Source organism: Phacochoerus africanus, chromosome 3, assembly GCF_016906955.1.
Source record: "Phacochoerus africanus isolate WHEZ1 chromosome 3, ROS_Pafr_v1, whole genome shotgun sequence".
In the NCBI taxonomy this organism is placed as follows: Eukaryota; Metazoa; Chordata; class Mammalia; order Artiodactyla; family Suidae; genus Phacochoerus; species Phacochoerus africanus.
The window spans coordinates 182,615,122-182,759,300 of NC_062546.1; the positions used below are offsets into that span (position 1 = coordinate 182,615,122).

At 38.0% G+C, this 144,179-nt stretch overlaps 1 protein-coding gene across 1 annotated transcript; it reads right to left on the bottom strand.

Annotated features, from left to right (window-relative positions):
- Positions 1-22,251: 22,251 nt before the first annotated feature.
- Positions 22,252-105,675, bottom strand: BARD1 (BRCA1 associated RING domain 1). Its single transcript, XM_047773426.1, has 11 exons — positions 105,396-105,675; positions 94,264-94,320; positions 88,236-88,384; positions 72,727-73,691; positions 65,185-65,265; positions 63,084-63,256; positions 48,894-49,002; positions 43,594-43,726; positions 41,882-41,974; positions 24,196-24,293; positions 22,252-23,175 (listed from the first exon to the last, which is right to left on the bottom strand). The coding sequence occupies exons 1-11, from the start codon at positions 105,536-105,538 to the stop codon at positions 22,843-22,845; spliced, it is 2,334 nt and encodes a 777-aa protein (XP_047629382.1). The 5' UTR covers positions 105,539-105,675; the 3' UTR covers positions 22,252-22,842.
- Positions 105,676-144,179: the final 38,504 nt, after the last annotated feature.

Sequence of the window (144,179 nt, forward strand, 5' to 3'; positions counted from 1 at the left end):
TGGTACGGCCAAAAAATAATAATAATATAATGATTCTTAAACTTGTTAAATCAGAAGGAAAAGACAATTTCTCCTCATGAATCAAAAACTATGCCTTCTCATCTTTAAATCCATATTGTCTTGGCCAATAGTACATTGGTCATCATGTAAATATTTATATAAGAAATGATGCATTTCAAGAGATACATATTTCTAATGTCAAAAGTAAATGGGGTATAAAGAAGGAAGACATTTTGAGAAGCAGCATAAAATATCAATAAAAGACATTCTTTTGGAAATTATTTTGAGCATTTTAAGGAGAATGACATCTATAGATGGAATGGTTTCCTTCCAAAAAAACAACCAATAAAAAGGAAAAAAGAAAATAACTTTTAATAATCTGTTAGTCATATTGAAATGACCTTTGCTTTCTGACTACTTTTGAGAACATGTTTTCTGTAAGGTTATGTAGAATTTTGCAAGTTTTAAAGTTCAGAGCCAAATTTCAAATCCACATGTTTTCACTACTCTGTAAATAATAAAAATACATGCATTTTCTTTAGATACTTCTCTTGTGATTACTTTATGAATTCAATAGTCTATATTATTAAAGTTCCCCCTTTTCAATTCTTGAAGGTGATATTGAATCTATGCATGACTGAGAATCCAATGTAAAGATTAGTCTTGATTGCAATTTATGATTCTCTGATACCAGTAAGCATATATGATTATGAGGAACAGCTCAGGAACATATTCTTTATATTCTGTTGAGGTTAAGAAAAATATGAGGATTAGGAATAAAATGTTTTCATCTAAGAATATCTCCTTACTTAAGAACATAAATAGCCTCTTCAAGAAATAACTCACTACCTTAAAATTATATGAAGGAAGGATAACAAATAATCTGAATTACTATCAGAACTGCATAATTGTTGTATCTTGGTATACAATAAAAGTACCCATGATTTAGATAGTCTAAAGCACTTTTTTAAAAATATCATTGATTTTATTTACCTTTAATTACATGACTTCTATAAAATATTTCAAATTGAGATAGGTGGCTGATATTCTGACAATAATATTACAATTATTGCAATTCATTATCTTAAAACTAGAGAGCTTCTGCAGAAGTTATCCATCTCTAAAACATACCTATTCGATGTCAAAAACCCTTCCTGACAGCCAATAACTTCGTCTGCCTTAATCAGTGATTTTCTTCCCTTGATAAAAAAAACTGAAATTAGAAAGGCTAGTATGGTGTTAAAAGCCTCCTAAATTTTAATTCCTTTATAAAGGACCTAACAATTTGCACATGCATTATTATTTGATGTACAAACAACCCCATGAAATAGCCAAAGATGATTATTTTTGTGATACAGGTCAAGAAAAGGTGACTGTGAAAAGCCTTGTCCAAGTCGACAGTTAGTAAATGGTCCGGTGGGAACTCTTTCCGAAACATCCAAGCTCCTGGTCTAATGCACTTGCTGCTACATCACGCTGTTTCAGACCACGCAATATACTTTAACTTGAGGGATTGATGGCAGAACATACAACCACTGACTTAAAAAGGGAAGTGTGAATTTATTTTATGTGGTATTAGAAATTACAGAATATTGTAAAGGACAGGAACATAAAGTGTAGTTATTGTCAAAAAGAGCCTTTGCAAACACAGCGCCTCAGAAGAACATATATTTCCTTCCCATGTGTCTTTTGATTCACGTCTGCTTAGCTTACTCAGAAAAAAATAAATTTTTTACTACCACCTCCTCTGCAGAACCAGAATTGCTACAGAAGAGCAAAATGCATGCTATTCTTCCTCATAAATCAAAAATATAGCTGGCTAAATCCTGATTTCAGAGTCACCATTTTTGGCAATGATATATAACCCCAAAGAAATTTTCTTTTGTTACAAAAAAAGTGGATTCAGTGCTATGTTCTTAATATATAAAAATAAAAATAAATATTTGGAAAAATGTTACATTTGAACCCTGTTTGAGATACTTGAATTTGTTCTAATAGAGACAGAAATAATTGAAATCTTAAGTCATGGGTGTGAGAGCATGTTCTGATCTAAGAGTGGCAGTCATAGATCTTATTATCAGGAGATGGTGATTTAATTTCATAAATCTTTGACTTTTATGTGGCAGAAATATGTAGCAAAGCTCCAAGAAATTGAGAAACATTGCACTGGCCCAATCATGCCTAGCAATGATTTGAAATTAGATAAAGTAGAATCCTTCAAGCCACAGAGAATACCCTCTACATAAATATCAGGAGCTTCTATATGATTGCATCAGCTCTTACCTTTATAATGGCAAAAACCTAGCAACTAAAGCCAGCAAATTCCATCAATGCCACAATGAAACTGGCTTGATTCATAACTACAGGATACAAATACGCCTATCTTCCTCCAAGGACAATGGAAACTCTTAAACCAGCAACAGTAAAGGCTGTTCCAGATTTTTTGGTGAAATCCAAAGACAGCCCAGCACTTAAACATTTCTCCAATTTTTTAAATGTTCTTTTTTCACTAAATGGGACAAAGTTTCCTCTTTTTCTCATTCTTTGTTACTAGAACATTTTGCCTAATGACCAAGAATCTTATCTGAAATGGCCTATCTTCTGAAGGGGTAAAAGGGAAATTTATCAGATCAGAGGCAAAAGAAATATGTATAGGTCACTGTCCTTTCTCAAATGCAAGCATATTAAAATCATATTACCTTCAGAATTTAAAGCAGGTAGGGGAAAAACCATAGTTACCTTTTTCAGCCAGGCTGTTTCCTACCATTATAAGAAATTCACCATTAGTATAAACTTGGACATTATTCTTCATGGTTTATATGTCTGTCTGTTCTATCCATCTTGCAGTGGCACTCTTGAAGTTTCCTTTATTTAATCCATTAATTATATGGCTAAAAAATATATGGACCCATTGTTTATCATCTTAGCTATAGTGCCATTTGACCTTTTTGAACAAAAATCAGTATCATCAAAATTACCCTGTTTTGGAGTTACCATTTCCTTGTTTTAAATCAACCTCAGAAATGTGCTTGGCATAAATTTATCTGCATTTATCCTCAGATGAACTCAAGCTCTGTCAAATGAAAAGACACCAAAATGCCATCTGAATATAAGCTGAACATGCATCCAAGGTTAAATTAACCTTTGATTACATAATTGAGCAATGAAGCCTGGGCATTGAAAGTCTTTATTTTTCACTACATATCGATAAGGCTAATGAAATTGACTTTGCAGGGCAAATGTCAAGTAATCCACTGGATCATCTTGGCAAGGAGACTTCCAATTTGAAAAGTTCACTCCAAAAAAGAAGCAAGTGTGCAGTGGCCTGATGACAAGGGGACCCCTTCTGATGGCCACAAAGCCCCAAAGCACAGAAGCTTTCCATCCTCTTGTCCTTGAGAGCAAAGATGATGCTATCAGTTCATTATCTACTAAGTGGATGTTTTGTGGCTTATGTTTGCTTTCCCCATGAAAGTGAAGATAGACTGAAAAAACATTCGCATTCATTATTGTCTGGACTCCACTCATTTATGAGAAGGTTGGCCAAGGATAGATGATAAGCAGGCAGATAATTCATTTCTCTGGCGTTCAGGCCCAATATGGAGTCTTTGTTATTATTAATTCTGCTTAACCAACTAAAATAACTTAAGACCTGAATGTGACCTGTTTATATGTATGTATGTATGTGTATATATATATATACATATATATACAGACATATATATAATGTCATTTGCATACCATTCCTTTTTTTTTTTTTTTTGTGGCAGTGCCCACAGCACATGGAAGTTCCTGGGCTAGGAATCAAACCTGCACCACAGCAGTGACAAGACGGAGTCTTTAACTGTTAGGCTGCCAAGGAACACCTGCACACCATTCTTTTGCAAGGGTAAAGCTTATTTTTTTCCTTTTTTTTTTTAGAGTCATACCTGCGGCATATGGAAGTTCCCTGGCTAGGAGTCTAATAGGAGCTACAGTTGCCAGCCTATACCACAGCCACAGCAACATGGAATCTGAGCTCTGTCTGTGACCTGACCTACACCACAGCTCACAGCTATGCCAGACCGTTAAACCACTGAGCACGGCCAGGAATCAAACCGCATCCTCATGGATACTAGTTGGATTTGTTTCCACTGTGCCACAAGGGGATCTCCCAAGCTCATTTTTTCTATCTTAATATTTTAATGTAGCAGGAATATCAGTTTGTTCCCCTTTTTATATATATAATGATTTTTTTCCCCATTATAGCTGGTTTACAGTATTCTGTCAATTTTCTACTGTACAGCATGGTGACCTAGTTACACATACATGTATACATTCTTTTTCTCACATTATCATGCTCCACTATAAGTGACCAGACATAGTTCCCTGTGCTACACAGCAGGATCTCATTGCTAATCCATTCCAAAGGCAATAGTCTACATCTATTAATCATAAGCTCCCCATCCATCCCACTCCCTCCCCTTCCCCCTTGGCTCTTTTCAACTTATTTCCCTTGACTTCTACTAAGTGTTGCTGCTACTTAGGTTTTGCTGCTGGCTTTAGCTACTATTGCTCCAGTTCTTCCCTAGTTTTGTGGTAGTTTGTTCTTTCTGCTATGGCTTCTGCGACATGAGAAAACAGGCTTGAAACATTCAAGTTCTTTCACCAAAGCCATACAGATAGTTTCAGTCCTGTCGGGTTGAATCCAGATAATCTGACCAAAGGGTATGAATTTTATGTACTAACTCGGGCCTCCACAACATCCCTGAACCCAGAAAAGTGTTTGGTGCAAAGAATCAGTCCCTGAGCTCACTGAAGCAACAACTCTAAGGAGAATAAACTTTGAAAAACAGTGTGGGAATTCTGCAGGTTCAATCCCTGGCCTTGCTCAGTAAGTTAAGGATCCAGTGTTGCCATGAGCTGTGGTGTAGGTTATAGATGAGGCTCGATCCTGCATTGCTGTGGCATAAAATGGGACAAAAATAATACTGAGGAAATGAAAGCTGTTGCAAGACTTGCTTAACACATATAAACCAATGAAAATGGTGTCTAATCATGGTAAGCATGCCACAAGAAAGCATTCACTGCTCTGATTACTATATAGTCCTGACTTTAAGGAGCTCATACAAGTGAGAACATGGTATCTTTAATAAGAGCCAGAGGACCACTGTCCTTCACTAGTAAGTGGAAGTAAAGTGTTTGGTAATTTTCTGACAGCTACACTGAGTAAATGTTGAAGTAAAGCCCAAATTCTGGAGAGAAGCAGAGTGAAATTTTAAAAAGCTAATAATCCATAAGGTGAAAAAATAGCATTGCAATATATTAAAGTAGGTGAAACTGCTCACTTCATAAAAGTAGACAATTCCGAGAATCCTGTGAAACATATTTTGTTTGTTTGTTTGTTTCCCCCTCTTGGATGAAAAAGCTAGAAAATAACTGGGGAACATCAAAGCTCGGAATTTTTGAGACTGAATCCCATTGAACAGTCAATGAGGGGTAAAATACAGAGAAAGCAGGAGAATGGTGATATGGGTGGAATGGATGCAAAAAAAAAAAGTTAGACAATGCAATTAGTCTTCTGTTCAGGGTGTAGGCCAGGGATAGAGGCAGAGACCTTTCTATTAAGGAAGACTATCAAAAATATCTAATGACAACATGCCGGAGGATAATGTGAGAAAAAGAATGTATATATATGTGTGACTGGGTCACTGCTGTACAGTAGAAAATGACAGAACACTGTAAACTATAATGAAAAAAATAAAAATCATTATAAAAAAATTTTTAATAAAAAATAAATAAATAAAAATATCTAGTGACAGAATTGGTAAGAAGAAAACATTCAAATATAAAATGGAGAAAAATGACCAAAAAGAAAACCCTGAGGTCCAGTTCTGTAGCCTTTTAATTTCCATGTGACATAACATTTTAAACAAGAAGACAACTGAAGCAATATGCTATTTTTAGCAATCCTTAGCATTACCTACACATGGAAATGATTTATAACAGAACAAAAATTTGGAAAAGGTTCAAAACAGGAGAAGGAAATGGCTCAGGATCAAGATGCTAATTCACAATTTCCTGACACTCGACACAAGCTGACAGTGTTACTAGGAACGATCCCATCAAGGATGTGCAGAACTCTGGATTTTTTTGATGTTGTTCTACTGATTTTTTCCTTCAAAAATTGTTATATATAACAAAAAAAACAAAAACAAAAAAAAAGGAGTTTCCGTTGTGGCGCAGTGGTTAACGAATCAGACTAGGAACCATGAGGTTGCGGGTTCGATCCCTGCCCTTGCTCAGTGGGTCAATGTTCCGGCGTTGCCGTGAGCTGTGGTGTAGGTCGCAGACGCGGCTCGGATCCTGCGTTGCTGTGGCTCCGGCTAGGCTGGCGGCTACAGCTCCGATTAGACCCCTAGCCCGGGAACCTCCATATGCCGAAGGAGCGGTTCAAGAAATGGCAAAAAAGACAAAAAACAAACAAACAAAAAAAAACAAAAAAAAATTTGTTATATAATATTAAGATATTCCCCAGAGATAAATGCCTGATTATGAAATATCTATGGATTATTTACCATCCAAAGCGGGATAAAATGTTAATTGCCCTTAACTCCAACAATGTACAGATACATTGAGAACTGAATGATTCTATTTTCCTACAGCTGAAAAGCCATAAAACCACAAGCTTACCTTTGAATGAAGATGTATAGCTTACCTGCCAATTCTTAAGAAATTATGGTATAATATAAAAATGACATAAAGCAATTAGCATTAGGCTTCATTTTGCTAATTTTTTTCTTCTTCTTTCCTCAACCATGGTCCTAGGAGATTGACAGACTCCCTATTTCGTATTCTACCCTCCAAAATGTCCAGTTGGTCATCATCAATTGGCCTTATCTTTTTGCATCACTAACTGACAGTTTTCTCTTCTTATGCCCTTTTTTAAATCTCCATCACTTCCCCTATACCTGGATGGCTTTCATTTCATCTTAGGAGATCTCCCATGAATACTCCCTTTACTTTTTTTAGGCTCTAAGATTTACTAATGAAAGAAAAATGTGCCTGGGTGCAAAACATTCAGAAGGCTTACTGCTAAAAAGATTACCCATGAATATCACAGCAGTTTGTATATAAAATACTACAGTGAGCTTTTCTAGTCAAAGAATGATTCAGCCATTTAAAATCATCATTCAAGGGCCCAAATCTCATTTGGGCAAGAAACTGTTTAACTAAACTCAGTTAGCAAGTTGCTCCAGGTTCCAAATGACTAACCTGCCTTATTTTGTCAAACATTTCTTTCAAAGGACCAGACTAACCTTTGGCTTGGCCAGTAATTCTTAGGTGGCAATTGTTTTCCCTCAGAGTGGGGTTAAGGGGTGAATCCGTGTCTTCCTTCTTGTCTGTGCTCCCTCTGCAGGCACTGGGGTTTTACCCTCCTCCTGTCTACAAAGTCATTTCTGTTTTGAGGGTTACAGTGGATTTTTTCAGTGTGATTTTCAGGCAGAGAAAGGGGCAGGCAATGGAGCAATGTCATTAACATATGTACTCATTCTTCTGAAACCCAGAAATTTTTCAAACATTACTCTAAAAGGGTCAGCTCTTACCAGGTTCATCATGGAGAAAAATTATATTGTGAGTAGTTTTTCAAAGATGCCATAAAGTAGTGGGAGATGTAGGTGTAGGTTCAAACATTTGGGATATAAATTTTAAAAACTAATAAAAATTCAAGAAAAATAAAAAGGGTTACGAAAAAGTAAATGCACCCACTGCAAATAAATTTGTGAGGGCAAGGAATATTTCCACAGCCATCATGGTGAAAACACTGAAAAGAGATTTAAGTTACCTATTAGGAAGATTTGAAGAAGAAAGGACATGGACTCTCAAACCATCTACCATAAGAGGAAATCAATAGATGTCGAGAATGGATGAATCAAGAGAATGTAGTGCATACACACTTACTAATGGAGAAGACAAATACCGAAGTAACTGCTGAAAGAGTGCAAAGCAATTGTTGCTGAGGAGAGACTGAGATAGAGGTTCAGGAGACCGATGCTTTTTTGTCTAAATCTTTTACAACTATTTGACTTTTTAAACTATGTGCACAAATTACTTGGCTACAAAATGGAAACATATTTTAAATGTCAACAATCCATTTATAAAGTCTTTCTTACGTTAAAAAAATAAAACCTTCTAACCACTACATCTGAATTCATAGAAAGCCAGCATGGATATTAAAAATATGCCTTTTTTTGAAAAAAAAAGATAGATGAAATAAATCTGGATAGCTTTAACTACTGTTTAAATCATCTTGAGATTAAATTTGCTAACTTAGCAAATTAAATGCTGATAGCAAAAAGACAAAACAAAACAACAAAAAACAAACAAAAAAACCTTATTTCCTATTCATGACTTCAGCAAGCTGCATTTCCTATTTCTGACTTTCTAATTAAAGGGGAAAAAAAACCTTCTAATAAAACATTGATAAAATGTCATTCTCTTAGAAGTATCACTCAGGGGGAATCAAAAATGTTTAGTGACTATCATGGGGAATATAATAAATTCATCTGATCCTAAGAGTGAATCCTAGAAAATTTTTAAAACACAATCTGTGTGTCCACAGCAAACGCTGGTTGCTTCTTCTGCCAAGTCAGTTTCTTGTGGCTGCGTGCAAGGTAGACTTCTGGATGTCCTGATACAGAAATGCCCACTAGGGTACAGATCTCTACCAAGGTTCTTCCTGAACAGGTAACGGGGCCCTGCCTTGCCAGATACAATACCTGTGCCATCATCTGTTTACTTGTTTGGCTCTCCCATTGGCGTATGAGCCCCTCGAGGGCTGTGGCCATGTCTTATTCACCTTAGCTTCTTCAAGTGAGCTACAAAGGCTGATATCCATAGTTTCCCCATAAACGGTTGATGAATTCATGCACAAATTAGCTAGTGAATCAGTATCAAACTCTCGTTCAACTTCCCTTGAAAATGTAAACCAGACCTATATTTTTAAAAATGAAAAGGATAAAATGCATATGTATAATTGCTAGTGAGTCTTTGCATAGCACTTTCAACAAGAGGATACGTAGTGAAAAAGTCAATTGCCTGCCCTTTGTGCTTCTGTCACATATCTGCAAAAGAAAGGTTAATAGAAAATAGTTTCAGACTTCGTTTACTTTTCAGAATATATTAATTTCTTTTTAACATAAATTAAACTTCATACTTGTTAATTATTACTTCCACAGCCCAGAAAAATAATGTGAATATACCACCAGGTGTCAGAACATCAGCACTCAGAGAAAAAGGAAATAATTATTGTAGTGAGAAAAGTGATAATTTTAAGGCACATGCATCAACCATATTCTATAGCAAATTCTACATCCATACTTTAAAAATGCATGTCTTGAGGAATCATATATATTATATAATTTTATATATATATAAAGTTACATTTAGTTAAATATATACATGCACATTTTGCATTGCAATAGGTGCCTGAATCAGATTATAATTTCTAAATGGTGTGACTATATCAAAAATAAATTTCCAACAATAAATGGTGCCAAAGCTATAGCTTAAAACTGTGGGAAGTGCAGGCATAAAAATCACCTCGAGAACTTTTCAAATGATATTCCTTCTTCCCACTTTCTCCTTGTCTGTGAGCTTTTTTTGGACCCTTCAAGCCCCAGCTAGGAAGGCATGGCCTTCCAGTTGAGAAAAACTTCTACACTGAGCCCCAATTGTTGACCTGAATATGTCCTATACTTCCATATTCTGTGGGGAAAGCAACATACATATAAAGATTACTTACATTTTTCAGGCATGGTTCAGTTTAGTGATGGGAAGTACATCCAGTTGATAAACCAACTTGACCAGTTGGTTGTGGCTGCTTGAAATAAGAACTGAGAAAAATTTTAAGGCTGTTTTTGGTCTTAAAAGCAGATGTAGGGATTAGTAATGTCTTCTGAAGTAGAGGTGGGGCTGCAGCAGGAATGTGGCAGATGCCACCTCCCCTTTGAGATGTTCTAGACCAACTTAATAAATTAATTCAAGTGCAAGTCAGATTACAGGCTCCATAATAGCATGCTTTGGTCTTCTTAAAGAAGCAGCATACCCTGGAAGACAATGTGGGAGAAGTATTAGAATACATGTTTTATCAAATTTATTAATTAATTTAGTCTTTTTAGGACCACACCTATAGCATATGGAACCTCCCAGACTAGAGGTCAAATTGGAGCTGCAGCTGCAGGCCTACACCACAGCCACAGCAATGCAGGATCCGAGCCATGCCTATGACCTAACCACAGCTCACAGCAACGCCAGATCCTTAACTCACTGAGCAAGGCCAGGGCTCAAACCCGCATCCTCATGGATGTTAGTCAGGTTTGTTACTACTGCGCCACCATGGGAACTCCAAGGAAACATGCTTTTAATCTGGGTCCTGTGGATAACTATAGCTACGTGATCCAAAGTTCTCCAGCCCATTCCCTCATCTTAATCCAAGAGTTCCTCACTGGAAAGATGACCCATAAGGCCTTTACTAAGAGACCTAAAACTCCTTTTCATCTTTTTTTTCCCTAATTAGTTTCTAACCATAAGAGTTGGAATGTTTTGAACCTTATATGTAAAGCCTCATCTCATGAAAATCATAGCAATCAAATGAGACTCATTTTCAATTTTTTTTTAATTTTAGGCATAACTATAGGTCTTAATTTAAATATGTAGGGTGTGCACTGCATTTTATAAAGATGGTAATGATAGATGGTGACTTAGCTTGACATTTTAAAGAAAATCTCTCCCTTCTCCCAGGAACAAAATGTATTAAAAAGGTGTTTATACAGCTGGAATGAAAATAACCCAAATATTCAATAGCAAGAACGTGATAAATTATAATACATGTGTTGATAGGCTACTATAGAATGACAGGAAATTACATACAAGAATATTTGATTACATGGAAAAATATGGAAAGAGAAGTATAATCAGGGTTTAAATCCTTAGTTATAAAAGCAATGTGTGTGTGTGTGTGCGTGCGCTTGAATAGGAGAAAAGAATGTTAATAGTTGTTCTGATTGTGGATTAATTCAGTATTCCAAAGCCCAAGTAAATGAATAAAATTGAAGAGGGGAAAGTAAGAAGTGCTGGGCACTATGGGAAACTGAAGCACACACGTCTTTTCAATAGCATTTGATTGATTTTTTTTACACTCTGACAACCAAAATCAATTTGTCATTTTATTGTCACTGCATCTTGGGACTATTTGTACTTTGCAAATTTTCTACAGTAATTACATAATACTTCTGTACAAAGAGTTATTTAAAAATTCAGAGATAATCATACTGGTAAAATTTGGAAAAATATTCACATAAAAGTCTAGACCTGCATGTTTCATTGATGGAAGAATATTTTGGCAATATTATTTTAGCCAGCAGGCAATGGGGGGGCAATTTTGAGAAACATGTAGTATTAATAATGAAAATATAAGAATTTCGAAAATTATGAACTAAAGGTCGAAAAGTAATGTGTAAAGTAAGGTTATCCCAAAGTCATACAGCAGAAGAGCCGAAGTGCCCAGAGGGAACTGTGACGCCTGCTGACTGAAGCTTGGCCAGTTCTTTCTAAGGCTGATTTATTAAGAGTGGAGGCCCAAGCAGTCATGGTACCCAAAGTAAATGCATTTAGGGAGGAAAGCTAAAGAAAATCTTAACTGATGAATAGGAGAGGCTACATAATTGGAGAAACGTCACTCATAGCTGGGGAGAGAATTTGGAGGTGAGAAATTACTCAGATAGCCAGGTCCTAGATGTTAAGCTAACACCAGTAGAGTGAAGACAGGACAGCAGCCAGGACAATTCAGGACCAAGATGATCTGTGCTACTAAAAGGCACCTTTCAACGAGCTGCTTTTAGAGAGGCCTCTGATCCATCCTACTCTTACAGGTATTGGAAACTTCCTGTGAGTGCCTGTAAGGTGCTTCGGGGCTTTTATCCATCTTTACATGTGAGATGGATAGTATTTTACCAACTTTATAATGGTAGACACGGTTAACTAAACTAGTAAAGAGACGATAAAAAAATTCCTGGTCCAAGTGACTTCAAAGCATGTGCAACAGGTATGCCTTTCCTGGGTCTTTATTCCAATCTCCAAGCCTGAGATTAGTATTATTGACTTTCTCAGAGTGGCCTGCACAGGCAAGCTGGAATATGGGGGTCAAAGGATTTCTTATCAGAGCTCGGGTATTAGTCACTAACCCTTTAAGCCAGGTCAGAGTGAGAACACTCTAGCACTTTTCTCACTTCTCCCACATTACCATTCTAATAAAAACTTGCAGGTATCAAAAGGTGCACGCTATGCCTTAGAAAGCTACACAAATAATCAATAATTGAATATGCAGCTAAGTATCCAAACATAATACATAGCAGTTGATGAGGAAAAATTTCAGAACTGCTTAGTTTTCAGGTATTAGTTGCTTTGATGTGTGTATCTTTGAAAAGGGTTGACTTATAATAAAGATATACATTAAGTTCACAATTTGTAATTCAGTCCCTCCTCACACAAAATAGTAGCTTATGATTATTAAATAAAAACAGCCTTATTTCCTGCCATATATAGAGACTAGAATAGACATTTGTGACTATAATGAGGCCCACAAACTTTTAGACCCATCACTGACTCTGTTTTTCTACCCCAAATCATGGAGGCAGTACAAGCTAATGTGTAAGGTGGTCCCCGCTCTCTGCACCTTATTTCCACAGGAAACATCAAACCTTCCAAAACACAGTTATCATCTATGCAAAGGTCATTTGATTGCTGAATTCACAAAGGAGGCTCAAAAGAAATCAAGACAAATGAAGTAAATAATAAGTATTATCTATGAAAATTTAAGTACCTAACTCTTAGGTGAATCACTAACACTCTCACCCAATGTTTATCCCTATGTCATCCATAATTCTAATATAATTCCTTTCTGGTTTCCTTTCCTCAACAAGTCAAAAAATTTTAAAAAATAGATAAGGTAAAGTATTAATGGAAATAGATACATAAGTAGCAGCTGTCAAGGGAAAAAGGAGAAAATAGCAAAACAAGTAGAACTAGAACTAGCAAACAGCCATGCATAACACTGTAGAAATGCTACCAACCATCTGACTTCAACAGAACCATGAGAAGTCCCTGAGTGAGATGGTTCAAGATGGTGCTATAGGAAGAGGCTGAACTCACTTCCTCCCACAATACACAACACTTGGATCAATTCTGAGTAGAACCTGAGAAAAACTGAACATGTGCTCCACAACAAAAGATTAAAAGTACATCGAGATGAGTAGGAGTTTAGAAAAACTCTCTTGCCAAAAACCTCACCCCACATATGGAGGCACATGACCAGGACCAATCTCACCAGGTAGGCATTTGTCTTGGAGGAGCACAGGGTTGGAACCCCACATCAGGCACCCCAGCCTCTAGGAGCTAAACCAGAGAGATGAGCCCCCATAACATCCTGTTTGGGGAAAAAAAAAAAGTGTGACTACATCCAAGGGTCACAAAGTGCTAGAGGAGACCAAGACACCCCTTTAAGTAAAGGGTGAGATCGAGCTGAATAACAGCAGTTTGAAAAGTGCTGAGAGTATAGGTGAGAGATATCTGCAAATCTGAAAGCATCAGCTGGAGGGGCCAGGACAATGGAAACACTACCCAGAGATGGAGGTTTTGGCAGATGCCACTGTTGCACTACCCACCTAATGGAACTAGAGATAGTAGACTGAAATACAACCTGTCTTCCTTGTGAAAGATTTTTTTACCTAGCTTGGGGCTTGAGGGCAGGATTCTCACACATGTAGAGATTAAAGAGGCGCTCACAGGGAATGTGCACAGGGAGATACCACCCTTGATCTCCTTACAGCTCAATAACACTCCCCATAAAAGAGCTTATACACTCATCAGGAGCCCTAATTTTTGCAACTGTTACCCAAGGAACTCCTCTAAATCCCTTTGGAACATTGACAGATATTGGCACACCCTCAACAACAGAGGGATATTAAAAATAAATCAGGCAGTGTAGAAACCATAAAGACTCCAGAGACAACGAAGAGCTAGAGCAGAGTTGAATGAGAAGAATTAGCTCTATATGAAGCCACTCCAAGACCAAGATAAGTAGTTTTGCCTAATACATAAAACAAACACAGGCATGAAAAGTGAGGAAACAGGGAAATATGTTCCAACAGGACAAACAAGACAAGACCTCAGAAAAAGATCTTAATGATACAAAAATAATCTACCTGAAAAAAAAAAAACATAAAAGTAATGGTCATAAAGAGGTTCACTGAACTGAGGAAAATGAATGAACACACAGATAACTTCAGCAAAGAATTGGAAAATATGAGAGCCTATCACACTTGAAGAATACCATAAGTGAAATTAAAAATGCACCAAAAGGATGGACAGATTAGATGATAGAGAAGAACAGATCAGCAAAAGGCATCAGACAAAACAGCAAAAAGAAAAGAATTTTTTAAAATGAGAATAGCTTAACGGAACCCTAGAACAACATAAAATGCACCAAAATTCACATTATAGGGATTGCAGAAGTAGAAGAATGGGGCAGAAAATTTATTTGAAGAAATGATGGCTGAAAATTTCCCTAACATGAAGAAGAAGTCAAACACCTAGGCCCAGGAAAGACAGAGTCAAAAAACATGATAAACCCAAAGAGGTCCACACCTAAACACATTACAATTAAAATGTAAAAAAAAAAAAAAAATTAGAGAATTTTAAAAGCAGCAAGAAGAAAACCTAATTACATGTAAGAGAACTGCCATAAGACTGTCAGCAGACTTTTCAGCAGAAACTTCAGGCCAGAAGGGTGTGGAACACTGAAAGGTTAAAAACTCATAACCAAGAATATTCTGACAAGGTTATCAGCCTTTAGAACGAATTAGCAATGAGATCCTGCTGTGTAGAACTGGGAACTATGTCTGGTCACTTACGATGGAGCATGATAATGTGAGAAAAAAGAATGTATACATGTATGTGTAATTAGGTCACCATGCCGTACAGTGGAAAATTGACAGAACACTGTAAATGAGCTATAATGGAAAAAAATAAAAATTATATAAAAAAAGAACTTAAGAAGTGATAATGAGTTTTACAAATAAGCAAAAGCTAAAGGAAGTCATACCACTAAAATGGCCTTAGAACAAATGTTAAGCAGAATACTTTAAGTGAAAAAGACTGGGGTTCCCATTGTGGCAAAGTGAAAACAAATCCTACTAGGAACGATGAGATTGTAAGGTTCGATCCCTGGCCTCGCTCAGTGGGTTAAGGATCCGGCATTGCTATGAGCTGTGGTGTAGGTTGCAGATGTTGCTAGGATTCTACAAAATAAACCAGAAGACCACTAACAAAATGGCAATAACTATATACCTATTAACAATTACTTAAAATGTAAATTAATTGAACATTCCAATCAAGAGATATGGGGTGGCTGAATGGATAAAAAACACAAGACCCATCTATATGCTGCCTACAAGATACCTACTTCATATCTAAAGACACACACAAGGTGAAAGAGAAAGGATTTAAAAAAGAAAATGCAAAGAAAGCTTAGGTAGCAATACTTTTATCAGATAAGGTAGCCTTAGTCAAAACTGTAACAAAAGACATAAAAGGACATTACCTAATAACAAAGGAGTCAACCCAACAAGAGAATATGACATTGGAAAATATTTATGAACTATACGGAAGAGCACCTAAATACATAAAGCAAATATTAGCAAAGCAAAACAACACAACAAAAGAGGAAGAACTGACAGTAGTACAATAAAGAGACATTAATACCATACTTACATCAATGGATGGATTGCTCAGACAGAAAATCAGTAAGGAAACACTTGACCTTAAATGACACATTAGACAAAGTACATTTAAGAGATATACATACACAAAACACCCCATCCAAAAATTGTAGAACACACATTTTTTTCAAGTGCTCATGAAACATTTTCCAGGATAGATCATATGTTAGGCCATAAAACAAGTCTCAATAAATTTAAGAAGATTGAAATCATTATCAAGCTTCTCCAAATACAATAGTATAAAACTAGAAATCAATTACAAGAAGAAAACTGGAAAAAAAGAAAATGTGGAAACTAAACAACATGCTACTAAAAGTCAATTATCTAATGAAGAAATAAAAGAGGAAATTAAAATATATCTTGAATGAATAAATGGAAACACAACTTTCCAAAATCTGTGGGATGCAGCAAAAGTAGTTCTTCTAAGAGGGAAGTTCAGATATACAGGCCTACTTCAAGAAACAAAATTTTCAATAAACCATATAATTTTAAACCCAAGAAACTAGAAAAAGGGAGTTCTCTCCATGGCTCAGTGGTTAATGAACCCAACTAGCATCCGTGAGGATGAGCGTTCAATCCCTGGCCTCACTCAGTGGGTTGGGGATCCAGCATTGCTGTGAGCTGTGGTGTAGGTTGCAGATGTTGCTAGGATCCTGCATTGCTGTGGCTGTGGCATAGGCCAGCAGCAGCAGCTCTGCTTCAACTCAGCCTGGGAACTTCATACACCATGGGTGTGGCCCTAAAAATATTTAAAAAAATAAATAAATAAGGAAAGAAACTAGAAAAAGAAGAACAAACAAAAGCTCAACATTAGTAGAAAGAAGGAACTAATAAATATCAGAACAAAAAAAAAACTGAAATTGAAACAAAAAAATAGAAAAGATCAATAAAACTACGTGAAAAGATAAACAAAATAGATAAATCTTTAGCCGATTCATAAGGGAGGGGGCAGAAAAAAAGAGAGAGAGAAGTCAAATAAATAAAATCAGAAATGAAAGAGAATTTACAACTGATACCATTGAAATGCTAAAGATTTTTTCTAGAAACACACAATCTTCCAAGACTAAATCATGAAGAAAGAGAAAATCTGAATATACTGATTACTAACAATGAAATTGAAACAGGAATTTTAAAACTCTCAACAAACAAAAGTCCAGGACAAGCCAACTTGACAGGGGAATTTTACCACAAATTTAAATAAGAGTTAATACCGTTCTCAAAATATTCCCAAAAGTTGAAAAGGAAGGAACACCACCAAAATTATTTTATGAAGTCAGCACTACCTTGATACCAAAACCAGACACCAGCCCTCCTGAGCCCCCACACACAAAGCAAACAAAAGTTAACAATACATTGAAAGGATCATATACCACGATGAAGCATAATGAAATGGGATCTATTGCAGGAATACAAGAATCTGCAAATCCATCAATGTGATATATCACATTAATAAAAACAAAGGATAAAAAATCATATGATCAACTCAAATGCAGAAAAAAAAACTTGACAACATTCAACATCCATTCTTGAGAAAAACTTTCAATCAAGTGGGAATAGAGGGAACACATCCCAACATAATAAAAACTATATATGACAAACCTACAACTAACATCGTACTCACTGAGGAAAAGTTAAAAGCTTTTCCCCTAAGATAAGGAAGGAGACAAGGATGCCCACTATCGCCACTTTTGTTCAATGTAGTATTGAAAGTCCTAGTCACAGCAATCAGACAAGAAAAATAAATAAAAAGAATCCAAATTAGAAAAGGAGTAAAAATGTTACTGTTGGCAGATGACATGACACTATACACAGAAAATTCGAGACCACCAAAAAACCATTAGAATAAATAAATTTCATAAAATTGCAGGATGGGAGTTCCCGTTGTGGCACAGTGGTTAATGAATCCGACTAGGAACCACGAGGTTGCAGGTTTGATCCCCGCCCTTGCTCAGTGGGTTAAGGATCTGGCGTTGCTGTGAGCTGTGATGTAGGGTGCAGATGCGGCTCAGATGCCGCGTTGCTGTGGCTCTGGCGTAGGCTGGCAGCTACAGCTCTAATTAGACCTCTAGCCTGGGAACCTCCATATGCCATGGGAGCAGCCCAAGAAATGGCAGAAAGACAAAAAAATAAATAAAAATAAAAATAAAATAAAATTGCAGGATATAAAATATATAGAAATCAGTTGTATTTCCATACACTACAAACAAGCTATAAGAGAAATTTAGAAAACAATCCAGTTTACAGTTTCACTTAAAAAAAAAAAGAAAAAATACCTAGGAATAAATCTAACCAAGGATATGAGAGAATGTACTCTGGAAGAATTTGAAGACAATACAAATAAATGGAAAAATATGCCATGCTCATGGATTGGAAGAATTAACATTGTTAAAATGTCCATACTACCCCAGGAAATCTATAGGTTTTATGCACTCCCCCATGGCATTTTTCACAGAACCAGAACTAAGAATCCTAAAATGTGTATGGAACCACAAAAGACCCAAATAGCCAAAACAATCTTGAGAAAGAAGAACAAAGCTGGAGGCACCATAATCCTTGATTTTCAAAATATACTACAGCTATAGTACTCAAAACAGTATGATACTGGCACAAAAATAAACACAGCTAAATAGAACAGAGTCCAGAAATAACCAGGTATATATGGTCAATTAATCTATGACAAAAGAGGCAAGACTACACATTGGAGAAAATTCAATTTATTCAGTAAAGGTTATTGGGAAAACTAGACAGCTACATGCAAAAGAATGACACTGGACCACTCTCTTAAGCTATAAAGAAAAATAAATTCAAAATGTTTTAAAGACTTGAATGTAAGATCAGAAACCATAAAACTCCTAAAAGAAAAGATAGGCAGTAAGCTCTTTGACAATGTTCTTAACCATATTTTTTTGAACCTGTCTCTCAGGGCAAGGAAGGGACACAGAAGCAAATATAAACAAATGGGACTTCATCAACCAAAATTTATTTTGCACAGCAAAGAAATCATCAACAAAATGAAAAGGCAACCTGCTGAATGGGAGAAGGTAAATCATATATTTGATAAGGAGTTAATATGCAAACTATAAAAAAACTTTTACAACCTAATATCAAGAAAATAAAACAACCATACTTAAAAGTGGATAGAGGACCTAAAAAAATATGGCCAACAGGCACAGGAAAAGAAGCTCACCATCACTAATCATAAAGGAAATGCAAATCAAAACCAAAATTAGATTTCACTTCACTCACCTGTCAGAATGGCAATTATCAAAAAGGCAAAAAAGAACAAGTGTTGGCGAGGATGTGGATAAAAAGGAATCCTCATACAATGTTGGTGGGAAAGTAAACTGGTGCAACCACTATGAAGAACGGTATGGAAATACCTCAAAAATTTAAAAACAGTACCCATATAATCAGCAATCCTACTCCTGGTTATTTATCTAAAGAAAACAAAAACACTAATTTGAAAAGATATATAGACTCCATTGTTCATTGCAGCATTATTTAAAATAGCCAAGATGCAGAAACCACCTAAGTGCCCATCAATAGATAATGGATTAAAAAAAAACATGGCCTATGGAGTTCCATTGTGGCTCAGTGGGTTAAGGACCTGATATTGCCTCCTAGAGGATGTGGGTTCAATCCCTGCCTGGCCTCACTCAGTGGGTTAAGGATCCGGCATGACCATATGCTGAGGCACAGGTCGCAGATGTGGCTCAGATTTGTGGCTGTGGCAGAGGCCTCAGCTGCAGCTTGGATTCAACCCCTAGCCCAGGAACTTCCAAATGTGCGGCTATTAAACAAACGAAAACAAAGATGTGGTATATATATACTATGTATATATACAATGTTAACAAAATCAGCTTTAAAAAAAGCATGAGGGGAGTTCCCGTTGTGGTGCAGTGGTTAACGAATCCAACTAGGAACCATGAGGTTGTGGGTTCGGTTCCCGCTCTTGCTCAGTGGGTTAACGATCTGGCGTTGCCGTGAGCTGTGGTGTAGGTCACAGACGCAGCTCGGATCCTGCGTTGCTGTGGCTCTGGCGTAGGCCGGCGGCTACAGCTCTGATTAGACCCCTAGCCTGGGAACCTCCATATGCCGCAGGAGCGGCCCAAGAAATAGCAAAAAGACAAAAAAAAAAAAAAAGGCATGAAATCTTGTCATTTGTGACAACATGGAGGGACCTAGAGGCTATTTATTTTGCTAAGTGAAATAAGTCAGACAGAGAAATTATATATGATTTCACTTATATGTAGAACCTAAAATACAAAAGAGAAACAGATTCAGATACAGAAAACAAACTGATGGCTGCCAGAGGGGAAAGGGGTTAGGGGTGGGGGGCACGCAAAATTAGTGAAGGGGATTAAGAGGTACAGACCTGTGGTTATAAAATAAATCATGGGGATGTAATGTGCAACATAAAGAGAGTCAATAATATTGTAATAACTGCAGGGTGAAGAACAGTAACAAGAAGGTGACCGTTTTGAAATGCATATAAACACTGAATCATTACGATGTACATGTGAAACTAATATGATACTATATGTTGATTAAAAAACAAGAAAAATCACTGTGTAATAGATGACACTCTTAATGATGATTCTAATACATCAAGGTTATACTCAAAAAATTTATTTAAGCACATAATATACTTTAGAAATACAGTGCTCAAAAAGATAAGCTTTTGAAAGATTTCCTAACAAGTCTTGCAGAGTCTCATTCTTCAAGAGTATAGAATAAGCCACCTCTAGAAGAAACAGATACGGAAGCTCAGATAACTTTAATGATTTATGGTAAATAAAAATCAAACTTGAATCTATGACTGAAAAATGAAAATAATTACAATATATCTATACAGAAAATGTAAGTTCAAGAGCTTAACATCAATTAACTGCTGTCGAAATAAATACCTAAAATAACCAAAAATAAAACTGCTTAATAGTGGGAGACAAAATATGACGAGGAGGAGGAGGAAAAACCAAGAAAATGAATGAAGAAAGTGCGTAGCAACTCCCAAAAGTGTTTTGACAAACAGGAATTCAGATCAGAGGAACAAAGACAAACCTGTCTATGAATATGACCAATGAAGCAATAGAAAGTGACTAAAAGTCAGTCATAAATAAAAAATGACAACCAAAAGCACAGAGTCTTAAATTATTTAATCCAAACATTATCTAACCCCTCAGATTTGTTTGGTGCTATGTAGTTCATCATTCTCCAGTAGAAAGAAATGTGGGACAAACACATTACTGGTTGGAGAGAGTGTTCTGGAACTAACTCACCCTTGAAGGTCAGGGTCGGCAGTACCACTGTGTCCCCGTAACATATTTCTTTAGTATGGAAAATAAAATGTCAAAGAAGGAATTACAGTAAATTTTATTTTAAAATAATCAGCTGAATGGATCTTAAAATGTTCATCCACTTCAGACTCTCCATATACTAATCTAGTGCACAGCTAGCTTTTCCCTTTGGCCCAAAAGGGACCAAACTGGCAAGTATCTACAGTAACTCTCTTTCCATGTCTTTAATATTACAGGTACACTGACTCTTGAGGAAGATTATTACAGAACTCTACTTCTTAGAAAATGTTTTAAAATGATCTAACCTACCATCACAATTCACAAATAAAAACACTCAGATCAGAGTAACCTCCCCAGGTCTCCCTGTTCTCAGGTGATGTCGTGTCCACTACTCTGCAGCCTTAAAGGTCCTGGTATTATGAGTAAAGCCTTCTCACTCCTACCATTAGACATACTGTCACGGCCTTTTGTATCACCTGGACAAAATCTGTTCTAAATCAAGTAATCACCAACTTCTGTCTCCTATCAATCTAAAAATGAAAAAGAATGTACTGAAAAAGAAATTAAGACTTTCGAAAAATCATTTTAGCAATACTTAGTAAGATCTAGCAGAAAGACTGCTTCTTAATTTATTTACAATTGACTTGACAATTTGTTAGTCTGATAAGTCCACCTAAGAAATACTGAAATTAAAATTTCTCTAAGTATGCATATAAATACATATATATAAAATACACTATTAACACACCTATAGATTGATTATTAATAATAAGAAAATACAGGAGTTCCCGTCATGGCTCAGTGGTTAACGAATCCGACTAGGAACCATGAGGTTTCGGGTTCGATCCCTGCCCTTGCTCAGTGGGTTAAGGATCTGGCGTTGCCATGAGCTGTGGTGTAGGTTGCAGATGCAGCTCAGATCCCACGTTGCTGTGGCTCTGGCATAGGCCGGTGGCTACAGCTCTGATTAGACCCCTAGCCTGGGAACCTCCATATGCCACGGGAGCAACCCAAAAAATGGCAAAAAGACAAAAAAAAAAGAAGAAAAAGAAAATACAATAAAACATGTACCATGAGCCCAATGTCGATTTTCACCACCAAAGAATAATGTTAAGATTCAAATCATGATTTCCTGATTAACAGACAAGATTTTTTTTTTTAATAGGATAAAAATGTAGGAACAGACATCCAAGTAATTATAAGTAGCTAAATAAACACAACTCTAGACGGGAGAAAAATTAAACACCTATGGAGGCACATTTAGACTAAGTAATGTTTTTTCATTATAATAAAGCCTGAATAAATTACTTGACAATAGTTTTTGCTAACTAAAGGAAGGTAGTATTTTTGCTGGTCATGGGTGTGGATTTTTTTCATCAAAGAACATTAAAAGGTTGAGACATAATGATACCACTTTTATATTTAACCAACAGTTCTGATACCCTCTCATTTATCTTTGATAGCTGATTACATGAATAGAAAGACATGATAAATACATGCCAGTTTTAAAATGAAAAATCCTTTAAAGCAATCTCAGCATCTAAATGGTAAAGAGAGTATGAATTCCTAATCTGGCATACAGTTTTTGTTTTTGTTTTTTTAATTCAAGGGAAAAGAGTACATGAATGAGTCTACCTATTTGTAAAAATGTGAGTGATCAAAACAATGCAATCACTGGGTTCTCACACTCTGTGGGTTCAGTTTAAAATGTTCATCTGGTGTAGCATTCAGCTGTCAAGAGGGAGCAGCTCAAAGGACATCACACAATCTATAAACCAGCTGGAAGGAGCCATCCAGACTTTGCCCTGCCGAACTCTCTCTGGGCGATGATTAGACAAATCCTCATAGATGATATACTGCGTGCAGAAGCGCTGATCAGAATCAGGTTTGGCATGGTATGCGACTGTATTGATGGTTTGAGTCACATCACTGTCTGGCTTGGGCTTTCTACTGAGGATCTGGCCCCCAGCTGCAGTGACAAGCTTAATAAGGTTGTCCTTTGGATGGTGTTTGAAGGTTCCCCCAAAATAGAAGTAGCATCCATCAAACAGCTTTGGCAACTGAAATAACAAGAAAAATCTCGTTAAAAAGCAGACCAAAATATTTTAAAACACAGCATATGAATGAGGGCAATAAAAGTAATAGTTGCAAGCAGTTAACAAACTAATTAATGAGGTGCTGGGACAAGCTGTATTTCAAGTAAACTATTTGGGTCAAGAAAAATACTTAATGCAAATAAAGCCTTCCTATTTATAATTTGTTCCCTAAGACTCAGGTCCTTTTCATTGTTCTCACATTTTAGGTATGCTGGGCTGTGTGTGTGTCAGGGGTGGCACCCAAAACCTATTCATCAACTTTCTTTTCTCAGAATGTTTATTCATACTTTGTGGGACTTTAAAACCCCAAGAATTCCTTCCTAGAGTATCTGAAATATGCTTCAGAAATACCAAGCTAAACTTAAATGTCAGAGTAACATCTTTTCCATGGAACTTTCCAATTCTGCCTATTCAAATTCAGGTCCCTGTGTATTACCAAGCTAAGGTCTCTAAGGCAGCGATGTGGGAATGTGGCCTCCAGCATTCTAGAGATGTATGTATTCCTTGGAACAGTATAAAGCCAAGTCTAGGGATCCAATTATCTATGAGACATACTCTGTGTGCTTCATAGAAAAAAGCTTCACAGTTCCCTTCAACAAAAATTTTTCTAATATACTTATATGTCAACAGGATAATGGAATATTACCCATTAAAACTGCAATATGTGGCAATAAAGACATGGTTAACTAAATCCAAGCAGCAGCTGTAAGTCTTCTTTCAAGCTATTTCCTGTATCTGGGACTTACTTCAGATTCTGAAAGGTTTATGAGAATGTTCAAGATGCCAAAAATCCATTAACAGTATGAAATTATTACTTTCTGGATTTTACTGCTCATTGTGATCTCTCGGAATCAAGTGCTTGAAATAAGCACAATTAAAATTTTAATCAGTCACCTGTACTTGTGGAACAGGCATGGGTTTTTCCTGATGGTAATAATAATAAGTTAGAATAAGAATAATGAAAGTGTATCAAAAGGAAAATACCAGCTGTTCTCTGTTGAGCCTGCTTCTCCTTGGCCCTTCAGGAATTTCATACTTTTCTTCCTGCTCACATTTTTTTCTCTGTAGACAAGCTTTCACCCCTGGCAAAAAAACAAAGATATAAGCAAAATAAGTATCAAGTGATCATTATTTCTTTCACATTGAAATTAAGTGATTAAGTGATTTTCTTCTTCATGGCTGTTTTATGTATTTTTCTTAAATAGAAATATAAACCTTACTTTTGCCAAAACAAAATATAATAAAACTAGTTTTCCATATAAAGAAAATGTAAGAAATCTTTCCTTTAGAGGAATGAGCAGTAAAGTAGTACTGAACACTAATTTTAGTTTCCTTTCTAAAAGACCTAAATAGATAACACAATTTCATGTACAGGAATAAAAATCCAAATTTTATTTACAGCAATTATCAGGATTAAGGTAAATAAAAGTCCCTCATTTAGTTCAGCCATAGTGATCTGACCTTGAAGTCTGCCCTGCTCATGCCGGCAGTCCTACGTCTAATCTCCTGTTGGACAAAAAGTGATCTGACAGAAGGGAAAGTATTTGAGTGCAGAGCACCTAGTGAAGCTAGCCATATAACAGGGCACTTGTTAAACAGTAAGCAGAGTCTGGGCCATGTTTGGGATCTGACAGGTACACACTGAATTGCCAGTCGATGACTTGGTGACGATTTCAAATGCTTTAGAACTGCTTCAGCTGAGATGTTCCAAGATGTTGCTTAATATACAAAAGTCAGAATGTTGTAATATCTGAATACTCTACCTCTCCAAAAGCAGAGCTCTGTCAAGACAGTCATTTTTTCTTAACTTGGGACTATTAATGAATATCCTAATTCAACCCTCAACCTTGGCATAGCTATAATTCCCTGTCATTTGATTCTTAATTTTTTGTTAGTTTTTCTTTTGTTTTAGTATCCCGTTCCCTAATGTTTTCAAAACAAAGATCATATTTAGCTAAGTCTGCTATGCTGAATCCTGTTCTCCTTTCTAACATCATAAATACGATGGTTTTATAAAAATTGTTGGGGTTTTGCTTCTAAAAAAATTAATTTCAAAAATATAATTTCCAGGAATTCCCTTGCAGTGCAATGGGTTAAGGATCAGCATTGTCACAGCAGTGGCTTGGGTCGCTGCTGTAGCAAGGGTTCAATCCCTGGCCCAGGAACTTCAGCATGCCAGGGGTGCAGTCAAAAACATGTAATTTCTCATAACCACACACTGGGTAAAAAAGTACTAAAGTATTAAGTTTACTGTATACTAAAAATGAGTCTCAAAATAAAAACTTTGAGAAGCTCCCGTTGTGGCGCAGCGGCAACAAATGCGACTAAGAACCATGAGGTTGTGGGTTTGATCCCTGGCCTCCCTCAGTGAGTTAAGGATCTGGTGTTGCAGTGAGCTATGGTGTAGGTCACAGACGCAGCTTGGATTCTGTGTTGCTGTGGCTGTGGCATAGGCCAGCAGCCTGAACCTCCAACTGGACCCCTAGCCTGGGAACCTCCATATGCTGGTGCGACCCTAAAAAGCAAAAAAGCAAAAAAAATTAACTAGGTAAAAACCATACCAGAAACACCAACAGTGTGCTTGCATTACATCATACACTGGTTCTATGTTAAACATCAATGCAAAAAACATTAGCAATTTAGCCAAATCACTGACTTATTTCAAATTCAATTATTTTACATATAAATTATTACTTTTACTTTTTTTTCCACTTAAGACGTAGCCCACTTCCCCAACCTCCTTTTCCAATTATATCTGCATAATATTTATACTGGTATCTTTAGATGAATGTGCATGCCAGTATATAAAGCCAAGGACTGGGAGTTCTGGTTGTGGCATTGCAGAAATGAATCCGACTAGTAACCATAAGGTTGCAGGTTCAATCCCTGGCCTCGCTCAGTGGGTTAAGGATCTGGTGTTGCCATGACTATGGTGCAGGTCACAGACCCACCTCAGATTGCACATAACTGTGGCTATGGTAGGCCAGCAGCTACAGCTCCAGTTAGACCCCTAGCCTGGGAATCTCCATATGCAGCCCTAAAAATCAAAAAACTAAATAAATAAATGAAGCCAAGGACTAAATACAAGCACTCCCTATGATATCTACTCTAACAAGTAGACAGTTAATATCTAATTATAGAAATAAATAAACGGGCTGTGCCTATGCTGGCTGCTTATCCATTTTATGGGTTTATTTGGTTGATTATTTAAACTATCAAAAAAAGCATACTAAAATGGTATTTATTGATCTTGGCAACGTGCCAGCATTTGTCAATCAACAGAATGTAGCCTTAACAGACACAAGAATGAGATAAGCATGGCCTTAACAGAAATGAGATGAGAGACACCAAGGGGGCAGCATGGCATTTCTAAGGGAAGATGCCAGTGCTTTTATAGTCTAAATATACCTCAAGTCATAAAACTTGTAGCTTTATAGCAGTTGTTTAGTAAATTTTTGAAAAGGGAGGCAGAAAAATCTAATGCTCTAATTACAATTACTGAGCTGAGTGATATTCTTCACTCTTCTGCTTTTCTCTTATTTCAAGTAACATTTTGCCAACTCTCTCTGCCACCTAATATCAACTAGGGGAGGAAAATATATCTTTAAATATATCTTCCTCTTCCCCCTGAAAACTAAGGAACAATTTCCAGGTCTATAACAACATGTTAGAATTCCTGTCATCGCATATAAAACATGGAGAATGTTTTGAAACTTGGGTGTGACAGCGAGTCCAAAAACTGTGATTCCAACTGTGATTCCAATGGTCTACAAGGACCATTCAGATTACATAACAATTTGGGGACCCTTGTGTTAAGTGGTAGGAGTTATGGAGACTGTAACAAACAGGAAAATGTACATCATACTTAAAGACAGAGAAATTAAATGGTTTTGCTGAACTAAACCACATAAATTGTTAGATATCTGGCCTTTAGATTGCCAATTTGAAACTGATGCTTCGTGTATCAACCTCTTCACCTCACAGATAAGGAAACTTAAATCCTAAGAGATTTAAATCGTTTTTCCCAAGTGACACAAGAGAGAAGACAACTCAGATATCCTCCAACTCCCAGATCAGTTTTTTCCATCTTTATTTAAAAAAAATAATAATAAAGCATCTTAGGAAATGCTAGGTATTTCCTACTCAGATTTAATATATTACATCTCTCCTATAAAAAAGCACATAACCACTTAACAAATAAAGAAATATGAGACTCCTTATTTTCAAGTGATTAGCCAAAAAGTATACCAAAACGGCAAAAACTGCTGACTACCTTATGGGTTGGGAGGGGAGAACAGGCATCTGGCTTTGTCTTCAGTGAATCAAAGAATCTGTTTAATTTGACTGATGCCAAAGTTGCTACTCTCTAATTTGTACCCTATGAATTTCAGAATGTTCACACTTCTCAGGAGACATTTACATTAATTACAAATCCATATCAATTTCCTAGGAAACTTCTTTTGAGATAAACCAATAGACCTAATTTACTAAAACAAGAAAAGAATGAAGCACTTGAAACTTTCAGTAACTTAAATGGTGATACATTAACATCATCAATGAAATGAAAGAATCTGCCAACCAAAATATTACCTAATTAACGAAGGTAAATAATAGACACTATTTTAAGGTTAAAATTACTCAATATACATTACTTAAGCAAACTGCAGCAAGAACGGTTAAATCTATTTTCCAAATTAAAAAGACTATCACACACCAAGACACATCATAATAAAAATGGCAAAAGTTAGTGATAAAGAGAGGATCCTAAAGGCAGCAAGAGAAAAGCAGAATGTTACCTACAAGGGAACCCCCATAAGATTATCAGCTGATTTCTCTACAGAAACACTACAGGCCAGGAGGGAATGGCAAGAGATATTTAAACTGCTAAAAGGAAAAAATATGCAACTTAGAATACTCTATCCAGCAAGAATATCATTTAAAATAGATGGGGAAATAAAAAGTTTTTCCAACAAACAAAAACTAAAAGAATACAGCAACACAAAACCCAGGTTAAAAGAAATACTGAAAGGGCTTCTCTAAACCAAAAAGAAAGGAAGGAAAGGGAAGAAAAAAGAAAAGAAAAAAAAAAGAAGAAGAAGAAGAGGAAGAACTAGGACTGAGGAAACCGCAATCAGAGAGCAGTCACTCAAATAAGCCAGCATACAGATTTAATCACGAACAGGCCTCAAACAAAATAAAATTAAAAAGAAAAAAATAAAAAAGAGTCATTAAAACCATAAAATGTGGGCAAGAGATATTAGGAAATAAATAACCCTTTTTGTTTGTTTGCATGTTCTCTTCTTAATTTTAATATAGTAATGAAGTGTTTGAACTTACAGGACCATCAGGCTAAAACACACAATTATGGGAAGGGGTTAGCATACTTAAAAAACAGGGCAACCACAAGCCAAAACCAAATATTGCATTTGCAAAAAATGAAAAAAAAAAAAAAACACTCAAAGCAGATAATAACAGGAGACCATCCAACCAAAAAAAAAAAAAAAAAAAAGAATGGAGAACCATAGAATCAACTGGAACACAACGTTCAAAATGGCAATAAATAATCATCCATCAATTATCACCTTAAATGTCAATGGACTGAATGCCCCAATCAAAAGACACAGAGTGGCTGAGTGGATAAAAAGGCAAAAACCTTCAATATGCTGCCTACAAGAAACTCACCTTAGGACAAAGGATACATATAGATTGAAAGTGAAAGGGTGGGGAAAACTATTTCACACCAATAGACATGACAGAAAAGCAGGAGTCGCAACGCTCATATCAGACAAAATAGACTTTAAAACAAAAGACATAAAGAAAGACAAAGAAGGACACTACTTAATGATTAAGGGATCCATCCAAGGAGAGGATGTTACTATCGTCAACATATATGCCCCAAATATAGGAGCACCCAGATACATACAACAAATATGAACAGACATAAAGGGAGATATTGATGAGAATACAATCATAGTAGGAGACCTTAATACCCCCCTCACATCAATGGACAGATCCTCTAGACAGAAAACCAATAAAGCAACAGAGATCCTAAAGGAAACAATAGAAAAGTCAGACTTAATTGATATCTTCAGGACACTATATCCAAAAAAATCAGAATACACATTCTTCTCAAATGCTCATGGAACATTCTCAAGAATCGACCACATACTGGGACACAAAGCTAACCTCAATAAATTTAGGAGCATAGAAATTATCTCAAGTATCTTCTCTGACCACAATGCCATGAAACTAGAAATCAACCATGGGAAAAGGAAAGAGAAAAAACCTACTACATGGAGACTAAACAACATGCTACTAAAAAACCAATGGGTCAATGAGGAAATCAAGAAGGAAATTAAAAAATACCTTGAAACAAATGATAATGAAGACACAACCGCTCAAAATCTATGGGATGCTACAAAAGCAGTGCTCAGAGGGAAATTTATAGCAATACAGGCCTTTCTCAAAAAAGAAGAAAGATCCCAAATTGACAACTTAACCCTCCACCTAAACGAACTAGAAAAAGAAGAACAAAAAAGGCCTAACGTCAACAGAAGGAAGGAAATTATCAAGATCAAAGAAGAAATCAATAATAGAGACTCAAAAAACAATAGAGAAAATTAATAAAACCAAGAGCTGGTTCTTTGAAAAGGTAAACAAAATTGATAAACCCCTGGCCAGACTCACTAAAAAGAGGAGAGAAAGAACCCAAATAACCAAAATTATAAATGAAAAAGGAGAAATCACAACGGATACAGCAGAAATACAAAAAACCATAAGAGAATACTATGAACAACTATACGGCAACAAGTTTGACAATCTGGAAGAAATGGACAATTTTCTAGAATCTTACAGCCTGCCAAAACTGAATCAAAAAGAAACAGACCAACTGAACAGACCGATCACTAGAAATGAAATTGAAGAGGTCATAAAATCACTCCCTACAAATAAAAGTCCTTCACAGGTGAATTTTATCAAACATATAAAGAGGAATTGGTGCCCATCCTCAAACTCTTTCAAAAGGTTGAAGAAGAAGGAATACTCCCAAAGACATTCTATGATACCACCATCACCCTCATTCCAAAACCAGACAGAGATACCACCAAAAAAGAAAACTATCGCCCAATATCATTGATGAATATAGATGCAAAAATTCTCAACAAAATCTTAGCCAACCGAATCCAACAACATACCAAAAAAATTATACACCATGACCAGGTTGGGTTCATCCCAGGTTCACAAGGATGGTTCAACATACGCAAATCAATCAGCATCATACACCACATTAACAAAAAAAAAAGTCAAAAATCATATGATCACCTCAATAGACGCAGAAAAAGCATTTGACAAAGTCCAACATCCATTCATGATCAAGACCCTCGCCAAAGTGGGTATAGAGGGAACATTCCTGAACATAATCAAAGCCATTTATGACAAACCCACAGCAAATATAATACTCAATGGGGAAAAACTGAAAGCCTTCTCACTCCAATCTGGAACAAGACAGGGATGCCCACCCTCACCACTGCTCTTCAACATAGTTTTGGAAGTCCTAGCCCCAGCAATTAGACAAACAAATGAAATAAAAGGCATCCATATAGGAAGAGAAGAGATCAAACTGTCACTGTATGCAGAGGACATGATACTATACATAGAAAACCCTAAGGACTCAACCCCAAAACTCCTTGAACTGATTCATAAATTCAGCAAAGTAGCAGGATATAAGATGAACATTCAGAAGTCAGTTGCATTTCTGTATACCAGCAATGAAATATTAGAAAAGGAATACAAAAATACGATACCTTTTAAAATTGCACCTCACAAAATCAAATACCTCGGAATACACCTGACCAAGGAGGTAAAGGACCGAGAACTATAAAACTTTAATCAAAGAAATCAAAGAAGATGTAAAGAAATGGAAAGATATTCCGTGTTCCTGGATTGGGAAAATCAATATTGTAAAAATGGCCATACTACCCAAAGCAATCTACAGATTCAATGCAATCCCCATCAAATTACCCATGACATTTTTCACAGAACTAGAACAAACAATCCAAACATTTATATGGAACCACAAAAGACCCAGAATCGCCAAAGCAATCCTGAGAAACAAAAACCAAGCAGGAGGCATAACTCTCCCAGACTTCAAGAAATACTACAAAGCCACAGTCATCAAAACAGTGTGGTACTGGTATCAAAACAGACAGACAGACCAATGGAACAGAATAGAGAACCCGGAAATAAACCCTGACACCTATGGTCAACTAATCTTTGACAAGGGAGGCAAGAACATAAAATGGGAAAAAGAAAGTCTATTCAGAAAGCATTGCTGGGAAACCTGGACAGCTGCATGCAAAGCCATGAAACTAGAACACACCCTCACACCATGCACACAAATAAACTCCAAATGGCTGAAAGACTTAAATATACGACAGGACACCATCAAACTCCTAGAAGAAAACATAGGCAAAACACTCTCTGACATCAACATCACGAATAGTTTCTCAGGTCAGTCTCCCAAAGCAATAGAAATGAGAGCAAAAATAAACCCATGGGACCTCATCAAACTGAAAAGCTTTTGCAGAGCAAAGGAAACCAAAAAGAAAGCAAAAAGACAACTTACAGAATGGGAGAAAATAGTTTCAAATGATGCAACTGACAAGGGCTTAATCTCTAGAATATATAAACAACTTATACAACCCAACAGCAAAAAAGCCAATCAACCAATGGAAAAATGGGCAAAAGACCTGAATAGACTGTTCTCCAAGGAAGATATACAGATGGCCAACAAACACATGAAAAAATGCTCAACATCACTGATTATAAGAGAAATGCAAATCAAAACTACCACCTCACACCAGTCAGAATGGCCATCATTAATAAATCCACAAATAACAAGTGCTGGAGGGGCTGTGGAGAAAAGGGAACCCTCCTGCACTGCTGGTGGGAATGTAAACTGCTACAGCCACTATGGAGAACAGTTTGGAGATACCTTAGAAACCTATCCATAGAACTTCCATATGATCCCGCAATCCTGCTCTTGGGCATCTATCCGGACAAAACTCTACTTAAAAGAGGCACATGCACCCGCATGTTCATTGCAGCACTATTCACAATAGCCAGGACATGGAAACAACCCAAATGTCCATCAACAGATGATTGGATTCAGAAGATGTGGTGTATATACACAATGGAATACTACTCAGCCATAAAAAAGAATGACATAATGCCATTTGCAGCAACATGGATGGAGCTAGAGAATCTCATACTGAGCGAAATGAGCCAGAAAGACAAAGACAAATACCATATGATATCACTTATAACTGGAATCTAATATCCAGCACAAATGAACATCTCCTTAGAAAAGAAAATCATGGACTTGGAGAAAAGACTTGTGGCTGCCTGATGGGAGGGGGAGGGAGTGGGAGGGATCGGGAGCTTGGGCTTATCAGACACAACTTAGAATAGATTTACAAGGAGATTCTGCTGAATAGCATTGAGAACTTTGTCTAGATACTCATGTTGCAACAGAACAAAGGGTGGGGCAAAAAAATGTAATTGTAATATATACATGTAAGGATAACCTGATCCCCTTGCTGTACAGTGGGAAAAAAAAAAAAAAAGACTATCAGAACTTTGACAACATTCCCAGTCATAAACTCCTCTGAAGTATAATAATTACTAAAATCCTTAGTCTTAATAAAGATTTTAACCTAGGCCATTTTCCACCTATTTAAAGATACTTCCTAAAACTTAACCAAATTATATTTTGTATTTATACTTAACAAAGTCCATATTATGCCATCATCTTCCAATAAAATAGTACAGCAGAAATGAATTCTTGTGAAGAAACAGGAAGCACATGTAAGACTACTAGTTAACCTCACTCATCAGCTAAAAATCTCCAAAGTGAAATGACGTCATATGAATGAGTTATATTATTTATATAAACATAGGAGATATCTGCACATGTCAGAAATAATATATACTTTAAAACTGTCAAGCCACTACCCTTGTAAAATGTATGCCTTCTATCATCTTTCTTTTACACGTTCTGATTTTGACCAAAGCCTTCATTTTGCAGAAACATAGGAGAGACTACCTATCTTATTAAAACTAAGATTCTTTTTAGCTTAGATATATTCCTGATCATGTCTACTATTTCAGGTAAGCTTTCATTTCGCCCTTATTTCATTACTTTTTTATAGAGAAGTAAGCAGCCCAATTCCCAAAGTACTGCTTAACTCAAAGTCATTAATTCAACGTCATTAAGGCATCTCTGGCTACCTAAGCAAAGTCTGGAATCTGCATACTAATGCAGCTTATGAATTCTGAGATACAGCTTTTTTAATAGAGGCTGTATTATACAGAAATGTATTTCTTTACTTTAAATCTCTAGTAACCACTCTTGCCTCCTACCTCATAAAAGTGCTTATTATCTATGGATATATATTTTCATTTTAGCCGCATGAACCACTGATGAGGTTAATTAATCTGTATTAAGCTTAGTCACTTTTCCTAGTTTTAGAAGTAAAAAAAGGATTATAAAAATGGGATGGAAGAGGAAAAAAGGTTCCTGAACCCAGGGCTACACACAAAGGATTACAGAATACAATGAAGACAGGATAAAGCTTTAAAATGGAAATCTGTTAAATGCCCCAAAGTCCAAATGGGAAATTATCCCCCCAAGGAAAACCACAGAATGTGCTCATTCTCCTCCAAAATTACAGGAATAAATTAATTATTAAAGAATTATTATTCTTCTGGAACTACTAGCTATTTGTAACTGAATTAGCACTAAAAATCAGAAGTATCACTCTCAGTCAACACTAAAATATCCTTAAAAAAATTAAAATACAGAATCAAACATTCTATTTCAAAATCAAAAATCCCAGTATATATGTTATTAGATCCAAACTAGGCACTTATGTAACTGAAGAAAATCACACATTAGTAAAACAAATATTGAATATTCTGATTCTATTAAAAATGAACACCCAAGTTGTAAAAACAAAAGTAATCTTAAAATGCTTTTCTATTAGGCTTTTCCATCTAACAGGCTGTAACATTACCAAACTTTAGAAAAAGGAAGTCGTTTTTCAGAGGAAACATTCTACAAGGATGAGAAAAACAGAAAAACAACATTCACTCTCACAAAAAAGCCTGGAGTTCCCATCGTGGCTCAGGGTTAATTAATGAGCACAACTAGTATTCATAAGGACTTGGGTTCGATCCCTGGCCTTGTTCAGTGGTTAAGGATCTGGCATTGCCATGAACTGTGGTGTAGGTCACAGATGCGGCTTGGATCTGGCATTGCTGTGGCTGTGGTGTAGGCCAACAGCTACAGCTCCAATTCCACCCTAGCCTGGGAACTTCCAAAGCTTTGGTTTGGCCCTAAGGAAAAAGGAAAAAAAAAAAACTTTAGCCCAGTATCATAAAATTCACTGTGGAGTAAAGAGGGAAAGGAAAATAAAATGAAGGCTGTAAATGTAAAAAAAAAAAAAAAAAAGGAAAAAAAAAAAAGCTAAATGTTCCCCTCATGCCATCATATACATGTAGATTTAGGATGTGAACTATCACAGATCATTAGATTTTGTGTTTTGATATAAACACCATGTTTACTTTTGGCTACTTTTTAAGCCAATATTCTAATTACAAGCATTTTTTTTTTACAATCATATTTATACATAAAAACATATTTCCTTATAGGATAGTAATACTAAATTTATCTTAATGCATATTGAGAGCAGGTCAAATTCTATCATAAAAATATAAAATTTGGGCATAAATTCTAAAATCTTGTATTTTGAATAATAATATCAAAATAATCCTTCTCTTTATAGATGTGGTTTTAAAAAACCCAAATGAGTGTTAACATCTGAAAATTTTTTGAATTTTCTTTGATTTTTTTTTTCTTTTTTTGCTTTTTAGGGCCACACCCACAGCATATGGAGATTCCCAGGTTAGGGGTCTAATCGGAGTTGTAGTTGCCAGTTTGCTTCACAGCCACAACACCACAAGATCTGAGCTGCATCTGTGACCAACACCACAAGCTCACAGCAACACTGGATAGTTAGCCCACTGAGCGAGGCTAGGGATCCAATCCGTATCCTCATGGATACTAGTAGGAATCGTTTCCGCCACACCACAATGGGAACTCCATCCCAAAATTTTCTTAATAAAATAATTTAAAAACTCATACTTGGTGTTTTTTTTCATATATTTAAAATTCAACTATTTATATAAGATTTTCACTTTTATTGGACAATAAGCATATTAAAATGTATCTGTTAGGTCTGAAAGTTATAAACAATCTGGTGTATCAGATTGAGGCAATACACACACACAGGTTATAATTTCCCTGATTAAGACTGACAACCTTACCTACCCAATTAATTTTTGGAAAAGACCAAAAAGAGGATATAATTGTTAGTAGAACTTGAAAATTTGAATTTCTTACTTAAGAACTTGAATTTCATTTAAAGACATACATTGGTTGCTTTTTTTTTTTTTTTTTTGGCTTTTTAGGGCTACACCCATGGTAAATGAAAGTTCCCAAGCTAGGGGTCAAATCGGAGCCACATCTGCTGACCTACACCACAACCACAGCTGCACAGGATCTGAGCCACCTCTGCGACCTACACCACAGCTCAGGGAAACGCCAGATCCTTAACTGACTGAATGAGGCCAGAGATCTAATCCACATCCTCATGAATACTAGTAGGATTCACTTCTGCTGAGCCCCACAAAGAGAACTCCCTAAAAAACATGCATTGTTTTTAAAACTATTACAAACACAAATACCCAGAATAGCCAAAGACATCCTGAAAAAGAAAAATGGAGCTGGAGGAATCAGGCTCCTTGACTTCAGACTATACTACAAAGCAACAGTCGTCAAAACTGCATGGTACTGACACAAAGATAGAAATACAGATCAGTGGAACAGGATAGAAAGCCCAGAATTAAACCCACACACCTATAGCCAACTAATCTATGACAAAGGAGGCAAGAATATACAATGGAGAAAGAACAGCTTGTTCAATAAGTGGTGCTGGGAAAACTGGACAGCCACATGGAAAAGAATGAAATTAGAACACTCCCTAACACCATACACAAAAATAAACTCCAAATGGATCAAAGACCTAGATATAAGACCAGACACTATCAAACTCTTAGAGGAAAACATAGGCCAAACACTCTCCGTCATAAACAACAGCAACATCTTCTCAGATCCACCTCTTAGAGTACTGACAGTAAAAACAAAAATAAACAAATGGGACCTAATCAAACTTCAAAGTTTCTGCACAGCAAAGGAAACACTAAACAAAACAAAAAAGACAACCCACAGAATGGGAGAAAATCTTTGCGAGTCAACTGACAAGGGATTAATCTCCAAAATTTATAAACACCTTCTGCAGCTCCATACCAAAAAAAAAAACAAACAACCCCATCCAAAAATGGGAAGAAGATCTAAAGAGACAGTTCTCCAAAGAAGACATACAGATGGCCCAAAAACACATGAAAAGATGTTCAACAGCACTCATTATTAGAGAAATGCAAATCAAAACCACTATGAGGTGCCACCTTCCACCAGCCAGAATGGCCATCATCCAAAAAGCTACAAACAATAAGTGCTGGAGAGGGTGTGGAGAAAAAGGAACCCTGTTACACTGTTGGTGGGATTGTCAATTGGTGCAACCACCATGGAAAACAGGATGGAGAGTCTTCAGAGAACTAAAAATAGAACTACCATTTGATCCAGCAATCCCACTCCTGGGCATCTATCCAGAGAAAACCATGACTCGCAAAGACACATGTACTCCGATGTTCATTGCAGCGCTATTTGCAATAGCCAAGACATGGAAACAACCTAAATGTCCATCGACAGAGGAATGGATCAAGAAGAGGTGGTACATATACACAGTGGAATATCACTCAGCCATTAAAAGGAATGAAATACCAGCATTTTTAGCAACATGGATAGACCTAGAAATTATGCTAAGTGAAGTAAGCCATACAATGAGACACCAACATCAAATGCTTTCACTGACATGTGGAATCTGAGAAAAGGACAGAATGAACTTCTTTGCAGAACAGATGCTGACTCACAGACATTGAAAAACTTATGGTCTCTAGAGGAGACAGTTTGGTGGTGGGGGGATGTGCTTGGGATGTGGGATGGAAATCCTGTGAAATTGGATTATTATGATCATTATACAACTACAGATGTGATAAATTCATTTGAGTAACAAAAAGAGAAAAAAAATAAAGTCAACATCCTTTAAAAAAATAAAATATAATAAACTATTACAAACAAACCTCTAGGAACCAACCCACTGTTTTGATTGCTTCTTTGCCTGTACACACTCGTACGTTTAGATAGTGCTGAAAGTGAAGATACAATTGTTTTATGCTTTTTTAAAATTTTAACATATTTGTTTCTTCATAATATTTCAGTCCTAATAATTTTCATGTAAATATAAATTTTTCAGAAAATACCTCTAAGGATTTCAGAATTTTCTTAATTCTCTCATATTTCTTACAATTAGAAATAACAACGCAAATAGTTTTTATTTTCTTTGTTCTGTATGACTTACTTGCCTGGGGTATATTCTCAGAAGTAGAACTATTATTTCAAAAGATGTTCACTTTTTTTATTCTTAGACAATTTTTGGTAAAAGATTTCTATAAGCATGAAGTTGCTTAATCATTTCAGTTGACAGAAGTTTTCTGGAATATTTATTTTTTGATAATTAGCAAAATATGAGTAGAATAAAATTTACCTTTATTTTTAAAACTCCACAGCAATCTCAAAATCCATTTGAAAAGCAAAGTTCATTAATCTGATTATGAAGTTTTTTTATTAAGTGATGGTGTAATGATTTCCTTTTAAAGGTTCCATCCTCCTCATTGAAAACAAGAAAAATAACACCCTATCTAGCCCTTCCTCTCTTCACAGACACATGTCCAGTATAAAACGTGTGGCACATCTGTACAGCAATTCCCTTAGGTCTTAAGGATTTCAAAACTTCTACAGCAGCAATTTTACTTAAACTTAGCTGAGTGGGGAAGAGGAAGAGATTATCAAAGAAAAAAAGACAACCATCTGCTCTCCCCTTCACAAAGAGATGAGAAATGAAGAGGCAGAATTAAAATTTTTTTAAAAAGACTAGGCTAGAATCAATTTTGAAAGCAGTGCACTGAAAGAACAGGTCAGTGGTAAAGTATATTCTGCCTTTTTGAAGGCTAGTTTACATCTTTAGGATGCAGTTCAACCTTTTCATCCTCTAAGAGGTGAATCAAATGGCTTATTTATGTATATTCTGTCCTTTAGTCTAGTCACTTCTTTAATTACCAAAATTCACCCTATATGGGGATGGTTATTAGTTGCCTGTGAGAAATCTGCACCAAAACTAGGATTAAAGAAGAATCTCAGGCACAAATTTAATATCAAGGGAGGAAGTATCCCATTTATATCTCCTGTTTCTATAAAATAAATATCATTCTATGAATATGATGAGACAAAATAGCTAGTACAATAGTACAATTATGGCCTATTCTTAGAATGTTCACACCAAGTTCATTAACTATGACACTATAAGATGCTCTCAATATATAATGCAGAAAAATAAGATATTAGCCAATTAAGCCAATTAGCCAATTAAGACACAACATGTTTAAACAGAAAACGTCTGTTTAAATAGTTAAATTTGGATCCAATGCACCCAAATTGTTTTACATAATTCTTTGCTAATTTGTTTAAATTTGTTTAATCTGTTAAATAAGTCAATTCTCTACAGAGAGAGTTTAGATGAAATTTCATCTTTATGTGGTTTGTGGGGGAAAAAAAAAAAAACTATTAAAAGCTAATATTAAACTGTCTATGTAGTCCAGCCAGGAAAGGTTAATGGGTACTCTCAAACACAAGATCTATTTTTATTTATTTATTTTTTGGCCCATGCCCATGGCATGCGGAAGTTCCTGGGCCAGGGATCTAATTCACACCAAAGCAGTTACTATGACAACAGCAGATCCTTAATCCACCAAGCCACCAGGGAATTTCAAGATCTAGTTTTAGTAAGTCATAAATCGGAGTTCTCTCATGGCACAGTGGTTTAAGGATCCAGCATTGTCACTGAAGCAGCTGGGGTTGCTGCTGGAAGTGGGGTTCGATCCCTGACTCAGGAACTTCTCAATGCTGATGGCCCAAAAAAGAAAGTCATAAATCTTTATAATTAATTTTGAAAGCTTTGGTCCACCACAACATTCCTTAATATAAATGGTTTTCAACAAGTTTTGAATAGCTATGAACATTTTTAAAAATCACACTAAGTTTCGCCTGGCAAAAGGCACAGAAACCATAGAAAATATATATTGGGAAAGAAAATATTTAAGGGTTCTTGCTTTCTTATTATAAATCCAGTGGCTATTTCAAGTAATTATCTCAAACCCTGAACCTATTTCTCTTCAGACTTTGTATTAGAAAATATGAGGATATGAACTTCAATAAAAGGTTCCATCCATCTTTTGTCCTAAAAGAACCATTGATATTAGAGTATGTTATTCACTACTGTGAGAATCACCAAATAGCACACTATTAAGTCAGCTTGAGTCCATCAGTGATTCTATAAAAATGACATGGCCAAGCCATTTAAGTGACAAAACTTCCATTTCTTAAAGAAGGCAGATTTTATGGAAATGAATCATGTAGTCTGTATATGTAACTAGATGCAAGTTCAGCAAATTCACAAGAACTAGACTTAAAAGCTAAGTGGTAAAATGCCTTAACATTCAAAATTTCACATGGTTCTTTATTACTGAGACCTTATTATTATGAAAATCTATTCCTGCCTATAACCACTGGCAAGGTTTCTGGCACATGTTCAGTACAAAAACATCTATAATCATGGAACCATTTTAAGTCAACTTTTTAAACACTGAGGCCCAATAAAACTTGCCACAGATTTGAAAGGGAAATGAAGGCTCAAAAATAAGGGTGAGACATAAAAAGAAGCTTTTTTCTATGTAAATGGCCCATTAGTTCAGCTGCTTATCATATTCCTAAAACTGGTCGTAATAGGCAGAGTCTAATGACAGATATTGATGAGACAGAGTGGCCTTGCTAGTCACAGCTGGATCAGACCAAATCAGGGCAGACTATCATCACAAGGAAAGTGGTAGCTGCATTTTATACAGACATGCATATCAACTGCTAAAAGGAAACTGTTTATAAACCAAGTTAATTTCAAACAACAGTTTAAATCAATAACACAATCAAGATTTTGATGAAATCAAGCATTTATACCATAAAACAAAGTTTTTTAAAAACTAATTCTAATCCATCATTTGTTTCTTAAAAATAAAGTTTCATTAAAAATACCATTCTTTTTTTTTTTAAGAATGTATACATGTATGTTTAATTGGATCTCCTTGCTGTACTGGTAGAAAACTGACAGAACAGTGTAAACCAGCTTTAATGGAAAAAATAAAAATCATTATTAAAAAAATACTATTTTTAAAATTTTTAATTTCAAATAATTATAGATTCACAGAAGGTTGCAGAGAAATGCACAAGGAGTCCCCACGCACTCTTCCTCTAGTGTCCAGTGTTAACATCTTCCACAGCAGTACCACAGTATCGAAAAACCAAGAATTTGACACTGTCATTAGACTCTGCCTATTACGACCAGTTTTAGGAATATGATAAGCAGCTGAACTAATGGGCCATTTACATAGAAAAAAGCTTCTTTTTATGTCTCACCCAAGAATCCAAAGAAGTTATTCAGATTTCACCAATTACACACGCACTCATGTATGTGTGTGTGTAGATCTATGACATTTAATCACATATGTAGACTTGTGTAACATAACGTCACTAAGATCAAGATACTCAACTGTATCCTTACGAGATTCCCTGTGAACCCCTTTACAGCAATTAGCAGAAAAGGAAAAGGTCATTCCCCTGTCTTATTTTAGCCATCATATCAAAAGTAGATAATTTAATGATTTAGAAGTGAAAACTAACCCCGTATGAGCTTTCTTTTTATTTTAAGCCATGGGTGAAACCAAGGTTAAAAAAAAAAAAAACAAACAAACAAACAAAAAAAACAAGTAAAAGCTGGGAAGGTGAGAGGCAACCCCAAAAGTGGTGGTATTTGCCTAAGAACTAGAAGAGAATAAAGGGGAATACATTTTCATCAGAGGTTAGAGAATGGCTAGTATAACTGACCCAAACCAGGTAGTACAAAGTTTAAATTTCCAAACAGCTTCCTAAAACACCCATATTAGCTAAGAGAACAGAAGAGAAAGAATAAAAGTAAAGCGATAAACCTGTATCCATAGCTGTATATTTAAAACACGTATTTATTAAGTTAAATATACCATGATAGTAAAATAGATTGCTTAAGCTTACATAATCTATTCATTCTTTATTAAAATGGTTGGTATTGCAGAACAAAAGATTTTGAAACCAGAACAAATCTGTGGCTATTTATTACTAAGAACATCTAAATGACAGCATAAATAGGACCTTTTCCAAAATGCAGTGACTAACCAGAGGTGAAAAACAAAAAGCATTAAGTTCCTTAAATAATTATTGGCAGCAGTACATTCTAAAAATGAAATGAGTCCAGTTAATTCCTACTTTAATTATCCCACATCCAATACTTACATTCAAATTTTAGAATCCAGCATCCACTGAGAATCCCAAGCATACATTTCAGGGTGCTTTGAACTGTATCACCAGGAACAACGACATGCGTTACTAGAATACAGAAAAAAACAAGAGAAACAGATATATAAACCAAAGTAATTATTTAACTAATCTGCTCTTTAAAACCAGTCAGTCTACATTTTATAAACTTACACCTGAATTTTCTTCAAAGGCAACAATTTTTATATTTAGGTGTAAGATTTCTTTTACTTAGTTTCATTCTCTATTCTGGTCACCAACATGAAAATCAGATCATAAACCATAAATCTTAAAGCTATATTAACCAACATAAATTTTTCTTTTCTTTTTCAAATTATAACCAAAGAATTAAAGAGTTACAATTTATTCATCACTAACAACTCATAAAATTGCTCTTATGATATACTGTTCTGTCCTAAAATGGGTGCAAGCTTTAAACTTTATATTTTCTAACTCAATTATGTCTATAGAATAAATGTTGGAGAAGGTGTGAGAAAAGGGAACCCTCTTACCCTGATGGTATGATAGAAAACTGGTACAGCCACTATGGACAACAGTATGGCAGTTCCTCAAAAAAACAAAAAATAGAACTACCATATGATCCAGCAATCCCACTGCTTAGCATCTATCTGGAGAAAACCATAATTCAAAAAGATGCATGCACCCCAATGTTCACTGTAGTGCTATTTACAAAAGTCAGGACATGGAAGCAACCTAAATGTCCATCGATAGAGGAATGGATAAAAAAAAAATGTGGGGAGTTCCCGTCGTGGCGCAGTGGTTAACGAATCCGACTAGGAACCATGAGGTTGCGGGTTCGGTCCCTGCCCTTGCTCAGTGGGTTAACGATCTGGCGTTGCCATGAGCTGTGGTGTAGGTTGCAGATGCGGCTCGGATCCCGCGTTGCTGTGGCTCTGGCGTAGGCCGGTGGCTACAGCTCCGATTCGACCCCTAGCCTGAGAACCTCCATATGGCGCGGGAGCGGCTCAAGAAATGGCAAAAAGACAAAAAAAAAAATGTGGTATATGTATATAATATACTCAACCATAAAAAGAACAAAATAATGCCATTTACAGCAACATGGGTGGACCTAGAGATTATCATACTAAGTGAAGTTAGACAGTGAAAGACAAATATCATATGATAGCACTTACATGTGGAATCTAAAAAAAGGGGTGGGGGGGAACAAATGAACTTATTTGCAGAACAGAGCAGAACAGAGACTCACAGACTTTGGAAAAGAACCTATGGTTGCCAAAAGGGACAGGTGCGGAGGGGGAGAGATGGACTAGGGATTTGGGATTGACATATGCACACTGATATATATAGAATGATTGGCCAACAGGGACCTGTCATACAGCACAGAGAAGTCTACCCAATAGTCTATGATAATCTGTGTGGGCAAAGAATCTGAAAGAGAATGGATGTGTATATACATATAACTGAATCACTTTATTGTACAGCAGAATTATCACAACATTGTAAATCAACTATACTTCAATAAAACTAGAAAACTGAAAAAAAAAGACTAAGTAGTTTATAAATATAAAAACATTTTAGAATTATTACCAAAGTATACAGTCATATCCCAAGGGTTAAAACATATAAATTATCAAGGGACTTCTACAACATAATTATCTATTTAAATATTTCTTCTACCATAAATAAGTAAATAAATAAATAATCCTCACCTGCACTGTCAAACTCAGCACACTTTTTAGCCTTAAGCATTGCTGCAAGCTCACTGAGCATTTTCTGTTGTTCTGAAGAGAGCCCACTGCCTATAAGTACAAGAGGTCCATCCCTGCGCTGACCAGTGTTTCCCTGTTAATGAAAGAGGAAATGCCACAGTGTTAAAAACATTTCAAGACTAGAGAAAGACGAAACTAACTTTCAATTGATACAAGCTTGGATTTCATTACTTAGTTTAATTTTGTTATTAATTCCCAACAATTTCCACTGACTCATCACTCAACACATTTGAATAACTGTTTTTCTATTTATTTACCCCCTCCCTCCAGCAAAACCCTACTTGGGATAGCTCTCTCTATACCCAGGGTATCTTGTTTCCTTGATTCTAAATTGGGTCTCTCTAGGGTTTTACAACTTCATTTTGTCACCTGTAAGCCTTTCTTCTTCTTCTTCTTCTTCTTTTTTTTTTTTTTTTTTGCGTAACCTAAAAGGCAATGATCAATTCTCTATCTCCCTCTCCCCACTAACTTATTTCAACAAAATTAAACTCAACTTTATCTGTTTAATTTAAACTGAGATTATATAAAAAATTAAAGACCACTAAGGCTTCTTTCTAGAACAACACTTATCTCAAAGACAGAAAACAAATTTTTTTTTTTTTTGGTCTTTTTGCCTTTTCTAGGGCCACTTCCGCGGCATATGGAGATTCCCAGGCTAGGGGTCCAATCAGAGCTGTAGCCACCGGCCTGCGCCAGAGCCACAGCAACGCGGGATCCGAGCCGCGTCTGCCACCTACACCACAGCTCACGGCAACACCAGATCCTCAACCCACTGAGCAAGAGCAGGGACCAAACCCGCAACCTCATGGTTCCTAGTCGGATTCATTAACTGCTGAGCCACGACAGGAACTCCAGAAAACAAAATTTTAATACTGATAGTTACTTCTCGAAACCAAGAAAATGAAAAAAGACAAGGGAATACCAAAGTTTGATTAGATCCACTGAGTAATAAATCAATGTTGCTTATGAAAAACAAAGTGCTCTAACAGAGACTAATAATGTTTTCACTTTAATAGAAAGACTCAGAACTTACAGGAGACAAAAAAGACAAGAATAAAAATGGATACTGTTAAAGATTAGAAGGGAAAGATTCAAAGAAACAATGGAATAGAATTTTCAATAGCAGCCAACAGAAATTTAATAAATGAAACTGAAATGAGAGTTAGCCAAAAGCTACCTGATAAAAGAAAAGCAATGACTCAGCAGATAAGAAAGAAAAGGTAAATCAGCACTACTGTATTACAAATAAAAAGCTGAACACAATACTTTAATTTTCAAATACAAAGGGCCCCTCTACATGTATGGGTATATATATATTCTGGACATCTGGGCTCTCAAAATTCTAAAGACTACGAGTAAAACACTGCAGGTATAATCACCAGTACAATTCAGCAACGAGATTGGAGAAAACTGATATGTAAATATCCACTTCACATATCTCAGCAGTGATAATTTATCTAGTCTAATGCCCTGCAAAATTACATGTAAATTGTTGGCTACATCTATAAACAGACACTTCATTCACTCAAAATACACTAAATAAGATTCCACTATGTATTAAGCAAGTATGTATTCGAGACTTTTTTAAATATTTCTATTAAAAAAAATTGACTGGTAATATTCAACACTTAAAAGTTCAGCTTCCTGAACTTCTCTAAGATTTAAGAGGCAAAGTTTTTACTGGGCGTGCTACACACACACCCCACACACATACTTACATCACATTTCTGTCTACTTATCTTTCCTATTCACTAAATTATAAAATGAGGTAACCACGTCTAACCTAAACACTGTAAACACTCCATAACATGAAAATAATTCAGTCTACCTTATCAACCAATTACTATACAATGATAATATTTAAAAAGAGTATTTCAAATATACTTGTCAGTTATACAAATAAGTGCCATAAAAATATCTTTAAATGGAACACATTAATTTTCATTTTATGTAACTCCACTTGAGCTAATTTAGTTCTCTGCACAAAATAAAGAACGAAAAGATAATCAATTCTAAATAAAGTATATGAGACTATTTCCATCAACCTCAGGAAAGTACCAAAGTGGGTCAAGCATTTTCCTATCTAATTCTTAAATTTGAATAAAAAGAAAAAGAAACTGGCACTAATTTCTTAGAGTTAAGGAAAGCTATTTTAAAAATAAATAAAATAGGAGTTCCTGCGGTGGCTCAGTGGGGTAAGAACCAGACACGGTGTCCCTGAGAATGCAGGTTCCATCCATGGCCTAGCTCATAGGGTTAAGGATCCAACACCACAAGCTATGGCTTAGATCCACTGTGGCTATGGTGTAGACCAGCAGCTGCAGCTCCAATTTGAACCCCTACCCAGGATCGTCCACACGCCGCAGGTGCGACCATAAAAATAAATACATAAATACATAAATAAAAATAAAGCCAATAACTACCAAAGCCACATATCTGATTTAGGACAGGAGGCAGGAGTAGGGAGGCATTTGATTTAAAGAGGCAAAGGGCTCAGAACCAGGAGGCTAAAATGAAAGATGTTCAAAAAACATCCCAAAGGTTCAACACTTTGATTTCAAAGGAATTAGATACTGTGTACAGTGGCACTAAACAAACTCTTACTTAAGGAATCCTTAGACATGAAACTTTTTCTTTGAAAAATTAGTTATTTTGAATTTATCAAAAGTAGTGAGTTTATCAAAAACAGGGATTAAAAAACTATGGAAAGAATAAAAAGGATAAACATACTGGTCAAAAGAATCATGAGCAGCAAAGTCACAAAATGAACATGGTAACCAGCTTAAGTCTTTCAGTTGAGAAATTGCTTAAAAATTTAAAGTAGTAAACAGCCATCAAACTTTACTTGAAACCAAACCAAACCAAACCAAAAAAAAAAAAAAAAATTTCCAATCTCCTAAATGGGAAGAAACTTTCCAACCCCACCCCCTTTCGCCCTTCCCTGATTTCTGAGCTCTCTCCCCATTCACGACCGAAACTATAGATGGGGGCACATTTACAAGGTTGACGTTTAAAGCAGGAGATAAGAGTTTTCTAAGGGTAACTTGTAGGGAGTAACTGTGACCGCCTCAAATTATAAATACCATAGATTGCCTCCTTATCTTAAAGGGCATCAACTACTACTCCACTGCCCTTACTAGACAGACAAGAAGTTGCTGAACGGTCCTAGATCTCAACTCATCCTTTTCTGTCATTCCCCCTTCCGCCTGTCTGAGTAGTTGCTAAGATATAGCAAGTCCACCATCTCTCTCTCTACAAGCCATCATCTTCTCTCCATTCCCTCTCACCCAACCACAACCTACACTTCCAGTCTTTTCCATTTCACACCTGGATTCCACCACCAGTCTTCCTCCTGGTCTATCCCCAACTCTCCCCTACAGAGTCCCATTCCACTTAGACACACGCTGAGGGTGCCCCACTAACTGGGGAAACGGAGTCTAAACTCCTCCTCAAGGAACTCAAGGTCTTTCACAATCTGATGCTAACCCAGCTCTTCACTTTCATTTCCTATTTTCCGCACCTCGTGCTCTTCTCACACTGAACTCTAATTCTGAAAGTTTCTAAGGTCCTTTCTACCTCCTACTCTCTGAGCAGCTGGTCCTTAGATTTGGGCTGCCATTCCTTTTTGTATACCTGACTGCAGTGGGCAGTCAAAACCCATTCCTCACTAACAGAATCCTAATTTTGTTCAGGTACACACTTGCCAGGGACTGACCCTATCTTCAACCATGATGTATGTCAAAACTAACTATGTGGCCAGATCTGGCCAGTAAGACATGAGGGGAGGTCCACTGGAAGGCTTCTGGGAAAGGTTTTAGTCCTTCTAACACTGGACACTGTCACATCTGGAATTGTGGCAATAATCATCCTGCAACCGCTAGAAGGGTGATCAGTGAGGACAAAGCCACCAAGCCGAGGATGGCAAAGTAGAACAACAAAAAGAATTCCCATCTAGTGCAGCCACATCATTGCGAAACTAGCCGAATTAAGAGCTGTCCTCTATTGGGATTATCTTTATATAAGATAAATATACTGTCTCAACGCATTTGAGTGAATGTATTCTGGTATTTGCGCCCAACAGCATTCTATTAGATACCTTGCTTAAAACTTTTACCTTTAAAAGCTTATTTAGACACCTTGTCCCCTTCTCTGGGAAGCTCTTCTGATCCTTCCTGAAGTCATTTTCTTCCTTCTCTGTGATTCTACGGTACATTTCTGTGGCATCTATTATAAATTGATTACAGTGTGCAATAATTTTTCTTTTGCATCCATATTCCGTACTAAACTGTAGGTCCCTAAGGAACACGCAGTCTTTCCACAAGGCAGCAAGTGGCACCAACATCTGCTCTACTGCTAGAGTTGTATTAATGCTACGATTTCTCCACACTTCATATAATCGATCCAAAAGTTCTGTTGGCATTAACTCAAAAATATATACTAAACTCCTCACCTCTCATGCTCTCCACTGCTACTATTTTAACCCAGGTCTTCTGGTATCTCTGTTCTGTCACAAACAGTCCCAAGTGATCTCCCTGCTTCCATTCTTGCTACCACCCCACATCTCTTGATTAGAAAGCAGCCAGAGTGAACTTTCTAAAGCATAAATCAAATCATTCCATTCCTTGCTTTAAATCCTTTGAATGGTTTCCCATTTCTCTTAGACATGTTCTAGTCACCAGCAGTAATGACCTTCTCTCTAACCTTCGAGCACACCAAGCACATCCAGTGAAGGGCTTACGTACCTGCTGTTCCCTCTGCTTGCACACTTGTCCTCCTGATATTCACCTAGATGCTCCCTCACCAATACTCATGTTTCACACCTAGTATCAGTTCCTTAAAGGCTTTCCTCAATGACCCAGCTAAAATGGTGCCTTTTTTGGAGCCCACAAATTCCACTCTATTACTTTCTACAGAATCTTCTTCAAAGCACTCATTTGTAAGTTTCTGAAATTACTTTATTTATATTAATTTACATATTCACTGTCTATTTCTTCCTTAGCTCTCAGTAGAATGTAAGCCTCCTGAGAACACGAGTTCTATCAGTCATATTCACTGCTATATGAACGGTGCCTGTTGATTTATTCTGATTATGTCTTTTAATTCACAATAGCTAATACACAGGAAGTACTTAATAATTGGTGAGCAAAAGCAATTTGCTTAACTATAAGTTTTTCCATTATGTTCATTTTATAACAGATTTCAATAAAATACATAGATCCCTAAGCTAAATCCATACTCACTGCTGAGCAATGGCTGGTTGATGATGATTCATCTTTCTCTGGCAGCAGCAATAGTGATTTCATATTTTCACTGTCTGTATAATCCACAGGCCGCAGACCAAATATGTTACTGGTAAAATAAATACAGATGGATGGAAGTAAATAAAATGTGTAATTTGATTCTTAACTAAATGAATACACTAGTGGAACAATTTTTTTCAACTTCCTTAATAATATATAATTTTTACTAAAATAAATGACTCAAGAATTCATGTAAGGCATAAGGATCAAGTTCCACAGCTGCTGAATTCAATAGAAAAAAGATATGAAATTTCAATATGACACCAAACCATTACAGAGAGTATTTTTAACTGAATGTATGTTTGTTACACATGAATTTTTTTTCACAACTCTATTCTTCTATAGTCATATTCATATTGTTTCTGGCTGCACCTGCAGCATGCAGAAGTTCCAGGACCAGAGATTGAACTGGTGCCACAGTTGTGACCTGAGCCACAGCAGTGACAACACCAATCCTTAACCCACTGCTACTATGGGGACACCCATATTCTTATTGTTAAATATACTTTCATAATCGCTGCTCACTAGGGGATGAGATGCTTTCAAACGCACATAAAAATCATTTACTGTAGCTAATATAGGGTCTATAGTCTATATAAAACAAGTACAGAAATTAGATAAATTCACAAGATGAGCATTTAGATCCACTAGAAGGAAAACTATGCCACATAACAAACAATTTAATAAAGTAGTAAACAGGGCACTTTTAAAATTAGTTTTAAGATGTGTGTACACTGTAACCTATAAACAGCCATCACAGAATAAACTGGTGTGGTTCGGAGATGCTGATGCAGATTTCTTGGCAGGTATTAATTCATGAGTCACAGAATATTACATTGCAAGAAACTTCAGAGACACAGTACAGCTCTGTTATTTCACAGATGAGAAAAAAAGAGAAAGGTTCCAATGACTTGACAAAGGCATTTTCCTTCCATTCATTTCAATAATTTTCCATATTGCCTATCATTTGCCTTTCAATAATAAGTAGATTGTTAGGGAGTTCCCATCGTGGCTCAGTGGTTAACAAACCCGACTAGTATCCATGAGGATGCAGGTTCGATCCCTGGCCTTGCTTAGAGCGTTAAGAATCTGGTGTTGCCATAAGCTGTGGTGTAGGTCGCAGACTCGGCTCAGATCCCACGTGGTGTAGGCTGGCAGCTACACCTTCGATTTGACCCTAGCCTGGGAATCTCTATATGCCACGGGTGCAGCCTTAAAAAGACAAAAAGACCAAAAAAAAAAAAAAAGAAAGTAAATTGTTAAACTGCAGCACTTTTGTCTACTTCTTTACATACAATTTTAAAATTATTTTAATATATTATACCATGATAGGAAGTTTTCTAAAATGAACATTTCTTTTACAAGCTTCTACAGTTTTTAAGATTATGGTTTATCCATATACCGGCCTTAAAGTTCTTGTAAAAAATGCAATGTGTTAAATAAACAGGATATAAAATGGTACATGGTTGAATACTTAAATCTGTATCAAATGTACAGCAAAATATCTAGAAGAAACAGAGGGAAAAATAAAGGGAAGAGGAAGAGGCTAGACAACTCTGATGTTGCCTGGAGGGCACAGAGATGAGAGATGTGAGCATCAACTGGGTTTAGAGACAAGGTCATTACTGACCTTGGAGAAAGCTGTTTTGATGGTATAGTAGGAAAAGAAAGTTAAAGGATTAATGAAACAATGAACCACAGCGAATGTTTCTGTAATGACTGCTATCCATGATATTAGGTTCCATCACTCTTTCTTCTTGGCGAAGTGCTAGGTAAACAGTGAAATATTTGTATTCTCAGATTCCCCTTTATGCCCAGGTCCTGTAACGTGTAACCTTTTCCTGGCCACAGTTTTTCTCGAACCCAAAGTATAATACAATCAATTGTATTTCAACTTTTTGATTTACAGTAAAATGACAAGAGTCATTGTACTGGAAGTTGGGTCTTCCCAAATTCCCATACATGTAAAGCAGAACAGCTCGGTTTATTTCAAAAGGTAGCTGCTCTCATCTGCTACATGTGATACTCTCTATTATGTCCATGTACCAAATACACAATTTTATCACATACATATATTGTATGACAATCAAAAAAGAATCAATATTCTAGATCTGAAACCAAGTGCAAAAATGAATAAACAACAAAAAAGTCACACTACCGGAGTTCCCATTGTGGCTCAGTGGTTAACGAATCCGACTAGGAACCATGAGGTTGCAGGTTTGATCCCTGGCCTTGCTCAGTGTGTTAAGGATCCAGCGTTGCCGTGAGCTGTGGTACAGATCACAGACACAGTTCGGATCCTGCACTGCTGTGGCTCTGGCGTAGGCCGGTGGCTACAGCTCCAATTAGACCCCTAGCCTGGGAACCTCCATATGCTGTAGAAGCGGCCCTAGAAAAAGGCAAAAAGACAAAAAAAAAAGTCACACTATATTCCACGAAAAAAAAAAAAAATCAATCAATGCACACATAAGGACTTTTAAACAAAGATAAAAATAGATTTCTCCAAAGAAATAAAATTTAAGAGTCCAATCAAGTATAGTTTAATGCACAGTAACTCTAGCATAGTTTTTTTATACAAATAAAAGTTCACTGTGACATTAAAAAATGTTAAGTGAAAGTACTTCCCAAAGAAGCACCATCAGCTAGTTAGAACTTCAAATCAAAAAATAACCAATAAAACAATGGTTGTTGAACATGTAAGATGCTTTTACCATTCAAAGAACTGCTTCATAAAACGACTAGCAAAATCCTAATTTACACTTAGAGTCCTGACTACACAAAGCTTTACTACCTCATATGGTCTTTAAGTACGTGGTTTATCCACCTGGACTATGGACAGCTTCTGCTTAGACAAAATTCACTTAATCCTTAGTTCTCCTATACGGCTAATGAACTGGAGGATGGCACATAATAAATGCTAGAGATTCAGATACTCAGTTAACCCTTAGTTCTTCATCCTGGGAGATGGAGCCTACTAAATCCTGTCATAATGCTGCTTTGTTGTGGACCATTGAAATTTGGAATTAGATACAAGTTTTTTTTGTGACACCTTCAAAAACCATAGCAAGAGAAGACAGGGCATATTAAGATTTCTCCTTTATTAAGTAGGTACAACAAGGTCACAACACTTTTTTTCTCATCATGATATATTTGAATGGAACAATACTTTGCTTAATTTGAAAAATTAATTTAAAATATATATACTTTGTTTTCTTTTTAAATAACAGAGAATACATGGAGGAAATATCCCAAGGGACTATCAATGTGACTATCAACTAAAGATAGGGATGTATCAATTATCCCCTCTCACTATATCAGGAAGAAATGTTTTTCTGTTTGTTTGTTTTAGATTCACTGCAACAGGAGTTCCTGTTTTGACTCAGCAGGTTAAGAATCCCACCAATATCTATGAGGATGCAGGTTTGATCCCTGGCCTCATTCAGTGCACTAAGGATCCTGTACTGGGGCAAGCGGTGGCGTAGGTCACAGATGCATCTTGGAACTGGCCTTGCTGGGCTGTGGCATAGACCAGCAGCTGCAGCTCCAATTCGATCCCTAGCCTGGGAACCACCATATGCCACAGATGCGGCCACTTAAAAAAAAAAAAAAAAAATTTACTGCAACACCATGGACTCAGGACAGACATCAATAATTTGCTACTAGAAGGTTACCCAGGGAGCTTATAGGATGATTTTTTTCCTAAACGTCCTTAACTACACCATGTTCTCTATTTTCTAACATATTTTAACCTAAAATCTTAACCTTAAACTGGGCATTTTGGAGTGATACAGAGGCTTATAAAACAGTGTCCTTGACTGTAATCCTACTGAGGACAAACACTCATTCAACCAATAAGGTATAAACTAAGGCACAAGTAACAAGGTAAAACATGCGATGGATTTCAAAGGAGGTAAAAAATACAATTAGCAAACAAAATGATCTCAAACCCAGGACTGGAAACTAGAATTTAGTAGATGAGTGTCAAGGGCCTGCAAAGGGAATAAGCAATGTGATTGTTGAAATGGATGGAATCAATGGAAGAAAAGCCTTCTATCAAGGCTGAAAGCCTAGTCATTGTATGCTCCTATGTCAGAGCCAAATACAATACGGAAAATTGATGAAATAATCAGGTATAAAGCAATAGTCATTAGAGACAATGACAGCTGTAAAAATGGATAGGTATACATGTCTACCAGTTAATCTACATGAGTCAATGAGACACCAATATAATTAAAAGTATATTCATAATACCAACATTATACCAACACCTTCCCTGATGAGTTTACTACCTTCGTATGCACTATTTTTGGCAGTTCAGTTCTTTCAATGACCTATCAAAGAAAATCCTTTATAATTCAGTGAATTCGAATGATTATTTATAGATAATACACTTCCTCAATACTAAATCATAAAAATTGGTAACTGAAACATTTTAAATAGTCACTGAGCAAGAAGGCATCTTTTTTATTCCAATCTTTTTCCCTGTTCCTTCACAACATAGCAAATTTTACCAGTTTTTTTTTCCTCTAACATATTCCTGCTCTATTCCTTTAGATGTGATTTTAAATCATAATTTTGAAAATATTTCATATAAAACTTTTGATGATATGACTGAAGATTTTAACTTTAAAACTTGACAGAAGACCTAAGTGCCCATAAGTTATTGCTTTTTACTATTGAAAAGCTACTAAGAAATATTGGAGGATCATTTTTACTGATACAGGTTACTAGTTTCAACATAAAAATGGCTATACACATATATAATATGGCCACACGTAAACTAGTAATAGTCACTTATTTAATTATTAAATCTGTATACCCACAGAACAAGTTCATGTGTATACAGTCAGCCCTCCATTTCCATGGGTTTCACATCCACAGATTCAACAAAAATCAAATCAAAAACATTTCTTTTTTTAAGTGTGGATTTTATTCTTTTTTTTTTTCAGTAAGTTCCAAAAAAGCGAAACTTGAATTTGTCACGTGCTGGCCAACTATTTCTGTAGCATTACATTGTATTAGATATTGTAAGTAATCCAGAGATGAATTCATTTGTATGGGAGGATGGGTGTAGGTTACATGCAAATACTCTGCCATTTTATGTGAGACTTGAGCATTCAGATTTGCTATCTGTGGGGAGCCCTAGAGCCAATCCTCTGCAGATACCAAAGGACAACTGTGTACACATAGGTGGGAAGTTACAAACATCGCTTGGTAATCACTTGGCAAACAGTCATTCACTCAAGAACTTCTAAGGACTCTTGTAGTCACTAAAGAGCCAATGAGATAAAAGGTCCTCGCGGAGCTCAGTGGGGCAAAAACAGCAGAGAGAAAATAAGGACTTAAAAGCCTGGTAAAGTTGCCCAGATGTGAAAGGTCAAAGAATAAAACTGATCCAGAAGTCCAATAAGAGTCTCCCAGCAGAGAGAAAAGTTTGTGTAAAGGTTAACTAGTGTGAATGAGAAACACTAAAAAAAGGAAAAAAGAACAAGAAAGAAGAGACAGAGGAGAGAGAAAATGAGTTGAGGAAGAATACACAGGCAATGGGTGTTCTGGAAATGTAAGCTGTGATCAGGTGATGGAGGAACAATAGGATGGTGCTGAAGAGGGGAACCTTCTCCTTAGGGCACAAGAAACCCTGACCAGGTCCCTAGATGACTGTAAGCAGGAGGGATGGCAGCAATACAGAAGGGTGGCTGAGAGCTGGGTGACCTATAGAGTTTGACTGCCTGAAATTTAGATTCCAGCTCTGCCACTCAAGAGTTGTACGACTTTAGATTCAGATTTTACTTAACCTCCTATGCCTCTGTTTCCTTGTCTGTAAAAAGAGAGTACTACAACCTACTTTATATGATTGTTGTAAGGATGAAATGAACTAATGTATCAAAAGCATTTAGGACAGCGTCTGGCAGAAAGTAAGAGCTCAATAATTGCTTGCTATTAATATTATTAGATTTGCACTTTGTGGCAACAGATACAAAATGAAGATAAAGGAACATAAGTTACATCTGGAGTATTGACCTCATCTCTTCATTTTCCCCAATTTTATGATCCACTTCATGCTTGCTCTTTAATGACAATTTGGATGTACACTAAAGAGAAGGATAGGAGCCTCGTTTCTTAGCAACATTAAAAAAAAAAAGAGCAGATTAGTTCCCACTGTGGCACAGTGGGTTAAGAATCTGACTGGAGTGGCTCAGGTCACTGTAGAGGTGTGGATTCAATCCCCAGTCCAGTACAATGATGGAGCCTTGCCGCAGCTGCGGTTTAGGTCACAGCTGTGGCTGGGATTCAATCTCTGGCCCAGGAACTTCCATACGCCTTAAGTGCAGTCATTCAAAAAAAAAAAGGAGATTTTTGTTTTCCCATATGTTACAACATAAAGATAAAATGAATAAACTAGATGACTTTGAAAATTCTTTTCTACACTAGGATTCTTTTTGATCACTAAGGCTATTAAAAAGGAAGTACTTATTCAAGTGTGTATACCAGGTCAGCTTTTTTTTCCAGGTGTTTATCATTTCAGCTTTACCCCAAAGGCAGAGTTCAGAATACAGTCCAGTCCTTCAATGTCATTTTCCTCTCAAGAGTGACAGAACAGACACCTGCCTACAACTGTGCCCAAGATGAGTTTCACCAACTAGTAGAAGGGGAAAAAGGAAAGATGAGCAAACGTAAACTAGCGCTTGCACATACAGACCATTCGATCCCAAACACACCTGCAAAAAGCCATTTTTACTAATGAAAACGTATCATGCATGAGAGGACACCATGATAGTCCATGATGGAATCCTTTATGAACAACTATGAAATTGCAAACTCATAGATTTTAATAGTTCAAGCCACTTGATTTGTGATGAAGCAGGAAAAAGCAGGAAATTCAGAGTGTAACATGTTTTTTTTAAAAGGTATAAAATATTGGAGTTGCCATCATGGCTCAGTGGTTAACGAATCTGACTAGGAACCATGAGGTTGTGGGTTCGATCCTTGGGTTTGTTCAGTGGGTTAGGGATCCTGCATTGCTGTGGCTGTGGCATAGACCAGTGGCTACAGCTCCAGTTCAACCCCTAGCTGGGGAATCTCCATATGCCACGGGAGCGGCCCAAGAAATGGCAAAAAGACCAAAAAAATTAAAAGTATAAAATATAAATTATCTGTTATAGATTAATTTTTAAAAAACTAACCAGGGCAGTGGAACAATTAATAGGTCAAATGGTCCATATACTATTTTCTTATTAAAAATTCTACCTCCTTGCAAAAAAAAAACCTCTGCTAATAACAGACCAAGTACCAAATCTAAACTCCGTATTTTAATTAAAAAAAAAAAAAAAGCATATGATATGCTCCAAGCACTTAAAACTGTTCTGATGTGACTGGAAGATCTTTGTTTTAAATTCACACTGCAATGCACAAATGGCAGTAGTGAAGGAGAGCCAATGAGGCTTTGAACGGTTATCAACATAAGTATTTTAGGCAACAAAGAATATAGAAGATAGGAACTTTATTCTCATATCTGAAGTTAGAACTAATTTTCCTTCTTGGGTAATGACTCTTATTTCAGCCTTTACAAGATAAACTTCTCACGCAAAAATACAATTTGGAGTAAAATAATATGATATTTGAATATAAGATGCATTTAAAAAATGTCAAAGTTTGCATAGCAAAAGCTCAAAGCGCATAAGAAAGTATTCTAAGTAAAAGATGACTTTAAGAAAACACTAAGGGGAGGGTGGTCTGGTCACTGCTGTGGCACAGGTTCAAGCCCTGGCCCGGAAACTTCCTCATGCAGTGGGTGCGGCCCAAAAAAACTAAAAGGACAACAACAACAAAAAAAAACAGTAAGGTACTAGGAATATTAAAATTAAATCCAATCAAAAGATAAAATCAGAAGTAGATACATATGGCCCCAGATAAAAGTGCAAAATAGGTAAACATTGTGTTTACAGTCCCAGGGACAATTTCAGCATAAATTTAATGGGATGACAAAAAGTCCATCTTCTCTTATAAATACATCAGTATTTTGAAGTGATAACTACCAGCAACAAAATTGAGGGACATATCCAAATATTATACAATATGAAAGTTATCAAAATAAATAATGTTATGTCAGGCTGGGGACAGGGGACTGGGAGTCAGGGTGGGAGGGGGGAATTACTTCTGCAAACTACGCCATTCATGTCCCAGAGACCAGAAAAAGTGGAAAACATCCTGATTACTTTTCAGAAGCTGTAAGTATGATTTTTAATATCAAAATCTTAGGGTAAAAAATGAAAAATAAAACAGCATTGTAACATAACTACAGATGCAAAAGTCTTAAATAAAATTCTAAAAAACTAATGCAAAGAATTTGTCTAAAGGATAACAAAATAAACCAAGTCCTGTTTATCCCATGAATGCAAAATGGTGTAATATTTTTAAAATGTGTTAATGACATCGACAGGCAAAAAGTCTAAGATCTTCTCAAAATCATTTAATAAAATAAAATACAATCTTGTTTAAAATAGTAAAATAATTGTAAGGAAGATTTGTTTTACTTTTTTTAAGTTGAAGTATAGTTGATTTACAACGTGATGTTGGTTTCTGGTGTACAATAAAGTGGTTGAGAGAGAGACATTCTCTTCCATTACGGCTTATTATAGGATACTAAATACAGTTCCTTGTGCTCTAGAGTAGGACCTTGTTGTTTATCTATTTATAAATAGTAGTCTGATTCTGTTAATCCCAAACGCCTAAATTATCTGTCCCCTACTCCCTTTCTCCTTTGGTAACCATAAGTTTCTTTTTTATGCCTGTGAGTCTATTTTTGCTTTCTAAATTCACTTGTACATTTTAGGTTCCGCATGTGAGTGGTATCATATGGTATTTGTCTTTCTTGTTTACTTAACTTAGTAGGATAATCTCTAAGTCCATCCATGTTGCTGCAAATGGCATTTTGTTCTTTTTAAATGGCTGAGTAATATTCCACTGTATAGATATGTCTTCTTTGTCCATCTGTCAATGGACACTTAGGTTGCTTCCATGTCTTGGCTATTGTAAATAGCACTGCTAAGAACATTGGGGTGCATGTATCTTTTCAAATTAAAAAGTTTTCTCCAGATATATGCCCAGGAGTGGAACTGTTGGATCATATGGCAATTCTAGTTTTTTTCTTTTTTTTTTTTTCTTTTTCAGCCACACCCACAATATATGGAAGTTCCTGGGGCCAGGGATGGAAACCATGCCACACTGCAACCTACACCACAGCTGTGGCAATGCCAGATCCTTAACCCACAGCAGGGACTATTTTTCGATTTATGAGGAACCGCTAGACTGTTTTCCATAGTGGCTGCACCAGCTTACATTCCCATCAACAGCGTAGGAGGGTTCCCTTTTCTCCACACCTTCTCCAACATTTGTTATTTGAGACTTTTTAATGATCTTTACCTTTATATTAACTTGTAAACCTACAGTCAATATTTTTTAAAAACAAGAATAAACAAAGCATGCCAACTATCACTAATATTTTTAAATATTGTTCTGGAAACTGTGGCAAACGCAGTTGGAACTAAAAGTTAGTAAATGATGGCTAGTATCTTTAGAATTTGGTGTTGGAGAGATATAAGAGAAACACACTTAAAATCAATAGCTTTCCTCTATATCAGGAATAATAAGTTATATTTATTAACAGAATATCTAGTTCACCAGGGCAACAAAAGAATCAAATATCTGGAAAAATCTCAATAAATAGCTGCATGTGTAGACACACACACACACACATAAAACAGATTAAAAACTTTATGAAGACATATAACGGAAAGCTTAAACAGAGAAACATACCATGGTCATGAGAAATCAACTTTATTAATCTACTATAACCTCATTTATCCTCTAGAAAGACTTTCATGACTTCCTTTAGTCATACTTCTCGTTCTTATCTTAGATTTTCATAGAATCTTGGGGCACTGAACTATGAAGGCATGTACAACACTGTTCTGCAGCCTTTAACCTAACTGTTCACTCCCACTAGAATAGAATACAAGTACCAAGTAAAGCAACTGGGGAGATGAAATAAAGGGATGGAGAAGAGTATGAGCAAATCTAACAACATTTTATTGGAAACCCAGGAAAAGAAGGCATCTAAGTAGAAAGAAGACTGTTAAGTTTGAGATACTGAAGAAGACTGCCAAAATGTCTGTCCTAGAGCTGAAGGATGCCTTTTACACAAGGATTCTCCTCACCTACAACTTCAATTAGTCAAAGTATCAAGTCTTAAAGAAGGGAGAGTAGAAGAATAGCTTTTACCCTTTCTGGTCCCTACCCTCTTCCAGGGATGGAAAGAGCCTAGTTCTGGTCCCTGAAAGAAGAGATACATTAAAAGATGTAAAAAGCAGAGGGAAAAAAAAAAAAGAAAAGAAAAAAAGCATGTTTGCCAACCCACGATTCCAGAGTTTGAGAGATTAATTCTGAGATATTAAAGCTTAAAAAGAACAAGAACTTCAGGCAAAGTAAGAGTATTAAGACTTCTATATAGTCTCCATGCCCTCCTCCCTGTGCTCTGCTTAAGAGAGGAGGAAGAAATTTCATCTACTCTCACCTATAAGTACATAAATCTAAAAAGACAATGTATAGAACACTGGCAGAAAGAAAAATAGACCTTAAAAATGTCAAGGTTAGAGGAATTACTTGGGTAGCCTTGATCCCACAAAAGGTAACATGAATGCCCAATGAGCAAGAGACTAAGAATTCTGCCCAGGGAGCACACATCATTTTACTCCAGCATCTACCGGGAACCAGTTCCCCATCCTAGACAAGGAACAGCTTATGGAAACTTGGCTTTAGACATTTTCTCCACAATTACGGTGAAGTTGGGAGCAGAGGGAGATTAATTCCTATTTTCATCTCATCAGCCCCTTTATCAAGTGAGGGAAAAATACACCATCTTTTTATTCAAACACTAATTCACTCTACAAATAAATACGGGTACAGCCTACATTAGGCACATGGCAGGGGCTGGAAGAGCAGGCCTGATCCCTGGTACAGAGCGCATCAACCTCATAAAACGAGAGCAGAGAGAAGCAGATACACTGCCACCTCTACTCTAGGGCTGGGAGGAGGCACCACCTACAAAGGATTTGGGAAAGTCAGACAAAAATAAATGACACCTGGAGTTCCCATCGTGGCTCAGTGGTTAACGAATCCGACTAGGAACCATGAGATTACAGGTTCGATCCCTGGCCTTGCTCAGTGGGTTAAGGATCCGGTGTTGCCATGAGCTGTGGTGTAGGTTGTAGATGTGGCTCGGATCCCGCGTTGTTGTGGCTCTGGCTTAAACGGGTGGCTACAGCTCCAATTCAACCCCTAGCCTGGGAACCACCATATGCTGTGGGAGCGGCCCAAGAAATGGCAAAAAGACATAAGTAAATTAATTAATTAATTAAATAACACCTAAGATGAAACCCAAAGAAGGCAAAGTTAACCATCGAAAATGAATGTTCCAGACAAAGGGAAAACAAATTTAAAGCCTAGAAGGCAAAACAGCTTAGCATAGTTTACAGAAATAAACATTTAAAGAGGCTGGTGAAAAAAAAATGCTGAAGGAGAAAAGGGAACAGGAGGAACCACAGAAAGACAGGGCTGGAGAGAGGAGGAGTGCCAGACCATCAGGCCTTACTAACCAAGTTTTGAAGCCTGACTTTTGCTTTAAAAACATTAAGAGGTGCCAGTGAAGGGTTCTGGCCAGAATTGAGTATTTTGAGAGCTCTTGGGCTGCTGCATGAAAAGTAATCTGAAAATGAGACAAGTTAGGAAATGGTGAAGCCAAATCGTCAATGACAACTACCATAAAAGAGAAAGCAGAAAACACAAAAAATTCGGAAGTATTTTTTATCAACAGTCCAGAAAGGAAGGAACAACGATGTTTAGAAAACAGCTCTCACCCTGTTATGCCTTAGATTAAATCCACTCTTGCATGTGCCCTACAGTTGTCTCACTGTCCTCTATCCAACATCATTCCCAACTTCTTTCATCAAATAAACCTTCCTTCCCTACTATCCTAACTGTATCAACCAGCTCTCCAACACAATAGCCACTTGGCATATGTCACTATTTACATTAATTAAAATACAATACACTTTAAATTTAGTTCCTCAGTAGCAAGAGCCAGATTTCAAGTGTTGAACAGTAACAGATGTCTAGGGGCTACTGAGTGCCCAGCACAAATACGGATCGTCTCCATCACTGCAGAAAGATCTACGGGGCAGTGCTGGGCTACAGACACACCTAAATCTGCCGCTTCACCACATAAGCCAATTCAGCTGTCTGAGAAGGCAGGTGTGAAGGCAAACTCGCTCACTGTCTCACGCCCACACCTTGTGTATTAATGAGCTTCACCATGTAGTGAAGAATCATGGTGTACAAACCATAAGACAGGCCCTGTGTTTTGGCTCATTAATCCTCACTATGCTCCGAAGAAATAGAAAAGCAGCAGGCATCACCCATGTTTTATAGGTGAGGACACCAAGGCACAGAAACTAACCTGCCTGAGGCTATAAAATCAATAATGGAGTCACAAATAAAAGCTAGAATCCCTAATACCCTGACCAGTGCTCCATTCATTAGCGTAGTCATGGCTGATTTAAGAACCCATGAAAGGAAACTACTCTGTTTTCACCTGACCCAAGCAACCACCTGCTCTATCAAATGGCTTGCTATACACACTCAAATCTATTAGGTGTGTACAAACACACACACACAATCACACACACACAGACCCAATATAATATACATGTATGTTTATATGTCTGTATGTAAAAAATAAGTAAATAAATAAACAGAAGATATGTATTCCCTGAGTTGCCCCAACTATCTCATCACATGTGATGGGAAATAAAGGATATTAAACACACTTACCAAAACTAACAGCACCAAGGTATAATACATTCCTGCATTACTATTTTTCAATTACATTATGTTATATAATTACCTATAAAGAAAATCACAACCTAGAAGCTCTGCATTTCTTACTTGCCTCTGTAACCAGACCAAGTCCTGGTTTTTGTGTGCTCCTTTCAAAACTGTAGAAGCAATGGGGCACAGAGAGGCAATTCTTGCATTTTCATTTCAACTAGCTCATTAACTGAAAAGAGTAAAATAATACATAAGGAGACATGAACCAAGTTATAGATTCGTTTTTTACGGCAACATCCATGGCATATGGAAGTTCCCAAATCAGGAAGTGAATCGGCACCTCCACAGGGACCTGAGCTGCTGCAGTCAGATTCCTAACCTACTGTGCCACAGCAGAACTCCCCAAGCTACAGATTAAAGATATAAAATCCACATACGGGATTTGCCTGTGAATTCTCATGACAACAGCGATTTTTTTTTTTTTTGACCACACCCACAACATTTGGACGCTCCTGGGCCAGGGACTGAATCCAAGCCACAGCTGTGAACTACACCTGTTTCAGCAACCCTGGATCCTTAACCCACTGCACAGAGCTGGAGATAGAATGTGTGCTGCCACAGAGACAATACTGGATCCTTAACCTACTGCACCACAACGAGAACTCCAACAACAGCAATTTTAAAATGCTGCCACCAGCATTCACTAATGTGTCTCTGTGCCCTAATGCTGCAAAACAATTTACCCAGAGGTTCATCTGAATAATGTAAAAAAAATCTAAGAAATAATAATGATGGCACTTGCCTAATGTCTGAATTCTTACATATTTTAACTGTGGTTATACTAAATATGCAGAAAAACAGAAAAAGAATAGAATATTTGAAACAATTTTAAAGCACTGGGAAGCATACAAAATAGTTACTTACATGCTCCTAATTCTTGCTTTATTAATAAGTATAACTCAATCTACAGAATATAAAAACTAAATGAATTTTTCCAGAAGGTCAAAGCTTCCAAAACTAATTTGACAACTGTTTCTGAATTAAACAAGCAAACCTCTCCCAAATATGTAAGTACTGTAAAGGAAAAGGGCATGAATACTGATCTAAATCCAAACTATAATGGCCATGTTAACTTCAGTTGTGGAAGACAACAGGGCCATCAACTTGGGCAGTAGTCTTTGCTTCATCCTAGCCCCTGAGTCAAAAATAAGTCATCAGGAAAAGTTTCTAAGTTAAACTACTTACACAGCATTCCTGGAGGCTCCGTAGGAAAGTAACAGCTTGACTATATCCATGTGCCCATTCTTCACTGCATCATGAAGGGGCGAGTCGTTCTGATACCCGGTGGTGTTCACCAAAGCCTTGTGCTGGAGCAACAACTCCACTACCTTCAGGTGCCCATGATTGCAGGCTTCGTGCTAATTAAAGAAAGAGGAGTGAGAAGCGTGATGAGGAAGAGCAATAAATAATATCATAACACAAGCACACTCTAGAAAAATAAACGTGAACATTAACCAGTAAATTCGTTCTTCCTAAATATTCACAGAGACCATAAGCTGTTGACAGAGAAAAAGCAACTATTAATAGTCTCTATGGTAAGATACATGGTAATCAAGACTTAAGCAATTCGTGGAAAAAGAGTTTTTCATTTGTGCCTTGGGTCAAGCACTCTTTTTTGAAAAGAAAATGTAGCTTTTAACCAATTATAGTTTCTAAATTGTTCTACAGTAAGAAATTTAAAACAATTAGGAAAAAAAATCACAGAAAATACTCAACAACCAGATCATGCATAAAATCTGAAATTCTTCAAGGCTGAATAGAATTCACTAAATCAGGTGCTTAGCTATATATAAGCTAAGCGGTGCACCCGGATGTACACGTAAGCACCCAAAAAAGCAAATATCCTAGAATGAATACAAGACAAGCCTCTCTATTTGCTGAAGCTACAGATTACTGTATGGCTGGTGCCAATGATAAGAGAAATCACACAGAGTAGGTGCTCAAAAGAGTCTACTGAATGAATGACCTAACTGGTAACAATGGAATATTCCAAGATGCTTCACAAGCAAATGATTTTTTATTTCTAATGACCTACTAACAATGCCACTATGTTGTTTTCTAGTAAATCTCCGGCACACTGTGCTTTCTAAGCACATACACTCAATATTAACAGGCAATACACCACAGTAAATGTCTCTAAGTTTATTTCTAGGAGAAAGGAATAAACTAGGCATAAGATCCTCTAAATAACTAACTTTTACTACAGTTTGTTCTAGTGGCTTAAAAAGAAAAATTGACCTTTCTTCGAAAAGGTTAGCCACCCTGTGGAATCCAAACAACAAAGTGATTCTGATCCAGACTAAACACTCCCAGTTTAAAAAACTGACAAGGACAAGTCATTCCATACAACGTTAAACCTTTTTTGCACCTAATACAGTGAGAATCTCCTAATTCCCATAAATTTGCAGTTCACAGAATAAGGGCATCCACCTCCTCTCCTGACACTTCCAAGGCTACAGTCTAATCACACGCAGCACTTGTTCCCGTATATTTGTGCCATTCTTTTGTCAGACTATCCTTCGCAGTGTGTTCTTAGTCATAATAAGAAAGACTTTAAAAAAATGTTTAGGAGTTCCCGTTGTGGCGCAGCGGAAATGAATCCAACTAGGAGCCATGACGTTGAGGGTTCCGTCCCTGGCCTTGCTTAGTGAGGTGTTAGGTTAAGGATCTGTGGTGTAGGTTGCAGAAGTGGCTCAGATCCTTCGCTGCTTTTCACTGTGGCTAGGCTGGCAGTTGTAGCTCCGATTGGACCCCTAGCCTGTGAACCTCCATATGCCATGGGTGTGGCCCTAAAAGAAAAAAAAAAAAAAAGTTTAATGTGAGCAAAGATTTCTGCTGCCTCTGTATGACTGCAAATGGTGAGGGTGTAAGTGAGGATAAGTCAGATCTTCTGTAAGAATCACTGCCTTGTGATGTGTTCTTAAACCTAGCTCCTCGGACCTCTCTTTGTTCCTAAAAATGTGGTTTCAATGACATGCCATGCTGAAAAACAGAGCCTGACGTCACTTGCAGCAGCTACCTCTCCAAAAATGAGCTAAATTCAGCAATAAGGTATGTATAGCTGGATTCCTAAATCTAGATGGAGTCAGTCAAAAGACAGCCTGTCACCATTGAAAAGCTAGATGAAAAATAATCATTTACGCTTACTTGTTGAAAATATAAGTTCTTCAGATTACACAGATGGTGTCTACAGGGCAGAGGAGTATATATAGACAACCACATAACTATAAACTAACTATAAAGCATAAATAGAATGGTAATGAAAAATAAACAACTAGAAAACTACCAATGGCGTCCATCCAGCGTGGTCTTTAACATTCGGGTCGCTTCCATTCCCTAAGAGGTATTCAACAGAAGGTACGTCGCCCTAGTAGAACAATGAGAAAATAGAAAGAAATTAAAAATCGTCAAGGAAAGAAAAAAAATGAAGATTTCTGGATTTGTTTTTAAGATTTGGCCTTTTTGGGACTAGAATAAAATTTAAATCTTTTCTATGTCTGTTGCTCTTGCGTCAGTAAATAATATGTATGCATGAATTGTTCTGCGCTACCAAGTCATCAAAGTCATGCAAGTCCATCTCTGAATAGGGAGTACAAAATCTCTGCTATTAGCAACCTGTTCCAAAATTCATTTCAAATGCCAAATAAAGGACACTAGCCAAAGATCAGCTAGTCATAATGTAATTTTTAAAGTCATAATTTCGTTTGTAAAAATATCACTTTTGAACATACATGAAAATGAAAACATCCTTTTTGAACATACATGATTGTTTAAAACTAAATTAAAGCCAAGAAGGCTGCTCAGTGAAACCACTGTTAAAAAGCCTAAACCGCTGTCTTATTGGCAGTTAATCCACTTATCCTCAATACATTAATTTAGTTTATATTCACCTTAATTGCTCGAAGATAATTTTTAGGCAAAAGCAAGGGTTATTTTCCCTAAAAAGAACTGACAGCTTACTCTGAAAAAGGCTGAATAAATAAAAGTTACATATGCCAATGTTATGTTTTGAGAAGAGCTTCTTTAGGGAGAAGGAAAACTCTCTCCTGCCATTCCCACCCGCATCATTTTTTTTTCTTTTATTTTTTGGCTGAACCCACAGCATATAGAAGTTCCCAGACCAGAGATGGAACCCATGCCACAGCAGCAACCTGAGCCACAGCAGTGACAATGCTAGATCCTTAACCCACTGAGCCATCAGGGAAATCCCCCACTCTTTTGAAATGAGTTTTTTCCCTATTGGCTTGCTAATGTAGAAGTCATTAAGTCACTTAGTAACACTGATGCTTCCATTGGGTTGTTTTGGACTACCTCTCAAATACAGCACATCTTAAGATGGTAGCTTACTCAGTTTTCTAAAAAAAAAAAAACCAAAAAAAAAACTCCACATATAACATATATTTTTTAAGTTCTTAAATTGCCAAATATTTAGTTCCTCAAATATTCAATGAGCCTAAAAAACAAGAATTCTGCATCTTTCAAACCAATTGCCCCACTTCTAATAAAAAAATATTTCCCATGGTTTCTTCGAGGTGAAAATTCTACACCTTGAGTGCAAGCTAACATGTGTTTAGGACCTTTTGCACTATATTTAAGTCAGTTCTGAATGAGCGCAGGAACATCTGTCAAGATACTAGTTTGATTTTTTTTTGTTTAAACAATCCTATCTATATCGGTACAGATGAACTGCCGGAACCACACACATTCCTAACCTTCACTGGAAGAGTCACATGGAACAGTCACACAGAGACAATCACAGTGACAATCTAGAAACTAAAAGCAGAAGCTCTTTTGAGGTTGCTAGACAGTGGTGTTTCCTTTCACGTCGCCTCTTCATATTATCAAAGGTGTCTGCTGTTAACATTTCACTCCCAGACTTCCCCTAAATGTATAGTTGATTTGCAAACTGCTTGCTTTTTATACCTGATCTGCTTTTTCCTCTCTAGTATTGAAAAGTTTGTCGTATTTTCTCCTTCTTCTTTCTGTAAATTTAATGTCATGCACATAAATAAAATTATGATAATTAGATAAGGTCCACTGTAACTGTGTGAGCTTGAACCAATATAAAGTTTCCGGAAATAAATTAACTTCTGCTGCTGATTTCTTTAAATTACTTTCTTCTCAAACAGAATAATTTTTGAGTTATAAGCACTCACTTTTAGGCTTCCCACAGCTTAAAAGAATAATTGAGATTCTCTTAAACCACAAGGGGAAAAAAATCATCTTAGGAAAAGATATTTACTAAGGCTTATAAAAAAATTTAAACAGACTTCGTATTTTCAAAAAATACTTTAAAGGGTGAAAATAAGGAGGTATGTGTGTCACATTGAATTTTCTTACTGCTACCATTTCATTCAAAGGAAATATTCTTCACACATTAGTGCATATGGCAGCAATATAAATTAATTTCCAAAAACAAATACACATATACACAAAGACTCTTTTTCCTTATATAGGTTAGTTCTTCTAAAATACTATTTCTATTAAGAAAAAAATATCTTTATAAAAATAGTATAGGACATTACAATTAAGTACAATAATGACTTACCCAAAATGGTTAAGTTTTTTCCACATAAATGAACTAAACAGACCTAGATATAAGAACAGACACTATAAAACTCTTAGAGGAAAACATAGGCCAAACACTCTCCGTCATAAACAACAGCAACATCTTCTCAGATCCACCTCTCAGAGTACTGACAGTAAAAACAAAAATAAACAAATGGGACCTAATCAAACTTCAAAGTTTCTGCACAGCAAAGGAAACACTAAACAAAACACAAAAAGACAACCCACAGAATGGGAGAAAATCTTTGCAAGTGAGTCAACTGACAAGGGATTAATCTCTAAAATTTACAAACACCTTCTGCAGCTCCATACCAAAAAAAAAAAACAACCCCATCCAAAAATGGGAAGAAGATCTAAAGAGACAGTTCTCCAAAGAAGACATACAGATGGCCCAAAAACACATGAAAAGACGTTCTCATTATTAGAGAAATGCAAATCAAAACCACTCTGAGGTGCCACCTTCCACCAGCCAGAATGGCCATCATCTAAAAGGCTACAAACAGTAAGTGCTGGAGAGGGTGTGGAGAAAAAGGAACCCTGTTACACTGTTGGTGGGATTGTCAATTGGTGCAACCACCATGGAAAACAGGATGGAGAGTCTTCAGAGAACTAAAAATAGAACTCCATTTGATCCAGCAATCCCACTCCTGGGCATCTATCCAAACAAAACCATGACTCACAGAGACACAGGTACTCCGATGTTCATTGCAGCACTATTTTCAATAGCCAAGACATGGAAACAACCTAAATGTCCATCGACAGAGGAGTGGATGAAGAAGATGTGGTATATATACACAGTAGAATATTACTCAGCCATTAAAAGGAATGAAATACCAGCATTTTTAGCAACATGGATGGACCTAGAAATTATTATGCTAAGTGAAGTCAGCCATACAATGAGACACCAACATCAAATGCTTTCACTGACATGTGGAATCTGAGAAAAGGACAGAATGAACTTCTTTGCAGAACAGATGTTGACTCACAGACTTTGAAAAACTTATGGTCTCCAAAGGAGACTGTTGGGGGGGGGGGTAGGGGGATGCGCTGGGGTTGTGGGATGGAAATCCTATAAAATTGGATTGTGATGATCATTGTACAACTATAAATGTAATAAATTCATTGAGTAATAAAAAAAAATGAACTAAACGGGTACCTAAAATTTCTCCTTCTTGCAACTAGATGTTGTTTAAAAAAAAAAAAAAAGTTTAGTCATCAGAAATGGAGCTCTAAAATAAATACTTCCCGGTGTCTTATTTACTTAATAAAATAATTTCACAGATATTCAAACACCCCAGCCATTGTGGCAATAAGTTACTAGTGTTACGAATATGGTAGGTGACAAAGGGAAAAAGGGATACTGACTCCTAGAGGTGCTCCAAAAATTAAAACTTTAAAAAAGAGCACACATGCCAGTTGGCTTAAGTCCTTTGCTATTTTTTTTGGGAAGCTAGTATGGAGGATATGTAACAAGAGAGCCTTAGAGTAAAATGAATTACAAAGTCAAACCCCAAAGGATACTCCTCACAAGAGATTTTCTCTTTCTAAGAGATCCGCATAACCTTTGTTATGTTAAGCACATCATCATTTAAAAGCTGCCTTTAAAATATTATCCATTATGTCTGTACCTTAAATACATTACCATATCCCAACCCCAGGCCATTCTTCTATTTCTAATCGCTCAGTGCTAGAGTATAAATTATGAGTAATCATTACCATTGTAAGAATCTGTGCTAGAGAACCTTGGGCAGGTTTACACCAATATCGACAAATTCTCAAGAGAAATAACAAGAGTAACAAATCAAAATTTTCTCTATGTATGACAAAATGTCAAGTGCTAAGATCTTTTTATTTTATTAAATCAGAAGAGTTAACAATGAATGATGATCTTAGTTTCTTGTTAGGCATAAGACTTCCTCATAAAATTTCTCATTTGTAACATAATGTTCTCAGAATCACTCTAACCAAAGGTGTCATAGATATTCAAGTACAAACGTGGGGCATACAGAGGGCACAGTGGATCTCAACTTCTGTTCAGGTTAAATGAGAATATTCGCAACACTGCAGACATAGGAAAACATATAAATAAGGAATTTAAGAATAATCCTGTCTAAGGTTTACGTTCAAATGGTGCTAAATGTCCAAAATCTAGCTGGCTGGCCTGTAAGCCCATGATCCTCAGGGAAAAAGGATTTGAGAACTAAAAACATAAACATTACCTGCTGATAATACAGTAACTGTCTATGTTCAGGCAGCCTGAATATTTAGGCAGTCTGGATATTTAATAGGAGCCTTCCATTGCTAAGTACGCAGCTTTTCAAGATAAATAAGGTAGCAGATGCTTTACATTAACCCAGAAGTCCCACTTCTAGGAATTCATCCTAAGGATATACCTGCTCACATAGGAAACAAAGACTGCTTTACTGCAGCACTGGTTATAAAAGCAGAAGAATGAAAACAGGGACTGGTTAAATAATAAAAATTCATGGAACATTATGCTACTAGAACAATGTACAGAAAATATATACTAACATGGAAAGCATTTGCTTATATTTATATAAAGAAATCAAGAAAGGAGTTCCCACCGTGGCTCAGTGGTTAACGAACCCGACTAGTATCCATGAGGATGCAGGTTTGATCCCTGGCTTTGCTCAGTGGGTTAAAGATCTGGTGTTGCCGTGAGCTGTGGTGTAGGTCACAGAAATGGCTTGGATAGGGAGTTGCTGTGGCTGTGGCGTAGGCTGGTGGCTTCAGCTCTGATTCGACCCTTAGCCTGGGAACCTCCATATGCTGCAAGTGTGGCCCTAAAAAAAAAAAAAAGTAATCAAGAAAGTAAGAAAGGGCTTGTCAGCAAAGGGGTGGCTGGGGATAGAACTGGGAGTGAGACTGTCTCCCCAAAATAACTTCTACTCTTATTTTCAAAGCACAAAGTTATTACTCACATTTTGAAATTACATTTTAAATGGGGAATATAAATCACAGAGCCTAATTGAGGAGTCATATAATAAACAAAAAGCTAAAGAATGTAAATACAAACAAAATAAGGTCATCATAGAAAAGAAATTCTGGGAATTCTGAAAAGATTCATTAAGAAAGTAAGATGCACCTTCTTTTTTCTTTTGCTTTTTTTTTAGAAGGTAGGATGGTAGCTAGATTTTGAAGGTTAGATACAAAAGACTGCGAGGGAAAGGGGAAAGATGCAGAGGAACAAATCTAAGAAGCAGAAAAAAAGTGCAAAGTATCAGTAGCATTAATAAATGCACCTGAATAATTCATAAGTTTAAAGTTCAGTATGTCAGAAGAGGGTTCAGATCACAGTTGAGTGAAAAAATCGTTCATTTATTCAATAGATATCAACATACTACATGCCAGGCAATGTTCTAGACACTGAAGATAGAACAGTGAACAGACAACTTTGCTCTCATTTTAAAGACACAAAACAAAGAGATTTATAATAATAACATCAGGAAAAAATAATAGGGAAAAAAAAAACAAAACAAGCTAAGGGTATGGCAGAGACTGCTATTTTATATAAGTTCAGAAAAGTCACTTAAAAGGTGGCATTTGGGCAGAGGTGTGAAGAAGGACGAATGACATGGGGCTGTGTACGTCATAAGGAGCACCGGGATTTCATATTAAGTGGGCCAGGAAGTTAAGTCTAGGGCAGCACAGAAAAAAGAAGTTCTGACTCTGATCAGATGACTTCTGGCTATTACACAGAGAACTCAGTGTAGGAAGAATAAAGGGACCATTCAGTATAGAAAGGTGTATGTATACCTGGTGAAAGGCTAATGGATTCATCTAATATATTACTGGTTTTCCTCCTTAATGTGGCACCATTCCAGAAAGCAACAGGTAGAAATTGAAGCAATCTACATTTAGGTATTAGTTTGAAAAATGAAAAAAAAATATTTATTTTTATGCTAGCTACTTATGTCTGTGAAACATTAATTACATTATAATATTATTATAACTTTTGTTATATACATAACACACACACATTATATAAATAAAACCAAGAAGACAAAAAATACAGTCTGATTTTTAAACTCATGCTTTTGCAAAAATCAGACTAAAATGTAACCAGAGCCAAATCCAAAAATTCAAGTTGTTCAAAGGATATGCAAAGCCTAGAGTGTAGTCATATTGTAGGTCCCCCCCTCTTACTGGCACCAGATGGTTTCTACTTGCATCATTTACTGGAAGATAAAACAAGGGGGGAAAAAAAGAGTTGGAAGAAACTCACTTAAGTGCTTTTGCCTTTCTCCATGGAGAAATACAGGAATCCCTAGATTCAATGTTCACGCCATGTTCTTCCCAGATGTTTTATGTCACTCACCAGCTTTATGTTCAGGGGCCTCTAAACGGTTCTTTCCAGACCTCCCAAAGTTCCCTATCCATGCAAAAGACCCAACGGTTTCCCAGTGAATTTACTGAAAGATCATAAAAGCTATCCTAACTTAGTACTAAGCGTTCTCATATTTTCATAACACCTGCACAAATTCACAGACCAAAGTCTATAAAACTATGGTGCCAGCTGCTACTCTCTATGTGTAAAACTTGGGTCAGTTTCAAAGATTAACCATTGCAAGTATACCTCATGGTTGACAAACAAAGCCTGGTTCAGAAAACACACACTGTCTCATCACAGGTGTAGAGGCAATAGTTAACTCAATGAACAGGTTAATAAAAGGAATGGCTAGCTGTGGGGCCCAGAGAAGCCCCTTTGTGGTGAACCACAAGAGCCATTTCTGCCAGTCAATTTTCCAGGTCACCAAATAAATATACAGACCACATCTTGGATCCTTCCAGATCCTGGTGGTGCTCAGGATGAGTGCCAAACATACAGAGGCTTGTCACCTCTCACAGGGCCCCCGAGCTCTTAAACTAGGTAAAGATGTGCTGCCAGCAGTAACTTGGCAATTGTCTGTCAACATACATAAAGCATGAGAAGAATGGGTAAGAAAAATGTTGAAAACTGAACAAGACCATATGGAATAGATAATAACAAAAGCGCTTGGCAAAGTTGAAGCTAAAATAAGGAAATAATGGTTTTCTCCTGCAAGATCGTGCCCCTCAGGACCTGGTGCCACAGCTCGGATACGGTCCCTATGAATTTCTGCTTTTCTGGGTCACAGGAAGCATCACATCTGGTTGAGCTAATTATGTTAATAATCTTATGTCATTTTTCATAAGCTCCAAAGCAATTGTTTTATACTAGGTCTCATTCTGCAGTTGTATTTCAGACTCAGCATCCTACCTTAATTGAGGCGATATGGAGCAAAGTCTCCCCGCGATGATTTCTTTTCACAGCCGTAAGGCTACTGGGTGACAGCTTCACTGCTGAGGGGCTGGACATCATTCGTCTGTAACTTGGACTATTCAGTGTAGAAGGGGGCGTACCTGGTGAAAGGCTAATGGATTCATCTAATATATTACTGGTTTTCCTCCTTAATGTGGCACCACGTTTAAGCTTGTTTGAAGGTGGTGAAGAACATCCAGGCGATGGCACATTTTCGGAGAGCACTGTTTGCTTAACAGAATTTCCGCTGGTGCTCGGAATGCTGTTCCTACATCTTTTAGAAACGGGACTGGTAAGTCGGCTGCGGCACCCACGGTTCCCATTACGACGTGATGGCAAGGATTTCTTAGATTCATCTAAGACATTTTCACAGAGAGTCTTCTCAGGAGTCACTGCTTCATTCTTGCTCTCCATTTCTGGAGACTCTATATGCTCAGCCAGCGGTAAAGAGACTTCGGTGAAGCTTCCCAAACATTCAGATTCTGTTACAGAGCCGCTGGCTAGTAAGTCTATTTCGCCATTCATCTGCGGACTAGCAATAACAGATGGCTGGCTACAGAAGGACACCAGTTTTTCCTTAAACTCCTCTTTGGAGTCCAGTTTACCATCTTCTTTTTCTGCCTCTAAATTCCATTTCTGGTTGATTTCAGCTAAAGTCTTCTTTTTCTGTTTTTTTCTACATCTTGTGGAAGCCTTCTTAGCCCTCTCAGAAACATCCACTGGAGGGCTTGTAGAGACAAACTCATACAGGGAGGCCTGCTGGGCATTTTCATCATTTATCATAGGAGGCTGGGTTTGCACCGAAACTTTACTCACAACATACCTGACCTTCTTACTTCGAGGACTAAACCACATTTTTATTGAATTCTTCTTATACTCTGCATCACTAAATAAACTTTTTCTAGATGTTTCTTCTTTCAAATCTGATAGGATAAAAAGAAAAGAAATCTGTTACATGAACTTAATCTCTTCCAACTTGAGCTCCCAAAGATTTTTGTTGACAGTTTCCTTAAGGTGTATCACCTTTTCTTGGTGTACCTCTTCCTCCCCCTCCCAGATTATGAACTCCCTGAGAGCAGATATTCTCATTCAACAAATATTTACTGAATCCTATTTTATTCTATACAATGTTCTAGGGTCTGGAGATACGGCAGAGAATAAAACATGAAACATATATTCCACGGGAAAAGACAAAATATACAAATAAATAAGCAGAACATAGTCTGCTGTATGGTCGTGGTAAGAGCCACAGAGAAAAGCTATGCTAAATAAATAAAAAGATTGATAAGCAGATACGAGATTTAAAAAGCAGCAGTCAAAAAAATTGACTTGTTAATTGATGCTTAATTTTTTTAAAAAGACTTTTGAAAACCAACCAGTATAATTCACTACATCAACGAACTGAAAAGAAAACCATGCTATTTTTCCTCAACAGATATATTTTGTTGACAAAGTATTCATTCATTATTTTTTAAAAGACTGAGCATCATGGACAGAAGGAAACGACTTCAACCTGATGAAGGACATCTGCAAAAACGTGCACCACCAGCACCACGCTGAACAAAGAAAGAATGAAACTATTTTGTCCTATTATCTCGTTCCTATCATCAAGAATAAGGCAGATTCAAAGAAGAGAAACGGATGGCTGACAGGCATATGAAAAAATGCTCAACATCACTAATTATTAGAGAAATACAAATCAAAACTACAATGAGGGGCCACCTCACCCCATTCAGAATGGCCATTATTAACAAGTCAACAAATAACAAATGCTGGAGAGGTGAGGAGAAAAAAAACTGTTGGTGGGAATGTAAATTGTTAGAACCACTACAGAAGAGTATGGAGGATGGAGGTACCTCAGTAAACTAAATATAGAGCTCCCATATGATCCAGCAATTCCACTGCTGGGCATATACCTGGACAAAACTTTTATTTAAAAAGATACATGCACCCCTATAGTCATAGCAGCACTATTCACAATAGCCAAGACATGGAAACAACCTAAATGTCCATCAACAGATGAATGGATTAAGAAGATGTGGTATACACAAAATGGAATATTACTCAGCCATAAAAAAGACAAACTAATGCCATTTGCAGCAACAGGGATGTGAAGTAGCCAGAAAGAAAAAGACAAATACCATATGATATCACTTATTTGTAGAATCTAAAATACAGGACAGATGATCCTATCTAAAAAGAACAAACAAATAAAAAACAGAAACAGATCATGGCCAAGAAGAGCAGACCTGGGGTTCCCAAGTGGGAAAGGGAAGGGAGTGGGATGGATGGGCATTTTGGGGGCTTTTTGGATGCAAACAGTTATATTTGGAATGGATGGGCAATGGGATCCTACTGTACAGCACAGGGAAATGTGTGTGATTGGGTCACTTTGTTGTACAACAGAACTTGACAAAACATTGTAAATCAACTATACTTTAATAATAAAAAAAAAGGCAAAATGTCTATTCTCACCAACCTATTCAACATCATACTGAAAGTTCTCGACACCACAGCAAAGTCAAGAAAAGATAAAAGGCACACAAATTGTAAAGGAAAATACAAAATTGTATCTATTCACAGACGACTTGACTGACTTTATAGAATATTGCGCAAATAATCTTTTAAAAAATTAATAAAGTGACTTTAACAGAGTCATAGAATATAAGGTCAGTAACAAGTTCAACTGCAAATGTATTTCTGTATACTAACAGTGAATAAACGTAAAATGAAAAATGAGTTTTTTAAAAACTTTGGTACTGTTAGAGTTCCCATTGTAGCGCAGCAGGTTAAGGACCCAATGTTGTCTCCGTGAGAATACAGGTTCGATCCCTGTCCTCAGTCAGTGGGTTAAGGACCTGGCATTGTTACAACCTGCAGCATACATACGTCACTGGTGCAGCTCAGATCCAGTGTTGCTATGGCTGTGGCACAGACCTTAGCTGCAGCTCCAATTCGACCCACTGGCCCAGGGAACTTTCATATGTCACAAGTACAGCCATAAAAGAAAAAAAAAAAAAAAAAGCACTATGTATAATAGTACCAAAACATATACTTAAGGATAAGTCTAACAAAAATATGTATAAGTTCTACTTGCTGGAAAATTATAAAATATTTATGAAAGAAATTCTATACAAATTGTGATATACCATGTTCATGAACTAGAAGACTCCTTATTGTCAAGAAGTCAAGTCTCCCAAAACAGATTTATGGACTATAACATAATCCCAATGAAATTCTAGTATGCTTTTTTTAAAAAAAAATAGACGATATAATTCTAAAGTTTACATGGAAAAGCAAAGGAACTATAATGTGGAAAGGCAGAAAACCTAAAATAGCCAACACAATATTCAAGAAGAACAAAATGGAAGGACTCATACTGCTTTCAACTTACTTCAGACAAAATGAATCTAGGGAATTAAAGATAATTGTCACAAGTTTTCAAGTATCAGCTAACATAACCTCAAGCTACATAAATAAAAAACAATGAGTGAATGAACTATAACTACATACTCAAAATATACTCGAATCCAGATACAAGAGTATGTATAATACCCAGAACTAATCTAATGTGTTAAGTCAGAACAATGACCATCCCTACAGGGAAAGGAGGTAGGTGACTGGAAATGGGCAATGAGAGGGGTTTCTAGGGTACTCTTTATCCTTCCGGATGAGTTCCATCTGTAAAAATTCTTCAAACTATACATTTAGGATGTGTATAGTATGTACTTAAAATGAAAGTTTTTTAAAAAAATATTTATAACCAGGAATTAAAACACGAAGATTCAATAATTTTAAAAAAGAAAAGAGGAATTCCCATTGTGGCTCAGCACGTTAAGAACCTGACATTGTCTCTGTGAGGATGTGGGTTCAATTCCTGGCCTCACTCAATGGGTTAAGGATATGATATGGCCTCAAGCTGTGGTGTAGGTCACAGGTGTTGCCTGGATCCACCATTGCTGTGGCTCTAGTGTGGGCCGGCAGCTACACTTCAATTCCACCCCTAGCGTGGAAACTTCCATATGCCACAGGTGGGTGGGGGGTGGGTGGAGAGAGAGAGAGAGAAAGAGAGAGAGGGAGGAAGGAAGGAATCACTGTCCCTAAGTAGACAAGTGTGACATTTTGTGGGTGAGTACTCATGTCCAAATACCTTGCTGCTTCAGCTAAGGTCATTAAGGAAGGCCTCTCTGAGGAACTCACTTCTGAACTGAGACCTAAATGACAAGAAGGAAGCAGCCACATAAGTAAGAATATAAGAAAGAGTTCCCCAAGGAGAAGAGCAAGTGCCAAGGTCCTAAGATGGGAACAAGTTTAACCTATTCAATGGACAGCAGGGCAGTGTGGCTGGAGCTTGGAGAAGGAGCAGAAAATGGAAGGACATGAAGTCAGACAGTAAGCAGAAGCATTCAGGTTCTTGTGCAGGTACCTTTTATTCCACCAACCTCTGAAGTGAGAGGCATTGGGACTTTGCAGCCACTCCCCTAGTAATCATATACACACTAGAACTGCAAATGTGTAAGTGCAGCTCAGACCTTTCTCAACTCCAGCCTCCAATATTCAACTGTCTACTTAACAACTCTACTTGCATGTCTACTTCCAGGAAGTTCCTCACTTTGACATGACCAAAACCAGGCTCCAGATCATCCTCCCAAACCTGCTCCTCCTACAGCTTTTCCCATCTCAGTATACGGCACACCCATCAGTCCAGCTGCCTTAGGATAAAAACCTTAGGAGCCAAACTTGCCTCTGCTTTCTCTCCCATACCCTGTATGCAAAATGCAAGTTCTATCAGTTCTACCTGAAAAATACATCTAAAATCTGGCCACTTTTTATGCGTCCATTCCTGCCACCACAGCACCATCCTCTCTCACTATACTATTACCTGCGCTCCTATACTCTCTCCCTGATTTTGTCTTTGCCTCCTCCCCTCTACGTCAATTCTCAACATAGCAGCCAGTGGTCCTTTTGTAATTGGTCAGATCATGCCACTAAAGCCCTCTGGAGACTTACAATATGACTCTGAATTAAAGTCGAAATTTTAGTCTACAAGGCTGGGAACAATGTGACCCTCCATTTCCTTCCAGATCCCCCCTTCTACCCTCCTCCTTCCTCCCCATTCCAGCCACTGGGCCTCCCTGTTGCACCTCAAACACAAGGGGGCATGCTTCTGCCTAAAAGCCTTCACATTTGCTAACCCTTTGCCTGGAGATTTCTTCTCCAAATATCTGCACGTTTACTCTCACCAACTACAGCTCATTGCTCAAATGTCACATTTTTGGTGAGAACATCACTGACAATTAACTTATAAACCCTCTCCTCCTACTTATTTTACTTATGTCTTTGTGTCTCATCTCTCTCTTCCCATCAGAATAAAGATGCAGGAAGGCAGAAGTTTGTGTCTCTATCCTGCCATATCCCCAGAGCCTGAACAGGGTATAATACACATAATTAATATCTGCTGAATGAATGAAATGAATGAGATCATATAATCCAGGTAAAGCAAGTGGGATCTCATTCAGATGCGATTTAGGAAGAATAATGTTTTATGCTAAAGAATGATCACTATGGAGGAAGAACGTTTCAAGAATGGACACAGTGAACAGTTACATAGTTATCTGTCATTCACAGAAAGATTATGGTAGCTTTCATAAGCACTGTAGCAAAAGGCAAAAACTATCAGATACAAAATCTGAAAGGCTACTAATTAACTAAACATATAGGCAGGGGAGAGACAATAGCATGCTTAAAGCCCAGTAGCAACAGAGCACATAATGTACCTAAGGAACTAAAAGAAAGCCAGTATACTTGCCCTACAGAGAGAAAAAAGGAAAAAGTAATATAAAGATGAACACTAAAAAGCAATAGCCAGACTGCAAATTCTTGCTGGCAGTGTTAAAGACTAAAGATACCCACACTAAGAGTACGATAAAATGCTCTATAGGAATCAGGTGGCACAACTGCATCTGTGATTTTTAAAGATCCCTCTTGACTAGACTGTGGGAGAACAGGTTGGAAGAAGGCAAGAGTGGATGCAAGAAAAAGCCAAAAGAGGAGTATAAGCAGAAGATAGCAGACTGGGAAGGTGATAGTAGAAAAAGAAAGAAGTAGATTATTTGAAAAATATTTAGGAGATAAGAGTTATAGGATCTGATGATGAAATGAATACAGGGAAAGAAGGTAACAAAAATAATTGCCATTTCTAACTTAAACCACTGAATGCACCTAGAGAAGAAACACCGATATTGAGAGAGACAATCTGCCAGGAGTCCTGAGCAGCCCCACACACAGGCTGGCAGGGTGTACCAAGGAGGCAGGGCCTTTTTACCCAGGCCACTTCTCAGGGCTGTGTCTGCAGCAAGCAACCCTGAAGGAGGGTGTAGTGTCTCCCCATGGGAAAAAAAGCAGGCTCATTTCTGCTTGCGAGAAAAAAGTCAACTCTCCCAAGCTCAGAGCTCCTTTCCTGTAGCACAACCCCCTGTATGTGTAGGAATCCCAAGATGGGCACTTTGGCAATTAGCACCAAAGATGCAAAACTGCACTGAAGAATTTCAAAGGTAGTGTGATAAAATATCACAAATGTTACATCACATACTCTTTCACAAAGCAATTTCACCTCTAGTAAGCTTACAAAATATACAAAAAAATTTATTCATGTGCCTGCAAATAGGGATGTAGAAGTGTTAATTACAGCAATATGTGTAAAAGCACAAAATAGGAAAATAGCGTTCATCAACTGGAAACCAGTTAACTACAGAGCATTTAAATTACAAAATCTTATGTAATCATTACACGTCAACTAAAATGCAAAGATCCTCCAGACACTTGTAAGTGTAATGCAAACCCACTTATGTTTAAAAATTCTATTGTGTTTATGTTCAAATATTGTCAAAAATTCATAAAAGAAAAACCAGGAATGTTAAACAATGAAAACAGTATCTCTGAAAAGATACTGTGCTTTTTGGTTGGAAGATAAATGGTAAAAGAGGACTTTCATATTTTACTCCTACACTTCTATACTGCTTAATCAGTTTCCAAGAGAATGTTCTCATATTTTTTGTCATATTTCTTACGTAAATTAAACAAATAGACAACAAAACTTGTATAAGGTTATATACCCAGATGGTGACAGAGCTGGCATTTGACTTCAAGTATGTTTTCACTAAGTAAACATTAAAAATTTTCACTACGTACACACTATATGTGACATTGTGATTTATAAGAAATGCGCTGGAGTTCCCACTGTGGTGCAATAGCTCAGGATGCTGTGGAGATGCAGGTTTGATCCCTTGCCCAGTGCAGTAGGTTAAAGAATTTGGTGTTGCTTTAGCTGTGGCACCGCAGTTAGCATTCAATCCCTGGCCTAGGAACTTCCATATACTATGAGTGCAGCCTTAAAAAAAAAAAAAAGAAAGAAATGTGTATTTGCTCTAGTCCATTGTTCCACCACACAACTCCTAAAACCTTTGTTACTTTATGAACCTTAGAAGCATCTTTTGTTATATTTAGATGCGTTACCAGTTTCCAAAACAGCTCCAAAGAAAAAGATGAGACTGATGTCTTTTATTATTCATAACAAGCCCCTTCAATCAAATCTGAGTTAATGAAGTGACTTTTGGAAAGTCCCTAATAATGAAGGCTGGTTGCCAAGGGAACCAACATGGATTATAGGATTAAAACTTTCAATCCCATCCTCTGTCCTCTGACCTACAGGAAGAGAAGAGGACAGAGGCTGAGACAATCACCCATGGCTAATGACTTAGTCAGTGGTACCTATGTAATGAAGCCTCCATAAAAACTCAAAAATAACAGGGATGGCAATCTTCCAGGCTGGTGAACATGTGATGGTGTTGGGACACTCAGAGGCGACCCCCTGCCCCTTCCACATACCTCACCCTATGCACCTCTCCTGTCTGGCTGTTCCTGAAATATACCCTTTTATAATGAATCAGTAATCTGGCAAGTAAAATGTCTTCCTGAGTTCTCTGAGTCACTCTAGCAAATTACTCAAACCTGGGGAGTTCACGGAAGCCTCCAACCTATGGCCAGTCGGTGGGGAGCACTACCTGGACTTGAGACTGGATCTGATGGTAGCGTCAGATCCAGGTAGACAACACTCAGCTGATGGTACAGAATGGCTTGCTACGTGGAAACCCACACATCTTACTGTACCTAACAGGAGTGTGAGTAGAGGAGACACAAAGGAGAAACGAGTTTTTCTTTACTCGATATATAGTACAGTCTTTTGTATATACTGGTAATTTTTCGGATGGTAGTCTTTCCCGTTAACAGATGCTCCAGGAATAGTGAACAGAGGAATAGTGAACAATCAGTGTGCCTCTCCACTCTCTGATCTTGGCAATGCTTCTGCCTCAAGTTCTCTTACTTTGTTTTTGCCTTTAAGCCCATTCGATTTTCTTTAAAAAAATATTACCATAAAATTCTCTTTTCTCACCCGTACAGATAGTAAGACCAACCCAGGTCAGCCCAGCACAGTGGTGAGCACATAAACGGAGCTCAGAAAATACTGCTGAATCAATGAATGAACTGTCTGACATTCTCTCTTAAATCTTGATAAGTATTTACATACCAGAGAGGCTTGAATCCATTTTAAGGGCTAAAGGAAACTCGAGGCTCACTAGTCCAACTCTCTCATTTTAAAGATGAAAGATTAAATTTAAGAGAAAGGAGAGGAGTTCCCATCATGGCTCAGTGGTTCACGAATCCGACTAGGAACCATGAGGTTGCGGGTTCAATCCCTGCCTTGCTCAGTGGGTTAAGGATCCAGCATTGCGGTGAGCTGTGGTGTAGGCCAGCAGCTAGAGCCCTGATTAGACCCCTAGCCTGGGAACCTCCATATGCCGCAGGAGCAGCCCTAGAAAAGGCAAAAAGACCAAAAAAAAAAAAAAATTTAAGAGAAAGGAGAGGGAAGGACTGTGTCTCCCAACACATATACTTCTCTGCACACAAACTGGATTATCAAGAGGCCATTTCAGGTACAATAAAAAAAAACACCGGAAAGGCAGGGAAACTGGAACCACCACAACCACCACCACCTGACAGGATTTACAGTGACTAATTCACATTGCCTGATACTCATTCTCCAAATAGAGATTTAACCAACAGGACAACTGGAATATGTTGTATTGGTCCTACTTTTAAAAAAGAGAGAAAAAAATATATATCTAGATTGTTTTTCTCCTAAGAGGTCACTCCTCATTCAAGCTGAAGAGAACTCTGTGTAAAATTTTTCTTACATTGTGGAATCTAGCGAAAAATTTTAGTGAACCAAGTTCTAAACCGAAGTTACTTTAAGAAGAAAACTAATAGCCACTGATGCATCTTACTCCTAAGGATTAGTAACATCCACTGTGGAGGAAAGAAATGCTTCTTATGATACTAAGGGGTTACAGAAAATTGTCAAGTGTGTTATTCCTGTGAAGCTTTCATACTTAAGAGATACAATGTAATTTTAATTTCATTTTTCTAATTGTTTTTGGGAATACATTTCAACATTTCTCATGTCTTAAAATATTAGCAAGAGAAAAGGAAGTTACGAAATATCTTATTTTTGAATTCCTTTTAGATATTCTTTATTCACACAGAACACTATTATCAGTTTAAAATTATTAATACACAAGATGATTAATAAATTAAAATCTCAGATCTTCCCTAAAGTTCAAAATCTGGTCTGTTTAGTCTTTCACCTCATGTTTCTGAAGTACAAAGTCCTATCTCTAGAAACAGATCTGCCAAGTAAAAGACAGCACTTTAAACAGATAACAAAAAATGAAACAGAGCGGCTTTTGAAAAACAATTGGCATTTATCTTTAGAAATTTCGGAGATATGATCCCTCCCAACCTAAAGAACTCAATCACAACTCACTCCACTCCAAAAAAGCTACCCCTTCCTCCGAGAAATGGAAAAAAGAAGCACTGCACTGAGAAGTCGGTAAATGCTATACCCAGCTGGAAAAGCAGTTATCCAGATAAGAGCAGACCCTCTGACACCCTTTTAATGTCTGAACTGAACACCACCTGCTCTGAAAAGTGCTATTAGGACAGGGTCTTGGAAATAAAAACAGAGTGAGCAACCATTCACACGGAGACTTTATGTCTAAATTCTACTCGGTTCTCTGCAGTGAACAAGTAGGTTTCAAAACCAAGTTCTTTCCGACATAATCTCAAGTCTAGAGAAAAAGGTCAAAATGAAATGTTATCGGGATTACTTTTTAAGAAAAGACTCGGGATTACAAAGACTTACAGGTTAATTTTCCGAGAGTTCGTAAAAACCCGTACTTAATTTTTTTTTTTTAATTTATTATTACACACAGCTGATTACTAAACATAGCTGATGACATTCTGAATTAAAACCAAGTCAAATTCTGGTCTTCAGTTCTTATAAAACTTAAAAAATGCAGAATTAGTCATTTTAAAGGAAAATTAAAGCTTATAGGTAAGAATAACACAATCAACTAAAAAAGTCTAAATCTAAAAAAACACGATTTCAAACTCAGGAGCACACATTTCATAACTTATAAAGGAGTAAATAAAGAGAGTATATATTCATGTAATTTATGTGTACATAATAATTTCACTAATCACCCAGTAACAGATTTATTCAAGAAGATTGTAATTAGGTATCTTGTCCTAACTAATAAGCAAGAATCACAACAGAAAACATAATTTTAAGTTCTGGATTTTACACAGCACAACAAAGCTAAGACTGGAAAAAGCAAAAACACCACCACTGCTGTAACATAAATCATACTATTAACAGCTACAACAGTTTTTATGTGTGAATGCTTCTAAGCATGATAAATTACCATATTCGTTTCATGAAGAAAAATATTGGTCCTTCCTCTACAAAGTAAATTTCTTAATGATGATATTTAAAAGAATTCTATTTTCTGGATTTAAATATTTCTGAGGCCACTACAAAATATCAAGGAATAGAGATGTGCACGTTGCTAAGGAGCTGCTTAGCCAAGTGTTTTTCTTAAAATTTAATAATAAGTTATAGAAAAGGGAGGCAATTAGAAAATGTGATTTAGCTATCATTAATCTACATCAAAGGATTATAATGATGTACATTGTGTGCCTTTCAAATTATTCTCTATTATAGGTTTCACAACAGAAGTTGAGAAATCTCTTTGACAAACTAGTCCCTTATTAAAAATCAAAGGAAAGTACTTTGCTACCATCTGTGCAACATTAACGCCTTCACTAAAGAATGATTATTTTGTAAGTTAAGAAGTATTCAGTTCTATTTAAAACAAAACAACAGCAACACAGCTATTCAAATGCTCATCTTCCTCTATTATAAAAAAGTCATCGCATATATGAAACACTATGTAATTCACTTCAGAAGACAGCATCTCTCCTGAAAACCGAAAAGAAAATTGGGACCCTATGAAAGCGTAATCAAAGCATTTTTTTTTATGTCACCAATACCAACATATGCTTCAGAGAAACTGACCAGCACCTGCAAAGTCTGGGGGAAGGGGAAGCAAGAGGAAATAAAAACTTATAAATTTAACTCCACTTGTAGAAAGCAGACTATGTTTTAAACAATAAGGTAAAATTATCCATAAATGGTTGTCAGAAAAATTTATGACAGACAATCTCTTCTCTTTAAAGTACACTGAACCAGGAAAAATCTGTTCAAGTATTTAGAAGCTCATTTTAGAAAGTATTACTATAAATCAGGCTTCTTTATCTCCTGTATATCATATACTATGTCTATGATTTGACAAGTTCTTCCTAATTACCCACCTTAATTACAGTAATTATATATTTTATAGTAAATGAAAGTAACAAGGTTCATTTGGAAGATAAATTGTGAACTACAGGTTTAAAAGAATAAATAGAGAAAATGTGGGAGATGTCCAACCATCCCACTTAATTCATCTTCAACTTCTCACCGTTGAACAGAACCACATGATCTTGGGAGCTAGAACTTAGGGATCACTTACTCTAATACCTTTATTTTACAATGAAGATTATTTCCTAATTTCCTCATTATAATGAGAATCCAGCATTATTTGTCTCCAACTATTAAGTTCCCTCTACCTATTCACCTAGTTTGCCTTTTAACACTTTAGTTTTAGAATAACTTGCTATGTAATAAACTAACATAAAGATATTTATGCATGAAATATAATGAGTAGATAAACTGTAAGGAAACAAAGGGATCTACAGAAAGAAAACACCTCAAAAGCCCTTCAAGGCTAGTTTGGGGGGAACTCTGCAAGGAAAAGTTGATGATGATGCAACGTATAGTAAGTAGGGAAAGCTCTGTACCATAGAAATTACAGATCCAGATAAAAATTTATATTTCAATATGTTTGTATGCTAGACTTACTTTATGCTCTCTAAATGTAGCAAAGGAGGATGGTAACACTACAAAACGGATTACCGAAATCAGAATCTAAGAGTTTGTTTTAAAATTGATTTAATTAAGTTTAGTCTCTAGGAGATGAATTAGTCTTAACACTGCCAATTCTTCTCCAACTCAACAAATAAAACAAATACTCATACTTCCAGCAAAAGCACTGTGTAAATGACAAAACAATAAACAAGAAACGGATGATACGACTACCCCGCATAACCCAAGCCCTCAATTTCCTCACCTACAGAATAAAGATCCTAAAATTCTGATTATATGTCAGCTAAACAATGAAAATACACATCATCTTAATATAAGGAAAATGTTAAAGCAAGCACAGCTAAAGCCTAGTAATGAGGAATGTAATTATTATTCATTATAATATGGAAAATGAACACAAAATAGTCTTTGGAAAATGAATCACCACAATTCTCTCCCCAAATGCCATTTCTACTCTTAGATGAGAAAGAAAGCATTCCAAAAGGCCTCAGGTCCAATACAAAACTTTGTTCTCAACTCAGTAATTTTTGTAAATTTTTTTTTCTTTCTCTTTTTAGGGCCACACGTGTGGCATATTGAAGTTACCAGGCTAGGGGTCAAATCAGGGCTACAGCTGCCAACCTACACCACTGCCACAGCAACGCAGGATCCTTGCTACATCTGCAACCTACACCACAGCTCATGGCAACACCGTATTCTTACCCCACTAAGCGAAGCCAGGGATTGAACCCATACCCTCATAGATATTAGTCAGGTTCCTAACCCACTGAGCCATAATGGAAACTCTTTTAAATATCTTTTTAATGATGAAATATCAAGGCATTTCATATTCCACAGTCCATAAAATATGAAAACCATACTGACAATTCAAATATCACTAACTACAGTAAAATTCTTAAGGGGTCATCTAATTCTTTTTTGCACGTGGTACCCAGTAAGCCTAAATTGACTACAATTAATCCACTGAGGATTATTCTGCTCCCCCATTTATCACCATTAAAAACGTCACATTACTTGTTTATGGGTTAAACTGTGTCTCTCCCAAAATTCCTATTTTGAAGTCCTAATACCATGCCTCAAAATGTGAACTTACTTGGAAACAGGGTCATTGACAATATAATTAGTAAAGATGAGGAAGGTGGGACTCTAAGGCAATACGAATGGTGTTCTTACAAAAAAGGGAAATTTGACACAAATGTGTGTACAAGAAGACCACCACATGAACATGAAGACTGCCTCTGACAAGTCCAGGAGTGAGGCCTGGAACACATCCTTCCCTCGTAGATCTTGAAATAATTTAATGCACCCACACCTTGATTTGGAACTTCTAGCCTCCAGAACTATGAGACAAAAACTTCTGTTGTTTAAGCCACTCGGTTTATGGTACATTTTTACAGCAGCCCTAACAAGCTAGCTAACATATTACTATACAGCAACTGAAGAAGAATCAAAACATCATGACACCACAAACAAAGCAGCAACCGAACTTTCAATGCATGGCCAACATTCCTATCAGACCATGCATGTTTAAAAATCTGATGAAAGACACTTTCACATAGACATGAGCATTTTTTATACTGTACACTTAACTCAAGAAGCTCATGACTCCTCCCCCACCCCAACACTCAACACTACTAAACGTGCACAGACTTTTTGTCTTTTTAGGGCTGCATCCATGGCATATGGACGTTTCCCGGCTGGGGCTGAATCAAAGGTGTAGGTGCCTGCCTACACCACAGCCACAGCAACGCCAGATCCTTAACCCACTGAGCAAGGTCAGGGATCAAACCTGCATCTTCATGGATACTAGTCGGGTTCATCACCACTGAGCCACAACAGGAACTCCTAAATATGTATAGACTCCTGATTAAGAACTCCTGCTTTAATCAATGCTATTGGAGTGGAAAACACAGATGAACTTATACAAAACTGCTCCTCATTGTGCTTTTAAAGACATTTACTTTTTTGTGTGTGTGTCTTTTTTAGGGTCGTACCTGTAGCATATGGAGGTTCCCAGGCTATGGGTATTGAGCTGTAGCCACCAGCCTACACCATAGCCACAGCAACGTAGGATTCGAGCAGCGTCTGTGACCTACACCATAGCTCACAGCAACACCAGATCCTTAACCCACTGAGAGAGGCCAGGGATCAAACCCACAACCTCATGGTTCCTAGTCGGATTCATTAACCACTGAGCCACAATGGGAACTCCTAAAACACTTTACTTTCTTTTTTCTTTCTTTTTTTTTTTTTTTGGTCTTTTTGCCTTTTTCTAAAGCTGCTCCCATGGCATATGGAGGTTCCCAGGCTAGGGGTCAAATCGGAGCTGCAGCCACTGGCCTACGCCAGAGCCACAGCAACACGGGATCTGAGCCACGTCTGTGACCTACACCACAGCTCACGGCAACGCCGGATCCTTAACCCACTGAGCAAGGCCAGGGACCAAACCTGCAACCTCATGGTTCCTAGTCAGATTCGTTAACCACTGAGCCACAACAGGAACTCCCACTTTACTTTCTTTCCACAGCAATTAGTTATCAGTAGAAGGCACAATGGAAAGATATATAGTTAATATATAAAGTCTAGCAACAATCTGAAAAAGATTAAGCTCCAATAGACAGAAAAAAAGATTAGATTTTTGTTCTTTCAAAAATGTGCACATGTATTTAATTCATAGAAAAATGATACAAAGAATGTTGTATTCTATCTTATGAAATTATATTTGAGTTTCAGGAAAAATCACCATGATTAGGGACAAAAATCACCTTTCCATATATATGATACAGAAATTATTATAACCATAAAAGTAGGTAGTATAGGCAGTGAAAGTCTTCTGCTCTTGGTACTAACTGCATATGTGACTCAGTTAAGACATTTAACTTTTCTGGACCCTGCTTTCTCATCTAATAAATAAGAGAGTCAGACTTAATTATCTCTAAGGTATCTGTCACCTCTCAAAATGATTCCTAATACTATAAACCTTAAACTCTGAAATATGTTACTCATATTTTACATACTTTATGTGATCAATATGAATTTATCAGTTAGTTCTAATTCTAAAAGAGACAGTGATATTTCTCACCTGAAGAATCAGCGTCATGCAGCAAGTTTCGAAGCTTACTACAAAGCTGGATCATGCTGTCCAACTGTCTGTTTATCTTCACATCTTGTATCCAAGCGGGGGTGTAACACACTGGACATCCGGTTCCAAAGCAGTCACTTATACAATTACTTTAAAAGGATTAAAAAATATAGACATCAACACATCCAGTAGAATCCAAATTTCAAAAAACAAACAAATAGTTTGAACAGAAGTAAGTGAAGAGAGGCTATTCTAACAATGGTCGATTACAAAATATTAGCTAAAACAGTGTTCTGGAAAGAGCATAACACACACACAGACACACAATCTAAATCTAAGGTTGCTTATGCAATTTGTTATGAGGAGACTACACCTGGCCAGACAATAGTCTGCATAATAAAAATCTACAGTTTCTAAAGAGTGAGAGTACAGAGGGAGATATAAACAAACATATCCTGTACCTAATGCATGCAAGCCATGCATTTCAACATTTCCTACCCTAAACCTCACACTATGCTTCATGGAAATAACTAAAATTACTGCAAAGAGACAAGGAAAGTTTTCTTTTCTTCTGTTTTTATACGTATCTAAAGGCTTTAAAGCAGTTTTTGAGAAAACATCTTTGGTTCTTTCAGACACTTTTATAACCTGTAGACTCAAATTACCTTGGATTATCTGTCCAAGAGTTATAGTCTCATAATTCAAAGGGTTTTCCTAACTTTAGGGGTTATTTGTGACTGATGAAGATGGGTACAAGTTTTTGTTCATAATCCCCCCTGAAGCCTATTGTGAATTCTGAAATAAGAAAACTATAAACCTACTCCTTCCTTAGCTTCACCAGGGGGGCTGCAGCAGGACTGGGTCATATAGCAGTTATAAATACCACATTTCCAAAAACTACCCCCTTTTCGTGTGACCCACTCATATGCAGACTCAGATGACTCTTAAAACAGGAGCTCCCCTCAGAAAAAGGCTGTGGTATTTACAATCCTTGTATTCTCAGATCCCAGCTTGATTCATGTCATAAGTAACTCAATACACGTTGTAAAATGAATTATAAGCCAGTGGCTGAGAGAGGCCTTCCAGATCACTGGGTCAAATTTCTTTAGCAAAGAAAGGAAATTTTTTGAGTTTGCTTATAGTTAAGAACACTTAACTTGGAACCCCAACATATAAAACAGGTAAACTGATTCCTCAGGAGATTTAAATCAAACATTTTTTAATATATTACTCAATGAATTTATTAAAGTTGTACAATGACATAGCATTTCCATTCCAAACCCCAGCATCCCCCCACACCCTAGCCTCTCTCTTTTGGAAACCCTAAGTTTTTCAAAGTCTGTGAGTCAGTATCTGTTCTGCAAAGAAGTTCATTCTGTCCTTTTTTCAGATTCCACATGTAAGTGAAAGCATTTGACGTTGGTGTCTCATCGTCTGACTGACTTCACTTAGCATGATAATTTCTAGGTCCATCCATGTTGCTAAAAATGCTGGTATTTCGTTCATTTTAATGGCTGAGTAATATTCCATTGTGTATATGTACCACATCTTCTGCATCTACTCCTCTGTCGATGGACATTTAGTTGTTTCCATGTCTTGGCTATTACAAGTAATGCTGCAATGAACATCGGAGTACATGTTGCTTTTCACAGTCACGGTTTTCTCTGGATAGATACCCAGGGATGAGATTGCGGATCAAATGGTAGTTCTATGTTTAGTTTTCTGAGGAATCTCTATCCTGTTTTCCACACTGCTTGCACCAATTGACAATCCCACCAACAGTGTAACAGGGGTCCTTTTTCTCCACACCCTCTCCAGCACTTATTATGTATAGACTTTTTGATGATGGCCATTCTGGCTGGTGTAAAGTGGCACCTCAGAGTGGTTTTGATTTGCATTTCTCTAATAATGAGTGATGTTGAACATCTTTCCATGTGGTTTTTGGCCATCTTTCTGTCTTCTTTGGAGAATTGTCTGTTTAGATCTTCTGCCCACTTTTTTATTAAATCATCAATTGTTGTGCAACACTTATTTGAGGAACACCAGTGAAATATAGTCAAAATCCATTCATCAAAGAACCACCATCTTGGAGTTCCCGTCATGGCTCAGTGGAAACAAATCTGACTAGCATCCATGAGAACACACGTTCAATCCTTGGCCCTGATCAGTGGGTTAAGGATCTGGAGTTGCCATGAACTGTGGTGTAAGTTGCAGACTCGGCTCAGATCCCACATTGCTGTGGCTGTGGTGTAGGCTGGCAACTGTAGCTCCAATTCAACCCCTAGCCTGGGACCCTCCATATGTTTGCAGGTGCCACCATCCCATTCAGATGAGGAAAATGAGATCTAGTTAAGATACTTAACCAGCACCACACTAGTACTCAGATCAATCTACTCAATCTATTTTATATATTCTGTAATACATGTCTTTTTTTTCCTTTTTTCTTTTCAGGGAATCAGAGCTGCAGCTGCTGGCCTGTGCCACAACCACAGTAACAGCAGATCTGAGCCATGTCTGCGACCTACAGCTCGTGGCAATGACAGATTGTTAACCCACGGAGCGAGGCCAGGGATCAAACCCTCATCCTCATGGATACTAGTCGGATTCTTAACCCGATGAGCCACAGTGGAACTCCCTGTAATACATGTCTTAATGCTATCAAATTATTTTGAATACATTAATCCAGAATTCTGGAGATATATGTTGGTTCTCAATAGATCTGCCTAACTCATTGAGCCAACATTTTCCAAATGACCAATGTGTGATGTCATAAAATCATATGGACAAAACAGCCATTCAAAGTACAGGATAAACCAGTGAAATTTAATATAACAAAGTACAAAACATTCACCGATATAGCTGTAACGAATCTAAAGAAACTAGCACTTGACAAGTAGTGATAGAGTAGCAATGAAGAATATTCATAATTATTTTAAAAGGCTGTTAAAATACTTTTTAACAACTATAGATATGTATAAGACCAGATTTTCTTCATATGCTTTAATCAGAACAACATTATCAAAACATTTTAAATACGTAGGTGGATATGAAAATCTGCTGGCTACTCACCAAAACAATAAAGAGATTTGCAAGAACGTGAAAACAATGCCACTCTCCTATTTTTAATTTGGCTTATAAAATAGTTATTTTCCCTAAAAAGTGTTACTTATGTCACTATGTAACAGATTTATTATTTTTAAATGTAGTCATTTTTTTAAAAATATTAGTTTTACATGGTAAATACACACATATATAATAAACAAAAGCCCTTTGGGTTCCTTAATTTTTTAAGAGGATAAAATGGCTGAGACCAAAAGTTTGGGTCTCCCTGCCACATGTCTTAAAGAAAGTTCATGGACTACTTTTACGGACATGAAAGTATTCTGAAACTACCAGAACATGTCAATAAGATAAAAATCTGTTATCCCTCCAACCTCCCCTCGACTCTAGTGCTTCGGTTGCACTGGGACATATCAAAACCAACTTTTAAAGCTGCATGGGAGTTCCCATCGTGGCGCAGTGGTTAACGAATCCGACTAGGAACCATGAGGTTGCGAGTTCGATCCCTGCCCTTGTTCAGTGGGTTAACGATCCGGCGTTGCCGTGAGCTGTGGTGTAGGTTGTAGACACAGCTCGGATCCCTCGTTGCTGTGGCTCTGTCATAGGCCCACAGCTACAGCTCCGATTCGACCCCTAGCCTGGGAAACTCCATATGCCGCGGGAGCAGCCCAAGCAATAGCAAAAAGACAAAAAAAAAAAGGCTGCATGGTATTTACTGCATTTCTCAGCAGCTTTACATAGCTACAAATCTGCAAAGAATACAAACAGCTGCCCTAATTCTTGGCATCATATAATAAAAACGAACCAGGAGTACACTGAATGCACAGACGACCATTTTCTCTTTTAAATGTTCTCATCCCTGTCTTAATCTTTCATTAGCCATTTTAAGTCACAGACCCTTTTAGAATCCAATTAAAAGGTATGGAACACACACACACGCTTTGCATACAATTTCATGGAATCTGTTATGCACCAGATTTCTCACTAGTCTATTATATACAGTGAGTACATCCCCTGAAACAAAATAAATCTGCATGCCACAGAGTGGAGACAGGAAATGGACAAAATTTTAAAGAGATAATGGGAGACCTTTGGAGGAGGTAGTATTTGAGCTGAAATGCAACTAATGGAAAGGTAGCCTCACAAAAATTTAGCAGAAGTACATACTAGATGGAAGAAAGAGTAAGTGCAAAAGTCCTCGGGCAGGAGTGAGTTTGATGTGTTTAATGAACTAAGTCTGAGAGAGAGAATTGGACAGTGGCTTAGACCAAAGTATAAACAGTATCACACAGAGAAAAAAGTGGGAAAATTCAAGATTTAGGGTACACTTTGAGGTGAAACTGACAAAGCTTAAGGATGGGGAAGAAGAAAAATGGCAATCAGGTATGACTAGCAGCTTTTGCTTTGAGTAAATTCACTATCATTTATTCCGATGGCACCATTTATTGCTGTGAAGGTTATCAAGGGAAGAACTGGGCAAAGGCGAAGATGATCAACAGATCTGCTCTGAGCATATCAAGTCTGAAACCGCATTTCATCATTCACATGGAGGTATCAGGTTGGCAATAGATACTATTTCCTACCCCATCCTCCTGCTGGATGTGCCCTATGCAACAGATCTGTGTTTCTAGAAACAAATTGGGACCCCAACGGTAACTACCTCCCACACATCCCTAACCCACTGAAGTCACACAGTAAACTATTTTCATATGTGTTTAAACTTCATATTGCAGTATGCTCATGCAAGGTAATCACATAGTCATAACTTGAAATAATTAAAAGACTGATTCAAAGAAGGATATATTAACTCTGTCTCACAGACAATTAAACTAAAACATTCACTCCTTTAATTGATTTCTCCTGAGTAAGAAATAAGATGATGAAAATCTAATATTCTAACCTCTAAGCCAGGGCTTTGATGGATACAATTTCAAATAACTGTTATGGCTTGAATTGTGTCCCTCCAAAAGATGCGTAAGTCTTAAACCCCAGGACCTGTGAATGCGACCTTATTTGGAAATAAGGTCTTCATAGATGACCACATTAAGATGAGATCATCAGGAGTTCCTGCTGTGGCTCAGTAGGTTAAAGACCTGGAATCGTCTCTGAGGATGCAGGTTCGATCCCTGGCCTTGCTCAGTAGGTTAAGGATCTGGCACAGCTGCAGCTGTAGCTCTGATTCGACCCCTGGCCCAGGAACTTCCATATGTCACAGGTGCAATTGTAAAAAGAAAAAAAGATGAGATCATCAGAGTAGGCCCTAATTCAATTTAATTGATAGTTGTACTAAAAAAAAGAAATCTGGACACAGAGACAAACACACACATAAGGGAGAATGCCATGTGAACATGAAGGCTAAGATCAGAGTGATACATCTCTAAGCCAAGAAAAGCTGAAGATTTCCAGGAACCAAAGATTCTCCACCTCAAAGGTAGGAGAGAGGCCTGGGACAGATTCTCCCTCACAGCCCTCAGAAGGAACCAAACCTACTGACACCTCACTCTCAGCCTCCAGAACTGTGAGCATGTAAATGTTTGTTGCTCTGAGCCACCCAGCTTTGATACTTTGTTATGTCAGTCCTAGGAAAGTAATATAATAACAGTAAGAATCAAACTTTCACAATTTGGAAAGTCTAGATACAAAAAAATAAGAATAAATAAGTCATATTTGAATTATGTAAGAGGTATTAATTTTTTTCCCCTAGCTTAGCAAAGCTACTTACTAAGTTTTCTATCTTTCAACAAATCATCCTCTTTGAGCTTTGAGTTTTCTGATTTGTAAATGAAGACAGTTAAAAAGATTAAAATGAGACAATGTACAGTGAGTTACCCTGCAGTCTATTAGTTAAACAACATAAGGTAATACTAATATCAATATGATTACATGACTTATCTAGTAAAAATATAGTTGCACTATATATATGTGTGTGTGTGTGTGTATATATCTATTATAAGTCATAATTACTTACCTACAGAAGATGTGCTCACATCCTCCTAAACACACAGGCTCCCTCAGAATATCAGTGCTGTTTGAAAAAAGGAAAACAATGAAAAATAAGGGCTTTTTTAATAAACATTTTTTACACAACAAATCCAAGGCCCAACACTACCATTTTTCTTTCTCAAAATAGAAGATATTAAGGGTGTATTCTTGAGGAGTTCCCTGGTGGGCTAGCAGTGGAGGATTCAGTGCTGTCACTGCAGTGGCCTGGATTTGATCCCTTGTCTGGGAACTTGTGTGTGCTGTAGGGGGGAAGAAAAAGAAAAAAGGACGTATTTTTGAAAGACTGTTACTCACTGATTAAATATTGTATCATCACACATCTGCTGAATTCAAATAATAACTACTAAACCAGTGCAAATGATAACACTTTTTATATTGTATATACTGTAAAATCATAGAAAGAAGCAACTTAGTTCTGTCTCTCTGAACCTCTTACAAGTAAAACCAACCACTGGCTGCTGCTTTCAACCAAAGATTCAAAGGGGAGACCATAAATCTCAAAATGTGACTAACGAGTAGAATGACTATATAGTGCAGTGTCTAAATCAGAACATTTCTGAGAATGAAAGAGAGTGATAACTGGATAGGACAGTAGGTATAAACCAGGATTGCTCCAGAAAAATAGGACATCTGGTCACCTTGACTATGAGAATCTACGGTTTTCAATTAAAAAAAAAAAAAAATCAGTCTCCTGTTGTTAAGTAGCCATCCATTTTTGACAAATGTCTTATCAAAATACATTCATTCAGTTTATAGAAAGTTGATTGGTTTATTCTTTAAAGCAACTGCAAATAGCTACCATCAGGTTGGCATTCTACAGACAATTACATATTCCCAGCACTGCCTATCAAAAAGCACCTGCTGTCAAACATATTCCAATAAAATTTTTAAAAAATTAAAAATTAAAAAAGCACCTGCTTTTTTTAATCCTAAGAAGGTAATGGTACTTAACTAATAAACACAAATCAAGTCATTATAACTAGAGGATGTAATGAGGCAAGAGCAAACAGGAAAAGAAAAGAGCAAACAGAAACAGTAAAAAAAAAAAAAAAAAAAGAATTATTTTTGTGCTTGGTTTATTATACTAACCCCAGGTCCTTTAGGTATTTACACCACTATTATCCAATTACCTCTGTACACATATCACATGTCAATAAAAAGTCTTCCACATTTCTCACAAGATCAAAAGTATCACACTGCATCATTTAATAGATATGAACGTTAAAGTGAAATTGAGCTTTCAAAAGAGTGCTAAAAACAGAGCACATCAACAATATTATTCTCAAGATATTGAAAATGGTGATCACTGACATTATAAAACCCATCACTTTTTAAAAACTCACGATATCTTATTTTTCTACCACCCTACATAGAACATGGTCATAGGAGTTTCCATTGCGGCTTAGCAGAAATGAATCGGACTAGTATCCATGAGGACACAGGTTCAATCCCTGGCCTCCCTCAATGGGTTTATGAACCAGCTTTGCTATGAGCTGTGGTGTAGGTGGCAGATGTGGCTTGGATCCTGTGATGCTGTGGCTCTGGCATAGGCCAGCAGCTGCAGCTCCAATTAGACCCCTAGCCTGGGAACCTCCATATGCTGCAGCTCCAATTAGACCCCTAGCCTGGGAACCTCCATATGCTGCAGCTCCAATTAGACCCCTAGCCTGGGAACCTCCATATGCTGCAACCCTAAAAAGACAAAAGAAAGAAAGAAAGAAAAAAGAATACGGTGATAAAAATATGACTTGTAGGAGTTCTCTTGCAGCACAGCGGGTTTAAGGATCCGGTGTTGTCACTGCAGTGGCTCAGCTTTAATCTCTGGCCAGGGAACTTCTGCATGTCATAGGCGCAGCCAAAATACACACATACACACACACACACACACACACACGACTTGTAATGTGCCAACCCCTTCTACGATCCCGGAAATGAAGACCTCTGCTACAATGTTCATGGTGGTCTTGTAATTTTTGTTCATTATTTGACCCATCAAACCTAACCTCCAATCTCCTAATTGTGTTGGATTCTACTTTATTATGAGCTCTGCCTCTGCAATCTCAAAAGCAGTATTATCTCCTCCTATCGTAATATCCCCCTTCTTTTTTATCCCAACATCCTGACCAAACCTTCAAGCTAACTAGTTCAGAGTCTTCCTCACCACCGCCCTAATTCTGCTGACCTCTTAAGACACTCAAGGGCCCCACAGCCTACTCCTTCTGTGCCTGCTCTCAGGCTAAGAATAGCCATTATAAAAAGACAGAGAGATAAACAAACTGTCTCTATAAACTCATTTGGTAGTTTCCTCACCTTTGTATCCCCACCAAAGTGATATATTAGATGTTCTGTGAGTAAACAAAGCAAGGAGTATATAATCGCCAAGCTCAAAATCCCACTAACCGTACTGAAGCCAGTGTGAGCTTTTAACCACTAGACTCATTCTTACCTCCTCACCGTGATCTTCCCCCTCCCTCCAGGCTCAGAGGGAAAGATCTCCATCAGTCATTCTTCCTTCTTAAAATGTGCTGCGAAATTTGTCCTTAGATTACTATAGCCATCCTTCCTCTTCCACCTGAATCTAAACATGCACAGGTAACCTCTCCTGCAACCTAAAAACAACCACTTTAGATCCTGAATCCACGCCACCTTCTGCCCCAGCCTGTCCCTTTCTTGCAGATAAAAGTTCTTAAGTAAGTGCTCTGCACCAGCAAACTCCATCTCCTTACCTTTCCAGCTTTAACTCCCACCACTGCGCTTACACTGTGCACCAAAGCCATTTTTTTCGTCCTCCTTCTTCCTCACCTCTCTGTGAAATAACACCAACCTCACCCTCTTTCCTAAAACTTTTCCTTCCACTGAGTTTTAGTTTTCTTACAGCACGTTTACATTTGCCTATTTCAGTGCTTCCTTAGCTGCTGCTTTTCCTATCTCTTGGTATACGCTTACCCCCAGGGTGCAGTCCACAGCCTCTGGTTTTCTCTGCTAATACCTGACTCGATGCCTTGATTCTGTTTCTAAACTTAAATTTCCTTCTCAAGATGGCTCTGAACCCTTTATCTAGAAGTCCTTATCCTTCACCCAGCAACAAGATGCTACAGTGTACTTAGCAATGAATCTAGTATCTATGACTAATTGATCAGTTGTACTAATTATTCTAATTAGTAACCTAGAAAATATTTTGTACTGCTGTTAATAGATGAGAAAAGACACTGGGAGGGTGAATGAAAATTAGGTGCATGTGTGTGTGTGTTGGGGGAAGGAGCAGGAAGAGAAGTGTTAGAGCCAAAGCTGGGAGAAGGTGGTGCCAAGTTCAAAATAACTTTAATGCAAAAGCTCAAAGAACAGATACACTTACACAGAGGGTGGCACTGACCTCTGTCAAAACCAGACTTTCTGACAACTAGAGCTTAGCTAGAAGACACTTTGGAATAAAAGAATTCTTATTACAACCAGACAATATCTATCGCAATTTTAAAGATACCAAACTTTAACTCAACTAATTCTACTGCCAGGAATTTATTCTTCAGATAATCTCAGACGCGTGCTTGCAAAATTGAAATGTCAAAAGACTAAAGATATCTATGCAGCAAAGATACCAAAAGCTTCCAGAGATTAAGAAATAATAAAATGTCAGTTATATATATAATTTTTTTAAGGATTCAGAAGAGCATAAGACCTGGCAAGGGTGACAAGGGATGTTTGGTCTTCACAGTAATGACTGAAAATTGTTTTGTACTTTGAATTCTTTATCCAGTCCTCCTCCTTAGTAGAAAGTCAATAGACAGCTGGTAATAAGAAAACCCATCTTGGAGTTCCCACTGTGGTGCAACAGGATCAGCAGCACAGTGGGTTAAGGATCCAGCGTTGCTGCAGCTGCAGCTTCCATCATAGCTGCAGCTCAGATCTGATCCCTGCTCTGGGAACTCCATGCTGCAGGGAGGAAGGGAGGGGAGGGGAGGAAAGGAAACCCATTTCTCAGAGTAGGAAGATAAAAGAAGTTAACAAATAATGTCTAGAATGGGGAAAGAAAAAAAAAAAGGCAAGAACTAGTAACAGAAACACATGTGACAATGTGGAAGTTCTAGAATTAAAACAGATGAAAAGAGGTTGTATCTGGAGTATAGAACTCAAGGGTGATGAGGCATGTGGCAAAAATGTTTTCATTATACTTTTGGTCCTATTAATGTTGTCAACTATGTTCACGTATAATTCCAATAAAAAATCTTAAATGTAATGGTACATGGACAAGGGTGTTCACTTCAGTACAGGTCTTGAGTTTATTATAGTACAAGACTGGAAACAATCTAAATGTTTACCTAGGAAATGAACCTCTTAAAGGATACACAAGAAACTGATCATGGTGTGTTCTTGAAGATTCAGACCTGTCATTCATTTAACAAATGGTCATTTAATGACCACACCGTGTCCTTTGGCATATGTATGGATTACTTTTCAATATTAAAAAGTCCTTCACAACAGAAGAAAGGCTGGGGGAAAAATGTAATTGTAATGTATACATGTAAGGATAACCTGACTCCCTTGCTGTACAGTGGGAAAAAAATAATAATAAATAATTAAAAAAAAAAAAAAAAGTTCTTCACAATCTGCAAGCGAGGCAAACTTTGCCCTTACTGCTCCTCAACAAAAACGGCTCTTCAAGTTCCCACGTGGCTCAGTGGGTTAAGGATTCAGTATTGTCACTGCAGAGGCTCAGGTCACTGCTGTGGTGTGGGTTCAATCTCTGGAAACTTCCAGGTGCCCAGGGTACAGGCAAAAAAAAAAAAAAAAAACAAAAAAAAACCCTGCTCTTATCAGTGTCTGTGATGTTTCTCAAACACCTTGTGTCCAATTCCAAGCCCACAAATGCTCAGACTATCCCCAGCCTAGAATACACTTCCTCCTCCCCAAAAACTACATCAAGCCTACACATTTTCCAATTACTGCCCAGGATGACATAATAAAATGACACTAAACAAAGAAGCACAGAAATTCCTAGAATTTGGTTTCCATGCCACCACTTAGGCAAAACCTGTACCCTAGAGCAGACATATATAGGACACAAAGTTGACTGTGTTATACTCTTTCCTTAGGAGCTCATAATCTAGATGGGTAATTTTGTGGTTTAAGCCAAGTTAAAATATGGCTTAAGTACAAAATGCTCTACAAGTTCCACAGGTAGCATTCAGCTGAGGCTCTGGAAATCAATGTTGAAAACTAAATATTCTGAAGTTTATCTGCCTGATTTCTTTTTTCTTTTTTTTTTTTTTTTCAAGTCTCCAAATAGACTGTTGTCCTACAGACAAGAGATCTTACTTTCATTTTTCTCTGAACTCCCCAACACACCATTACCTACCTAGCATGGTGCTATATATGAACAGCAGGCTCTCAATAAATCTTAGTGAGTGAACCAAGTGGAAGACTACAAACAAAAATGCATTTACATTAACAATTCTATTTCAACCTTTCCCTATTTTTTGTTTGATATACATATATATTAGAAGGAAAAAAATCCAGAAGAGTAAGAAGACATTTGCACAGTAACAGGATTTCTATACCTTGAAAATTCAACTACTTTACCCTTTCCCTTCTACAGTCATATTCTGTTACTTTACATGCAGTTCACCTGAAAAGGTCGGTGCAGTCAGAGGAAGAACTAAGTAGGAAAAACAAACTCTTTTTTTCTTTTCAGAAAAATCTCCTATTGATATAAAATTTTCTTTACAAAGAAGAGAAGGAAATAAAATTTAGTTAAGATTACACCATATTGAAGCAGACCAATTTCTTAAATGAATGGCTCCCTAAGCTTCCATGAGGTATCAACTGCTATTTAATATCAGGCAAGATAGCTACTACAATGCTCTTACATTTTAGAAAATCCCCAACCTATTTTTAAGTGTGGACCAATGCATTTAACATTAAAATTCAGAGCCTCCTGAAGCCAATGAAACAATTTGTCTTACCTACCTTGAGAATAAACAAAACTGTTAACAAGGGGTATGAATGACATGAAAGCATCTTATTTTATATAGTTTTTTTGCATGCCAGATTCAAGTAAATCACATGAGAAAAATAAGAATTCATGTCCAATTTTCAGTGTCAATAAAGACAGTATAAATCAATGTGTCACATATACCAAAAGTCAAAGGGGCAGCAGAATTCTAGTAATGACTAATTATATTAGAATGTCTATTATGAGCCAGAAAAGCCACCAAGAATATGTATACCCAACTCAAAGAGGTTTTTTTTTTAATTCTATCTTCTATTCCCTTCCCCCCAAAGCAAAACAGTATCTAAGTAAGTGCTGATATTTCTGTCCTTAAAGCATAACCTCCTCTACCTGACGTTCAAACGCTGAGTTACAAGGCTCAGACATGGGAGTTCGCCTTTATATCCTCTTCCTTGGCTCACTTGCAGAAGTATGCCTTCAATTCCCATCTATATGTAGATGACCTTCAAATTTGCACTCGCAGCCCGAGCCCCAAACCTGTACAACAGCAGCTTCACCTACATGGCCATCTCCTAGGCAAGGGAGGACAGTACAAAAGGATGCTCCATGTGTGTGGAAAGTTTCTCTAGCCGTTACAAGCCCTACAAGACCAGCTATGCTGTAGCCTGTAACAGGACTGTGCATGTCGTGGTTCTAGCTCTAAACCCCAGGACGAAAGACCTGCACCTTCTACCCACTGTTCCCTATGGATAATTATTCCCAAGAACCTATGGAAAATTCTTCTTTATGAAATGTGTAGCCTAACTGAAGGAGATGGGTGTCAAAGAATAAAAATACTACAAAAGTAAATAAAATTCCACAATTTGGAGGGACATATGAAACATGGACACCAATAACTTGTGCCCTCTTCTGTGTGTATGTCAAATTTCACTAAAAGTTTTAAACAATAATTTGCAACCAATAACACTAATAATTCTGGAATCTGGGAACATCCATTTTCCTCATTTTACAGATGAGGACACCGACCGGAGTTCCAGGAAAGTTAAACAAAAGGCTCCCCTTAGGAAGGAACTATGTGAAACACATGAAATGCGTTGAGCTTTTAATCACTAGGATCTAAACAGGTCTTAACTCTGCCCACCTGACTCACTCCCCCTCTTTATTCCACATGCTTTCTAGCATCTGTTTATTTGCCGTAATTCTCCACCTGGCTCCATCTATCTATAAAAATCTACCCAAGCCGCAAATACAAAGTCCAGGAAGCTTTCCTCCACTGCCTTCACCCAAGTACCCTTCTCTGCATCCCCTTGGCTTTCATCATAATTTACCCTGAACTGTGTGTATACTTGATCCCTCACAGTTAAGCACAGGCTCCTTTTGGGCAGAAAAAGTCCCCGAGGCACCACCATTTAGGCAGTGCCTCAGCGATTGCTTGTTGTGCTAATGAAGAAGCTGCACCAGAGCAAACTCTAGGGAATCATCATCCCATCAAAGGCTCAATGGCCTAGAAGAATGCCTCTGAACATTCCAAACTAAAGAAGAAAGACAAAAGCTGAAAGCTGGAGTCAGGAAATCTATCTTTTATTTTACAAGCATTCATAAAACACTTGGAACGTAAGAGATACTGCTCTGAGTACCTTATAAATTTAACTCGTTTAATTTAAACAAAGCTATCAAGTAGAAACTACCAATAACGCTTTTGGCAGATGAAGAAAAGGAAGCGTACAAAAATGAAATAATTTGTCCAAAATCCCTGGGCCAAGATTTGAAGCCAGGGTCCAAAATCCATTCTCTTAACCACTAAGCTATATGGCCTCAAAATATAAGAGAAAACAATATGAATTATCTTTACTAGAACAAGGGATAATTTAGAAAACTATCACCTATCTTAAAAAAAAAAATCACAAAATTACTTTTTAATTTTTACCTAAAGTTGATTAAAAAGTCAATAGAACAAGGACCTACTGTACAGCACAGAGAACTATATTCAATGTCCTATAATAAACCAAATGGAAAGGAATATGAAAGAGTATGAATACATGGATAATTCAATAACTTTCCCGAACACCAGAAACTAACTTAAGACTGTAAGTCAAACTACACTTCAATTAAGTCATTAGAACTCTGAACCACAACTGCAGTAAAAGCCAAAGCCCCCACCCCCCAAAATATATTAAGAGGTACTTCATTATCTTAATTCACAAAATAGACACCCGAGCTTTTACATTCCAGCTCCTACTTCCTGCTTCCTTTAGAAACACATTATTCACAGGCTTTCTGTAAGCCTCTCAAAAGATATGGTCTTCCTGTCTCATTTTTCCAAATTTTTAAATAGCTTCCATCTTGCTGGGAGGCTTGGACCTAAAACGAATGTCACATCTGCCCTGTGGAACAATTTCATCAGCTTCACCTTGGAGTCACACTTACGTTAAAGGTCAAGAAAGGATGTCCTTAATGGAGCCAATCCACCCTCACCCACAAGTGATGCTTGCTGCAAAACAAATCCAATGTGCTACACAGGACAGGTGACAGCTGGGAGCACAAGATGAATGACAGATGCAAGCTGAATGTGAGGGTAATTGGGGTAATCGCTAGCCCACTGGGTAAAACTTTGGAGCTCTGGAAAAAGGACATACTGACACACAATTTCAAATAATATAATGTTGCTCTGAATGATGAGTAGCAACATTCAAAGCAGACCATCGAGCAATGATGTCAGGCAGCTATTAGGCAAAGCACAGGCAGAAAGAACAGGGTTTTTCCCCCATGGGTAAAAATCAACTAGCTAAGCTTTACTCACTAGACAATGGCAAATATACAGTGGCAGGGAGAGGAACATTAATCATTTCTAAATACTAAACCCCATGTGATGTAAAATGTTACACCAAAAAAAGGGTTTTTAACCTTAAGACATTGTACCTGTTAAAACAGTTGGGCAAACTACTGACTATGCACCAAATCAAGCCAGTTGACTGTTTTTGTATATCCCTTGAGCCAAGAATTTTTTTTTTACATTTTTAAGGTTAAAAAAAAAAACAAAAAACAAAAAACAAAAAAAAACAAGGACACCGTTTTCAGCCAGCAAAGCTTAAAATATTTACCATTCAACCCTTAAGAAAAAAAGTTTGCAGAGCCCTATGTTAAAATGTGCAACCAAAGAAACAGCTGAGATTTAATCAGTGGTTCACATACTCATTAAAGAAAAAAAAAAAAAAATCACTGGAGTTCAACATCATTAACCAGTCAACAGGATGAGGTGTATGAAAAGTCTGAACCTAGTTACTGATGCCTACTTTCAGTTCTTTGGCTCTTATTGTCTGCTCACTTCAGTAGAAAACTGGAAATATACTGGTAAGCGATAAAAGTTAAACTGGATTTATTAGATTTCGAGACAACCTAGATTATTTCTATAGATTATCTCTTTTGTCTCCCCCAAACCATTCAGCAAGCAGATTTCCATTTTTGTATTTTTATAAGACCCCTGTAATTAATCATTTATTCTAGGACAATCACTACACTGAACACTTTACATGTATGATTTCATTTAGTTTCTTCTCTCCCACTGAATGTTAGTTTCAAAAGGGCTGACATTTTTTATCTGCTTTGTTTACTAATGAATCTCCAATGCCTAGAATAGGGACTCAATAATTTTTTTAATTATTAATGAAACTTCACAGGAGGATGAACTGAGCACTATTATCACTCAGATAAGGAAACAGAGGCACAGATAGGATGAATGACTGGGTCCATTCAACAGTGTCAAAAGCTGGAACCTGACCCCAGGCAGTCTGACTCTTTGAGTCTAGACCAAGCATCCCGCTGCTGTCCTAGTGCCTCCCATGCAGAAATGTGCTTAACTATTAAGGTGTGATTACAGTAACTAGCAGAGCCAGTTTTAAATTTCTTATTCTCAAGTGGATGACCCCTATGCAATGGGAAAACACAACTCAGAATAATTTCACGCACAAGTGCCGTTTTTCTAAGGAGTGTAATGATGACATTTTGTCACAGGTTTTAAAGTTTTTGTAACATAAAATATAAGCACAAAACTGTGTTAAGTCCTTTTCATTTTTAAAGAAAAAGCTATGTTTACTTATGCTTTATGTTTAAGCTCTGTAAGTCAGAAATGGGGTGGGGGGAGTGGAGGGATGGGATCAAAAGTAAGTCCAAAAAAAGAAATATGATAGAACAGCTACAAGCAGAAAGGAAACCTGCCAGAGTGGTACCGATGCAGAAATACTGAGCTGGGCACACAGCAGGTGCTCAATAAATGCTCTTGGAAGAAATGAAAAGCGAGATGAGCCCTTCTTGGGTTTTACAAACCTTCTTGATTTCTATACTAGAAAGAGCTACAGGAGGAGAAGCAAGGCATACCAGTCACGAAAATGATATCTTCAGATGGAATGAAAACCATGAACTGAAAGGATTCCCATGGTGTAACAGCATGAAGGGAAACAAGCAAAAAAATAATATAGTATCTCTAAGAGTTGGAACTCCAAGCCATACGGTCTTCAATCAAATCAAGAGAATGTGAAACTGAATGAGAAATTGTTGGTGTCTATCACATTGCCATCATCAATCTACCCCCAACAAGGGTCCCCCCCGCACACTCTCCCCCCTCCCCAAATGCGGCTGCGACAGAGGAAAAGGTCAAAGGGGCTAGTTCGGCAAAGAGTGACAGCTGCTTCAAATTTATTGGGCCTCCTCACCCTTAACAGCCCTCGGCCTAACATTCTGGAATTACCGTGATCACAAGAATCAAGGGCCCTGTGAGCCTGCAGATGCCTCAGCCCTACACAGAATCGCCTTCCAGCCTACTCTGGAGGTGGGATCAGGGATCCGATTTTTAGCCACACCTCTGAATGATTCGTAAGCGCGCTAAAGTTCAAAAACTACCGTGTTTGCTGAGTTTGGTGCAAAAAAAAGGCTAGAAAGCCACCCAGAAAGAATGTGAATGGGGCCCAGAATGGGTATAACTAAAATCATTCCCCTGGGCAGATACTTATTCTGCTCGCCAGCTCAACTGCGGGACGAGAGTGAACGGAACAAAACGGAGTTTGAAAAGATCCCCGCACCCCCCCCCCCAAGACAGAGACCACCCCAGCCCCGCCGCAGCCCTCCCAGCAGCCCCCTAGAGGGTCGGTCTTTACCAACGCGAGCAGCGCAGCAGCTTCTCCAGCCGGGCGAGCGCGGCGCGGCTGTGGGCCCAGGCCCCGCGACCCGCCGGCTCCATGGAGGGCGCGGGATGAGGCTCGTTCCCTGAGCGGACCCTCGGCAGCCGGTTCCCCGGCATCGCCCCGCCCTAGGGGGAAAGGCTCCTTGGAAAGCAGAAGGCAGGGCTGACTCTAGCAATCACCGAGACTCCGCCAGCGGGCGACCCTACCCCAGGGCCCGACAGTTCCCGCGTTTCTGCCGGCGGGACGCCTAGGGGGCGGGGCGCGCGGAGTAGGGGGGCAGGGCCGAAACGCGCCAAAAGTGCGGGCGCGCGGGCCCGGCTGGGGCGGGGCCTCGGGCGGGGCGGGGCGGGGCCGCCGTAGGGCCCCTGCTGTTGGCTTGAAAGGGGGCGGGGCCGGAGCCTTTTCCGGGAGGGAGAAAAGCGAGCGCTTGGGTCAGTCTTTGCTTTCCTAGAGCAAGGATTTGAGAGACTCTTAGCCGAATTTAATCAAAGGAAAATCACAAACCGAGAAAGTTAGTTGAGCGTTTTCTAGAAGAAGTCCTGTTTCGACTACTGTTGAGGTTGGAAAAGCTTTGCTCGTGACACCGAAGATGCCATTCTTAACTCCTAAAAAAGTAACTTTCTACTCCCAACCCAGGCTTTTCACTGACCTCCATATACACAGATAAAACCTAATACACGCCCCTTCACCTTCTTCAGCCAATTCACTGTCAATCCTTGCATTTTTACCCCAACTTACTCTCAAGTCTCCCTACTTCTCTGAACTCTTAACAGGTCCACTTACCTGATTTTGACCTGGGTTGTTCCCATAGCTTTCTAACAGGTATCCTGGTGTCCACTCAAGTCCTTCCAATCCTTAAGCTACACTGCAGCTATCAAAAACATTTCCACATAAACACATGGCCAATAGAAGCAGAACTATTACTAAAGATATGATAGGGGTTTTGTTGTTGTTGTTTTGTTTCTTTTGTCTTTTTGCCTTTTCTAGGGTCGCTCCCGAGACATATGGAGGTTCCCAGGCTAGGGGTCTAATCAGAGCTGTGGCAACCGGCCTACGCCAGAGCCACAGCAATGTGGGATCTGAGCCGCGTCTGCAACCTACACCACAGCTCACAGCAATGCCAGATCCTTAACCCACTGAGCAAGGCCAGGGATCGAACCTGCAACCTTATGGTTCCTAGTCGGATTCGTTAACCACTGCGCCACGACGGGAACTCCATAATAGGGTATTTTAACAGACCTATTATGATAGCATGGGAAACTAACCAAATATGTGTAAATATATATATGTGTATAAATATACATATATTTAAACTCAGAGGTAGCAAAAATGTTAATCCTTGATTTTTAACCATGTTCAGGCATTGCTTTCTCTTTGCAGAGAACTCAAACTCTAGAAAACTTAGATGAACTTGGAGAGATGCTTTGGTATTTAATGGAGTTAGCTGGAGATTTCAGAAGTCAAGCAGTCCTACTCTAATCCCACTTCCTTCACTGAATAATTATGTAGTTTAAATCAAGTCTTAAGTTCTCTGAGCATTTATTTCCTTATCTGCAAAACGGGGATAATAGTGTTTATCCTGTAGATCTGTGGAATTATTAAATGAGATATGTGTAAAATCACCTGCATTAAGTACTCAAAATTAATATGAAGATGATCAATACTACGAATGCTTTACTTACCATAAACTGTCACCAATATTTTTATCAGGTGCTTTTTTTAAATTAGGATGTAATTTAACTGTAATCAGAGTAAAAGAAAATTTCGCATTTTGGTCATATGCTTTGAGAATCAAGCAATTGTTACTGGCCTGTATGTACAGTGCTATTAAATAAACTGTGAAGCAGGTGCAATGAATTCTTTCTCCTATTAGTTTCCTCTTTTCTTTCCTTCTACCTCTGCTCCACTAGCTCTCCCCAAGGCTCATGAAATTCTCCACAGCTGTTTGATGGTGGCCCTGATGAAGTGACAAGAGAATAAGCAATGTTACTTGCCCATCTGCAATTTCCCCTTCCATTTCTTTCCTCCCAGCCCCGCAGTGTTATAGCTCAGGTGGCAGATACTTTGCTTTTGGTGGAAATAGGTTATGTGTTTTTGAACCAACTCTTCCTCTCAGTCCTGGATCCTGAATTTGAAGAGCCAATTCTTTCTCCCATGCCCATTAAGTGTGCAGGTAAAAGATGGACAATCCAGGATGAGGTACACCAAAGATGTGTGAAAACCTCCCCAGGGAAATCCAGTCCATCTATAGGGTCCTGGTAAAGCCTTAACATAGGGTGTCAACAATATCCTCTCTCCACTTTAAAAAGGACTAAATGGGAGTTCCCGTTGTGGCTCAGCAGTAACGAACCTGACTAGTATCCATAAGGATGTGGGTTCAGTCCCTGGCCTTGCTCAGTGAGTTAAAGATCCAGCATTGTCATGAGCTCTGGTGTAGGTTGCAGATATGGCTCAGATCCCACCTTGCTGTGGCTGTGGTGTAGGCCAGCAGCAGCAGCTCTGATTCAACCCCTAGCCTGGTAGCTTCCATATGCCACAGGTGCAGCCCTAACCAAAAAAAAAAAAAAAAAAAAAAAAAAAAGCAAAAGAAATACATAAAATTAAAAGGGCTAAATGGTATCTTATTTCCCTTTCCATTTCCCTGCAAGGACCTCCTGAGTCCATCAAAGTTTAGGCTTGTTCCATTTCACTCCTAGTCTATCTTCCTCCTCTTTCAATTAAGCAGCATTCCCCAGAATCTTTGACTCTTCCAAAAGTACTCATCCTACCCCAACATACCACTCCAGTCCCAGGGGAATACTGCAACCCAGAAATTGGCTTGCTTTAGCCCACTTATCCATTCTTCTCACTCCATACCCACCCCCCCATCACTTTGATTACCATCTGTAATTCTTCTGTAGTCCAAAGGTATCTCTGGCCTGGATCTCTTACCCAGTTTTCAGGTTCACTATAAGGATTTGTGGAAAACAGTCTAAATGCTAATTTTGTTCTTCTGTTGTGTTGTGAAATATTTTACAAGTAGTAAAGCTTCTTCATATTCACTTGGGTAAACATATATAACAAGCAAAATGGGACAAGCATAATATCCAGTCTCTTGGCCTGTGGAATGTGAAGCTTTCTCACAAATTCAGCATGTACACTAATTCTTCTCTGGCTTTTAATTATGGTGTCATGCAGTGAAATCAACCACAACAATTCTTTTGAGTGAATTCTCTTTGACAGATATAAATTTTATTTGCAAGGACCTCTGTGAAACCGAGAATTCCCCCCAGAAAATGCAGTTTGAAAACAACTGATGAAGAGCCATTGAATGTGGTAATCAGTGGAGTGGAACAAACCTCCACAGCATCTTGGAGTGTGGTGTCTGCTCTCCACATTTGACTGAGCTAGCCTCGTTACGTGGCAATGCTATTAACCTAAGTTAGAGTCATAAGCTCTGTGCCATTTTTTTCTGGAATCCAATGTGGCATAATGATTAAGTGCCATAGAGCTCAGGAGTCAAGCATAACTGGGTTATAAACCAAGCCCTGCCATTTCCTAGAATTGCACCCACGAGCCAACTGTTTAACCTGTCTTGGAACTTAGTTTCATCTTTTCTAAATGCATGATTAATATATGCCAACCTCACATTTGTAGGGTTGTTGTGAGAAAGGAATAACAAACTATGAAACTGTTCTAAACCAGGAATGCAGCACAACCAATGCAAATCCCTTCTCAATGGACTGTTCTGAACTTTAATACATATATTAAAGCTTAACTCGCAGTGAGTACAAAACACATTTTCCTATCTTAAGAACTAGTTTTAGCATTGTTAAGTTAGGAGTTCCCGTCGTGGCACAGTGGTTAACGAATCCGACTAGGAACCACAAGGTTGCAGGTTCCATCCCTTGCCTTGCTCAGCGGGTTAAGGATCCGGTGTTGCTGTAGCTGTGGTGTAGGCTGGCCGCTGCAGCTCTGATTAGACCCCTCGCCTGGGAACTTCCATATGCGGCAGGAAGCAGCCCTAGAAAAGACAAAAAAAAAAAAAAAGAATTGTTAAGTTACACTAAGCCAGTTATGCTTGCTTTAAAATTCTCTTATGAAAGAGTACATCTTCTGAGCAAGACGGAGCTGCTCATTCTGTGATTATGGAACAGAGATATTTGTCATAGCGATTCCTTTGCAAACATGATGCAATAACTCTAAAAGGAAATTTCAGTTCTGCTTAAAAATCATTATCTCTTTTTAGTATCATTATAAATGAAGTATCAGAGTTCCTGCTGTGGGGAAACAGGATTGACAGCATCTCGGGAGTACTGGGATGCAGGTTTGATTCCTAGCCTTGTATAGTGGGTTAAGGATCTGGCATTGCCGCAGCTGCTCAGATGCTGATCCCTGGCCTGGGAACTCCATATGCTGTGGAGTAGCCAAAAAAGGAAAAAAAAAAAAAAATTAAGAAAAAAAAAGAGTTCCTGTCATGGCTCAGCAAAAGCAAATCTGACTATCATCCATGAAGCCACAGGTCCCATTCCTGGCCTCGCTCAGTGGGTTAAGGATCCCATGTTTCTGTGAGCTGTAGTGTAGGTTGGAAATGCAGCTCAGACCAGAGCTGCTGTTGCTGTGGCTGTGGCATAGCCCCGAGGCTACAGCTCCAATTCATCCCCTAGCCTGGGAACTTCCATAAGCCTCGGGTGCGGCCCTAAAGAGACAAAAATAAATAAATAAATAAATAAATAAAAATAAAGTTAAATTAAAAAAAAAAAATGAGGTAGCTACTAGCTTCCTAATCTCACCCTTGGCATGGTGTTAGGACCTGATAATGAAAATCCTTATAGTTTTTGTTCGATTAACTTGGATATCTTTTATTTACAATATTTTGTTCCTCATTTAATGGCAAAAAAGCCCTCAGCAATTAAAAAGTAGTCCTGTGTAAATAGACAGCTTATATGAAGCAAACAAAACAGGACAGCCAAAACTAATCAGAATCCACCACCTACGGATGCTATACAATGAATGAGAATCCCTCTTGATCAGTATAGTTTTTGTTTTTTGCTTTTTAAGGCCACACCCACGGCCTGTGGAGGTTCCCAGGCTAGGGGTCGAATCAGAGCTACAGCTGCCAGCCAACACCACAGCCACAGCAACGCAGGATCCAAGCTGTATCTGTGGCCTACACCACAGCTTACAGCACCGCTGGATCCTTAACCCACTGAGCAAGGCCAAGTATCAAACCGGCAACCTCATTGTTTCTAGTTGGATTCCTTTCCCTTGAGCCACAACAGGAACTCCTTGATCGGTATATATAGTTCTACAACTCTGTTCTGATCAAGTTAGTGGCTGCAGTCTCTTTGAGTTGCATATATAGACACAGTCTCAATGTCATGTGGACCTTGGAATTTACTGAAAAATTACCTAAGTCTCTAGAAGCATCTAGATATTTTGAAATGGTTTTTGAAAGGGTGTTAACCCCATTCTCGTGGATGCTGGCCAAGTTTCTGTCACAGGATCAAAAGTAACTAGTCTAAGGACATAGTTACATTACTATGTCCCCGCAGCAGTGGTTTTAAAGGTTTTGGTGTCTTCCGTGTTTCCTCATCATTTATCAAACTCAGTCTGACACAGATATTTCACTGGTCATTGTTTTTTGTTCAACAGACTTCAGAGTTCAGCCCATTCCACTGCCTTTTATTGCTTGCAGTTTTTAAAGAGACACCTCAGTAGAAACCCCCTTTTTTCTGAACAGTGTAATTACTGAAGCACATAAAGTGGTTATAGCAGGAATTTATCACTTTCAGGTGGAAATACTCCCAGCCAAATAAAAGATAGAGTAGGAACGCCAGAAGCAATTTATAACAGGCTCACTGACATTTTGTGTTGAGAAGCTCTACCACTGAATAAGCATCAAGTCATAAATCTCTGTAAACGTGATTAAAGCAAGCAAGTTATTCTTTGAGGGGGCACTACAATAAAAGAATGTTGTGATGCAAAGCAGGAAAATTCTGTTGACAAAAATCACCAAAAACAGCTGTTAGTAAAATTTACCCACGGCTTGTTTTAAATTCTGTTGAAATCCAGCTGCTGTTTGTTTGCACATAAGAAGATCATCTAGGAAATGAGCATTGGCCCTAGTTTGGGTTCACTGTGTTTTAAAATTATGTAATCGGTTTAATCAAAATTCATACAATAATTTAAATTTCTTTCCAAGGACAGGTGAAAGGTAACCAGAATATTTAAGTATGACTTGGACACAGCATGTGTTCAATAAAGAGGGAAGTAAATGAGTGAATGACTATATACCATTGTCCCTGAAAGCAATGACCAATTACAAAGTACATTTCAGCTTTACTTTTTTTCCTTTCTCATCTGCTATTTTGCAAATTATGCCTTGTTCATATTGGATTCACTTTGCTGGTATTGATAATAAACCTTAATAGCCCTTCCATGATACATTTTAGAGTTTAGAACACTGAATTAAAATCTAGTTACTACTGTAAAGTCAAGTCTGTAAGAGAAAGTTTATTAAATCTCTCCTCAATTTTTGCATATGCCTTCTTTTAGTTGCTTTTCTCACTATCTCAACTATCTCAAAAGATAGCTTATATATTTTTTCATCTGTGAAGTTGGGATAATAAAAAACACTTCATCGCTGTTGTACAGTAAAGTAAGCTAATACTCTTAGCAAAGTCCTTGGTACATAGTAAGGTTTTTTGTTTGTTTGTTTTGTTTTTGGCTGCACCTGCAGCATATGGAAGTTCCTGGGCCAGGGATCAAATTTGAGCTGCAACTGCAACCTACTCCGAACCTGTAGCAACGCTGGATCCTTATCCCATTGTATAGAGCCAGAAATCAAACCTGCACCACCAGAGACAACACTGGATCATTAACCCACTGCACCACAGCACAGTGGAAACTCTGTAGTAAGTTCTTAATAAATGCTATCACTTATTACTGTATAAAAACTCTAGGTTCAAAAATAAGAATAAATTTGTTTTTAGGTAATAAGAATCACAATATCCTCTTGGATACTCAACTAGACAGGAATCCAATGTGTTTCAACTTTTAAAAATATCTGCCCTACCCCCAGCCTCAAAATACCAAATATATATGCCACTTTTGGTGTTGACTGGGAGATTGGCAAGTTGCATCAAACCAAAAAACATCATCTTAAAATTAACTGTAACAGTACTTTTCATTCTTAAGCCAGACATATACAATGATAATCTTACCTTTACCTGAATTACTCAGATCATTGAGAAAAATAGACAGTCATTCCTTGGCGTGGCTGGAGGTGGGTGGTTCCAGGACCCACCACAATACCAAAATCCAAGGATACTCAAGTTCATGTAGGCCTCTATATCAGCAGTTTCCATTTTTGGGGATTCAGCACAGCCTTGGATCATATATTAACTTCGTGATCCACAATGGGTTAAATCCAAGGATGTGCATTCCATAGATATGGAAAGCCAACTGTATATTTATTGAAAAAATTCCACATATAAGTGCACATTTCAAACACCCATTGTCCAACGGTCAACTGTTCAAGGGTCCATTGGGTTCACATTTCCACAAAGAGGAGTTCCCGTCGTGGTACACTGGTTAATGAATTTGACTAGGAACCATGAGGTTGCAGGTTTGATCCCTGGCCTTGCTCAGTGGGTTAAGGATCCTGCGTTGCCGTGAGCTGTGGTGTAGGTCGCAGACACAGCTTGGATCCCGAGTTGCTGTGGCTCTGGCTACATCTCCGGTTGGAACCCTAGCCTGGGATCCTCCATATGCCGAGGGAGCGGCCCTAGAAAAGACAATATATATATATATTTCCACAAAGAGTCTAATAATGTAGACATATATAATCCTAACAATCACCCAATGTTACATACATCATTCTCTGCCCACTGGGCAGAAGAGGGAAAGGGGCTTCAGATTGTTTAGGAACCATCCCAAGGACTCACAGCTTACAAATGGCAGAACAAGGAAAGAGATCCAGGTCTGCCTGACTTCAAAGCCCATGTTTTAGGCACCTACATAACCTAGTTTTAATAGAGTTTAGCTTCCAAGGACTTTAAGTCCAAATCTGTTTAAATAACAGGGTACTGATTTTCAGCACAATTATGCATTGTAAGATTATAGTTTAACTTGTAGTCTCTCCCTTCAGAGAATTTACTGTCTACAGGCAAGACTAATACAAGAAATACAACTAATATGATACAAGACATTATAATAAAGTGTTTGGTTATGTGATGTACATGTAAGTATCATAAAAGATCAGGGAAGAGAATGCCTAAAATTGCTTAGGAGTTCCCGTCGTGGCTCAGTGGTTAACAAATCCGACTAGGAACCATGAGGTTGGGGGTTCGATACCTGGCCTTGCTCAGTGGGTTAAGGATCTGGCATTGCCATGAGCTGTGGTGTAGGTTGCAGATGCGGCTTGGATCCCACGTTGCTGTGGCTCTGGCGTAGGCCGGGGGCTACAGCTCCAATTGGACCCCTAGCCTGGGAACCTCCATATGCTGTGGGAGCGGCCCTAGAAATGGCAAAAAGACAAAAAAATAATAATAATAATAATAAAATTGCTTAAAAAAGGAGTCCCTGCTGTTGCAAAACGGGATCAGCAACACCTCTGGAGTGCTGGAACACAGGTTTGATCCTCAGCCCAGCACAGTGGGTTAAGGATCCAGCATGGCCACAGCTTCAGCATAGGTCACAGTTTCAGCTGGGGTCTGATCCCTGGCCCAGGAACTCCATATGCCCTGAGGTGGCCAAAAAGAAAAAAAGAAAAGAAAAGAAATGCTTAAAGAAGACCGGAGTGATCATGGATGGTTTTATGGAAGAAGTGAAAGCAGAGCTGTCTGGGAAAACAGAGGTTTGAAGCAGTGGAAAAGGAGGAAGATTCATCTGAAGTAAACACAAAGATGCAAATGACAGGGGAATGTTGGCATCAGGTTGACTAGAGCAAAGAAATTAGATTGAAAAAGATGAAATAACAGTTTTTTGTAGGGCAAAACTGGTCAGGTAACAGCAATTTCATCTGACTCAACCTATTACATATTAGATAGTAGTAACTATAGCTAGTATCTAGCTGAATGAAAAAAGGAACTTCTAGAATTTGAGGGAGAATCAGTGAAAAGTCACTTTCTTGAGAGGAAAGCCAGCAGGAGTCAACAAATAATGGCTGAGATTACTATTTGCTCATTTATGCAGTGGAAGAGAGATCTGGAAATGGGTTGCTTAGATATTCAAAGAAAAGCAACAGTCTAATCACAGCAAATATAGTAAAATTAAAGGACTGAATATTTTATTTTTTTAACCTTCCTTTTCAGGGCAACATGAGCCTGAGAACAAACATTAAGTCACATTATTAACAATCCACACTTACATAGTTTTATAATCCACCAGTGATGTGTGGTAGTTGGCTTATACTCACAAGAGCCAGTATTAAATGAATAGGAATTTTTCTTGCTACTTCTTAAGCATAGGCATTATTAAAAACCACATTGTGTAGACTTAAAATTAAATAAGTTATTTCTTAAAACAAAACTAATAAATATTTAAAACTCATCACTTCTGTATGTTTTACTACATTTTCTTTTATCTATCCTCTTGATGTGAATTAAATTATTTTTAAATGTCTATGATGGACACGCTATAGTATATTTCTTGCCAGTTCCTTGTTCAGTAACACCACCTTGGTAGTTTGAAGTCTATATTAATAATACAGACTTGGGAGTTCCCTTGCGGCATTGTGGGTTAAGGATCAGTGCTCTCTCTGCAGTGGCTTGAGTTGCTGCTATGGCACAGGCTCCATCCCTGGCCAGGGAACTTCCATATGTGCCTTGGGCACTCCAAAAAATAAAAAAATTTAAAAAAAGAAAATAATTCAGACTAACATATCATGTCTGCAGCTCTTTCATTATGAATAGACAGAAAAAAATGATTTATATTTCCGATATACAAAACTAATTCAGCAAAGAATTCACTCCCATCACTGACAAACAAGTATCACATTTGTCTTACGAATTTAACACAAATATCAACCAACATGTGCCCAAATTACACTCAGAAAGCCACCTGTTCAACATTTCCCAGCAAGTCAGTGCATCTAACCATTGTGTCGCATCCAGTGTGCCCCCTACCTGCCGGCCATAGAGTCTTCAGGCTGTATTTCACCCTTGTTCATAAACCCAGGGCTATTGACTACAACATGGCATCTGGATTTTTCCCTCTTCCCAGGTCCTGATTCTGAGCCCCACAGTGATCTCTGCTGCCTGGGCTCAGAAGCCTGTATGCCCTGAGATCTTGACATTCTTACTCCTTTGGGGCCCCAAACCTCTCCAGTCCAAAACCGTCTCTAGCAGCTGCCTTTGGAAGGTACTTCGGGTCAACACTGCTTTACTAAAATAGGGAGATTTCTTTTTCCCCAATCTTGTACCTAAACTGAACTATGTTGCCTAGTGCCTTTGGTATCTCTCAAAAATGGTATATGAAATTGGCTCTCCCAGGAGTTCCTGTTGTGGCTCAGCAGATTAAAAACCCCACTAGTATCCATGAAGACTGGGGTTTGATCCCTGGCCTTGCTCTGTGGGTTAAGGATTCAGTGTTACCATGAGCTGAGGTGTAGGTTGTAGATACGGCTAGGATCTGGTGTTGCTGTGGCTGTGGTGTAGACTGGTAGCTGCAGCTCCAATTCGAACCCTAGCCCGGGAACTTCCATATGCCACAGGTGTGGCCCTAAAAAGAAAAAAAAAAAAAAAGAAATTGGCTCTTCTAGTTTTCCTGTTATTGTTTGTTTGTTTTGGTTGTGGGCATAAAGAAGCTCCAGGGCCAGGAATCAGACCCATGCCACAGCAGTGGCAACACCAGATCCTTAACCAACTGAGCCACCAAGAACTCCACTGCTATGCTTTTTATGTTTATTCACCAGTCTATGAGGGGCTGGTTTGCAGGAACACTTCCTACCCTACTTCGCCTTCTCTGTTTCTAGTAGGTATCACTAGCTAATACATTACATACTTAAGTTTCTTGTCTAATTTATTAATCTGTATTTCCTTGTGGAATGCATATTCCAGGAGAGCAGGAATTTATGTTCATTCATTGATATATCCCCAGCACCCAGGTCAGCACCAAGGGCAGAGCAGGTATTCATTTTTGTTTTGTTTTGTTTTGTTTTTTGTCTTTTGTTGTTGTTGTTGCTATTTCTTGGGCCGCTCCCGCGGCATATGGAGGTTCCCAGGCTAGGGGTTGAATCGGAGCTGCAGCCACCGGCCTACGCCAGAGCCACAGCAACGCGGGATCCGAGCCGCGTCTGCAACCTACACCACAGCTCACGGCAACGCCAAATCGTTAACCCACTGAGCAAGGGCAGGGACCGAACCCGCAACCTCATGGTTCCTAGTCGGATTCGTTAACCACTGCGCCACGACGGGAACTCCGGTATTCGAATGAATGAATGAGGACAAACTGACAGATAGTACAGCTTGGCTCTTGGCCCGTTATTTCTGATCCAAACTTCCTCTGCTTTCTTTTTTCTTTTTTTTTTTGTCTTTTGTCATTTTTAGGCCCGCATCCACGGCATATGGAGGTCCCCAGACTAGGGATCTAATCAGAGCTGTAGCCTCCAGCCTACGCCAGAGCTGTGAGCTACACCACAGCTCACGGCAACGCCAGATCCTTAACCCATTGAGCAAGGCCAGGGATCGAACCTGCAACCTCATGGTTCCTAGTTGGATTCGTTTCCACTGTGCCACAATGGGAACTCCCTCTCTTTAAGGTAAATTTTTCTTTTTCCCCTAGTGATTCCCAGATGACGTATACCCTACAAGTTCTCTAATGAGAACTAAATTCTTCTCATTGCTTGCCTTCCTTTTCCCACACCATCCCCTAGTCATTCATAAAGTCATAGCTGGTAACTTATAACACAACCTAGCTGTCTGAAGAGAAATAAAACCTGTGAGCGTGTAAAATCAGAATGTAAAAAAATGCATTTTCTTAATGGTTCAGATGTGATTTCTTTTGTGAGATGGTTTAGGAAAATTCTTGATAAGGTGTTTGGATAAGAAGGATATTAGCAAAAATCAAAGCAGCAACAGTCAGCGTTTAAGCTACTTTCCATGGACAAGGAGAGAGAAAATAGGTTTGGGGTCTGGTAAGGAGGAAGGGAGGAGAGAAGAAGAGAGAGAGAGAGGAGCCAAAAAGATTGTCATGTGATGGGACTTGTAGCAGGAAAATGCAGCGAGGGAACAGTCTCAGGAGTTGGGTGGCTGAAAGCTTTAAGAACAAAGTTCTTAACTATGGAACACTTTCAGCTGGATGTAGGATTACTATGGAGACAAACCTGAAATCTATGGATTTATTGGGGCCTGGCTCCCTGGACAAAACTGTGGATTCTCTCTGTAAATTGAGTGTAGAGGTGATGGGGTTTCATGTCTGAACAGGTAGGCATCTTGTGCAAGTGAAATAGCTGGACATACTACTGTTTAGAGATCAGGGTTAGAGCATAACATCATGTTGCAAAAAAAAAAAAAAAAAAAGGGGGGGCGCTGGCTGGCAATGGTTGGGAAAGCATAAGATTGTTAACAAAGACGGTGAGACCTCAAATGTGGGTGAGTCTGGTTTGAAATCTCATCTTTTGTTTTCTCCCAGCAGGGCTGGGTAGGACCTTTCTGGGTTTTATGTTTGTTTTATTTTGGTTGTTTTTTTTAATACATCAGATCCTCTTGCCCCTGAGGGGAAAAAGGGAAATGTTTTGCCACCAGAACAAGATGGACAAAGGCTGTGTGCCGGAAGATGTTCCCAGCTTCTATTGTCTCACTCTCAAAACTGTTCAAACAGCCCCGGAAATGCAGGCTTATCCTGCCAGAGGCAAGAAATGACAATCCAGTCTGTGTGGGTAAAATATATTACCTGAAATTTTTTCTGATCATATTATCTTCTCAATAGAGTTCTATTTTCACACTCAGTGACTTGATGTCAGAGATTTTCACACCTCTCTGGCTTATTGCTTTAGGTGAATGTGAATGCTGGCTGTGATAGCAGTAATTATCAAAACCCAGAAAGAACAGGAAAAAGAAAAAGACCCTTTGTTTTCCAGCTATTTTTAATGGCTAAGAGTGTTTAAAACTAAAAGGGGAAATATACTCCATACATATCTTTAAAAGAATTCATGAGGATCTATTGAGGGCAGAGCAGGCAGGAGAAAACAGAAGAGGTGGGACAACTACGAACGAATAGGCAAAAAACAAAAACAAAACAGCACAAAAACCAACAAATAAGACCTTATTCTTGAAACTCTAAGATATATGGTCAAGCCCTAGCCCTGTCATTTATTCATTTTTTGACCTTAGTTAAGCCACGTGGTGCATTCTTCCATGTATTCTCTTGCATTAGATGGTTCTCGAGAGCTTTTATACCAGTCACTATCTTCGGTGCTAGAAGACCAGTCGGATCCCATCGTCACAGAGTTTATAATCTTTGCTTCCTTTTTGTTAACTCTAAAATGAGAAAAATAATAATTGCTTCTTCCAGGCTTGCTGTGAGGATCAAATGAGAATACCTTACATAAAAGCAGTTTGTGGCACGGTGGGGTAAGGATCCAGAGCTGTCTCTATAGTGGCTTGGGTCACTGCTGTGGCATGGATTTGATCCTTGACCCAGGAGCTTCAACATGCCAACTGAAGCAGTTTGTAAACTATATATGTGAAAGATTATTATTATACTTCTCTGTCCAAATTCAGAATAGAAGTACTCAGCCAATTTCACATTTGTTAAAATTAACATAAAAATTTCTAACTTCAATTGTCAGTGCACAATGCCCTCTGCAGAAGAAAATAACTTCTTTTTTTTTTCTTTTTTCTTTTTGGGGTCACACCTGCAGCATGTGAAAGTTTCCAGGCTAGGGTTCAAATCCGAGCTGCAGCTGCCAGCCTACACCATAGTGACACTGATGCCATATCTGAGCCACATCTGCAACCTACACCACAACTCCCCAGGCAAAGCTGGATCCTTAGCTCTCTGAGCAAGGCCAGGGATTGAACCCACATCCTCATGGATGCTAGTTGGATTTGTTACTGCTGAGCCACAGTGGGAACTCTGAAAATACCTTCTTTTAACAAAATCTATCAAGGAGTTAGTTCCCTGATAGTTAAGAATTCTGTGTTGTCACTGTTGTGACCCCATTTAAGTCCCTGGCCAGAGAACTTCAGCACACCAGGGCCTCAGCCAAAAAGAAAAAATAAAATCCATCAAGATTTTGTGGAACCCCCATTATGATCAATAGACAGTGTAGCTTTGAAATGTCTCCTTTACATTTTATCTTCCGGTAGGAATTAAATTTCCACTCTTGAATTACAGAGTGCCAAAATAAATGGCCTAAGCATTTGGGGGAGAATCAATCAGACAAAATCAAACTCATTCTGTTCTTGGGAGTTCCCATCGTGGCTCAGTGGTTAACGAATCCAACTAGGAACCATGAGGTTGCGGGTTCGAGCCCTGGCTTTGCTCAGTGGGTTAAGGATCTGGCATTGCCATGAGCTGTGGTGTAGGTTGCAGACGCAGCTAAGGTCCCACGTTGCTGTGGCTCTGGTGTAGGCCAGCAGCTATAGCTCTGATTATAACCCTAGCCTGGGAACCTCCATATGTCACAGGAGCAGCCCTAGAAATGGCAAAAAGACAAAAACAAACAAACAAACAAACCCCCCAAAAAACCAAACTCATTCTGTTCTTGAGCCACAGACCAAAAAAACCAAAAACCTATAATTTGAATAGTGATGTCTTCAGATTTAGGTAATTATTTTTTGTTGTCATATTTATTTTTGTTTTGTCTTTTTCAGGGCCGCACCCACAGCACATGGAGGTTTCCAGGCTAGGGGACAAACTGAAGCTGTAGCCACTGACCTAAGCCACAGCCACAGTAACACCAGATCCCAGCCATGTCTGCAACCTACACCATAGCTCACAGCAACGCTGGATCCTTAACTCACTGAGTGAGGCCAGAGATCAAACCTGTGTCTTCTTGTACTAGTCAGGTTCATTTCCACTGAGCCATGATGGGAACTACTATTTAGGTAATTTGTTATTATATGACATCAGTACAACATAGTTTTAAAAAAAACTAAAGATAATTTTTAGAATACTGAATTAAAAATTTAATCTGCTGTCCAGGAGTGGGATTGCTGGATCAAATGGTAGTTCTATGAATAGTTCTCTGAGGAATCTCCATCCTGTTTTCCACAGTGGTTGCACCAATTGACAATCCCACCAACAGTGTAATAGGGTTTCTTTTTCTCCACACCCTCTCCAGCACTTATTGTTTGTGTAGATTTTTTGATGATGGCCATTCTGGCTGGTGTAAGGTGGTACCTCATCCCACTCCTGGGCATCTATCCAGAGAAAACCACAACTCACAAAGACACATGTACTCTGATGTTCATTGCAGCACTCTTTTCAATAGCCAAGACATGGAAACAACCTAAATGTCCATTGACAGAGGAGTGGATCCAGAAGATGTGGTACATATACACAATGGAATATTACTCGGCCATTAAAATGAATGAAATACCAGCATTTTTAGCAACATGGATGGACCTAGAAATTATCATGCTAAGTGAAGTAAGCCATACAATGAGACACCAACATCAAATGCTTTCACTGACATGTGGAATCTGAAGGAAAGAACAGACTGAACTTCTTTGCAGAACAGATGCTGACTCACAGACATTGAAAAACTTATGGTCTCCAAAGGAGACTGTTTGGGGGGGGTAGGGGGATGCGCTGGGGTTGTGGGATGGAAATCCTGTGAATAATCATTATACTACAACAGATGTGATAAATTCATTTGAGTAATAAAAAAAAAAGAAGTGAGAAAATACAGAGGAAAAGGAAAACATAAAAAAATACAAAAACAAAAAACAAACAAAAATTTAATCTGCTTACTCAGAGAAGAAATTTAGTATCAAATCAAATAGAACCATAGCCCCATATCCTCCCTTGTTCTCATTCATAAAATATATCTTTTAAATAGAATTACTTCACTAATATGTTCATAGGTCAAGCAGTCTTGACAAGCTCAGCTCTTCTAAGTGCTTTATAATTATTCAAAAATTGTTAAGTATTACTTGAAATGAGTATTTCTTGTATTTCAAGTATTTTTTATTAAGTATACTGGTTTTAAAATAGTGGTAATAGCTATTTTCAACAGTATTTGAGTCACTGATCTTCCAAAAAGATCAGTGGCCACATGTGTGGCATGTGGAAGTTCCTAGGTCAGAGATCACACCCCAGCCACAGCAGTGACAACACCAAATCCTTAACCGCTAGGCCATCAGGGAACTCCTACTAACTTTTTCAAAAAAAGGAAATAATTTAAGACAGTAAAATAGATAAATGGGAGTTCCCATCATGGCTCAGCAGAAATGAATCTGACTAGGAACCATGAGGTTGCAGGTTCGATCCCTGGCCTTGCTCAGTGGGTTAAGGATCTGGAGTTGCCGTGAGCTGTGGTGTAGGTCGAAGACGTGGCTCAGATCTGGCATTGCTTTGGCTGTGGCATAAGATGGCAGCTATACTCCAATTAGACCCCTAGCCTGGGAGCCTCCATATGCCATGGGTGCGGCCCTAAAGACAAAAAAAAAAGATAAATACATCATTTTATTTCCTAAAAACTGAAATATATTTGCATTCTTCATAGATCAGTTTGTATATGCATTTCGATGTTATACTTTAAATTTACAACCAAGAAGGAGTTCCCGTTGTGGTGCAGTGGTTAACGAATCCGACTAGGAACCATGAGGTTGCAGGTTCCATCCCTGCCCTTGCTTAGTGGGTTAATGATCCGGCGTTGCCTTGAGCTGTGGTGTAGGTCGCAGACGAGGCTGGGATCCCGCGTTGCTGTGGCTCTGGCGTAGGCCGGTGGCTACAGCTCCGATTCGACCCCTAGCCTGGGAACCTCCATATGCCACAGGAGCGGCCCAAGAAATGGCAAAAAGAGACAAATAAATAAATAAATAAATAAATAAATTTACAACCAAGTAAACACAGAACAAACCATTATGTAATACAACTAAGATCAAATGTACGTAAATTTTGTTGTCTTTTTAGGGCCACACCTGTGGCATATGGAAGTTTCCAGGATAGGAGTCAAATTGGAACTGCAGCTGCAAGCCTATACCACACAGCAACATGGGATCCAAGCTGCATCTGTGACCTACACCACAACTCACAGCAACACCGGATCCTTAACCCACTGAGTGAGACCAGGGATTGAAACCATGCCCTCATGGATACTAGTCGGGTTCGTTAACTACTGAGCTACGACAGGAACTTCCAAATGTATGTAAATGTAATAGTACAAACACATAAATTTATTATTGTAGTAGGATATAAGATTAAATGAATTCATTCTTAAATTCATAAAGTCAAAGAGTTACCGGCCAGGGAGTTCCCTTCATAGCTCAGGGGAAAAAAATACAACTATTATCCATGAAGATGTAGGTTGGGGATCTGGCATTGCCTTGAGCTGTGATGTAGGTTGCAGACATGGCTCGGATTCCACATTGCTGTGGCTGTGGTGTAACCCCTATCCTGGGAACTTCCATGTGCCACGGCGGTAAAAAATAAACAGATCACTAAATTTGGTTTATGAAGTGTTTAAGTACAGCAATGCAATTGTTTCCTTTATAAGGCAAACATTTTAAAATCAATTTATGACAAAAATACAGTAAAATAGTTTCAGTAGCGGAGGGATATACGGTGCTAATTTAGTTCTATGCAAACATGAATCAAGACCTCCAAATCCTATCAAAGCAACAAAGGACCCAACTTTGCTAAGAGAGCAATATGAATTCTAAACAATGTGTTTCTTAAAGGAAAAATTTAAGGAGGAAAATGGTATCAAGCTCTTTGGAAGAGAAGGGAAGTACAGTCATATACCAAGTAGACTGGAATACAACCTCTGTATTTTAAAGTAGCGTCACGTGTTATCTCCTTCTTCATGTACCATTTAATAAAAATAGTCTTTTTATTGAAATTCCTAATGAAAATTTGAATAAGAATACAGTACTCATTATTTTACAAAGTTGGCTAAGTTTTTAAATATAGTAAAAGTTAAAATATTCATGTTTGTGAAAATTAGTATTTTAACTCACTGAAATGAAGTACAGGAAGAATAATCTCACAACTGTAAATTTGTTTTTAAAATAATAAACCCTCTTTTATTACTTTCCAACCTGACTTTAGAAGGGATAACAGCTCCTTTCTATGATCTATTACTCATACTCTGCATAAATGAAGTTAAGAATATCATGAAACAATTTATAAAAGTTTATAATCTCAGTCAATTAACCACAATTTACTTAATAACCATTTACGTAAAATATAATAAAATCTTGCATAAATCATGTTTCTGTAAGGAATAATCATTTCACATTTTATACTGGAGCTATATCACTGGTGAGATTTTCTTTAAAATCGTCTATTGAGATCAACCATAACATATCTGAAGGATATGCAAATAAATTGCAAATAGGGGCTGCATCTTAAGATTTTAATTAACCTAAAATTTATGCTTAATATTTCTCTTGGGCATCTATACTAGAATTAGGGGTGACCAAAATATTCTATGGTTCATTAGAATGTACCAGGGCATAGGTACCAATATTTCTTATTTCTCACTTGCATGGATGGTCTTGGCTGAATTATGATGAGCAAAGCTGTTCAGTCATATCCCCCTTTTCAATTACTCAAGGCTGGAAGAGACTGAAAATTTATTCTGGTTATCGTTTTCTCTGATGGTTAGAATTAATAAAAGGAATACATTGAATAGAAAGAGATTTGCTTTCAAATCCAGAATGAAAGGGAAGGATGTGAGAGATTTGTTTCCACACATTGCAGAATAGTAATGCAACAAGAACGGCCTCCTCCTGAGATTGTGCAAATGGTACCTGTTTGACTTGTTAAAACTTGATTTTCTTGTAGAAAAAAAAATGTTCTTGGTCAGACATGTATTTAGAAGGATCTCTGAAATGTCCCTGTTTAACCAGGTGGTAAATAAAAACACTTCAAAAACCTAATTCTTGATTTCCCGGACATTCAAGGAAAAAGTATTGAGAAATACTTTTCAATACTTTGAAAACGACATTTCGGAGGCAGAAGGAGCAAGATGCAATAGGAGATTAAAAGGAAAAAGATGTAGAAGAAACATCATTTAAGCTTGAAAAAAATCTATTTTAAAGAAGAGTTTGGGATTGTACATGAATAAGGTGGGTGCAGGGAAGAAGAGACTGAAAAATATCAGGATCGCATTTTTCTCTTTAAAAGACGCCTCCAGCACTGAGAGGTCAAATGTTGAGAATTGGGAAAAGGCCACTGATGTCTGATATTCCACCTCAAAAAGATGATGGCATTCCAGAGCAAGTGTCTTTGTCTATGTCCCCAAATGCCTGCTCTTTCATCTCTTTCAGAATACTGAGATTTAAAACCACTCTGGTTCATTCCTTTCTCTGTTTTTGCCCAGATGGACCCCATGATCTGACACTATTTGGTACTGGAAAAGTCCACTTTAGGTGGATCCTCTTAACCCCAGAGACCAAAATTTCATAATAAATACTAAGGTAGGAGAATGAAAAAAAGGAGAAGGAAGGGGAGAAGGAAGGAGAGGAAGATAGAAGATATTTGGTGGATATTTTGCTTGAAAAATGAAATGAAATTTGTGAAAACAAATTATCTTATTTAACGACATTTAGGTTATAACTGCAGTGATGTGTTCATTTTCAGAATGAACAAAGAATGAGCCAAACATTCATTGGCTTGTGGTGTAACATGGCAAAGAAATGTTTTTGGTAGTTGGGCATAGCATTATTTTTATTTATTTGTTTGTTTGTTTATTTAGTCTTTTTAGGGCCACATCCGCAGCATATGGAAGTTCCCAGGCTGGCGTCAAATCAGAGCTACAGCTGCTGGCCTGTTCCACAGCCACCACAGCAAGGTGGTATCTGAGTCGCCTCTGCAACCTAGACCACAGGTCATGGCAATGCCGGATCCTTAACCCACTGAGCAAGGTCAGGGATCGAACCTTCGTCCTCATGGATTCTAGTCAGATTTGTTTCCGCTGAGCCATGACAGGAACTCCGCATTCTTTTTTTTTTTTTTTTTTTTAACCGAGGCAGTGTTGATTTGTAATCTGTTAATGTCTCCTGCACAGCAGTGATTCATCTACATACACACGCACACAAGAATTTTCTTTTTTATATTCTTTTCCACTACAGTTTATTACAGGATATTGAACAGAGTTCCCTGTGTCACACAGTAGGACCTTGTTATTTATCCATTCTGTGTATATACTAGTCTGCATCTGCTAACCCCAAACTCCATCACTCTCTCACCTCCCTACCCTCTGGGCAACTACATGTCCCTTCTCTAGGGATTGTTGTGGCATCTTTAAGCCACCTTTTCCTAGGAGCATCTCTTAATCCTTTGATATTCAAAAAATTCTCTTTTGAAGCTGCTACTCTATTATCATCCCTTTTGCTTTTCTCTTCTCCAGTGATTGAATGGTGGAATTTTCATTTGCCCAAGATTCCAGCAGTTGCCAATTATCACTTTCAGGGACTTCAAGGAAGTTTACATCTGGTGCAATATTTGTATTTTCACTTTAAATTTGATTTGCATTGTATTTGTATCATATTGTCCAGATACTGCTGCTTTAAGCAACGAGGAGTATAGAATCCATTGCTAGGCATAGAGAATGCTGTTATTTGAGTGAGGACTCATTTTATAAATCGCTAGTTTTGTAATATGTATTTGTAAGTATTTTCTATTTTATTTTCTTATGCAATTTTATATAAATCCAGGAATTTGATTATGAAAACTCAGAAGAAAAGCCTCTCTGATCTCTAAATAATCAAGAATGGTCTGTCTTTCCAAACATCCTAGAAATGATGAAATTTTTATATAAAGGAAATATAATCATTGAGAGGTATGTTTTTATTTCACCCTCAGAAATCTTTTTTAAAAAAATATATCTATTTATTTATTTATTTTTGCTTTTTAGGGCTGCACCTGTAGCATATGGAAATTCCCAGGCTAGGGGTTGAATCGGAGCTACAGCTGTCAGCCTACACCACAGCTTATAGCAATGCCGGATCCCTGACCCACTGAGCAAGGTGGGGGATTGAACCATCATCCTCATGGATACTAGTTGGATTCATTTCCAGTGCACCATAATGGGGACTCCCACTCTCAGAAATCTTGATGTGCTTCTCCAACATCATAGTAATATATTTTAGGAATATATGGTTAGTCTTCAGCAAATTAATTGTTCGTTTCAATTTTTTTTTTTTTCTTTTTAAGGCTGCACCTAAGGCATATGGAGGTTCCAAGGCTAGGGGTCAAATCAGAGCTGTAGCTGCCAGCCTAATGCCCCAGCCACAGCAATGCCGCATCCAAGCTGAGTCTGTGACCTACACCACAGCTCAGGGCGACACCGGATCCTCAACCCACTGAGCGAGGCCAGGTATCAAACCTGTGTCCTAATGGATACTAACCAGATTCATTTCTGCTGAGCCACGATGAGAACTTGTTTTAAAATTTAACATAAAAAAAAAACAAAACAAAAAAAAAATAATAATTGCTTACCTATTGTCTAAGTATGACTAGTGAGTTGTCAGCAAACAAAGATTCTCTTTTTTTTTTTTTCCCTGCCTGCAGCATGTGGAAGTTCCTAGGCTAGGAATCAAACCCACAGCACAGCAGTTAATCTGCTGCACCACAAGAGAACTCCTAAAAATTCTCTATTTTAATTGCTTTTCTCTATGGCAGTTTAAATTGGTAAAAATTATTAGTCATATTGCTAGATTTGTCTTTAAATTTGTTGTTTGTATATGCAGGAAAAAATAACTATAAATTATGGCAATTTGAAATGCAATTATAATCCTATGATATAATGCATATTCATGGTCAGAAAAATATAATGTTGGCATGAGACTTGTTGCTAGGAAATGAAGCTTTCTCTACCAATTAGTATTTCTGGAAATTTTCTATTAAAGGGATGTATTGATTCATTTTGAAGGTTTCTCTGGATTAATTTGAATTTTTAATTTGAATTTACACAAGAAATTAAGATGATAAAAAATGTAAATCAAACTTAAATCTATCCAATGCTTTTCAAAAAATAGTTAAGTATGGACATTCTGGCAAAATCCCACTTATAATTTTAAATCTCCACATTCCATTTGTTCTAATGATATAGGAAAAAAATCATCATAATGCAGCATACAATTAATTTGTTTGGCTTCATGGGGGAAAAATAAAAAGATTTGCTTTTGGAAGAAGCACTTTCATTGCCCAAATTATTTTGCATTTGGTTGCATTAGAAACCAATCCATTAGTGGACCTCAGATAATTAGTAAATGAAAAGATACAGATAGAGATGTACCTCCCTTCTGCCATTTTTAATGCTTTCCTAGTCTAATAATTTGGTCTATATATTTCCCTTTTTGAAACATCCATTTTTTTCCAGGAATTTCTGTATTTAGAATTCTGTGGACCTTCTCATTGCTTCAAAGAGTAGGGACCACTTCTGACAATACACTCTTTTGTTTTTGTTGTTGTCTTTTTTGATTGTTTTTAGACATTTTTTTCTATTAATTTCTATAGTTGATTTACAATGTTGTGCCAATTTCTGCTCTACAGCAAAGTGACCCAGTCATACATACATTTTCATTCCTTTTTTAATATTACCTTCCATGATGGTCTATCCCAAGAAATCTGATATAGTTCCCTGTGAGATAGAGTAGGATCTCATTGCTTATCCATTCTAAATGCAATAGGTTGCACCTATTGACCCCAAACTCCCAATCCATCTCACTTCCACCCCATTCCCCCTTGGCAACCACAAGTCTGTTCTCCATGTCTTTGAGTCTGTTTCTGTTTTGTAGATCGGTTCATTTGTACCTTATTTTAGATTCCATATGTAAGTGATATCACATGCCATTCGTCTTTCTCTTTCTGACTTATTTCACTTAGTATGAGAATCTCTAATTGCATCCATGTTGCTGCAAATGGCATTATTTCATTCTTTTTTTGATGGCCGAGTAGTATAATACATTGTTAATTTTCACTTTTCCCCACAAACATGCTCTAGTAGCTACTAGAAGTGACCAATCAATTTCTCTAGGACAGTGGTCAGAAATTTTTTTTAGGTCTTGGTCCATAGCAGGAGCAAGAAACTCTGTCTTATACACACTATTCTTCTCATCTTCCAATAAGTAACAAATAAGTGTCATTGTATAAGAACAGGTCAGGAGATAATATAAACAACAATGACATCTTAGGAAGAGTCTCAATTATTGGTAGTCTTGCCTTGAGTTAAATTCTTCAATAAACTCAATTACACAGTCATTTTACTCATGCATATCAAAATTTAAAAGTTCCTGGAAACTTAGCAATACATTAAAATTACCAAATGATTTAAATTTCCTGAGGAGTTTAAAAAATCATAGGACTTCCCATGGTGGCTCAGTGGTTAATGAACCTGACTGGTGTTCATGAGGATGTGGGTTCAATCCCTGGAGTTGCTCAGTGGGTTAAGGACCTGGCGTGGCCATGAGCTGTGGTGTAGGTCGCAGAGGAGGCTCAGATCCCAAGTTGCTGTGGCTGTGGTGTAGGCCAGCAGCTACAGCTCCAATTCAACCCCTAGTCTGGGAACTTCCATATGTGCCGGTATGGCCCTAAAAATATGCATACATAACTGTAAGAGGTGCATGAGAATTGGATAAAGAAGATGTGGTACATATATACAATGGAATATTACTCAGCCATAAAAAATAATGAAATAATGCCATTTGCAGCAAGGTGAATATACCTAGAGATTATGATACTAAGTGAAATAACTCAAAGACAAATACCATATGAGGTCACAAATATGTGGAATCTAACAAAAAAATGATACAAAAGAACTTACAAAACAGAAAAAGACCCGACTTTGGAATCAAATTTATGGTTACCAAAGGGGAAACATGGTGGGGTGGCAGAGATAAGTTAAAGAGTTGGAATTGACATATACACATTACTATATGTAAAGTGGATAGTAACAAGAAGAACCTACTATATAGCATAGAGTAACCTACTCAATACTGTGTAATAACCTATATGGGAAGAGAATCTGAAAAGGAATGGATATACATCTATGTATAACTGACTGACTTTGCTGTATACATGAAACTAACACAACTTTGTAAGTCAACTATACTCCAATAAAATTTATATTTTTTAAAAAAGAGTTCCTGTTGAAGTTACCCTCGTGGCTCAGTAGAAACAAATCTGACTAGCATCCATGAGGACTCAAGTTTGATCCCTGGCCTCGCTCAGTGGGTTAAGGATCCAGTGTTGCCCTGGGCTGTGGTGTAGGTCGCAGGCACTGCTCAGATCTGCTGTTACTGTGGCTGTGATGTAGGCCAGCAGCTGTAGCTCTGATTCAACCCCTAGCCTGGGAACCTCCATATGCTGTGGGTGTGGCCCAGGGAAAAAAAAAAAAAAAGAGTTCCTATTGTGGCTCAGTGGGTTAAGAACCTGACATAGTGTCCATGAGGATGTGAGTTCAAACCCTGGCCTCACTCACTGGGTTAAGGATCCAGTATTGCTGCAAGCTACAGTGTAGGCCACTGGATCTGTCATTGCTATGGCTGTGGTGTAGACACAGCTGTAGTTCCAATTCAGCCCCTAGCCTAGGAATTTCCATATGCCACAAGTGCGGCCATAAAAAGAAAAAAAAAAAACAAAACAGGTGCATGAAGGGGAAAAAAGATAATAAAAATGCTAGACCATGATAACTGCTATGTCTTCCAAATAATCTCCATGGAAACTACACACATCTGTCATTTTACTCTACCCCTCTGAAGCTTTCAAATTCATGACAAAATAAATAACAGACATCAAAGTATGGTAGTATAACCCTAAATTGTGGTTCTGGATGATGGGGTTTTAAACAGGGCTCCCACTCATTAGATAAGTCACAATACTCATAAATTTGTTTCTATTGTGGGAGTTCCTGTCATGGCTCAGTGGGAATGAGTCTGACGAGTATCCATGAGGATGCAAGTTCGATCCCTGGCCTTGCTCAGTGGGTTAAGGATCCGGCATTGCCATGAGCTATGGTGCAGGCCACAGATAAGGCTGGGATCCTGCGTTGCTATGGCTGTGGCATAGGCCAGTGACTACCGACCCTGGGAACTTCCATTTGCCACAGGTGCAGCCCTAAAAAAACAAAAAAAGGTTTCTATTGCATCCTCTCATGAGCTTTGCTCCAACTCAATTTGTCTTAAGTCAGACAAATTGCAGTTCCATCCTTCGTGTGTTTCTTGTATTTATTCCTGCACCAAAAGCATTTTCCCCTTTCTTTCTAAGAGAACCTTTCCTCATGCAAGCAATCAATAAATATATAACAACTCTTAAACAGTTTTCTCAAATTCAACCCACCTTCCTCTTCACCTTAAGCCCTTAGCAATCCTTTTACCCCTGTGTACAGCTCTAATGGATCATGAAAAGGATTTAGTAAATTTGTTCCTTGAATTTATCATATCTTCTCAATTGTAGCAATTTAGTGACCTTTATTATTCCATAGGTTCTAGAATCATGGAATCCACTCCCCATTTTACTAAAAAAATGATGCAATTAAATTTGCAATTAGACCGCCCACTTCTGAGAAGATGCCTACCATGCCCAGAGCCTCTTTTTAAGAGAAGCTTCTGTAGGAAGTGCTTATTGCAAACTCGACCTGTTGATGCTTATCCCATAAATGTTAGATCAGGACTAGGTAGCCTGACATGAAAGCTCTGTTCAAAGATCACTGTATAAACGCTGCTGGGTAGACCAATTGGATCCTCACCCTGGGGGAGGTCAAAACCCAGGCTAGGAGGAGCAAACTGGCCATAATGGCAGAAAAGGAGAGATACTATATGCTGAAAAATGTGATGGTCTGAAAAAATAAGCTGATTCATGCATGGATCACTGGGATGGCCACCTAATTGCCATTATGCAATCTCATACTTGTCTCTACACTGCATTTCCATGTTATATACCAAGTAAAGGCCAACGAAAGTCAATGCAGGTTTCTGAGGGATGGAACTTGAGAAAAGTTTTGGAAATCCTGACTGATCACACAACATGCTCAAAAAAGCCTTTGCCATTACAGTCAGTACAACCACACCTGTGATGCCAGGAGACTGCGGTAGGCTAAGAGGGAGGGAGGGGGAGACGTGACGACAGAGACAGAAAAGGAGAAGACTGGGTGATGATGAAGCGAAGAAGCACCCGAAGTTGAATGAAGGGTCCAAAAGCCCAGGAACACAAGAAATGCAGCTCTAGAAGCTGGAAAAGACAAGGAAACAGATTCTCCTCTAGAGCCTCCTAGGGGAATTTGGCCCTGCCAACACTTTAGTTCAGCCTAGTGAAACTGAATTTGTACTTTTGACTCCAAGAACTATAAGAGAATAAATATGTGTTGTTTTATGCCACCAAATTTGTGGTAATTTGTGCATCCACCCTAAGAAACTTATATGGAGATGTATGTGCATATTCCATATTTGTATTTAGTAAATAGAATAAGAGATACACATTAATTTTTTTTTTTTTTTTTTTTTTGCTTTTCAGGGCTGCACCCTTGGCATATGGAAGTTCCCAGGCTAAGGGTCAAATCAGAGCTATAACTGTCAGCCTAGCCACAGCAATGTCAGATCATAGCCACATCTGCAACCTACACCACAGCTCACAGCAACGCCAGATCCTTAACCCACCGAGTGAGGCCAGGGATGGAACCTATGCCCTCATGGATACTAGTCGGGTTCATTACCACTGAGCCATGAAGGGAACTCCTATTTTAATTGATTAGGGCTATTAGCTTATGGAATTTAAGCTTAGTCCTACCTTTGTGTATGTGTAAGTCAACATCAGAATCTGAAACTTTTTTTTCCCCTTTAAAAGCTACTAGACTCAGGAGTTCCCGTCATGGCACAGTGGTTAACCAATCTGACTAGGAACCATGAGGTTGCGGGTTCGATTCCTGGCCTTGCTCAGTGGGTTAAGGATCCGGCATTGCCATGAGCTGTGGTGTAGGTTGCAGACACGGCTCGAATCCCATGTTGCTGTAGCTCTGGCATAGACTGGTGGCTACAGCTCTGACTAGACTCCTAGCCTGGGAACCTCCATATGCCACAGGTGCAGCCCTAGAAAAGACAAAAAAATAATACCAATAAAAGCTACTAGACTCAGAAATATTATTCAAAGCCTTTGTAGGGCCTAGCTAGGCAATGACTTTCTATTCTTTGATACTTTCCCAAAAGACTTCCAGGAATAGAATTTATCTCTCAAAGCCAAAGAAACCTTACAGCTCCCATCTACACAAGTACCTTATCATTAAAGGTATTCCCAGAATCTTTACTCTAGGATGTAATTTGCTAAATACAGTCTTTATAATGAATTCACCTACTGGGTGAGTTAAGCATAGTTTTCCGTGTAAGTACATGGCCTCACTAGTTAGAACTCTTGTAGTCTGAATATGCATGGTTTTTAGTGAAGAGCATATTGGTCCAGAGATGACAGTTTACACGTATAAATTCCACAGGTAAGAAACAATGGCCAGTTAATAGATGGTGATGATAGATGTCAGAAACGTAAACTCCTTAGGTCTCACTCCTGTCTGAAACTCAGCTGTCTGTCATTCCCTCTGCAAAGGCTTGCTGGGCCCCCAGGCTCCCGCAGTGGGGCTGGAGCTGTTCCTCTAGCCTCTCAGGGTGCCTGTCCTCAATGTGCTCTTTCCTTGCTAAACAGCAGAAAAAGGAAAGGGAGTAGGTGTTGGTTTTTACTTAGTCACTGCATTAAATAAAAGGCCTGTCTCAAAGGCCTCATACCATCATGCCTAGTATACAGTAGGCCCTCAATTCATGTTTGTTGAATGAGTCTAGTTCCCACAAATGCTGTGTTTCCAGGAAAAGGAGAACTTTTAATAAGAGCCACTTTCTTAGGGGCTACTCTGCAAATGTCAAGCCTTAAACAGTTGCCTAGGAAAATCTGAAACTGCAAACTTTAACCTTTAGAGCCATATTAGGATTTACTTGAAGGCTCTGTTTTGCAAAGAACAGGCTGCGTCTAAAGTCAGCTAACTTGTACACCAATAACACAGATTTAATAAAAATGGAAAGTGGAGAGCAAAATTAGCAAAAACCATAAACTCCCAGCTTATTATTCTATAGCAAAGGACATAATCTTTAATTAATCTTCTATTTCCCAATGATCTATGACCACTTAATCATCCCTAGAATCCAGTCAAATCAATTACAGTGTCAGTTCTTACCGTTTCTGGTCAGAAATATCTTTCATCTGCCCAAGACCTCATATTCCCTTGTGCATCCAGATTTCATTGCATCACCAGGTGAAAGCTGATTTTTAACAATGACACATTCTTTGAGTGATTTTTCCCAATTTGAAAAAAAAAAATTGGAAAAATAGGGGCTTTGAAAGATCAGTAACAGTACAATCAAACTTAATTTGTGTACCCTAAGGCTTTCTCTATACTCACCACCTTGCTAAATATATCTCTAAATAGTTTATGATTCTTAGTCTAGTTTTTCATGAGCACATATACTCATAGTTACTTTATATTTTATACATATTTCCATTCATTCAATAAGAGTATCTTCATGGAACTCTTGATTTTCTATCAAAAACTTATTCCTTCCTCAGCCCTCCTATCAGTAAATGGTGTGCCCATCAACACAGGTTAAAAATTTAGAAGCTGTCCTTGATTTCTCTCATCTCCTCCTCAGGATTTCATCTAATATTTTGTTAACTACTGGCTCTACCTTCAAATGCACCACAAACCCATTATCCTTTCTGCATCTCCTCTGCTTTCACCATCACCACCATCTTTCACTTAGTCCACCACAAAAAAAAAATTTGCTATTGACTTCCTATTTCTACTCTTGAAATTTTGCAATTCATTCTCTGCCCAGAAGCCAGGGTGATGCTATAAATGTAAACAAACACCTCCAAAACTTAAGCCACAAAGAAGCAACCGAATCATTGTGCTCACAATCTTTGAATTGGGCGGGACCTCGGCAGGTGTACTCATGTGGCTGAGGGCTGGAGCAGCAGCCCTGTACACCTGTCCCTTCATGTAGTCTCAGGGCTGCTGCCCATGGTCTTCTCATGTGGTGTTGATAGGGATGGAGTAGGATAGTTACACAGATAGTTGTAGAAGTCCCAGTAGGGGACCGTAGATAGAGACGGAAACCTAGGGAATTTGGGGAGGAGACCACTTTAAGTAAATAATCACTCAAGAAAGCTATCAGAACAAAGCAAGCTTGCTTAACTATAAAACCATAAATAAAAGCATAGGATATGCCTTAGGTCGTTAAGTGAAATATAAAATGAGGCCGGCATTCAAGTTCAACGAGATAATGATCCTTCGGGCCAAGGACAGGAATTTAAAGGAAAGAAAAGCAGGAGACCCTCATAGGAAATCTGAGATGATTCAACACATTTTAGCATATGTTAGTGCTCTTTGGCTTTGAATAAGTGCCATGACAGTCCTAGTTTGACCTCATAGGGTCAAATACTCTCTTAGCCAATACAAAGAAGAAGCTAGTGATGTAAACCTGACATCTACTTAAGAATGAGGGAGAAGGCAGTCTTTTTCCGCTCCCCACTTTCCTTGGATTATAAAAATGTAGCGCACCTGATCCTTGGGGCAGAGCCTCCTTGCCTGCCCACTTGTATCCCTCATAGTCATCTTATCTTAATAAATCCATTTCTTGCTTATCACTTTGTCACTTGCTGAATTCCTTCTGTGCTGAGACACAAAGAACTTGAGTCTCAGTTAAATCCAGACACCAGGTGAGTGATTCTAATTAAAAAACTGTGGGTTCAAGTCCCAGTCTAAGTTTAGGCTGGGTTCCAGCCAGAGGTGTTTGGTTTTAGTCCTGGGATGTAGGTACTTGAGTTTGAGGATGGTAGATGGATTCGTTTGGTTGTTTGCTGTGCATCAGTGTGAGTAAAGCTCAGTGGCTCATTTGATTTTGGTTGGGGCAGGGGGTTGCCTCTGATCTAGCCACAGTGTTGTAGGACTTACAGAGAAATGGGACACCAAGGCTTTTTGCCAGGAAGCAGCATTTATTGGTGCCGGCACTGGCTCAGTGGATTAATATCCAAAGGCTGAGCCCGGAATGCAGCATGCAGTGGGGTGCCACCTTATATACAGATATATATACCCTGTTAGTTTTCCTGCTATATCTAAATTTCTTTGTCACCCTTATAAGGTGGTCTATAATTTTCCAGCAGATGCTACATTGTTGCAGAACTGCCCATGCATGCTCAGATGCTGATGTTGCATGTTGTCTTCCCTTTGCTCTGGGAGGGCCCTTCTCCCTTCCCACTTCAACAGGAGCAGCCTTACTCTTACCTAGTAGATATCACTTTAACAGAAAATAAACAGATTCTTTGGTTTCTTCTTTCCTAGCATAATTTCCTGCCTATTTTCTGAAACTTTTTTTTGACACCAGAGGAAAACAAACTCACAAAGACTGCTTTAAACAAAGACAGTCTTTAAACAAACTTTCAGTGTGAAAAGACAATGATCATTTTCATTCCTGCAAATTCATAATATTTGATCTAAGGAAAAATGTAGTGCCTTGGTGATATGCAGCAAATATGAAATACAGGTTAATGTGTGACCTGGACACATTGGGCATGGAAGAAAAAAAGTAGTTACTCTGTAGCTCTAATTGACTTATAAGAAATAATAAATATAAATCTTTCTCTAATTTACTAGGAGTTAATAGAGGATCTACCAATTTTATTGAAAATAAAAAAGTGACTTATTTTAGTAAATAGTTAAGTTTAACTCTTGGATCAGACAAAAAAAAACTCAGGTCAGACTTCTCTTATGGTGCAGCAGGTTTAGGATCTGACAGTATCATTGCAGCAGCTGAGGTCGCTGCATTGGCTGGGGTTGATCCCTGGCCTGGGGACTAACACATGCAAAAAAAAAAAAAAAAAAGAAAGAAAGAAAATTCAAGCCATATAGTAAGATAAAATGCTCTTCTGGGATAAAAGTATGAAAAGCTAGCAAGATTCCCATTGATACAAAAGACAGAAATCAAAAAGTTTTAAGAAATTATTGCAAGACACATGTTATCATTTTATTCTTAAAGATAAATACTTGCTTGCTTTATGAAAATATTCAGAACTTCTCCCTAAATCTACATGGAAATACAGACTCTACTGAATGCAGAACAGAACACAGCAACTTTGCAAGATCTGGGAGTTATGAATAAGGAATTTCTAGACTCGCCTTGAATGCCAATGAATGTCAAGCTTGTAAAACTTGCTAATAATAGCACTAACATTTGTGTAATGCTTTATAGTTTATGGACACTGTCAAATACATTATCTCATTTGGTTTTCAAAATAACCTTTGGGAAAACCAGACTACATTTAGTGATATTTAACTGATAGGGAGAGGTTAGGACAGGCGCAAAGTCACTTAATACTGTACTGAAATGAACAAAATCCTCTCTGAGGCTAACATCACTTTACTTGGAAACAAAGCCTCTCATTCCACTTGAGGACTTAGATTTAACCTGCAACCTTCTGGGGAGACTTTACATCAGAACTTACATTCCCATTACAATGCAAATAAGTGATTACCTTTTCTGTGGGAAGATTCTGGGAAAGATGCGAGAAAGGATCTGGGAGCACTCAGCTCCTGAACACATGGAAGTCCTTTAGTGAGGTGGTTGCAGGAAGGAGGTTAGACCCTTAAAGAAAAACATGCCCATATCCACAGCTCCTCTGAGACCACTTTGTCCTTACTTAAGCTGTGCTAGTGAACATCATGTGTGAAAGTATATCCATGGTCTTGAAAATGTTAATCTGTGTAGATTTTTTAAAATAATGAATCAAAGCATAGTTAAAATTTGCTAAGTGATGTTTAGACTAAGATGTGAAGAGTGAGTAGGAGTTAGCCAGGTTAGGAGGCAAGAAAAGGAGTATTATTCCAGGCAGAGAAAGCAGCATGTGGGAAAGTTGGAGGCAGGAGGCAGTATGGTATGTCTTACTACTTGTGCCAGAATAATTCATCAAGGTATTCATTTGTGTTTTGTTTGAACAGCTATAGATGGACCAGAAGCACAAGAACAATGTTTTCTCCTCCACAAACCTCTCTGTCCCAGTTAGGCTTTATGTTGAATGGGGACCTGCCCTTGTCTTACAGAGTTAAGAACTTTTTGTTTTGTAAAAGAAGATAGTCCAAGAAAGGGGATGGGCTTTGAGACTCAAGATAAGGAACCAGACATGAAAAAAATCAAGGAGATTCTCAGAAGGGCTGGTGATGAGGCGTCCTCAAAATAGCAGACCTGCAATCCACCTCTTCACTGCATTCCAGGAAGGTGTTTGGAGCTTGAAGAATGGCTGGGTCCTGTCTCCGCAGCTCCCAGCCTCTGCAAGGGTCTCAGTGCCGGTGTTACTAATGATGCCTCTTTACAAAGAAAATTCAGACTTGGACACTAAGCAGTGCCCTACTGGGGCCAAAGACAAGACCTTCCGAATCTGAAGTGGGATTGGGGTTAGCAGAGGGATATGTGTCTTCATTTTCTTACAAGTATGTGATTGTTGTAAATACTCATTTAGGATATGACATGCTTATCTCATGACATGCTTATGACACGGTTGACATGCTTATGTCAGACTCAGAGACCTTCAGACACTGAGGTCTGGTTCAGGTCTTTGGAGTATGAGTGGATGATATTTACTCACGTCTCCAAAATTTGCAGTTTCTGAAGGTCTCAGGATCGTCATTTCCTGCACATTCATACATTTAGAATTAGAAGTATTTATTTTCACAATGATTTGATAAAGTCTGTATTTTACAATCATCACAGTCACAAAGAACAGAAACCAATATGAGGGTCAGCCATGCAAAGGTAGAACATTTACCACATAAAGGTAAAAATAAGAGGTAACACGTATAAACAGAGTTCAAGCTCTTTTCCAAGTACTATCTCAAGTGACTGAGCTGGATTAAGTTGCATGAGACTCTTAACCACCTATAGATAGATATTTTTAGCCCAAGTGTGACTCTTGCCAAGAGAAGGATGATAGATGAAGCAACACAAACACTGAGTAGGTAGCATTTTTCTATCAGGCGAGAAGATGACATTAAACACCAACAAACTAAAGGTAATTCCTGGATCAAAATCAAGTGTGATCATAAGAAAATTTAAAAATCCTCTACTTATACTAGGCACAGAACAACTTCTTGCCAAACAGAATAGAAGTGACTACCTCAATTTATTTTGTCCCCTACTCCCAGTGAATCAGTTACTTTTTGTGTATAAGGCTTTTTGGCATTATCCCTCTTGAGTTTTCATTGAACAATGAAAGGTTATTGTTGGGGGATTTCCAGCAGTATTATTAGGTGGCTGCACCATCCTAAATTCAGCCACCATTTCCAGGACATCTAGAGACCTCCCATTGATTTCTATAAGCCAAAATACTCAGCAATTGGAAATTTTAGGTACTGTTGTTCAATAGAATCTACTATCCAATTTAGTTTATAGTAAAATCTATCACAAAGCATTGAGAAAATTAATTTGGTTTGCCTGCCAGGAGATTCTGGTATAATAGTATTTTTCCTCTGGAGCACCAAGAGGAGTTTGTTCATCTGCCATTCAGGTTATTCCCAATGATTTATTATCAGTTACATGGCTAAGCCTAGGTAAAAATACAAAGAAGCCAAAGTTCACTTTAAGAGTCCTTTCTTCTATTCATGCATACCCTCCTCATCTTCTTGAGAAAGCATGGTTGTATTTCATCCCAAGAATGCTCAGGTGTCCATTCAAGCTCACTACTTTCATGAAGTGTTTTTGGACACCCAAATTTTGTCATCAGGCTTCAGCTGATCTTCCCATTGCTAAATCTACTCCTAAATGCTTGGTTCTTCTTTGGCTGAACTTAAGCATTTGATACCTTTTCTTTGATATGCTTTTTTTTTTTTTTCCCTGTTGGCCTCTCATTTGGATATCCCATTTCCAGAGTTTTCTTCCTATTACAGTAATAACTTTTTTTTTTTTTCCATCTTCCTTGTTCCTTCTCTTTTCACTAGCCTTTTAACTTTGGAGGGATCCAATGCTCAGGCTTTAGTTGTCTTCTCTTTCTCTTTATGGTCACTCTTTTGATCTCATTGATGGAAAAATCTATATCCCAATGACTGCCATTGTACCCCTTTGGTGGGCCTTCCTCCTGAATTCTAGACTCATGTATCCAACTGCCTATTTGAAAGCCACTCTTACACATTTGGTAGGCATGCCAAAGTGAAGCTGACCAAATCTGAGCTAAGTATCTTTCCAGAAAAATCTATTCTTCCTGAAGTTTTTTCTATTTCACCTGAAAACATTCCAGTTAATCCAGGCAACATCTTTGGAAACATACTGGACTCCTTCATCATCTCATATAATGCATTCAACTTTCCATATCCAACTTCAAAATACATTCAGATTTCAATCTCTCCTGACCACATCCAATTACCTGCAGTGCTACCACCCTGACCAAACCAACGTCATCTCCTCTTGGATTATTGCAGTAACTTTGTAACTGCTTTCCCTGTCTCTACTCTTATAAACTATCTTGGTTTAGGTGCCTCTGATAGAAGATCCTGAGCAAGAATTTGGGTGTTATTTATTTAAGAGGCGATCCTAAGAAGCATTGTGGGGTGTGGTGCAGAGAGAAAGGTAAAGAAAAAAGCCAAAAAAAAAAGATTTAGTGTTAATGAACAGGTTACCACTGTGCACAAGTGGGGCTCAATCCTACAGGAGATCCTTTGAGAGACTGAGCAAAAACATATCTCTGAATTTTACCACCAAGGAGCAAGGAATGTCAGATAGTTAACCCCACTGATAGGATATCTCCCCAATTCAGAGAAAACTGAAGTGCTGTGCCTCTTTTTTTTTTTTTTTTTGTAGAAAGAGGTATAATGAGCTTGTCTTTTAGCACTGAAGGAAAGTCCAAGTATTCCTCAAAACCCTGGACCATAAGAATATCACTGATGTACCATGAATTCTTCTAGGGTTTATTTAATTTCTGGTTCACTTATGACTTACCGGAGCATCCAGAGCTTTTCCCACTTCACGCTCACTAGTTTGATTGATGTCATTCACCAGCTGGACCAGCACGATGTTCTGTGGAGTGTACCTTTAGCTTCTACTGCAGCAGAAAACAAGAAAGTCTGCAAACATCTGGGGTAAGACTCTGAATGTCTAATGTTCTCCAATGAGGAGAATGCAAAATGCTTTTGATTCTCTTTCCTGATAATGATTTTTTAAAATTCATTTTTCAAGTCAATAGCAGCCATGTTGATTTGTTCTAGTAGCAATACCACATACGACAGCAATTATGAATAAGGTCGGTTTTATGGTGGTCTACTGTTATGTGCTGGCTCAAGCTGACTTTTGTGGGGCTCTACCAGTGAATTAAATGAGAATTCAGTGGAGTCCATCATTTCAGACTTCGAGGATGGCACAAATCTCTGGCATTCCAACTGAAATACGGATTGATTTTGATTTGCTATTTTGGCCAGGTTGCAGGGGCAGTGTCAGAGACTTCTACTTGGCCTTTCTTTAGCAACTCAAGGAACCAATGGGAAATTTCTGCTAGCTGCTAAGAATATTCAGCTTTGCATTTATAATGGGAAGGTGATTAATTACCTGGGGACTCACTGGACCTACTATGAGATAGTCATGGGACAGGACCCCTATTTATCATCTGGTCTCCATGAATTCTCACCCCAACAGTGGCCATGATGACATTTTGTGTTCCTCAGCATCAGTGACATTATTTCCAGCAGCCCTTGAAATGTCTAGGTATCACCATTTCTCTAGTGGACACTTAATATGATAAAAACCTGAGTTTTTCTGGAGAAGATTTGTTAAGATATTTGTTTTATATAGTCGCTTTGACATTGCTTTTGCAGGGATCCTAGCCTCCTTCTTAATCAATGAGCCTTGGGTCTGAGAACTCACTCAGATATGAACACAAGATAAGGGATCATGATTTGCTATTATAATGGCTGACACTATTTGCTTTCCAGCTCTTGATTGCTTTTGCTTATACAAATTGAGCAATGATCACTAGTGGTTGCCTGCTTATCTAGGCACATTCTGGTCAATTAACCATTACCACAGTTCCTTGAAAATCTAGTTTCCTTGGTTACCACTATGGTCTGCACCTGTTATAGTAATTATGTCAACCTTAACCTGTGATAGACAAGTGATGCCACCTGGCCTCTTTTATACCAGAATTTTTTATCTCCGTTATCACTTGGAAGCTGTTTCATGGCAGCCTCCCCTGTTTTCAACCCGGATCCAGAGATGACATCCATCACTTAGTCTTTCAGTGAGGCTGATACCCCCTCACTAGTACATCTTTATAGTTTTCATGAAGAGTGCCTACCCAGGCCCTTCTAGGTAACAGAGTCAGCTAGTGGGTGCTCTGGACTTAAGTAATACACCCATGTCTTTAAGCATCAGGACCCTCTTCTCAAAACTCTACTGAGGGGATGCTGGCATCTCCACTGTAGAAGATCCTTATCTCTAAGCTTCAAGGCATCATTCCGGAGGCATATTGAGACTGACTCCAGCATCCTCGTCAAGGTGTTACATTCTAAGTCACAGGGGAGTACCCCAAATTGATAAACTCTTCCCTGGAAAGTTTCTATTCTGTTCCCACTACCCCCAGTCCCTATCAAACCCCCTCAAAATTCATATCATACAAACCCTCTTAGTTCTTCCTGACACATACTAGCCAGGTTCTGAAGATATTTGGGGAAATGATCTGTTTCCTTCAACAACAGAGTTCCTCACTTCCTATTTTATCCATGCTGAGACCTGAACCCAGCCTTTGGTCTAGAAACAAAGAGAGGAGGGAAGGGCAGATCTTGAGAAGAAGAAGCATCATTTTGTGAGGCTTCTTTGCATGACCCCCGGCAACAGAAAGTGAGAGGGAAGGACATGCTCATGCCAAACAAGATGGCAGAGGGTTAGTGCCCTGAATTGGTTTGGACTCTGAAAGGTATACTCTTGCAAGGTAAACTTATCAGTGGCATGATTAAGATCAATTAATCTGACCAAAGCAAAGTAAAAAAGCATGTAAGATTCATTGGATTATGAACCTGACTAGTATTCATGAGGATGCGGGGTTCGATCTCTGGCCTAGCTCAGGGATTTAAGCAACTGGCATTGCCATGAGCTGTGGTGCAGGTTGCAGATGTGGCTCAGATCTGGCATTGCTGTGGCTGTGGTATAGGCTGGCAGCTGCAACTCCAATTAGACCCCTAGCCTGGGAACTTCCATATGCAGCGAGTGTGACCCTAAAAAGCAAAAAAAAAAAAAAATCCTCATCAAATGTTTAAAAGGAGTTCCAGCAATAATTTGTTTCTTGTCCTTGGATGTCCCTGGATTGCCTACTGCATCATCACTGTAAAATACCCCATGGTGGGCTGGAGCTGGTTCTTTCCTGCTCTTGCTGATTGTACCCATCCCTTCCCAGCTCTGCACTAAGTGACATCATCATAGGTAGCCTGAAACCAGCTGTAAGTAAAATATATTTCCATTGTGAAGATTTAGCATATGTTACAAATGCTAGCCATTTACCCCCTGGAGACTGGTTGTTAAACATTTCTCAGCATACTATTGAGACCCTTTTTTAACAAGTATGTGTAGGTTTTGATTCCTTGCAACCAAAAACTCGTTGACAAGAATCAAAGTTCAAAGCCATGGAAAGACATGGAGGAAACATAAATGGTTATTACCAAGTAAAAGAAGCAAAAGAAAAGGCTACATACTGTATGATTCCAATTAGATGACATTCTGCAAAAGGTAAAACTATGGAAACAGTAAAAAGAGCAGTGGCTCTGGGGGAAGCAGGAATGAATAGTAGGGGACAGATGATTAATAGGGCAGTGAAATGCTCTGTATGATACTGTTGATCTAAAGCAAAAAGACTGCCATGTATTCCTCCAGCAAGCATGAGGTTTATTCAGGATCAGAAGAGAACTGCTATTCATACTACAATCATGATGAGCCATGTGCAAGCTCCCCCATGGCAAGGGAAAGAGAGCACTTGGAGAGGGGGGAAACTGGGGTTTGGCACAACCTCTACACGGATTAAATCATGAGACATGGTAACTGCCGACCCACAACGCCACCTGAGCAGAGTGAGGCACTCTTTGCTCTGGGAAAACTGGAAGAACAGGTTTTCAGATAGTTAGATATTTTTAGGAGAAAATTTTGAGCCCACTTCTTGCATCTTCTCTTACTTAGAAACACATGAAAATCTTTCATGGTGATGTCTGCTCCTTGTGACTGGTAGGAATATTCATGAGACCAGAAGCAAACTTGTAAAATGTTTACATGACTGCATGCACCGCCACCTTTTTTTTTTGCTTTTTTAAGCACCCACGGTTTATGGAAGTTCCCAGCCTAGGGGTCAAATCAGAGCTGTAGCTCCGAGCCTATACCATAGCAACACCAGATCAGAGCTGCACCTGTGACCAATGCCACAGCTCACAGGGATCAAACCCATATCCTCACAGACACCAGTCGGGTTCATTACCACTGAGCCAGGAAGGGAACTCCCCCCTTCACCTTTATCACTTATACACTGATATTTCCTGCTGCCTCTTTGGAGTGGTATATCAGGGCTATCTTTTTCAAAACAAAAAGAAGTCACAGTTATTGGTGAGTGCAG

What these genes read in the sequence shown, in the direction of transcription:
- BARD1 (XM_047773426.1), bottom strand. Translation starts at nt 105,538, where the DNA reads ATGCCGGGGAACCGGCTGCCGAGGGTCCGCTCAGGGAACGAGCCTCAT. An exon ending in GCATGACGCTGATTCTTCAG is followed by an intron (nt 73,692 to 88,235) that starts GTGAGAAATATC and finishes TTATCCTATCAG; the next exon opens with ATTTGAAAGAAGAAACATCT. An exon ending in GGCTCAACAGAGAACAGCTG is followed by an intron (nt 23,176 to 24,195) that starts GTATTTTCCTTT and finishes TTGTTATTTCAG; the next exon opens with TTGCCAAAGCTGTTTGATGG.